The sequence below is a fragment of the Ambystoma mexicanum genome, chromosome 7p (genome assembly GCF_040938575.1).
Source record: "Ambystoma mexicanum isolate Mex_15411 chromosome 7p, UKY_AmexF1_1, whole genome shotgun sequence".
Taxonomy (NCBI): Eukaryota; Metazoa; Chordata; class Amphibia; order Caudata; family Ambystomatidae; genus Ambystoma; species Ambystoma mexicanum.
Window position 1 is genome coordinate 65,197,206 of NC_090939.1, and position 144,179 is coordinate 65,341,384.

The following is a 144,179-nucleotide window of genomic DNA, read 5'->3' on the forward strand; positions in this document are numbered from 1 at the left end:
AAGGAGGTACACCCATCGCTCTGTGTCTGTTTTACCTCCATGATTTCGATCACTGCTGATTAAGTAGGGGTGTGCGGTGGAGCAGGTGATAGTCATGCAGAACAGTAGGCATTTCATCAAACACCCATAGGAATGTTACGCACAAGACTCCGGCTTCCACACTTGGGACAAGTTGCACTCTTTCTGTGAAAACACACACTGTGCAACCAATGCCTTTTCTGCCCAGCACCCACTGCTGTGCGCTGCGCCTCTGAGTCCTCGCTTCAGAATCGGTGAGTGCAGCCATCTCTCAAGCACACACTGGCATAATAGACTGAACCACTTCCCAACTGGATTTCTGAAGCAGCAGCTTGCTTTTACCAGAAATGTCCATTCCCTTTTGTTGGCCCCACAGGCACAAGGGACGCGAGCTTGCGGTGGGGGATGCATTCATTTTAAATAATATTATTTAATATTATTAAACAGTTGTTTTTTTATTCCTCTGGCGTGGGATACAAGACACCAGCCTCTGCTCATCTTACGTCTCGGGAGGATAGCTCAGGGGCAACGTGCTCGCCTTGGAAGCAAAACGACACAGAGCACCACAGGTTCGATCCCTGGGTCCATGCTTAGAAAACCCCTGGGTATTAAGCGCGTTATAAATAACCTATCATATCATCTGCAAAGAAGCTGGGCTTGGAGAAAATGCTGAGCTCTCCGGTGCAAAATAGTTTCCCGTGTAAGAGGTGCGAGCCGCCGAGCATTGCACCACATCAAGTGCCCGAGCTGTCATCGGGGCTTGAGTGCAAGTAAAGCAGGGGCAGAACAAATACATTATAGGTTTCCTGGAGTATAATAGCTTTGTATTGGAATTATGCTGCAAGAGGCGTGAAATGCATAATGCATAATGCATAGGTCGCTGCAAGAATTATATGGAAATATACCACGGGCCTTGGAATAAATGTACTTCACGCTATGTTGTATTATGCATGCGATACTGGCGCTTATAACATATAAGGTCATCAAAATGCTAGAGGTTTCTCACATGAGAGAATTACATCCACAGGGAAAACTTTCATACTAGCTGGTTCTGGTATGGAAGTTGCAGTGAGGTTTATATTGGGTTATTGTCCACCTTATAACAGCCTTGCAGGGATCTGAGTAGTGTGAACTGGATGGTTTCTGACCAGACAGAACATTGTTGTTTTTAGTTTTGGCTCATAGAGGTGGCACTAGCCAACCATATGAAAGGAAACGGATTGGTATAAAGAGAGTGTATGTGAGTGTGCCCCTTCTCCTGGAATTTCAGTGTGTATATAGATTTCAGTTCAAAGACTAGTGCCCCATTCCATGTTATCTAAATTCTCGTCACATTAAGGTGATGTAAAAAAACTCACTTATTTTTATGCGTGGAGGTTGGGAGGAAGGCATCAGAAAGGGAATGGGATAATTATGTTATTTATCTGTTATGTTGGGTTACTGGCATTCATATCGTGCTCTGGTACCATTTGCAGGGTCTCCAGGCGCTCTGGACGGATTTGAAAGAGGCTGCTAGCGGGAGAGAGTGAAAATGCAAGATAGCTGTGCTGCTGTGTTTTGGGTTCTGTGTGCTGGTCTGTTTCTAGGTCTATGTCGAGTGCAGGTTCACTTGTGTCCACAATGGAGCCTTGTGTGCGTCTGGTTCAAGGCTACATTCTAATGTATACACATGGTGTTATGTTGCAGATATCTGAATACGGAGCTGATGCATGTCTATAGAAAAGCCAACATGGTTTTTATTTTATCACAGAGAGTGGCGTTTGCAGTGGAGGGGACAAAACATGGGGCAGAGGCAATGCACCGATTTGCTCAGGATCACACAGATTTCTTGAGGTGCGGGCATGCACACCGGTCTCAGATGGTTGTTGTAATTTAGAAGGATATTTGCAGGCAAGTGGCCCTTAGTCGCAGTTTCCTTTAGGGCTGGGAGCCAGGATGATACCCCAGGACTCTTGTGTGCTCTTACCAGTAAGAGTGATGTTTGCAGAGGTGCGGTCTGAGCATGGAGCAGCAGTGATGTAGCGATTTGCCCAGGATCACACAATGTACATCCGGTAAGAGCTGCCCTGTCTCTGACACTGTGAGTCCCTTTCCCCTAACCTGTCGCTGGCCTGCCTGCCCTTGGGTGCGTGCCGTGGTCCACGGTGCCCTGACCCTGTCTTCATGCTGTCTGCATCGAGTCGGACACTGCAAGGAGAGAAAGCAGAGCAGGTGAGAGAAAGAGAGACTGCTTGGCTGAATTTCAGCGGACACCCCTGATTTTGCTGCGGGGTTGTGTTACTTGATTTTCGGTTGTCAGATTTGGATGGCAATTTTGGCTTCCACTCAATAGCAATAAATGAACATACAATTTAAAAGTGAAAAAAAATGATTGTGCGAAAATCGGTTTTGGATCACAACGGCATTACTGAGAAACCAGAGCAGAGTCAAATTAGCATGTGCTCGCATGGCCTTGCAGAGGCTGGAAAATGCAAAATAAAGAACTTCAGTGCGGAGTCGGTCGCAGAGTCTTTTGGTCCGAGTCTTTCTACGTGCTACATTACTTGCTACATTTTGACCAAGCAACTGCATCATTACCTGCAGCGTGTGTTTTCTTTGGGAGAAACTTCAGACCAGTCGCCTCTCGCTGTTTGACGTGCCGCGAGGGGAAGGAGGAGGAAGCTCTCTCAAAAAGACAGACCCGCCGCGTAGCGGCCGCGGAGTCGGTCGCAGAGTCTTTTGGTCCGAGTCTTTCTACGTGCTACATTACTTGCTACATTTTGACCAAGCAACTGCAGCATTACCTGCCGCGTGTGTTTTCTTTGGGAGAAACTTCAGACCAGTCGCCTCTCGCTGTTTGACGTGCCGCGAGGGGAAGGAGGAGGAAGCTCTCTCAAAAAGACAGACCCGCCGCGTAGCGGCCGCGGAGTCGGTCGCAGAGTCTTTTGGTCCGAGTCTTTCTACGTGCTACATTACTTGCTACATTTTGACCAAGCAACTGCAGCATTACCTGCCGCGTGTGTTTTCTTTGGGAGAAACTTCAGACCAGTCGCCTCTCGCTGTTTGACGTGCCGCGAGGGGAAGGAGGAGGAAGCTCTCTCAAAAAGACAGACCCGCCGCGTAGCGGCCGCGGAGTCGGTCGCAGAGTCTTTTGGTCCGAGTCTTTCTACGTGCTACATTACTTGCTACATTTTGACCAAGCAACTGCAGCATTACCTGCCGCGTGTGTTTTCTTTGGGAGAAACTTCAGACCAGTCGCCTCTCGCTGTTTGACGTGCCGCGAGGGGAAGGAGGAGGAAGCTCTCTCAAAAAGACAGACCCGCCGCGTAGCGGCCGCGGAGTCGGTCGCAGAGTCTTTTGGTCCGAGTCTTTCTACGTGCTACATTACTTGCTACATTTTGACCAAGCAACTGCATCATTACCTGCAGCGTGTGTTTTCTTTGGGAGAAACTTCAGACCAGTCGCCTCTCGCTGTTTGACGTGCCGCGAGGGGAAGGAGGAGGAAGCTCTCTCAAAAAGACAGACCCGCCGCGTAGCGGCCGCGGAGTCGGTCGCAGAGTCTTTTGGTCCGAGTCTTTCTACGTGCTACATTACTTGCTACATTTTGACCAAGCAACTGCAGCATTACCTGCCGCGTGTGTTTTCTTTGGGAGAAACTTCAGACCAGTCGCCTCTCGCTGTTTGACGTGCCGCGAGGGGAAGGAGGAGGAAGCTCTCTCAAAAAGACAGACCCGCCGCGTAGCGGCCGCGGAGTCGGTCGCAGAGTCTTTTGGTCCGAGTCTTTCTACGTGCTACATTACTTGCTACATTTTGACCAAGCAACTGCAGCATTACCTGCCGCGTGTGTTTTCTTTGGGAGAAACTTCAGACCAGTCGCCTCTCGCTGTTTGATGTGCCGCGAGGGGATGCTCTCTCAAAAAGACAGACCCGCCGCGTAGCGGCCGCGGAGTCGGTCGCAGAGTCTTTTGGTCCGAGTCTTTCTACGTGCTACATTACTTGCTACATTTTGACCAAGCAACTGCAGCATTACCTGCCGCGTGTGTTTTCTTTGGGAGAAACTTCAGACCAGTCGCCTCTCGCTGTTTGACGTGCCGCGAGGGGAAGGAGGAGGAAGCTCTCTCAAAAAGACAGACCCGCCGCGTAGCGGCCGCGGAGTCGGTCGCAGCGTCTTTTGGTCTTTGGGTCTGCCGGTGTCTGGTCTGAGGGGCCAGTACTTTGCAACCGTTGCAACTTTTAAAAGGTGCAGACCGACATAAACAGTGACAGTGACCCTGCAACCTCTGCAACCTTCGTTTTGAAAGGACTACAACACACACAAAGGCTGCAGGCAAATCATCAGCAGGAAAGCTGAACGGAAGGCCTACTGCTTAGTACAGCAACCAACCCTGCAAGTCACGTTTGACTCGCCGCCTCGTCGTGACCTACCTGGCAGAAGTCGGTGCCCATCACTAATATAAGCCTGCGGACAATACTTCCCCAGAACGCAATAATCCTCTCCTGAGAGCGCAAATTCGGCTTGGGAGCCTGTTGAGTGCCATGGAGATAGGCGGGAAATGGTGTCATCCACAGGACCAAGGACGCACCACCAAACCAAGACGAGTGTGGTAAGTGAAGCCTTACTAAATACATCAATACCCCCTCACACCACTTCATCTATGAAACCCTGTGACCTGAACGAATCCTTGTCAAAAAGTGAAATGGATAAAGATAGGCAAAACCAGGCGAGCCGCAGCTGCGCTGCGACTTGTCAAAATCTATTGACACTTTGTCCTCGGAAACAGCAAAGCTACTGGTGGCAAAGGATAGCCAGGAAGGACACATGGCATGATGAACAACTGAGTACCCAAGCCCTCAATGAAATTCCCACTAGCAGAGGCGTTGCGAGGGGGGGGGGGGCTGAGGGGCTTTAGCCCCGGGTCTTTTGATTGGAGCCCAGGATAGAAGCTTAGGGACTACAACCAAAAGGCTATCTAGCCCCGACTCCCAACAGTCCCGACATTAGTGTAGCCCCGGATCCTTTCCAGACCTAGCAACACCCCTGCCCACAAGTATCTCGGAGATGACAAATACGCACACAGAACTGGCGATGGAAAAAGCCCGCTCATCAGACTGTCCGACCTCGAAGGCTAACACGGAGTGGGCTCACGCGGAGATTCAGGCAAACCATGGCATAGCCACTCCAATGGAGAGAACATGCAAAGCAAGGCCGCAGCGATAGAAGCTTCAAATGATGAACACACACATGAAGCCGTGAGGCAATATGAAACTCTGTGCGAAGGATTACTGAAGGAAGACGAGTCCAAGATGGAAGCGAAACCCATGGAAGGGGATTTAAATTGGAATGAGAACGCCAATACTCCACTGACCACATCAAGGAACAGAGCAGAGCAGGCAACATTGAGATGGCAACAAAGATTCTGCCCTCTGAACACTGAGACCAAGAACTTGAGCATTGCGCCGCAACTGGAGACACGACGTGCGGCACGCTTGTCCCTTGACATAACTGAAATGGAATCCCTCCTGTCCAACCATGAGAAAAGAAATGCAGTATTCAGACTAACTTTACCAACGACGATAAGAACTGATGAGGTGGAATTGACATTGACCCCGCTACAGCAGGGATTCCGGAACACAGTACAAAATAACAACCAATACACAAATGAAACGCATTCAAGACAAAACCTCACAGCAATCTACTAATACAATGGATCACGATGGGTTCAGCCACAACAAAACCTTAAACAGAGAGAAAGGAGAAGAATAAGGCCAGCCAGTAGCACAAACAAATGAATATGAGAATACTGCAGAGCCTCACTCACATTCCCAATGCCAACATAACTCACACGAACAACATCCACCGATCCCGACCACAAGGCTAGACCTCTCTACCATCGCTCTTGCCCCTTTCCTAAAGCTGTTGGAGTCTCGTAGTGATACAATGAGAGATCAAGCAACCTTATTAGCCCTCATTCACACAAAAAAAATTCATATGGAAGCCTTCATAAATCGAATACAAGCAGGCCTTGATACTGAAGCAGAGACATTGGCCCAATGGCAAGCACGCCTCTTTGACATTGCAAGATCTGATCCCAGCGATAAGGCTGATACGTCGGCTGCAATATTCAACATGATCAAATCACTTGGAACAGAAAATATCCAAGGACGACATTTTGCAAAAGAGCAGACAGGCCTACACGTAAACAACCTCGCAGGAACCCCCCCCTAACATCATTGCCGGGGGCAACCTGGAACAACTGAACAGTCTGAGAAATACGCAAGTGGAAGCAGCCAAATGAGAAAGTAGGAACACAAAGACGAAATCAGCTATAAAGCCCGGAACAGAGACAGAGAAGGTCAATTCAATACAAGAGAGCAACCCCTGCAATGAAAAAGGAAGAAATTCTGAGGCGAGGAAAACAAAGCAAACTCTAACGAATAACACCACACAACAACTAGAGACAACAGAAAGTGGAGAGAGTAAAACACCTAGGCAGAAAGCCAGTATGTAGGATACTCATGCTTTTCCAAGAAACCTAAACGTCCCAACCATAGCCATGAACTATGCCAGTAAAACAGTGAAAGAAAACCTAGGACAGAGGACGCTGCCCAGTTGTGAAATGAATCAGAAGGAACTAACTACTACCCTAACTGAGGAGGAATTGGAACAGAGAAATGGCATGATGAATTTATCAATCTACATATCAGATGATGAGCAGGAGGGGCAGATCACTCTAGAAGAGGAGTACATTGTGATAGATGAGGCCATCTCTATCTATGACTCAGACCAGGAATGGAATGGACAAAACACGTCCAAAGCTGACACAATTCTAACATGCAATGACATCTCGGATACAGAGTTGGAAATCTCTATTGAAGCTCCAAGGGTACCTAAGGCTGCCTTGAACCAACATGATATTCTCGCACCCTCGTAGGATCAGCTATTTCAGACCATAGCGCAAAAACGCCTCTCACTGTCAAAGATAAAACGCTGCAAAAATGTCCAATCTTTGATAAAACCCGATCAACACACTCTGACAGGACCATTAATAAATAGAGAAGATGGTCTGATCCTGAGCAGCACAAACGTACTGCGACTCTTACAAGCGATACCTAACCTGCAGTCGATCAAGACCGAAGACATCAAGACCATTGAATTCTTGGATGAAGATCAAACAGACCGGGTTGCAGTGCATCTAAAATCCAGAAGAACTGTGATCGCTATAATGAAGTCTAAAAACGCCTTTCTACCCTTAGGCTTTGAAGTCACCAACAATAAATTAAGAAGCAGCGGATATAGAGCTGACTCAAATAGGACACAAGGCGCTAAATCGAGAGGTCAAAGGATGATGAGGAAGCATCCTGATTCCACAAAAACATCAGAAGAAATGGATATTGATGGTATATATATATGAAAATAAAGTTTGACTCAGTGGATAACACACAACCGAGAGAAATTCAGACATTCATACATCAGCTAAGCTGCCGGAACTGAAAAAATCTGCATATGCCAAAAATAACAAAACTGGTAGGAACAAAAAGACATAGCTCAGCGGTATAGCTCCGTAGGAGTTATGTTCATGGAACACGCAGGGATCAGTGCACTTGTTCGAGGGAGAAAACCAAGATCTTAAATCTTCTGATATAATATGTCTCCAAGAAACCTGTATCAGTAAACGGCCAATAAGCGATGGATACCCAACCTTCATGAATCCAGCAATTACAAGAACAAAAGGCAGCCCATCCTCCGGATTGCTGACGATGATAGAAGCTGCTGCTAATCTACAGGTGGTCGAGACAAGCAACACAAATCCCTTCATTCAAATCATCATAATGAAAGCAACATCCATCATTCACACTAGCCCGAACAAGAGGAGTGGAAAACAACGAGAGAAGGTTTTCTGTCTATTCAACTTATATTGGAATCCAATAGCTATCAATGACAATATCTTCATCAACGCTGTTTGTTCGAGTGTGGATGAACTAAGGAACCGATATCCTAAATTCAAAACAATTCTTGGTGGAGATTTGAACATCCATCTATTCACAAATGCCAGCACCTTGATCCCTCAATGCAAACTCTGAAGGAAAGTCCCAATGTGGATGAAACGTGTTTCCAAAGAGATATTGGAATATTAAACAGACATTTGAGGGAGGATACTCCGCCTGTTCCCACGTGGCAAAAAGGGCAAACGGTGGCATATTTAGATTACGGGCCTCATTCCGAGCAGGGCGGTAAAGGTTAACGGTCACCGGTAACGAGACCGGTGCCGTTAAACCCTCACCGCCCTACTACGAGTTCCCTTTGTGGGTCCTTCCTTAACGCCTGCTTTTAGCAGGCGTTAAGGACGGGACCCGCAAAGGGACTTTAGTGCTAATAACGGTACCATAATTTACGGTACCGTTATTAGCGCCTTCCACATTCCCATTATGCCCTGTGGGGGCTCAGATGGGAATGGGGAAGGGCCCTGGTGAATGGGGAATTACCGGTCCCTCCAACATTGGAATGGACCGGTAATTACTCCATTCACCAAGGCGGAGTTGGAACGATTTTGGAGGCAGCCATGCCGCAAATAGTGGCGTGGTTACCTCCAAAGTCGGAATGAGGCACTACATCTTCGCAACCCAATCATTATGACCTGAGTTGGATGTAATGAAAATCATTCTAACTACAACTAGCGGCCATCACATATTAATTAACACTGGCGTGAAAAGATAAACAGCATCGAACATATACCCAGAGACCACCTAGACTGGAGTTAAATCATGGGCCAAACAGACTCTGTATCATGAATGAACAAATACAGGGCCTAGCGGATACCTTCCGATGCACAAAGATGAAAGATGATGATAGGAAAGAATATGAATGGCTCCTTCGTCCATTCAGATGTCCGATCTCTAAAATAATGACACAACAACCAACTCACACCCATGCTTTCAATAAAGAAACCGCAATCAGGAAGAAGCATCTATGCGCTCAAATACGCAATGTTCGGAATTTAAATTTCGAAGCTAAAAGGAGATCTGTGAAAAAATACAAGCAACATTACAGAAATTGGCAACGGAACAGCGGGCCTTGCGGATGCAAAATGATGCAGAATATATGCTTGCTGCCTTGAGTCGATGAAACACCAGAGAGCTATGGAAACTGATAAACGATCACCATCAGAACGAAGATCTACTCATATTGGATGTGTCGGAGGCAGGCTGGATTTACCAAGCTCTTTCATAAAACAGAAGAAACTGCTGCCCAACTTGATGAACAAATTACTAAAAACTCATGGGAGATTGAATGGAATTACGAGGTCATTTTAACACATATCACCCATCTCAATGCCTCTCGTGTGCCAGGCCCGGACGAGCTTAGCAATGATGTATTGGAACCAAATCCTGAAGCCTGGTCTAAGCTCTGTGAACAGCTCTTTCAGATCATTGTGGAACGCAAACAAATTCTGACCACCTGGAAAGCTGCGATCCTACTCCCGATTTGTAAAAAAGGGGACAGAAAGATGCCTGCTAACTACCGGCCTATAGCCTTGTTAAACCCATTAGGAAAAATATTTGCTTCGATACTCCAACAAAGATTGACAGAATGGGCAACATTGAACAGCAGGCGTGATCCGAGACAGACAGGATTTATAAAAGGAGTAGGTACGAATGTTAACTTGATGATCCTAAACCTACTCAAACTAGAGGCATTAAGAACAAAACCACAGGTCTTGGCACTGTTGATTGATTTTCAACTGGCTTTTGACAGTGTAGATCGCCAAAGGATTTGGCAGAAACTTAGCGCATGGAAATGTCCAATGGATCTACTCGAAGCAATAAAAGCTCGATATCTTTGACCACCATATGAGTTAGACTTTCGCAGACGTGGGCTGTGTCAAAAGAAATTCCAACATGGAATGGGTTGAATCAGGGATGCCCCTTGGCAGCCACCCTCTTCAACCTCTATACTTCAGATCTAGCAATCTCCCAAAACGCCATAATCACTAATTCACCTATTCTAAACGGGATCCCAGTAATTTGGACAATGTACGTGGACGATCTTTTGTTATTTGATAGAACGCAAGTAGGCTTGCAAAAACGTGTGAATGCCCTATCAAATTACGCAGAAGAAAACAACCTAACCATTAATATAACAAAATCCCAAATCATGCCACTTCTAGGATACCCAGGAAAAAAGAAGAAGGAGTCGAGAATTTACCTAAAAGAGACCCAACTAGAAAACGTTAAAACCATCAAATACCTGGGAATATGGGTAAATCAGAGCATTGGTGAAAAAGAATGGGAGGCCCACGTGAGCACTAAAACTGATTCATTGGCTCGGCAAGTGATAGCGCTTCACAGGAAATATGGGAGATTCTCATTCAAACCACTTATTACGTTCTACCGACAGAAGGTTACAGCAATCCTCACTTATGGAAGCAAAACAATAGCAAACCTACCATGGCAGACTTGGGATATTCTAGAAGGTAGATTCTGGAAAAAAACTACTATCCCTACCCATAACTTTTCCCGTGTGATGAATACGCTTTGAACTAGCTCTGCAATCAATGCAGTCCATCGTAGTGTGGAAAACATTAGATCTGACAAGGAAAACAGCGATAAACGACGATATACCTTCGATCATCTTGCTACGATCCCGGAATAAATCAACGCACGATGTAATACTAAATACATGGAAGGAAGCCTGTAAACAGGTGATGAGTAGCTCGAATATCACAAAGCCTCATATTCAGAGTCGCCCAATTTTGGAAAGAAGTATTGGAAAAGATGACACTCGACCAATCCAGTAACAGATAGATAATGGCCCAGGCCGTTCCTCTTACTTGTATGTTTGTTTGTTTGTTTATTTATTTGATATAGCGCGCAAAACCCAGAGGTAACATGGCGCAACAGAGAACAGAAGAGTAAGCATACATAAAGACTTGGTTACAGGGTAGGAAACAGTTGAATGGTGAGCAGAGCATTACATTACTTACAGGGTCTGTTAAGTCGGCGTATATACAAATATACATACAGTATTGTACATTTAGCAGGTCAGTTTATATACATATATACAGTGAGGTGGGCTAGGTGCAGGGGCATTGTTCATTCATGGGGATCATTGGAGCGTAACCAGGTGAGGGTGTTTCGCCTAAAACTGTAATAGGATTGGTCACTTCTGGTATTGAGAGGGAGGGCATTCCAGTGTTGGGCTGCCATGACAGGGAAGCTGCTACCGCCCATTTTTTTCTGTCTGAATTTGGGTACCTGTAGGCAGTAAGCGTTGGTCATCCTCGTGGGTCTGGTGGAGGTTCTTTTTACTATTCTGGTTGCCAGATATGGGGGGCCAGCGTTGTTTAAGCATTTGAAGGTGAGTGATGCTGTTTTGAGTGAGATGCGGTCGCAGATTTTGAGCCATTTGTGTTCTCTTCTTTTGTTGGATATGTGTTCCTTGTGTGGTAGATTAAGAGCTGTACTGAGTGCGTTATTTTGCAAAGTTTGGAGCTTGTCTGTTATGTATTTGTTGGCTCCTAGATACATGGCATTGCAGTAGTCGAGTCTGGATAATATTAAGGCATTGGCGATGGTAATGCAGCGAGCTTGGGAGAGGAATGCTCTGCTTGCCCTGATAAGCTTGCACGTGTAAGCGGTAGACGATGCTAAAGAGTTCACTTGTTTTTTTAGTGACATTGCTGAGTCAAGGTGAAAGCCTAGAGTTTTCACTGTTTTGGCGACTGTGATAGTGTTGCCGTCTATGTTGAAGGCCTTGTAGTCAGGACTGAGTTTTTTTAGGTTGATGTTGGATCCGAGGAGCAGTATTTCGGTTTTCTCATCATTTAGGCATAGGCCGTGTGTGGCCATCCATGCCTGAATGATGAGGTATATTTTGTTTACCAAGGCCGTATCTGAGTCGAAGTTGCCCGAAAGGGGTATGAGAATCTGGGTGTCATCTGCATAGTTAGTGTATGAGACACCCAGTTTGTCGAACTTGTCAAATAAGGGCTTGGTAAAGATATTGTAGAGGGTGGGGGAGACGCAGGATCCTTGGGGGACACCGCAGGTTAGTTTGATGGGGTCTGCTGAGGCTAGTCAGGAGAAGACTCTCATGGTACGATTGTCCAAAAATGATTGGATCCAGGCTATGGCCTCTTTTGAGAAGTGGGCAGCCGAGGCCAGGTGTTCGCACAGGACTGTGTGATCTACCAGGTCGAAGGCTGCCGACAGATCAAGGAGGAGAAGCATGGCTGTGTTTCCTTTGTCGCTAATCTCATTGATTTGGGTTTTGAGGTCGATTAAGGCGGTTTCTGTGCCGTGTTGCGGTCTGAATCCGGATTGGCAGGCACCTAGGAGTTTGTTGGTTTCCAGATATTGCTGGATTTGTAAGTATGCTACTCTGTCTATTATCTTTAGCAGGAATGGCACCGTAGTAATGGGCCTGTAGTTGGTAGGGATATCAGGGTCTAGGGTTTGCTTCTTGAGGTGTGGCAGAACCCAGGATTGTTTGAGGTTGCTGGGTATGGTGTTGGAGGAGAAGGATGCATTGATCAATTTGGTTATAAAGCGTGCTAAGTCCCTGGCTGCATCCTTTATAACCTGGGGTGGGCAGTTGTCGCCTTTGCAGTAGGAGGGTTTGAGAGAGGCGATGACCTTTTCTGTTTCTGGTATGGAGATTTTAGCGAATCTGAAGCGGTTTGGGCCTGGTGGGTTAGTTATTTTGGCAGGGATGCTAGGTTGTGAGTAGTCGTTAGTGGTTATGGAGTCTTTTTTTAGTGCAATTTTTGTTTGGAGAGTTTTGATTTTGTTGTTTAGGGCGTTTTGGACGCTGGTGCACCATTTTTTGTCTTTGGTTATATTATCTGGTGGGGGTGTGGGGGATTCCAGTTCTCTAAGGATTGCGAATAGTTCCCTGGTATTGGAGCTGGAGTTTTTGATTCTTTCATTGAAAAGGTTCTTTTTGGTGAGTAGGATTTCTTTTTTGTAGTTGTTTGCGAGTTGTTTAAGCTGTAGTTTGTTCTCTTCTGTGGGGGTATTGCTCCATTAAGTTTCTGGTTTCCTTTTTTGCATTCCTAGTTCTTTCAGATGGGGGTAAACCATGCGTTTAGGTGGGCTTGTTGTTTACTCTTTTGAGGTTTTAGAGGGGCAATAGTGTCTAGTCCTGTCTTCATGGCATTGTTGTAGCTTTCTACTAGGCACTCTGGGTGTAGGTTGTCGGGGAGAGCGTTAAGGGTTGGCAACAGTAGTGGTAGTAGGTTGTCGGGCGTTATGTTTTTCTTTGCTCTAGTGGGCAGTAGTGGTGCCATGATTTTTTTTTCATTGACTTCTTTATGGAGTGAGAGAGTGAAGTCGATGAGGTGGTGCTCTGTCCAGTGTTGAGGGGTGGTTTTGGAGATGGTGGTATCGCAGTTCAGTGTGGCGATCCAGTCCAAGTTCCTACCTTTGATGTGCGTGTGGGTGAGCACTTTTTGGATTAGGCCGTGTTCAGCAAGCATATTGGCTACGGCTTGTGCTGGTTTGTCATCAGGATCATTGAGACCAAGATTCAGGTCGCCCAGTAATAGTATTTGGGAGGTTTCCTTAGTGTTGTTAGCTAAGAGGCTGGATAAATCTGCCTCGAAAGAGCCAACAGGGCCAGGTTGCCTATAGATCAGGTAGATGGTTAAGGTACGACAGTTAGAGATGGGCAATTTGGCTGTGAGGAGTTTGCAGGATTTGAGAGAAGCTTGGGTTGATAGTCTTAGCTCAAGGTCATTTGGGCTATGATGGCCAGACCTCCTCCTCTCTTGGTGGGTCTGTCCATTCTGATTATTTGGTAGTTTTCAGGGATGGCTATTGAGAGTGCTGGGCCTGCTGCTTCATGCAGCCAGGATTCGGTAATCGCTAGGAGGTCGAGGTTGTTGGTGGATAGGGTGTCTGCTATTTCTGTGGCGTGGGCTAGTAGTGATCTAGCGTTGATTAAGGCTCTGGATATGGTAGTTATGTTGGGTGCGTCCTGGATAGTTATCGGGATGAGTTTGGGTTGGGTGGAGCTATTGCAGTGTGTAGTTAAGTTAGGGTATGTTTTAGGGTGTCTTAAGGTAGATCTTATGAACTTGTTCTGGTAACTGGGCTCAAAGAGGTGGGGTAATCTGGCTCGAAGCCTGATGTTTCTTTCTGAGGTAGAGCAGGGTGTATTTTCTGCAGTGAGCATTGTTAAAGTAACAGTAGAGATGGTGAGATGTAATAAGGGTATGAGGAGGTATGGTAGGGTGGCTGTTTGATTCTTGCTAAGGCGCATTGTATAGTTTGAGTAGGGTTGAGGTGGAAGGTGGGTATCTAGAGAGGTCATTGGAGGTTGGCCGTGGGCGTGTATGCTAGATGCGATATTCAGGCGATACAGCAAGTTAGGTTAATTCCACATTAGAGTGGATGTGCTAGATGTGACGTTCCAGTAATGGGGTCAAGTGGGGCTAGTCTCGCACCAAGATAGCATTCAAGTGGTAGGGTTAGACTCGGATTTGAAACACAATATAGCAGCAGGCTAGGTGCGACTATGAAGTTGCAATGTGGTGGCAGGCAGAAAGCAATTTAAACACAATATAGTGGCCAGCTGGGTGCAGCTCTTAGAGGCGGTGCTGTTTCAAGGGCTGAATACGTGTGCTACTGTGTGGTAATATAATGAGTATGGCTAGCAAGAGACCTGGTGGTCTCCTAGCTGTTAAACCTCCTGGTTGGCTTATTCGTGTGGCCCTACTGAATCATGTTTTAATTGATGAAATGGAGAGTGATAATATAAAGGTTTGTACAAAACTAAAACATTTAATAAAAAAACAATGTACAAAAAAGAACTTGAGTTGATTCCAATGCTACGCATGCCACCGACAGCTCTGGGAATAGGTTAAAAAAACTGGTTGCAAAGAGTGACATGTTAAAGTGTGAATTCCCATTAAAATGTGGAATGTGCATGTTGCGTCTAACCTATGTTTTCCAGGTTGTAGAGAAATGTCTGTGACAGGCACTGTATCACACTGAGCTGCCTTAGCGGGTTTGGAAACGTTGCCCTGGAGATTAATGGCAGATCTCATCAGCAGGCATAATACCCTGAGCTATTTTACTGAGACTGGAAAATGCCCAGGTTTCTTAGTCCTAGTCTCTTACCTCCATAGGCTCTTTTGGCGACCCTCCACGCTGTTCTGCACAAGCTAACCTCGCCCTACAGATACGTACACCCATGTACAAGATTCTCAACCCAGCCATAACCTTCGGCTTGCTACAGCCCTTCCTGACACTCTGCTTCCTTGCAGTCTCTGCAGAATAGTGTCTTGTAGTGCAGACTTCTGATCCATGGTAAACAACATTTAGGTTGATCACCAATGTTTTACTTGTATGTGCTACTTGCCATCTTAATGATAATGATCTATTTATATAGCGCTTTTACCAAAGCGCTGTACATAGAACATATTTACATACAATTATCATCCCAACTGAAGTTGGTACTCATTCATCGACCTCGGAAGGATGAAAGGCTGAGCTGGCCATGCCGGGATTCGAACCTACAACCTGCAGATCACACATAGATCACCGCAGCAAGCACTCAACCAACTGAGCTGTCTAACCGGCTCGTTGAGAAAACCCTTAAATTACATGTAATGCTATAAACTGTTAAGGCCCACAAGTAACCAAATTAAAACCAAAATCTACAATCTTATTCCCCTCTATGCATCTTTTACCATGGTATTATTATTTATTTAAAAGTGACCATTTTGATCACTGGCCACACCTAATAAATTTGATAACTTGGCTCTTTTATCTGCAGCTGTTGTGCATAATGTTTTGCCTTGAATATTAAGCATCCCAATTATCAGTTTGCGGACAGCGAAGGTGAAAAATAATGCTGAAATATACAAATTATATTGTTTAATTTATAATTGAACATCAAATAAATGCAGACATAATGTACAAAAAAGTATACTTCCCTATCAGTAGTTCCTAGCTATACCCGCAAAATTAAGAAAATGGTAGTGATCCCGACCCCTCTCTGACCCGACCGGTGCAGCGCCCCTGAGGAACCCTTCGCCCCCCTGAGGTCAAAACCTGGCTCGGCCACTGTGTGCAACATGTATATACCAATTAGAGAACGCATCCATGATGTAATCAACCAATCAAACGCACTCTATACTTCACCAGCTGATTGACTAGCAAGTCAAAAAAGATGGGATGCGTTAGGCCCGTGATAATGCAGGCTCTCCTGAGCCAGACCTGAAAAAAGAGCAGCCTCAGTTCCAGAGAGCACATCTCTCCCTGTAGTAGGAGCAGCACGGCCTGGTGCATTACACAGCCAACACTGCCCTCTACTGCCTACAGGTGGTAACGCCATCCACACTGTAGTTATACAGACAGGAGACAGTTCTCAACAGCATAGCATCATCACTTCTTATTGTTATTTGGCATTTATATAGCGCTCTATATTTCATTAGTATGACCTCAAAGCGCTTGTGGGTTAAACACCGTTGGGGACCGTAGTCCAGGTCAGTCGAGAGAGTAGGGTAGTGTAGGGTGCAGCTAGGGTGATTTGCCTGATGGCAGCTGCATCCTAGCATTAGGTGCGGTGGTGGTGAGAGATCAGTTGAATGTGTGCAGTCAGGTGCTGAGAAAAGATGCCCCCCAGTCACAAAGGACATCAGACATTGCACACATTCGGATGCCATGTATACCCTTTTGAGCATTTGGGGTGATAAGGGTACGTTTTTGCACAATTCAGTGTGAAGAAATGCGTCCGTCATCTGTGGATGTGTTATTGTAAGTCATTTCTGATTGAAATTGACATCCCTGTTCTTCAAATAAATACCAAAAACAATATGCATCCTACATTCACAGATTCATCAAAATGCACCTAAAAGAAACACATGGCACTGCGCCTGTTAGGAATAGGTGCAGGGGATTGTAGTCAAGCCCTGTGCATAGGGTACAGCCCCAAATCAGTAAAGAGATATGGCCTCACCCTGTGCCCACGGTGCAGTCACACTCACAAAGGTGCAGGTATCAACACGTGCAGACGCGCGCGCGCGCACACACACACACACACACACACACACACACACACACACACACCCAGATGCATGTGCACGCATCACCAGCCACTATGGGGCCAACTGCTGTGGCCCCCGCTAAAGGGCTGTTATCCGCCCCAGTCCTCCTTGCGCATCCCTACAGAGTGTGGTGGGGTTCAGATCAAGGTGGGCATTGTGTGGTATGACACCAGCAAGACATGCTTGTCCATACCTCTTTTTGTTTTTGGCGGGTGGGAGCCGATTGAGGCTTATGGAGGGCAAGGTGAACACAGTGGGGGTTAAATGAGTCCAGGGCAGTGACACTTTTCAACTAGGGGTGAGTTGAGAGGTAAGCATTTAACCAGATAATAGATGGACACGTGTAGGATTGTACACTAAAGTCGTTTCATCAACAGGCATGTACACAATTCAGGCGCAAGGTGAGACAAGCAGTGGCAAAGACGACAGTTGCGGCTTTTGTGTAGCCACGGGGTGGGCATTTTTCTAGCATTGTCCTCTTGGTTCTAACTAGGCATAAGAGGGTAATAGGTGGCAAGTGGTATTAGTATGGGAGTATCATGGCAGTGACTGGCAAACGCCGATACAATACAAGAGCCTAAAGGTTGCTTCTGCCAATGTTTGATTTAAAAGGGAATCCAGTGCAAGAAACAGATGCAAGGAAATACATATAGTTTATAAATCAAGTGGCTGACGAAGCACCTGGGGAAGACATTTTAATTACGACAAAAGCTGGTTTTAGATTAGAAATACTATTTGGATCTCCTTAAAAGAACAGTTTTAGCTAATAGGAGCCTAAGGTGTGGGTTTTGGGCCGGGAGGGGCAGGAAGTGGGTGGGAATGGCCAAAGGGGCTAACATGACGATGGGCAGTCAATGTGTGCGTAAAAAGCCAAAGAAGAGTGTGTGGGTGCGTGCGCACGCGCGCGCTTGCTCTCGCACACCCTATGTCTCTCCAGTCTTCGGCAGCGTAAGTTGGTTTCTGGCTCAACAAGCTTCCTGTTCACAGTCTGATGGTGTTTAATTTGCGGTTTTAAACTTATGACTTTGGGCTTTATTAGCAATGATATTGTTAAAATATGAATGTTTTTTTCTTAAATATAATTGTCTTCAAAAAATGAACAGAAATATGCAACCTTCTTAAATCCTAAGAGAAAAAAACAACACATTGTTTTAACCTAGAAGTGTACCCAGGCCCCAAGATCTTGGCTTGACGATGCGTGTATTTCAGAAGAGTTTATCCCAAAAGCCTAGAAGCAAATTAACAGAGAATGCAGACGAAAAGCAACAAAGCGAGTGCATCTCTCCCCCATCGAGAAGGCTTTCAATAAATAACAGGTTGTTTAACCTTAAGTGCCAAGGAGGAGTATGCTCGTCCTTTTTGCAGAGACTTGCATAATAGCCTGGCAGTTAAGGAAGGAAATGGTGTCAGGGCACGGATGTTGGCTTGCTCATGTGTGCATATTCCCCTGCTCCATCTTATCCAAGTGCGCTTTGCCTGGCGCGACATTTTCTTTTTTAATTTAAGGGCACCAAAACCTGTTACCAAATGTAGCCAGAAAGCTTGCTATGCAGTGTGCATTCCTAGGCAGTGGTATTTGAGGACATTACTGGAATGCTAACACATTAGAATCATGTTGGGTTCCTGATATGGGTATCTTTACATGTAGACATGTACATGGGTGACTATCAACTACTGGGAAATATTCCCCCGGGTTCTGGAGCACATTTGAAGGGTGTGAGAACGAAGCCTAAGTTGACTATGAGGTGGCCCAGAACCCGGCAGTGAAACATTTCCAATTGGTTGATATCGTCCGCCATGGACATGTCTATGTTGTGTATGGCTGTGAGTGATGCCCTGTCAGCGCCGGTCCTTTGGCCAGCTCTTGCCGGGTCCAAGATCCGGCCTCAGATGTCTCCCCGGATCTCGGACCCGGCTTGCCTCAGCCCTGACAAGGCCATACTAAACCCCATCTTCGCCGAGCAAAGCTGGGGGCTCGGTGATCTAATCTGCTCTGTGCTCCTTCCCCCCCCAGCCTTCATTCACGCGTTTGCAGGCTTCATTTATCTGAACCTGTTTATTTTCTTCTGGCCTGAAAGGGACACTACAGCAATCAATGGGTCATGAATATCACTGGGGTGGAAGCATCACTGTTAAAAGCAGGCTTCCTGCATCCTGTGCACAGCATTGCTTTCCAAATGTGCATCTCACACATTCATAGAGGTCACTTCCAAACTCTAAATTGTTGCTTAACCTTGCATTCACTAGTTTTCTTTGAAATATGTTTCTTTTTTAGTTGGACTACCACACAAATACCCAGTATTTCTTGTGCCCCTTCCTTTGTGTTTTGTCACAGGTTATATTTATAAAGATGTTATATGCTTGTTAAACTGCTTAATCACAAAGAAATGCTTTTGTTGTGCTGACAGCAGTTATTGGGAAAATAAACTGTGGGTTCATCGGGGCCAACTTTTGATTTTCACTACAGGGGCAGAAATTGGTGACCAAGGCCTTCTGTATCCTTCTGGATCCTGACCTCTCTCCAGGCCCCTCGCTACCAGCCTGCGCCCACTCCCAGCACTTGCCGTTGGGCACCCATTGGCTTGTGTTGTCTCACAGGCATGCACTTACTACTGGCAGTTGAGCACTCTCACCAAGTAATCCCTGCCAGGCACTTGACAGCTGCTTCAGCTTATTCCCTAGCACTTGCTCATTGGAACTCCCAACACTTACCCTCTCCCACGTCCCTTCTCTCTCTCTGCACTTGCACGCTCTGAATGCTACAAGGCCTGGTAGGACCAATTCTTTCTTTTTCTTCACTGTTATCATATTTGCCTTTCATTCCCATGTTCCCTCCCTGCTGCCCTGTGGGTGCTTTGAAACACAAAGTACTTTATGTAACGGCGCCTTACAAATGCAAAATAAATAAAATAAATAAATAAATACCCCCACCTCCGCCCTGAATACAAGCAACCGACCGGCCCAACCGATGCTCTGGCCAAACACATTTTGAGACTTGTTTTCGGTTATAGGTTAAAGGATCGGATGACAAAAGGTTCGAGTCAAAAGGACCGAAAACAAGGGTAAAATGTATTAATTTTATAATTTTTGGGGGGGTACTCCCCCAAACCTCAGTTTTTGGTGTAAAAAACACTTTTTCTACCTATACGGAAGCCAAAATATATATATACATTTAAAAAAAGGCGTTCAGCCTTTTTCTTCGGTCCTTTTGACTCAAACCTTTTGTCATTCGATCCATTTCATTCGATCCTTTGAGTGGACACCCTTGTTCTCTATAAGGAATTGCAAAACGTCATATCATTAACAACCAGTTTTTAGTATATAACATCTCAGCAACGGTCTCTCAACATGCTGAGCTACCCTAGCAGCCTCCTATTCTTCAGCGTGTCTATGGATCCCTTAATGTACTAAAGATCACTGCATTACCAACAGTATTTTGGGCGCACTACTGCCATGGTAGTGATTTAAAGTGGAATTGATGTACACTGTGGAGTTTGGAAAGAAGCAGTGTGAAAGAAATTGCACAATTTTTAAACTATTATTTTGAACATTTCCTTTGAGCGGAATTCAACTTCCAGCTCTGCCCCTTCGAACTCCACCCCTCCACCAAACTTGGCCCCCACCCCGGCCCTTGTGCTACCCCCTTTAAATGTTTTCCATTTCCACCACTGTGCATGCATTTTTTTGAGTGCATTGGGCTGGTTGATGGGGCAACCGCATTCACTCCTACTCGATGTGTGTTTGTTGCGTGGGCCCACACGCTCCAACATGCCCGAACTGAGCCTGATCTGCTCACACCTACATTTGACAATGGGTTCAACCTCTGTCAACCCACCAAGAACCAAAACCAGGTTCGGTTGACTCCAAACTGCCCCCTCGGTCCACTGGGACCCTAGACACTGGTTAGGGCACTTCATTACCTACTTTCAGCCAAATAAATATCCTTTTTTTGTGGGTGGTAATTTGCCTATCACCCCTGTATTCATGCCCAGAGTGCTGCTTTCTTCAGTCTGTTGCATTTTCTCTGTTGTACCACATGGGTGGGTTTTGCACAGTGTTTTCTATGTAGTTATTTTGCAGATGGTGTGTTTTATTAAAGTATATCGATTTTTATAGATCATTGATTGGACATTCTCTTTATTTTGCACTGTTATGCTTCGCTGTTTGGGCCCCTACTGAATCGCATTCACACCCCTCTCGAGAGAATAGCCCATGTTACCACGAAAGGTCGAAGGGGGTGCATCTCTTAACTCTGCCAGTTTTACCTTCGTGTTTACGTTGGCTCTTGGTTTGTAGAAGTGTGAAGGCTGAGTTGGCGTTTTTACCCCTACTCATCCTTATACTCCCACAGAAAAGAATCCAATTCACCACAGATATGCCCACAGCAAAAGCCATGTTTGCATCACCTGCTATAAACCACAACACAAAGAATAATGCAAAAACCTTTATTTAGCATAGACTAGTGACCAATGTCAATTTTGTAACATCGAAGTCCAGTAGATACAGTAGCTGATGTTTCGGCTCTACACATCTCAGTGGGGTACCTCAATCCCGGGAACCCCAACACCTCCTTGCAGATCTACCCTGGACTAAAGGGCAAGCAAAGTGCTATCCCACCTCCCGACGGTGGTAACAGAGCACTTCAAACCCTTTCTGGTTGTGCCGTGTGTTATGAATCCCTCCGTCCTGCCCTTGCACAGAAGGACTGGCCTTCGGGGTTCCGGGACTGAGATAATAGACTCCTCAAACCAGCATTTTAAGTCAGTCGTGCAGGGCCATCTTAACAGTTTCTGGGGCATAGGGCACAGGCAGCCATGCGGGCCCCCTCCGAAACCCATGTCCTATTCCCACCACCCACGAAACCCATGTCACCCCGCCTCCCCTAAATCCTACGCACCCCTCCCAATCTGGAAAACAAAGGGATTACATTCCTCCAGTCAAATTCAACAGATGCTTTAAATAGATTATCTAGTTGTTAATAGAATATACACATTACACATCTCTGTGACCTGTTTCCTCAAGATGATGCTATATTAAGGGAATTTTCAATTTGTTTTTTTCTAAAGAAATTATTGTGTCATGGCAACAGATGTCCACCAGCAGAACAGTGAGTGCCTCGGCCCTGGAGGCTGCTGCCACCAGCCTAGTGCATTTCCTCTGAATGATGGGTGGCAACGGCTGGCCCACCTCCTCATATGTTGTGGAGATGGCTATGCAAATGCAGTGACTCCAAGATGCTAATGCCAGTGTACACCCTCTCTTTTACTTGACAAAAGTGGCAAAGAAGTTGTCACATGATCTGACGGATGCAGTTCACTTTACACAATCCAACACCGTATTCCATGCATTTACGAGAAAGAGTTCCCTCTCATCTTGCTGGTGACCCATTTGCTGACCTGAATTCTGCACAAAAAACCACATCCTGACCTAGGTGGAACTTTGAACAAATATTGGGTTGAAAAGCAGACCTAGCCTGAGCACCAGTGCCTCCAGCATGATTCTCAGGTAGCGGGTACTGAGAGGGCATTTTTGACACAAATGGAATATAATTCACACAGTATCATTGTGCTCTCGGTAGAACCTTCATGAGATTTCAATTTGTCATGACTGGAATATCCACAGATTGGCAGCTTCTTGGGTATTGATTTAAAGTCAATATGTGACACCAGTGGCACCAGTGCAGAGGTCGCTGAGAGGACGTTGGTGGGCCACCGAAAGTACTTAGGTGCAAGAGTTAACACTTAAATTGTCCATTCATGGTCCATACATGGCCCAACACAAACTGCGAGGAAAGGTTGATCTAAGAAACATTCATGGAGCAGTCCCTGACAATCAGCAGTGAAGAGGGGAAACACTGCGTGCCATTAATTGGACAGCCACGGGCAGCAGGGCTGCAGTAGAGTGGCCATCAGCAATATAGGAGTGCGCCACCGAGGGGCACATTTCTGATTGCCCCACTTGCAATACCTGGCTGATACAATGAAAAGCCCCCCAACTGGACAGAGATCAAAGATGAAAACCCTGTCCACACATCCAACTAGTGGAATTTCAACTTTACTTTGAGTAACCATCATTCAATGGAGCATTGCCCTACCAGGAATGGACACTCAATGGAATATGCATTGGCCATCCATTACACTCAACCCCAATGTAATAAATACATTCTTTAGTACCATTCATTCATGCATATGGAGAATGGCCTCCCGCCTAATGTGAGGGACCCTCTGGGACTGCATGGGATGTAGTCATTGTTTTCCTATCTGGGTCCAGTTATCAATTTCCAGCTCTTTCCAGCTGCTCCCATACAGTGTAATATAAAATGAGCAGGTGCTTTGTAAGCAGGGAATAATGAAAAGAATGTAAAATGTGTATAACTGGGTAGAATGGAATAACCACGGGTGCTTTATACATCACATAATGGCATGGGGTTGTGCATTTTTGGTTGGATATGAATGGTTTGTGCAGAGCTCACTGAAATAAATAGGGGATTTTCTTGTACATAGTGGAATAAATCAATGTGTTTTCTACAGTGAAAATTGGAGCAAATTGTGGGGTTTTGTAGAAGATAGACAAATATATCCAGTGTGGGTTAGGTGCCCTGAGAAGTCTCGTGAGTGCAGGCCAACAGTTACCAGAAAATGTCCATTGCATGCCAGCCTGTGAGTTGGAAACGAAACCATAAGCACCTTTTATAAAGCAGACAATTTGGTGCCGGACCGAGGCCCTTCCACTTCCTAAGATAGCAGCAAGCAGGGCTTGTTTCTTCACATGCCACAGATGCAGCACACGCCGCGCCAGGAGTGTTTCTCAGTGGGTGAGATCCTGGCACTCACTCAGAACTTCCCAACACTTAAAGACATTCCCAGGCGTTAGGCCAAGACCATCAGTCGTTACTGTAAATCATATTTGTTATAAAGTGGAAACCTTTACATGGCATTTCTTAAAGCGCACCAAAGCGCATACAATATTGAAGAACCCGAAGAGCAGTGCTAGCAGTACCAAGAGCAAAAAAAGAGGTTTGGGATCACTGTGATTGTAGCAAGTTTTAAAACAAATGGAGGTGGCAGGACACATGCACCTGGCCCTCTTGCACAACCACCCTTAGCTTTGACAGTGCAAGTGCTGTGTGCCAGGACAGCAGGCACTGAGCCTTCTTCTCAAATCATCCTCATGTGGATGGCCACATTTACTCAGCTCCCTGCCTGCCCTGGCTGTAAAGTTTGTGGAAGGCATGGTAGCTCTTGGGGCGGAGCATTATGCCCAGGGCGTGTGACATCTTGTCACACGCTCTGGGCATAATGCTCTGCCGGTCTGCTCCAAAAGCCACCGTCCGTGCCTTCCACAGACTTTACTGCCAGCTGCGTGACCCGTATCGGCAAGGTAAATTTCACGCTGGTGCCTGTTTGTACTTGGTACATGGTTCTGCCAAATCGAATCCTATCGTAAGAAGCTTCGCTTGGCTGGGAATATACCAAACCTGTCATTAAACAATCTTTGTGTCCTCTTCCCGGTCACTGGGTTGTGGAGGAGGTCCCAAAGAAAGCCTGCACTCCAACCGTTCATTTTGAAGACCAGGAACGTTCACATCGAAATATGTGACGTATGATGAGCAAATAAACCAGCAGAGAGCTGTAGTGGGGCTCTGTCCAGTAGGAAGAACAGCACCTATTGAAGTACCAGTACCAAGGAAACCATGGACAGTAAGGTATCCATTAAGGAAACCCTATGAACAAATGAAACGAAATGTGGATCTTCTAAGTACAGTCCCTGAAGAGACCAAAAAGGTCTTAATGGAAGACGAATGGTGATGTCAAGAGAACCTGGACTGACCCACACAAAGAAGAAATGACGCCCAGAGAATGACGCAAAGAGACGAAATGTCATGAACAAGGATATCATGAACTTAGAGTGTAAAGGCAATGTCAAATGTAAGAAACTTAAGGTGTAAGCATAGCAAAGATATTTGACCAGTTTACACCTGTACATATGCTTGGAACCGCAAGAAAGCTAAGAAAATTGTGCAGCTTGCTATGCTTAGTAGAAAGATAGTGCGGCAAGTGCCACTATACATACCTACCTCAAAAGAAGCACGTTATATAAGTGTATGTCCACTTTTGCACGAAAAACAGAATAAATCCAAGGGTTACTAAAGGCCTCACGAGAAAAAGCTTCATGTTTAGCTAAATCAAGAAGAGACGGAAAAAATGAAACTCAGCAGAGGCATCTCGTTCCAGAAAAGCCAAGGTCGTACCAATAGAAGAGACGAACAGTAGCTACATTTAATTGAAACTAAGAACAGAATATCCTGCCTCTGAAAGGCCGAGATAAGAAGACAAAGGCAGGTGGTGGGTGAAACGAGAATCAAATATACGAATTGAGGGGAAAGAGGCAAATTCACGATGTCTGAATGACGTGACCAGCCGAGCAAGAAGAAGCGAGGACTCCCACCTACGCATGGCACCAGGCCAGGCGAAGATATCAGAACTTCTCCAGACAGAAGATGCAGTCTCTAGGCCAACCATAGTGAAATAATTGACACATGGCTACTAAAGGGATGATTGATTGTAACAATAATTGGAGGAAGGCAGGGTAGCTAAGGGGCACCCCGCACCAGGCCGACCATTCTGCGTGCTGCTAAGCAAAGTGGAAAAGTATGCATGGGGTTGGTGCAAACCCAATCACAGTGGACCAAATAATCTAGGGTCCTATAGTTAGTAGGATCAATGGGACGTCATATTTTTAGTGACGTCTGCAGTAGTCAGTTTTGAAGGAAGGGTGTAGATGCCCACCTGACAGTGTGTACCCTATCCCCTCACTCCGTTACCATATACAGGTATAGTACCTATATTAAAGTTACCTTTCCCGAACCAATAGAATTGCATGTTAACTTTTGAGTGTTACACGTCAAATGATGACAATTTTTCAGTATAAATGTCACGATTTATATGAAGTTTATTGGAGTTGAAGCGAGAAGGAAGATTGCACCATTTGCTGATATTCATGACGTCCCGTTTTTTGTACTTGTCATTAAACGGACTCCCTTTGCCAAACCATCAAGTTATCCTTATTGATTGGTGTCTAAGTATATATCTGCACCCCCATCCATCTCACCGGTGCTGCTATCTTGTCTTAAAGTGCTTTTGAGCAAACCCCGACTCTATGGGCCGGTTGGGGGTCTCAGAGCACAGGGTAAAACATTATGGAGCAGCGGTAATACGTCTTACAAGATACCTTTGACTTATGTAACTTATGTAACCGGCCATATGCCTGTAGCTACAAGAAGATTAGTGCCTCAAAATTCTAGCACTGATCATTGTGTGCATTTTTGATATTTTGCTATGGTTGTATCTGTTTTTAATATTCGTTTTTTATATATGTGGAGGTTTTGCTCTTGTAACGCCCTTATTGGCACATCACTGCGCTGCTCCTGGGCATATATCACCAGGCTCCAGCCCACAGACCAAAACGAGACCATTACTCTCACCTGCTCTCAGTCCCAACTTTTAACAGAGCCAAAGCTGGCGGCACTAGCTTTGAAGTTCTAGCCCCAAAAGCCTGGAACACCCTCCCGTGCAGCTTAAGAAACGTAGAATCTCTCACAGTGTTCAGAAAAATGCTAAAGACTGAACTTTTCAACTAGAACGCCAAACATATTGTCTCAAACTCTGTTCCTCTGTAACCTCGGAACGCCCTTTAACAATGTTCATTACTTCTGTTTTCTCTGTTTTTTGTACTATTGCTTTCTAATGTTTTGCCCTAAAACCTGCTAAGTCAACATTCTGTAACAGCGCCACGATGCCTCCGGGCTGTTGGGCGCTTTATAAATCCGAATAAATAAATAAATATCGTCCACTGAATAGCACACGGATTATGCTGAAATCTCTCACTTGCACAGATATGTTTATGTGGCTGCAAATATATGAGGATCTGTAAGTGTGAATGTTGCTCCACAGGAAATTTGTAAGACAATTTGAAGAATCAGTTTTCTGATGTCAGTGTTTAGTATTTTTTGTAACACTCCAATTGGACTAAGATGCCTGCCTGCGATCAACGAAGGAGATATCACCAATAACTTTAATAGGGACAGCATATATTCCCCAAACCTGCGCTAGGGGTTTCAATCTCTGCGTGCTAATAACATGTCTGCTTTCTGCATCCTACGGGAGTCTGTCTCCTCGTTCCAGTGTCGAGTGAAAGGTCGAGGTGGATCGGGCAAGGTGGATCCCTCTGGGTGTGTTAGCGCCGGGCACCCTAGGCACAGGCTTGACTGGGGCTGCCAGCTCGGGGCCTGCACGTCCCGTCGAGGACAAATGTCTTCAGATCCTTATCACTGGGAGGGACAGGGTCACTGGGTGTGCCTCAAATCACACACCTGGATCACCTCCATCATCCATGCTACCCCTCAAGGAGGGAGATTTCAGAGGGAACAGTTACCTCTGATGTCACTTTCTCTTTGAACGCTTGAACGCAGCTCGCGGAAGGAAGGATAACCATCCTGAAAGGCTTACAACAATGTAATCACCAAGATAAATGAAAAGGTTTTTTGCAGGAAAATATATCGGAATAGGCAATAAATAAAACATTAGCCATTATGTACAACATATTTTATTTTTGTTAAAATGTTTCATCCCCTTTAAAACCTCCATTCTTGCTTAGCTAATAGTATACTTTACGTGGGAGGAGCAGAGCGACACGGCGGCCATCTTGCGGCATGGCAGCCATCTTACCCAGGACCAACACAAAGAGATATTTAGCAGAATGTGTATGCTTCTGAACAGTGATAGAACAAGGAAAGAATATTTAAGGCTTGGATTGGGAGAGTTGTAGTTGCTCTGCCTCATCAGTAAATTAGTTTGACCCGAGAGAATTGAAGGTGGACGTCTGAGAACAGCAGAAGCTCCTCCTGTGTATTCATCAAGTGTCTGTCCTACTTAGGGGAACACATTGCTTTTCTGTGCACCTGTTTAGGGGTTCCAAAGAACAATAGAGAGGCAAAAGGCTGGAATTGGCTGACAAATGTGGTGTGGAACTTCCACTGTTATGCAGTTTCTGTGCATGTTAGACTGGATATGGCAAAGCGCTCTGAACGTCTCGTGCCACCTCTCTGCCGATGAAATGCCCATTTTCCTCTCTGCGCCCTCTTTCACCCTGGACCGCTTCAATGATCTCCAAATGTCTTGGGGCATCTGTCACCGGTTTCCCTGCAATGTCTCATGCTGAACTCATCTAAGTTGGTATCCAGTGATTGCATCGAATACAAAGCATTGAATGCCAAAGCATCGAAAAAATGCATCGAAAAAAAGCATTGAATGCATTTTGTTCAAAGGTAAAGGTTTTATTTTTATTATAATGGGTTTTAAGGGGTGAAAAAACAGGGGTTAGGGGGAAACCCCCTATTAAAAAAAATGAAAAAAATAAAATGCATTCAATGCTTTTTTTGTTGCTTTTTTTTAGATGCTAAGGCATTCGATGTTTTTTTTTGTTGCTTTTTTTTAGATGCTAAGGCATTCAATGCTTTTTTTTGTTGCTTTTTTTTAGATGCTAAGGCATTTGATGTTTTTTTTTGTTGCTTTTTTTTAGATGCTAAGGCATTCAATGCTTTTTTTGTTGCTTTTTTTTAGATGCTAAGGCATTTGATGTTTTTTTTTGTTGCTTTTTTTTAGATGCTAAGGCATTCAATGCTTTTTTTTGTTGCTTTTTTTTAGATGCTAAGGCATTTGATGTTTTTTTTGTTGCTTTTTTTTAGATGCTAAGGCATTCAATGCTTTTTTTTGTTGCTTTTTTTTAGATGCTAAGGCATTTGATGTTTTTTTTTGTTGCTTTTTTTTAGATGCTAAGGCATTCAATGCTTTTTTTTGTTGCTTTTTTTTAGATGCTAAGGCATTCAATGCTTTTTTTGTTGCTTTTTTTTAGATGCTAAGGCATTTGATGTTTTTTTTTGTTGCTTTTTTTTAGATGCTAAGGCATTCAATGCTTTTTTTGTTGCTTTTTTTTAGATGCTAAGGCATTTGATGTTTTTTTTTGTTGCTTTTATTTAGATGCTAAGGCATTTGATGTTTTTTTTGTTGCTTTTTTTTAGATGCTAAGGCATTCAATGATTTTTTGTTGCTTTTTTTTAGATGCTATGGCATTTGATGTTTTTTTTTGTTGCTTTTTTTTAGATGCTAAGGCATTCAATGCTTTTTTTTGTTGCTTTTTTTTAGATGCTAAGGCATTTGATGTTTTTTTTTGTTGCTTTTTTTTAGATGCTAAGGCATTCAATGCTTTTTTTGTTGCTTTTTTTTAGATGCTAAGGCATTTGATGTTTTTTTTTGTTGCTTTTTTTTAGATGCTAAGGCATTCAATGCTTTTTTTTGTTGCTTTTTTTTAGATGCTAAGGCATTCAATGCTTTTTTTGTTGCTTTTTTTTAGATGCTAAGGCATTTGATGTTTTTTTTTGTTGCTTTTTTTTAGATGCTAAGGCATTCGATGCTTTTTTTTGTTGCTTTTTTTTAGATGCTAAGGCGTTCGATGCTTTTTTTTGTTGCTTTTTTTTAGATGCTAAGGCATTCGATGCTTTGTTTTTTTGCTTTTTTTTAGATGCTAAGGCATTCGATGCTTTGGTATTCGATGCAATCACTATAAACCTCTACATTATGCACATTCCTGCCCAGAATCCCTCCCTCCTATCCTCAACCATTTGTGTCCCTTGTGACCTCTTTTTCCCACTCCCACAAGGCTGGCTACTTCAGGGTCTTCTCTGAAAGTGATCTTAAGCGCCACCAGTTTAACAACTCTTCCACTGCCATCGCCAGAATCATTTTGTTTTTTTCCAGGAAAATCCTCCCATTCTCTAGTACCGTTCCACACAAACTCTCCTCTCTGCAATGTGACTCCGTCACCTTCACTACTATTGTAACCTCTTACCTACCGGTTTGCCCGAGGAAGCCTTCAGCAAAATACTCAACTTTAAAACTCACTTCCCTGGTTCTTCTCTCACTCCACCCTCTCCACACTGGGTGGCGCTCTATGCCACTTTGGTCCCACTTCAAAGTCCATTGCATGTATTTAACTCAGTTCGCCCGCTTGCCTCCCTAGCCCCTTACCTGGCTACCTCGCTCTCAAACTATTCCCCACCTCACACTCTCCACTCTGGCATCGTCCTCAATTTTTCTGTCCCTTGCCCTCCGTGTGCATCCCTCACTTCCATTCCTTCCCCCACTTTGATCCCCACCACTGGGACCTCCAATCCTCAGAAATAAAAACATCACAATTATCCTATCATTCAAGGTTGGCTTTAGCGTCCATCCTTTCCCTGGAAGGAGTTCCTGCAAATAAAATACGTCCCGGGTGAATTCAGTGACCTGGAGATAGCGGAGGAAGAACAGAACTTGGTTTCAACTGTATGTTTTACCAAGGTTTGGGATGATTGACATATCTGCTTGCTACTCAAATGCCCTTTGCTCTTAAGCTGTATTTTGTGTTGCCTTTATGAGCCCACCTCTCTACCCCTTAAAATATAAACACCACCTAAGATTTGAAGCTGGCCATAATAGAATGAGGCTAAGATCACCAGATTTACAAAATAGAAACTGGGAGAGGACAGCAACATAAAGATAGGACTAACTTTTGACAGTGGCCGCCAGGACTGCACTTTATTATCTCCACCCCCCTCTTCCTCGTTCCAGTACTTAAGTGTGAGGTGGCCCGCCTTGCTTGCAGGAACCCTTCTTTATTTCTACTGTGTTTTGCTGTATGCCCAACTGAAGTAGGCACGATAGTCATTGTCATAGTGGGAACGTTTCTTTATTGATTAAGATAGACGCATTTTATATCGGTACAGGCCCCACGAATAACACATCTTCTCTCCTTCACATCCCTCCAACCGCCCTCTTCAGAATCATCACTGCACTCCATCTCCATACCAACTCCCTCACCATTCCAACTTCCACATTCCATCCCTAGTCCTAACTCTAAGTACTCCCATTATCCCAGCATGCCATAGTGAAAATAATTCCTGCATTTGGCTGGGACCTGAAAGGCGGCAGGGCTGCGTTCTACACCATCAATCCCCTCCATGCTGGGCTTGGAAGGACACTGTATATGGGATCCCACTGGCTAGGCCCTCGAGCAGGGCTGCGAGGGAAGATGCCAGAGGATGGAATAATCTCAGGGACCCCGCAGGGTGAGGGTGCGCTGACTGCGTGGGGGAGTTGGCCGCTTTCACGGGGGGGGGTCCAGTAGATGTGAAGGGAAACTTTGGTGCACGGGAGATGAGACGAGAGCATCATGCATCCGAAGGGGCCCTGTGCAGATGGCCGGGGCCGAGGTAAGCGGGTAGTCATGGCAATGCCAGAATGGCGTCAACCAGAATGGTAAGTGCACCCACATTAGAGGCAGGTTCTTTAATTTATATGAACAGAGTCCTGAGGCAGGCTGATTGTCATATTGACGACCGGCAAGTCAGAGGCTCCACAGTAGGGAAGCATGCTATTAAACATGGAATTCGGAGGACCAGGACTCCCCACCCTCCACATCCCCTAAATTATTTAGGAAAGAAATCAAGAAATCAGAAGGATTATCCAAGCTGAGATTGCCAGAAATATTTAAGAATACAAACAAGCAGGAGGGGATTAGAAGGAAGAGGTGCAAGAAATCTCCCTCCTCTGCATCATTGTCCTCCTCCTCTTCCTCTCATTCCCCCCCCCCGGAACCCCCTTTTGGCTTACTGCACAAAAACCCAGACTGATTTAAAAGTGGAAAAGGTCACTTTAATGTGAAAGGCCAAAGCTTACAATTAAACGCTTACCTGACTCCATGGCCTTACAAACTAAAGAAATATTTTAAACAACCAATTAACTAATTACACATTTTCATTTCCCCCAACAATTAAATCATTAAATAAAGCCATTTCCTCCCTAACTATCCCTTGGACCCTACCGTCTCCTTACCCCTTTTCCAGGCGTCCCGCTTTCTCCCTGGGGCCATGCCCCTCCAGGCTCAAAACATGTTCCCCGTGGTGGCCCGCATGTGCAAACAGCAGCACCCCATCCTTTCCCGTGTCATTCCCCCATTGTGCTTCCCTCCCCCCCATCAAAAGGGGCCATGCCCCCGGAGCCCAGAACCACTTTAATACCCCTCAGACTCCCCTCTACACCAATCTCCCCCTTCCTATGACCTGCAGCCAGACTGACCTGCCACATCAGCAACAGAAATTTTACATCACAACTTCACTACTGCCCCGACCTGTCACACAAAACTACCAGCCAATAGCTCCTTAACAGACACCAAAAAAAACCCCTAAAAACTTGACATGGGACGTAAAGAACCCCCGCAGAAACAAAGTACAATGGTCCCCCCCCCCCTTTCAATAAGCCAGACACCAGACCTAACCCAAAATGAAGGGGTGGGAGAGCGGGACAATCACCAAGTCCAACCGTCGCCTGCCTCCCGAACCTTCCCTGGACCTTTAAATACCCCGGGGAGGCGCTCTGCCCCCCACGGCCACTCGCTGGCCATGTGCAGCGCCAAAAACCTCCCTGGGGGGAAACGCTTTGCGTTCCCCCCCGGCACCCCCTTTTGGCTTACTGCACAAAAACCCAGACTCATTTAAAAGTGGAAAAGGTCACTTTAATGTGACAGGCCAAATCTTACAATTAAACGCTTACCTGGCTCCATGGCCTTACAAACTAAAGAAATATTTTAAACAACCAATTAACTAATTAAACATTTTCATTTTCCCCCAACAATTAAATCATTAAATAAAGCCATTTCCTCCCTAATTATCCCTTGGACCCTACCGTCTCCTTACCCCTTTTCCAGGCGTCCCGCTTTCTCCCTGGGGCCATGCCCCTCAGGCACTATACATGTTCCCCCGTGGTGGCCCGCTTGTGCAAACAGCACCACCCCATCCTTTCCCGTGTCATTCCCCCATTGTGCTTCCCTCCCCCACATCTAAAGGGGCCATGCCCCCGGCAACAGAAAAACCCTCCCCCGGGGTGTTCTTTCTGCCCCCCAACCCCCCAATTTTCTTTACCTCCAACTCTTTAACCAATCTCCCAGCCAAGAGCCCAGGTCCGCCAGATAATGATTATTCCCATAAATCGACAAGTGTACACCATCCTCTCTAAAGATCATGAAACCTTCATACACTATTTCCTTATGGTCCATAACCTGTACCGCCACTGAGGCACAAAACTTAACCATCTCTCTGTTTATCCCCTTCCCAGCCCGCTCTATCGCTCCCACATTTCTCGCTCACCTCTACACTCTCCGCGGCAACAACTTAGTCCACACCACAGCTGCTTGAGGCCACATTTCCCGCACCCAGACTAAAGCCACCCCTGTATCCCTTACCAGGTCGTTCTCCCCAGCATGAATAATCACCACCTCTGGAGCCCCATAGCATTCCCTCAACCCAGCCAACATAGGAAGCAGCTGATCCCAGCGCAGACCCCCTAACCCGTGCCATCTTACCACCACATCTTTATTGTTACACCCCAGCTGCCTACCAAGAACCCTTTTCTCCGCTTCTTTCCCAGCCCACTTAACAATTGAATGGCCGACAATCCACACTTGCGCCAGCTCCCCCTCCTTTCGCACAGCATCTGAAAAAGAAATTACAAAAATCACTCACAAATCAAAACATTCTACCAAATGCTGTTTTCAACAAGGTCCTCTGCCACCTTCCTTCAAAATTCCCCTTTATCAAACTCCCTGACATACCCCTTGTATCTCCCGGACCTCCAATGCCCCAAACTTTTCACCTTATCCTCTGAAAAACCCAGCCTACTACCCTCAGATGCTGCACCCATCCTAAAGGAATGTGTACCAAAATCCAATGCCTTTTCTCCTACCGCTACCAGAGCCTTTTGCAATACCCCCAGAACTTGTCCGGCTGAAACCGGTGACCCATCCTCATGTTGATACACTAAGCCTGTCTTACCCCCACAACGCTCCTTCCACAACCTGCCTGTCTGAACTGGGCATAAGTCCTTGCTCCCCTGACCCAACAAAACCCAAGAACCCTTTCCCTTTTGGTCCGTTTTAGACCTCTTAATCTTGATGTTCAAACCTGATTCTGTAATTTGAACATCCTCCCACTGCAATCCCCCCAAAACCCCTTTTCCCCCCACCAACTCAGAAACCCGAAAAGCCCCAAAGAATAACCAAGTAAAACAAGCCGCAAACAGCTCCCCTTCCCATACCGACTAGCAAACTCCCCCCCCACCGCCTTAATCAACCTCTGTAGCAATTCCGCTGATATCGGCCTCCTCTTATCCTTGTCCCTCTTACTCTCCCTTGCCCATCCTTCTAACATCCTACTCGCCATTTCCCCCCCACTCGGCCGAAAACCCCAAAACCATTTCCCATAGAAAGCAATCCCGGCTAACTTCCCTGCTATAGTTGCTCTTGACCAGCCCCTGTCCATGCACCTCAGGAAAAAGTTCATGACATCATCCCTCCTCCGCTCTTCCGCATCCCATCTACCCTTCCAACTACAAGCCCCCCCGCCCCCTATAAAATCCTCCCAGGCCCTCCTGTATGACTCCTTAGACGCCCCGGCCAATGAACCCTCCACCAAAGCCAGCGCTCTCATCTTCCTATCTTCCACAGCTCCTCTGGAATCCGCTGCCCCTCCTGATCCGCATCTGGAGCCAATACACGGAAACTCTGCCATTGAAAACGAGATAATGCATCAGCGATGCCATTATCCTTCCCTGGCACAAGTGTTGCCTTAAACACCACATTCAATTCCATGCAACGCAGCACAAACTCGCTCATGAGTCTTGCCACCCTCTGATCCCTTGCTGACTGCCTGTTCACTACATGGACCACGCATTCATTGTCAACATTGAAATTCACTTTCTTATTTTGCAAATCCTTCCCCCACAACTCCAATGCCACCAGCAAGGGGAAAAATTCAAGAAATGCTATACTCCTTCCCTCTTTCAACCACAGAGATGGCCACTTCTCCGCACACCACTTTCCCCCCCAAAAAACTCTGAAACCTCCTGCTCCTGCTGCATCACAAAATATCTGTACTTCCCATGTCACCGAGACTCCCTGCAACCACATTGACACTCTGTTGAAATTCTCCAAAAAGCGCAGCCAAATTCTGCAATTCTCCCTCACTGCCCCCGATACTCTTATCCGATGATGTGGGCACTTTGCTCCCGCCATAGCCCTCGCCATGTTCCTGCAAAACGTCCGCCCTGGGGCCACAACCTTGCATGCAAAATTCAGATGCCCTACCAATCTCTGCATTTCAACCAGCATCATTTTCTTGGCCCCTACCGCTTTCTCCAGCAGTACCACCAATTTTCTCACCTTGTCGTGCGGCAAGCGTGAGGTTATGGCCACTGAATCCAGTTCAATTCCTAGAAATGTCAATACCACTGCCGGCCCTTCTGTTTTGTCTTCTGCTAAAGGAACACCTAACTCCTCCATCAGCTCCTGAAACAACTTTAGCATTTCCTTGCAATCCCCCTCTCTTTCTGCCCCGCTAATGAACAGAAAATCATCCAGATAGTGCAGCACACTCTCCCCACCCGAAAAAACCCACTGTAAGAAGGAGCTGAACCGTTCAAACAAAGCGCAGGAAATTGCGCACCCCATTGGCAAGGCTTTGTCTATGTATATGCAGTCCTCGAACTGCAAACCTAACAACCAAAAATCCTCCAGGTGCACCGGCAATAACCTGAAAGCCGCCTTAATGTCACACTTGGCCATGAAGGCCCCTCGCCCTTCTTTCCTTACCATCTCCACCGCCTGGTCCACACTTGCATATACCACCCCACATTCTTCCGGGGCAATGGAATCATTGACTGACATGCCCTCCGGCCATGACAAATGGTGTATCAATCTGAACTCCCCCGGAGCTTTCTTGGGCACCACCCCCAGTGGGGATATAACTAAGTCACCTGGTAGGTCATCAAATGGCCCTACTATCCTTCCCGCCGCTATTTCTTTGCTCAATTTTTGTCTTACCACCTCAACATTTTCTTTGGCTGACTTCAAATTTTCAGCCCACCGACGCACCCTTGGGCCCTGGTACCCCAGTCTGAAACCCTGACAAAACTCCTCACTCAAAATCTTAGCCCCTTCCCTGTCCGGATAAAATTGCAACCATTTTGCAGCACCTCCACCTTAATTGGAGTAAAAGCTTTTCCCCACAACCCCTCTAACTGCACTTCTTCCCCACCCCCTGTCTCCCTGTTGGAAACACTGAGTGAGAGGGTGTTTCCCTCCACACTTGCTACACTCGTGCCTGAACCTACACAGGGTCCTTGTGCAGCCGTCCTTATTAAAAGCCCAGCACGCTGCTGAGGACTGTCCTCTGCCTCCTTCCCCCACCCCCTCATGGGCGGGGTGACCAAGAAAGGGCCGGTAAGGCACAGGCAGCCCACTTGCCGTGTTCAATGTCGGGGCAGGCCTCGTTGGAGCCATCCATTGCAGCCAAATTTCCATGTCTATCTCCCCCCAGACCGCCTGACTGTCCTCCGCCATTCTCGCTCTGAATTCCTCATCATAGCGTACCCAGGCAAAACCCCCAAAAATCTTGAAAGCCTTCCTGATTACATCCATATATTTAAGCAGGGCCACGCAACGCTCCAGGAATTTTTCACAATATACACTGGCATAAATGATAAATGCCACGTCCAATTCTCAATAGTCACTGGGACTCTTGGGCGTGAAGCCAGTTCCCTCTCTTCTTCTTTAGACCCCTCCTTTGCTCTCACTTCCCTATGGAGCAACTTAAAAACATCTACAAATTCCCCCGCCTGAATCTTCTCCATGGTCGCTGCCATCAAGTGTGCCCCCAACGGTTTTGTTATGCCCATGTATGGCAGTTTTTTCTCCTTACTTTTCACTTCAACCTCCTTTTCTTTCTCAACTTGTACCTCGAGCACCAATGGCTCCACCCCCTTGTCCGTTTGAACCTCCACTGGGCAAATGCTCTTCTCATCCCGCAAGGCTCCAATGACCTGTACACCAACTTCTTTCCTTACCCTTTGCATTCCCGACCCTTCATTTCCCGTCCCCCTTCTCGAGTCCCCCCTCTGCCATGCAGATGACCATTCCCTTTCCCGCTCACCTCTTTCCACACAGGCCGTCAGCAGTCTGGTGTCCACACCAATGCTCCTCCTCTCCTTTCTTAGAGGGCTCCTACTGCGGGGACAAAACTTAACAGCAGACTCACCAAGCCAATAGTTCCCCCGCCCTCCTGCCCCCCGACCATTCTGCACCTGCCTTTCCCGATCCCACCTCAAATTTCTTCTCTCCTCCCCCTTTCCCTTACAGCCCCGTAACCTTCTACCTCCCACTGCCCCACATAATCCTCCAATCCAACTTCATCATCCCTTAAATACCATTGTGGATGCAAGGTCATGCCCGAGTGGAGTTGCTCTTCTTCATGCGAGCCCGGGGCGTCCGCCCCGCCACTCCTTTGACGTCTTCTCGGCGGGGCCGCAGAAATCCCTGCCTGGTCCTCTTCTCTCGGGCGAGGCGTGCCGTCCTCCACCCTGGAATCCTCATCGCTAGGGGCTGTGCTGCACCCTCAAGGCTCTCCTTGCGCTGACCGAGGAGGGGCCGCTCTAAAACCCTCTACCTCCACCTGACCAGCGGGGGTGGCGCCGCGCCCTCCGCCCTCACTCCTCCTACCCTGGGGGGCCGTTACGCGCCCCACTCTAACCTCCTCAATTGATGGGGACCTCTCCCACCTGCACTCTTCTGCAGGTATTTACCCCTCTTCCCCTCTGCCCTGTCACCCCCTTCTGCGCCCCATCACCGCCCCCACCTTGGTTCCCTTGAGCCACCTCCTTTTGCGCACTCCTAGCTTCCCCTCGGCTATCATTGACTCCCTCCCTCACTGGCTTCCCACCCGAAATCGTTTCTCCCCTGGACGCCCTCCTGTCTATCTCGCTCCTCATCTTCCTGCCCCTGGATTCCCAAACCTCCCCTCTCCACACCGCGGGGGTGCAAGCCACCACTGCCGCAAGAGCCCCATCAGCCGCAGCTCTACGCTGCGGCCTGCCCCCACCTACCTCCCCTTCTCCCGTTACTTCCCCTACCGCCCCTTCCAATTGGGCCTTAGGCAGGATGTGCCCAACAACCTCCCCCATGGCACCCCAGAGCCACCAACTTCCTGCACATCCCTAACTCCATGCACCAGAAGCTACGGGACCCTCCGGTAAGCGTCGAGGGGTGTCTTATCTACGGCACCCCTAATAAAAGTTTGAACACAAACCTTTATATATATATATTTATTTTTTATTTTTTATAAACTAATCAAACTACCTAACTGCCCACTCTAACACTCCCCTACCTCACCTGCACTATCTCGCACCTCTAGGCCCAGCTACTACCAAGGAAGGCTCGGGAGCAGGCAACAGGACTTGACAATCACAAAGTCCAACCGGCGCCTGCCTCCCGAACCTTCCCTGGACCCTTAAATACCCCGGGGAGGCGCTCTGCCCCCCACGGCCACTCGCTGGCCGTGTGCAGCACCAAAAACCTCCCCGGGGGGAAACGCTTCGCGTTCCCACCAGGGCCCCCCTTCCTCCTGAGATGGTGAACAGAGGCGAGAAGTATTTGGATAAAGAATCTGTCTACTCGGTACTGATACAGGTGGAAAATGAAATGGGGTTCTCAAATCCTGAAACCGCTCTGCCTAAGAAAAGGGCTACTAGAGCCCCTCCAGCTCAGTTCAAGGGCATTCTGATGTCTGGGCTGCCTCTACTCCCGGAGTTGATGGAAGAATTATTGAGAGAATGGAGAGAGCCAGAGATGGTGGCCGTCTAAGATTCATGGCCACACGTTTTCATTATTGTTTCTCATTAAATGTGTTGCAAGATTCGGTGGTGCCAAGACTATTGAGGGCTTGAGTAGTAAGCTTTGATTATTTGTGTTTTGAATAGATCTTTTGTTGTTATGTTGTTCCTTTCCCCAGGCGTCAATGAGTTATGGGGTTTGCCCACCTCCTTGGTCCAATACAACCTCTATCCCCTGACAGGGGAAGACAAGTCTCTTCTACAAACCCTTCAAGTGGATTCAATCCAGCCCAGGCTGGTGGACAGGTCATTCATGGCCTGAAATGAAGAAGTCATCAGGGACAGAACAGACAAGAATGTGGATGGGGCCCTGGAGAAGGTCTATGGAGAAGCCCACCTAGCCTTTTGAGGTGCAACCTTCTCGTCATATACAGCAGAGACAGTCTTGGAGAAATTCAGAAGGTGTCCAAGGCCTTGCATGATGGGACTGTTCCCACTCTGGTACTACAGGACATCAGGACGTAGATCGAGTTCATGTCAGACCTTGCCTATGAGGGGTTCAAGGTATCTGTTATGGTCAGGGGGTCCTCTTTTTCAGGGCAAAGGGTGTTATACATTAAGGACTGGTGTAGAAACTCCCACCAGAAAGCTACTACCATGGAAATTCCTTATGAGAGCCAAATGCTGTTCGGTGATCCATTAGAAGACAAGGCTCACAGCGTGTTCAAAGCAGACAAGCATGCTGGCAAGCTGCGGAAGGAATCAGAAGCCAAGTCCAGACCCTCTGGCCCTAGTAAAAGGGGGTACAGATCACAGCAATATTTTTCCTCAGCAAGGCAGTGTGGCATGGGGGGTAGAAATATAGAAAACGTTATCTCCACAGAAGACTCAGAGAGCCTGATGCCAGGCCTGTTGGAGCACTGCGTTGATGGTTATGCAAGATTTGGACCAAGATCTCTACCAAGGTCTGTGTCAAGAGGTTAATCTGGCAGGGGCATTAGATGGAATTTCCCCAAGAACAAAGTGAGCAAGGCGTTCTTCTCCATGGACTGCATAAGCCGACCGTGAAAACCAGGCTTATTCTGAACTTAAAGCGGTTGAATGACTTCATGTTCATGAAGCCCTTCCAGATGGAATGTCTCCAGAGGATGATTCTCCTAATTCAGGAGGGGAGTTATCTAGCCTCAATGGACCTGAGCGATGCCTACTTGTAAGGAAAAAGGGGCTGCAAAGTGGCTCAGGAGAGTGTCCCCGTGCAAAAACGGACAAAAGACTGCATTTCCCATGAGCCTTGGGTTTTCAGTTGGGCCAGCGCGTGCGCAGGTTCACTCGCGCTATTTAAGTCACTCCCCGGCCAATGCTGCCTGTTGGTGATTGTTGGCGTGGCAGGCATCGTCCGGAGGAGAGCAGGTGTGCAGGCATTCGTGGAAGATATGAGAAGGACCCGGGCCTGGCTGTGAGGTGGCGTGCTCCCCGGGAAGGCTCTGTCCCCCACAAGGGCACAGAGCAAATCACAGTGGTTAGTCCGTCCAACACTGGATAAGCTTCGCCTGGAGAGGTGCCGGCGAGCCCCACCAGGCTTCAGGTAAGTACCACGAGGAGTGTGTGTGTGATATTACTTGAGTGCAACTCGCACAGGGAGTACTCGCTGAGCATTATTTTCTCGGCACGCTGAGAAGGGCAGTAACACGTGTCACGGAGTACTGCACGTGTATTTTCCCCTTGCAGAAGGGAGTCTCATGAACACATGCTGGGCAAACTGCGGGAAGCGGAATCCTAGCGCTCTGAACTGTAGAACATTGGGGGGGCATTATTGCATAAGAAGCGGAGAGACGCTTATGTGTTGTTTGTGGCTGCTTGCTCTTGTCTCTTGCAAGATTGTGGAAAGCCGCTTGTGTTCAATGCATTTCTTGGAGTAAACCTTCTCCCGATACACGACAGGAGGGGTTGGAGCTATTTCAATGGGAATATCATGCTGCTGCAAGATACATGTTCTTTGCCTTGTGATCTTGTCCATTTCGTGTTGTGCGCTGCTGCAGTTACCTATGGCTGCAAACAGGGAAAGGTCCTGCCTGTCAAAATTCTATTCAATTGCAACTGATTCAAATTCAGGTTTAGTTAAAGGCATGGTCCAGTAAAAAATGTTATTGTCCCTACGGTCGGCCATGTTTTTTTAAGCCTAAGTGGCTTGATTTTAGAAAACTTTCCTATGGACCTTACCCGAGTTTACGTCCATTAAACGCACGCAAAAACAGGCACCAGGGAGCTGCCATTTTGTGATAATCCTATCACTTGCCGCATCGCCCTGGCTGACCTGCTTCTGCGGCACTAAATCAATTCCCCCGCCCCTGAGCCTGTCATCAGCAGACTCGTACTGCCCATTTCCCAATGCCAAAGCACGTCTCGTGTCAACAATCGTTGCGCCTCAGCTAATGACGTGTCGCCATGGAAATGGCAGGACGCCTCTTTCCTCAATAAGTATAAACAGACCGTTTCCCAACACACAGCAGCAGATTTTCAATTCCATTCCTCTCTCTGTGTTGCTTTGAGTATTCTGTGACTCGTTTCTGTGCTCTGGTCAACTACCTTTGCCGCTTGTAGCCCATGTGAACACCTGTACCATCTCGGTAAATTATTTAACTTTGTTTACCACACAATGGCTACAATAATGCCCTACATGTACGAGCCCGAGTATACCGAGGAGGAACTACTGGAAAGGGAAGCACGCAAAAACGATGGGGATTCGGACGGCAGTTGGGAGGACAATTCAACAGATGAAGAGCCTGGGCCTAGTCGCATGGACGGCGTCTCCACCTGGTGCACATGCAATCGGTGCGAGCTAATGCCAACCGAGGACGAGAACTGCTGCTGCTGAGAAAACTCGGGATGCCTGGCCTACATTTCAGAAGGCGAGCCACGACCGCAATGCATCACCGAGCTGCCAGACTTCAGGGCAGCCTGCCTCACACGGGCCGTGTTGAGAATAATGATGGTGCTTATGCACGAACTTTGCGCAACTGTTCGTCCTCGTAATCCGAGTAACGAGTAAGTATACTCTGCTTGTCATGCCACTCCTATTTCATGTTCTTCTACTATATCAAAAATTATATATTCATATCATAGTAACGCATGAAAGTCATTCAATAGTGTGCATTGTCTAGATAGCATTTGTCCGTGCAGAATGCCATTAGTTACAAGAATTGTCATTGACAACAAACGTTTATTAAACTTATCTTGGTCATTTAAAAACAGTTTGTTTCATTCCTTTTCACAGGTGGTACAGGCTTGGACACCGCGTTCGAAGAGTGATACCCACCTGTGCCGTTCGTGCCATAAGAGAAACGTTCCCGAGTGACAGCGGTCAGTACAGGGGATTTTCTCTCGCTGTGCTGCAACCTGACCTGTATAATCTTTAAAGTTTTGTATTTTTGTGTCATGAAAATAAGATACAAAATAAAACACCACATATATTTTAACAATGGTTGTTTCGATTTTTTAAATGAATCAAGTGTGTCTCCATTCAAGGATGGAAGTCAGACATCTGTGCTCCGAATGGTTGAAGTTCTGGTCGCTGTGAAGCAGGGTGGTCACTATCTATCTAAGCTAACATAACATATTCTCGATAATGCATGCACTAAATAACACTTGTTCAAAGTCTTTCAGTAGGTTATGTCTCTATAAAAGTCACAAATATATCTATACTAACAATTACCACTGGATTATACAGGCCTTAGGTTAAGGGTCTTGACCACTATAATATACCGGTTGAAGTGTGGGTCCGTGCTTACAAGAATCTCTGGTATGTGGCATTTGTTATTGATAAGCAACGATATACTATCAAAGGCAGTTCGCACCCGTGAATGAGCATTGGCATGTGGGGCTGTCTGGGGCGCGAACGGCCAAGGTGCCAAACTACATGTACACTTCAAAAGGTATCCCACGCCAAGGGCCCATCGGTCACATGGCCTCCTCAGACCCTGTGTCTCCAGTCAGGCCTCCCCTTGAAGCAGGCCGCCCCCAGGCCCCTCCATCCCACCCCCTCTATCAAAGGCGGTTGCACCCGGGGATGAGCGCTGTCAGGGGCGCGAAAGGCCAAGGTGCCAAACTACATGTACACTTCAAAACGTGTCCCACGCCAAGGGGCCATCGGTCACATGGCCTCCTCAGACCCTGTGTCTCCAGCCAGGCCTCCCCTTGAAGCAGGCCGCCCCCCTGCAATCCACATAAGTGTGTCTCCATTCAGCAGTCTTCCTGTGCCTAATCTACACGCCCCAGGCCCATCCAGCCCACCCCCTCTATCAAAGGCGGTTCGCACCCGGGGATGAGCGCTGGCTTGGGGGGCTGTCACGGGTGCAAACGGCCAAGGTGCCAAAGGTATCCCACGCCCAGGGGCTATCGGTCACATGGCCTCCTCAGACCCCGTGTCTCCAGCCAGGCCACCCCTTGAAGCAGGCCGCCCCCCTGCAATCCACATAAGTGTGTCTCCATTCAGCAGTCTTCCTGTGCCTTATCTGCACGCCCCAGGCCCATCCATCCCACCCCCTCCATCAAAGGTGGTTCGAACCCGGGGATGATCGCTGGCTTGGGGGGCTGTCATGGGCGCAAACGGCCAAGGTGCCAAACAGCATGTACACTTCAAAAGGTATCCCACGCCCAGGGGCCATCGGTCACATGGCCTCCTCAGACCCCGTGTCTCCAGCCAGGCCTCCCCTTGAAGCAGGCCGCCCCCCTAAGACCACAACATACATACGTCATTCATTCACAAACACACCCCTGTTTCTAATACTTTATAAACCACTTGATATGTCTCATGAGAACATCTTTGTGCTTTGCAAGTCAACTCCTGAACGTGCTACCTGGCAACCACTGAGATCTACGCTAATCTGCTCGTCGTCGTGCTATCCGTGAACTTCTGTGACCGCTTAGAGCAAACCCATCAGTGTGCTACCTGTGGCCACCCACCTATTCTCCTGCAACATACTGCTCTGCTTGCTGAATCCAACTGTTTGTTGGTCAAGGTAAGGCCATGTATCCTAGTCATATTTCGCAGATTTTTAAATTTCTATCTATTTGTGAGTAGAGTACACAATAGTGCTATGTTCATTGGTCTCATTGCTATTGACTTGAGTTTCCATTGCTGTGCTATCAATAGATCTATTTATTTTCATCTTTGTCTATTGTCATCGAATTGCATTCTTCGGGGGTCCAGTCTATAATGTAAGCATGTTTCCTTCTCGTGCAAGACAGAACATCCAAGGGACGAGTCACATGTTCAGATTTCAGTCACATCAATTATACAACTTATGCAAATACTAAGCCACACATAATGAACTGGTATAGTTCCTGCGACCAAAACAAACCTTGCATTGATCATTGTATGATTCATTTACTTTTGTATCAAATCTTTATTCTTGCAGATTGTATAATAATGTCGATATTTACTTTTCAGATTTATCAACAATGCCTGCCTGTTCGATTAGCGGTTGCCCTTCGAAGACCCATGCGAAATCTGAAGGCACTACAATGCATGTATTCCCAAAAACTGTTGATCGAATAAGAGAATGGGTCAGACATTGCGGATACCCACTGGCTGAGCTGGAAAGTAGAGTCCAACAAGTCTTACAGGACAAGAGGGATGATCGATACCGCATCTGCAGCCGGCACTTTTCCTTGGACATGTACACAACATCTTGGGCAACAAAGAAGAATAAACGGCGAACGACACGGAAATTGCTCGCAAACGCTATTCCCACTCTATTCGTCCACATTCCGCCACCGGTGAGTCAAGTGTCCGGATTTAGCTTTAGGCCTTGCGGTATGTGTAGGTATCTGAACGGATTAATTGATATTGTAGGTGTTCTATCCCTTGTAATAATTTCGATATTGATATGAGTGTATAGCTTTTTGAATAATGACATTTATCAATATATTCTTTTTCGATTTCATAACCCACAAATGAAATGTATATATATGGGAACAGGGAACTGTGCTGTATTGAGCATTTTTCAAGTATTCTGTCGCCTTACACGGCTATTTTTAATATTGGCATTTCATTATCAATCATTAATTTACCTTTACAACTTCTTGACTATCCCTTGAATCTGAAGCAAGAACATTCTACATCCTTGATGTGGTCGCAGTTATCAACCACTTCTAGTGCGTATCAGGTAATCTTACTAGGCTAATCCGCTACAGACTTGTTTTATGCATGTCAAGTAATAGTTTTATTCTATCATGTAATTATTTTACCGAATGTTTGGTTAGTGCTTTCCAATTGATATACACTTTAGTTATCGTCCACTGGTGTTTGTTTTCAGTTATAATTAGTGTTATCCATACTAATGCAAGTACTGTCTTTCAGGGAGATGCTGAAGCGTCCGCCACATCTACAACATTTCTAGATGTTCTTCACCAGCAGAAGGTATGGATACTGACAGCTCCATCAGGCGTCATCATCAGAGCTGGAATTCTTGTCTTTTGATTGTGCTACACAATGTTTCATTTGTGGTTAGCCGTTGATATGTATCTGTGCTGTCAACCCCAGGTGTGTGTTATGTTTTCACTATTGTAATCCTCACTAATGCAAGTATTATGTTTCAGGCAGTTGATGGAGCGTCAACGCCTGCACTTGATGCAGAGCCTGACATTCAAGTAATTCCAGGGGAAATGGAAGTGGGACCATGTGTATACAAATCGGCGCAACAGCTTTCGGACGTGCGCACTACATTTGCAACATCCATAGATATTCTTCAGCAGCACGAGGTATGGATACTGACAGCTCCATCATGCGTGATCATATAACGTGATTCCATTTGCTATACTTTCTTCCCTATTAACCCAATTGCTGTGTTTCAGGGAGACGACGGAGCTTCCACTACAATCACAACATCCCATTTAGATGATGCAGATGTAAATAAATCGGAGAAATAAGTCGATGAAATGTGATCATATTTAGATTTTCCTTGATTCTTTTAGACAATGTATCATTTGTGGTTATCTCTTTATATGTACCTTTGCGTTCGACCCCAAGTGTGTGTTATGTTTCCAATATTGAAAAGCATACTAATCCAAGTACTGTGTTTCAGGGAGATGCTGATGCCTCCTCTCCAATACAACCATTCATGGCAGTCCATGCAGAGCCAGAGGTATGGATACTGACAGTTCCATCGAAATAGATCATCAAAGGTCGAATACTTGTCGTTTGATTGTTGCACACAATGTTTAAATCGTGTTTGGCTATTGAGATGTACCTGTATGTTCGTCCTCACGTGTGTTTTATGCTAACAATATTTTGATACATAGTAATGAAAGTACTATGTTTCAGGGAGACGATGGAGCCTCATTCCGTGCTGTCTATGCGGATACAGAAAATATAGTCGTTGCAGCGCAAGAGGAAGGGAGGACATGTGGAAACCAGTCGAGTCAAAAAAGTTGCAAAGAAAAAAAAACAAAAAAGGTTAGTTACAAACAATTCATAACTTTAAAAAAATGTTTGTGCTGGGGACTATTTTATGTTTTTTTCCAGTCGATTGGACTACACTTTATCTTGTGTTTAAACTGAACATCCCTTTTCCAATCTCTCCTCTAGTTACCCGTGGGTGTCAGAACTATACATACACAGACAGTGAAGCGAATGAGAGATGTTGCTTGCCAGACCATGTACACTATGGAGGAACTATTAATTGAGGCGAGGTGTGTTCAGGCTTGAGATGCTCATGTCCAATGGCCAGAACATGAATTAACTGTGTTTGGAGAATACAGCAAAGTTGCATTGGACCATTGCTACAGTGCGACCGCACCACCACAAGAAGATGATATTGAATGTATTGAAGATAGCTCTGAAGTAGTTGCAAATCAATTCACACACAATTCACACCCGCCAAAAAATTGCCACCCAAAAACCTGTCGACATTGTTGTGTTCTCCCATCAATGTTGAAGTAATAGATGTTGAAATGACAGAGAATGAACCAGCCGCAGCATCCATAGACGCATCAGAACTTGATAGCAGCGACATTACTTTCCAATGTGTTGAAATCTCTGCAACGTCACAGGCCAAAACAACGTTGACGCAGGATGACAGAGAGCAAATACATTGTATTCAACAGTTGTTTGATGGAAATTATAAGTATGCTGAAATGTGGGCATTCAGTTAGAGGGAAAGTATGTGGGAAGCCATTGATTAATGTAACTCGTCAAATAAAAGGCAGTAACGTCAAAATAAAGGCCGCCTGTCGATTAAATCATAGGTTCTCATGGTCTGCACAAACGATGCTGGGGAAAATGCCAGCAGGCAATCTACTGTGTGCAGCTGCATCACTTTTTAGTGGCTCCAGTTTTAGAAAGTTAGAGGCTTTCTTTCAGTTTGTGGGACTCCATTTAATTTCTAAATCGCTGTACTACATATACCAACGTGATTATCTGTTTCCGGCCATTAGTGATGCTTGGAAAATTGAACAATTGTCTCTAGCAAGTACATTCGAAGGGAAACGTTTCAGGCTAGCCGGCGATGGACAGTGCGACAGCCCTGGATTTTCTGCCAAGTACTGCACCTATCACTTTCAGGACATGGATAGTAAGAACATTGTGAGTTCGGTGGTCGTGCAGGTAACACAATGTACATCCTCAGTGGCCATGGAGAAACTAGGATTTATAAAATCAGTGGAATATCTACAATCAAGGGGAATGCACATCGACCTCATAGCCACGGACAGACACGTTTCAATTGCCAAGACAATAAGAGAGCAGTTCCCGCTTATTAATCATTAATTTGACGTATGGCATCTTGCTAAATTAATCAGTAAGAAAATCTCAGCTACAGGAAAAAAAAAAGGTTTTGAAAGTATTTTGCAGTGGTCCCAGTCTATCACCAACCATCTTTGGTGCAGCTCAAAAACTTGTAAAGGGTCAGTGGAAATACTACTTGAAAAATGGCGGTCACTGATGCACCACTGTACCAACGTTCACCGCTGGACAGCAAATGAACATTTCCACCAATGTGAACATGGCCCTTTGTCCCCAGAGGAGGCACGGAAGAAGAAGTGGTTGATTCCATCTTCACCGACACACAAAGCCATTGAGAAGATTGTTTTCGACAAAACTCTATCAAGAGATTTGAGAGGACTGACAGAATTCTGTCACACAGGAGATTTGGAGGTGTTCCACAATATGTGCCTAAAGTACAGGCCAAAGCACTTGCATTTTAGCTTTTGGGGCATGAAACATCGCACTCTACTAGCGGTCTTGGCCCATAACAGCAATGTCGGACTTGAACAATCTAGGACTATGGGTAACGTAAGGATGCCTCGCTACACTAAGGTGTTTTCAAAACGAAGTAAGCAATGGGTGATCAAACCAGTCTATGATGAAATGCAGTTCGACTTTGTGAAAGGCCTTATTGTTGCTGTGTTAGAGAAGCACAGATATGGAATTTTGGACGTTTCTGTGATCCATTGCCACCGAACATTGCAACTGTGCCATGTCCACCAGAAACACAGCTGGTTGTGAAGTACAAATCCCGGTTTAAATAATTGCAATACGATTGTCTTTTTGTAAATAAATGTTATTGTACAGTGTACCTGTAACCCTAACCCCTACCTTCACCATCATGGGTGGCGAGCAAGCTGGGTGTCATCTTTGAATTCTCTCTATTCACCTCACATATGTGTATGTATATATTTTTCTCATGTCTCATCTCATGTAAATGTAAATGCTCTGCACTGTTGCGCACTGTTAACGGAGGGGAGGCTTGCATATTGCAAATAATAAAACAAACAAACGATAAATCACACTTTTAACTCAACTCATGTGGTACTTTATACTTTCCCTGACCTTCCGCCAAAAATTAAATGTCTCCATAGTTATGATTCTTTGGGGCTTCAAAGCTCGCAGACAACGGGGACAAAATTGGGGGCCTTAGAACGCACCAGCCAAGCGGGCCGTGGCATTTGGGAGAGAAGCCAGTTCGCATTTGCACATTGAGGCGCACTACATAGACGGATTCTAAACTTCAAGTTCTCACAGATGCCTATAATACGTGATGTTGCAAATAAAGAATGCGAAGGACAGCGCCCAGATGAGGCCCACAAGTCGCACTGGAAGTATAAGGGTCTATTGTTTTTTGACCTTGAGACAGGGACCATGCCGAAATAACTTCATTTGCAGGGGGTGCGCAATAACGTAAGAGACGATAAGGCAGAACATTCAGAAACTAGACCGAGTTTCATTTTAGTTCAGCATACGAAAAATCATTGTCAAGAGCACGGTCGGATTTACAGACTGCATTACGCAGAGACACATTGGAAACTTTAAATATAATGTGAGTAAATCTTTAGACGCTTTTATACCGGAATGAAGAATTAATGAATGGATGCATGAATAAATGAATGAATGAAGAGCTAGGAAAAGCAAGGAAAACGTGTTCGTAGTGGGCACATGGGCATGCAGGTCCACAGGTCTCACCGATCTCGGTCCTTGGCCCAGCCACTTTTCCATGCACTGCCTACCTGCACTATGGGACTGTCTCTGTATCCTTCAGCCCCTTCTCCGGCATTTACCTTACACTTGCCACCAGCTGGCCCTATTATTTATCTTCTATTCTACTAACCATGTACAGCACTTTTACCCCCCTCTCCCCTTCCCCTTGCGCGATCTGAAAGACACATGGCCTAGTAGGATCATTGTCTGTCTGCCCTTGTTCCCCCCCTGCCTCGTCACGCTTTGAAACACTTGTGTATAAGCGCGTTACAAATGCCATATCATATATCATATCATTCCACACGCATGTAGACTAACTGTCGTTTCTCATTGTGTATTGGCCTCGATTTATTTCGTTACTTTTCGCATTGATTTTAGAGCCGAACATACTCCATTGAACTATCCTTGCAAGCAAATAGTTTCTGATCGGCCGTAATAAATAAAATATTTTTTTTGTTTTCATAACAGGTATTTGATCCCGTTCTGCTACTTTCATCGGTTTGAGACACCGGCAGATGGATTCTTCAATAGACACCTGCAGCTTTGTGTGAACAACTGGAGCACGTTAACCATATTATGGGACGATCGCCAAGGGCCCACATGCCCTTACGCTGTACTAGTGGCTAGAAGCAACATATCAACCTTTACGCTGGCCTAGTGCCTACTTGATGGAACAGCCTTGCGGTTCAACGTGCTACAAAAGTGCCTCTTTGAACGAAAACCAACACCCTGTGTACCATAAAGGAACAGCGCGTGACTCAATATAAATTTAGACGGATTTGCGGATACAGATAAAAGAAAATAAATGGCTTTCCGAGTTCATATGGCAATTGCTGAATATGCTCTTAACATTTAATGTCAAATAAATGTACTTTACCAAATGTACCGTGTTGCTGTTTGATTTTAAAGTACAGTTTCATATTCCGAATTGTGGCGCGCTGTGTTGTGAGATGGTCTGTGTTGGTTTTCGGGTTCTGTGTGGAATCGCGTAGAAGACGAGTGGGCGTGTTTGCCTACGCAGCACAGTAACATCACGGAGAGAGGCGGGGAATATGAATGTTTTGATAATGTCAGGCTCAGGGGCGGGGGAATTGATTTAGTGCCGCAGAAGCAGGTCAGCCAGGGCGATGCGGCAAGTGATAGGATTATCACAAAATGGCGGCTCCCTGGTGCCTGTTTTCGCGTGCGTTTAATGGACGAAAACTCGGGTAAGGTCCATAGGAAAGTTTTCTAAAATCGAGCCACTTAGGCTTAAAAAAACATGGCCGACCCGTAGGGACAATAAAAAATTTTACTGGACCATGCCTTTAAATATAAGGCAAAACGGCAGCATTCTGTTTACTGTCATGTAGTGCACTGCTGTGTAAAATACAACTAGACACTCAGTATAGTTAATGTAGGTCAGTTTTTACATACTGCTGACCCTTTTTTTATGTTTTAAACATAGACATAAGAATAAAAGGCTGTGAACAACGTAAGCAAAGACAAGAAAGGGTTCACAGATCACAATGCAAGCTGTATCATGGTTGAGGAAGTACAGACAATTACAATGTAGTCCCAACAGTGTAGATTATTTACACCAGAAAGAAAATTCCCAAAAAGGCATTACTTCATGCAGATTGGTCATTCAGTGTAAGACATTGTAAATGCATACAGAGCAGAATCACAAGTATCAGAATCAAGGGGGTGCGCACATATCTACACCTCACATTGGGAAACAGATACTGTGTAGGGGTGTCTTTGATCGACACTTTGTATAGTTTTTTTGTTTTCTTGTGTCTTCATACTAAGGATATAATCAATATAGTTCATCTAGGAGACTGGACCTTGGGGAGGTCTATTAGAGCCAGGCTAAAGGGTGACCTTGTAATGGGTCGACGTCAAGAAGTTGAATCAAAGACCCCAAGCGGGGTGGAACCAAAAGGCAGCAAAATGGTGCCAGGGTTCTCAGATGTTTCGGCATATGTGGTTAAAGAGCCTTCTTCTGGAGCCAAGGCTTAGGACCTTCAGTTTATAGAAGTGTGCTTTCTCACAGAGGCCAAGGTACTTTTTCCGAAAAGCAACGCTGTTAATTCACAATCATTCCTCTTGGAGCTTCTGGGCCAGCATCTGGTTCGTGCCAGGGACTTTCTGCAAACTCTGGGGCACATGGCCTCTTGTATATTCCTAGTGCCTTGGCCTTGCCTAAACCTCAGCCCTCTGTACCACCTGCACAACAACTGAAAGGAAGCCTCCCAGAACCTCAAGGCTCTCATCCCTATGTCAGAATCCCAGAGAGGAGGTTTGAGCTAGTGGTTTCACTACAACAATCATTGCAGAGGATTTCCACTCAAGATGCTCTTGCCGACCATCATTACTACCGATGCCAGCAAAGTAGTTTGGGGAGCTGTGTTGGAGGTGCAGAGACTCCAAGGTAGGTAGTTGAACCCACAATGCTCATCTCGCTTCCAAGTTGAGAGCCAGCTGCAGCTCTTCGAGCCCTGGCGTTCTTCTCGCTGATTCATCAGGGAAGGGGAGCGACTCTGCAAACAGACAATATTACATTCCTAATATATATAAACCAACAATGAAGAACACGTTCCAGCCCCCTGGAACATCTAGCCCTGGAGTTGTGGTCTTGGACAGACAATACTACAGTCCCGGCATATGTAGACAAACAAGGGAGAACACGTTCCAGCCCCATGAAACATCTAGCCCTAGGGTTGGAGTCTTGGATAGACAATACTACAGTCCTGGCATAAGTAAACAAACAAGGGAGAACACGTTCCAGCCCCCTGGAACATCTAGCCCTGCAGTTGGGGTCTTGGATAGGCAATATTACATTCCTAGCCTATGTAAACAAACAAGGGAGGACACGTTCCAGACTCCTACAACATCTAGGCCTGGAGTTGAGGTCTTGGACAGACAATACTACAATCCTAGAATAAGTAAACCAACAAGTGAGAACACGTTCCAACCCCTGGAAATTCTAGGCCGGAGTTGTGGTCTTGGGCGGACAATACTACAGTCCTGACATATGTAAACAAACAAGGGAGAACACGTAACAGCCCCCTGGAACATCTAGCCTTGGAGTTGGAGTTTTGGATAGACAATCATACATTCCTAGCATATGTAAACAATCAAGGGAGGATGCATTCCAGACTACTAGACCGTCTAGGCCTGGAGTTGAGGTATTGGACAGATAATACTACAGTCCTAGCATAAGTAAACAAACCAGTGAGAACACGTTCCAACCCCTAGAACATCTAGCCTTGGAGTTGGAGTCTTGGATAGACAATCATACATTCTTAGCATATGTAAACAATCAAGGGAGGACGCGATCCACCCCCTGGAACATCTAGCCTTGGAGTTGGAGTCTTGGATAGACAATCATACATTCTTAGCATATGTAAACAATCAAGGGAGAACACGTTCCGTCCCCCTGGAACATCTAGCCCTGGAGTTGGGGTCTTGGGCTGAGTTGAATCTTCTGAAGATCAAGGCTGCTCACGTCAGAGGCAAGGGCAATCTGGAAACAGGCCTTTGCCCCCTCTGATTCTTGGGAACTCTGCCCAGATATGTTCCTTGAGGTGTCGAGGAGGTTCAGGACTCCTGAGCTGGATCTCTTTGCCTCCCCTGAGAATGCCAACGCCCTGACGTTATGTACTCAATTCCCTTGTCTGGGGTCTGGGCGTCAGATGCAATGACCATTCAGTCTCCGAGGGGCCTACGGTTTGCCTTTCCTCTGCTGCCATTGCTTCATAAAGTAATCCTCAAGATCTGAGATTTGGCAGGTGAGCTCATTCTGACAGCTCCGTTTGGCCACAAAGATCCCGGCTCCCCCTGATTCTGGATGTAGCGGTCTCCCGGGGGCTTTCCTATCCTGTATTGGTTTTATCCCATTCTAGGGTTCTGGGGAGGGAGAAATCTAAGAAAACCAGTCTAGGGGTCTGGAAATCAAGAAAGCAGAAACTTCGGCAACACATAGCTAGAGCGGTCCAGAATGACAAAAGACCTTCCACGCTTAGGAATTACGATAGACACAGGAAGAACGTCAAGAGTTCGTCTGACTGGAAGGATACTCTGGCTTTGGGCGGTGATGTCCCTGTCAGTCTTCAGTTTGTGCAAGAGGGTTTCACATTGAGATTGAGATATCCACCCTAAGGGCCCATTGGCAGCAATCAGGTCAATCATAGCACTTTGGGGGGACACAAAGGAAGTGAATCAGGTTTCCCATCTACTAAAGAGTTCTCTCTCTCTCTCTAGGCCGGTGGCGGCAACTGGGGACCCTGCTTGGGCTCTTCCATTGGTCCTAAGGCCTCTGTAGACAGCACCCTTTCAACCTATTGAAATTATTTCTTTGAAATTCCTTATTCTCAAAACAGTCTTTTTGGTAGCTATTACCTGTGCCAGGAAACTATGGGAAATTGGGGCGTTAGTTGGCAGGACCCCTTATGTGGTTATTCAGGAGGGTGCTTGGATGTGACCAGCCTTCCTGCCCATAATAATCTCTACGTTTCAAATGCTGGCTCTTCTCACAGGACATCGAGCATCATCCTCCCTACCCGTAGGGTTCCTGACCTGCCATTTGGATTGATCACTTGCTATCCTGCACCTATCTTTGCCAACTGGATCCTAATCCCCATGCAATCTGCTCGATGACCTTACCTTAGTTTGGAACTGTATTGCATCACTGCACTGTGCAACCACTTAACTGAAGTGTCAAACTAAGTTCTACCTGTAACCATATTCTTAAACTCAAGCGCCCAGATGCCTGAGGGTTAGGTGCGCTTTACAAATGTAATAATAAATAAATAAATCTGCTCGAAGAGATCCTTCTTCTCTCCTTTATTTCTGAACCCTGTGTCTTCAGATGAGATTGCCTGGAATCATTTGGATGTGAGAAGGGAAGTACTGATGTATCTTAATAAATTGGGGAGAGTTAGAAGATCAAACAATCTGTTACTTTTGGGGTATCATGCCTGGATGGGAGAGCTGTGGTACAGACTGTTAGATGGATTAGAGACACCATCACTGTGGTGTATTTTTTGCTTGGGACCCGCTCGCATCCAAGAATTCAGAGAAGAATGACTAGGGAAATGGCGCTTCTTGGGCTGAAGCACAGGGGAGGTACACATCTGGGACATTTGCAGGGTGCCTATATGGCAAAATGCCAAAACCTTTATTAGACATTATGGGTTGAACTTGCACATTCAAAACTCTGGTGGCCTTGGTGTTGAGTTAATGAGCGCAGGGACATAGTGAACACACTGCTTAATGTCAGACCCAATAAAATGTCCCCCAAAACAAAATAAAAGTTGAAGACGAGATCCTATGTATATGTGAGTACTGTGACGAGGAAGAGCATGACTAGGAGTAATAAAGATTGCCAGCAAGTAATCCAAGCCGTAGTGGGAGAAGAGGCCGGGTGAGTCCAGGCATTTGCCCTGCACATAAACTGTGACACAATGACAATAAACACAAACGAGCGTTTGCTCCGATTGATAGAACAGTCTGTGAAACTGTTTCCCAAGCAGTGAATTTACTGAGTGCTTCTCCACAAAAGTGCACAATATTTCGGAGCCAAATGAGCTTTGACACTTTTACGAAAGGGGACCTTTTATTCCAGAAAAAAACTCTGCAACCTGCCGGTAATGAAAATACCAGTTACCACCTCTTAATTATCACATGCAAAGTTATGCACGTTTCTGAGAGTCCTTGACTTTTTCACATTTTTACAAAATACACACACAGACACACAGATGCATGCGTACAGTTGTTACAATACATTTTTATCATGCTTTGATATTTACAGTCAGTCAAACAACTTTATTCGGCCAAAAAAAGGCCATCAAAGTACAACCTACAAATACAGTTCTAAACTAAAAATAGACACTAATACATAATAACAGAAACACAGCAAAGAAGGGACAACTGACCATTGAAAAAGACCGCCCCCCTAATAATGTCCCCCAAACAGATTTGTAAACCAGTGGTCAGGACCCGCCCGCCCCTAACCCCTGGTAGTTCCTAGACCGCCTCGGACCTAAGATGGACAGGTTTGCCCCTGAGAGGGGCTTGTTGCCAGGGGTGCCCACGGTGTGCCACACAAGGGCGTGAATGGGAGATGAACCGGCTGTGATACCACTTTTCCATGACTGCCCATGGCCATTACACTTTTCCAAGATGGCCCTTGCCATTTGGCTGTCCCCAAAGACTAATTTAACAGTCTCCAACTTTCCTGAAGAGTTAGGCAATCTGATACACTCCAACAACGAACTCCCAGACACAAACCCACATTCCCCCACTGTCCGCAGCCAATGAAGACATTTGTTCAAAAAGGCATCCCTTGGTTCTCTTGTATCGCTGGATAGTTTTGGAACACCATGAAGGAACACCCTATAACTACTACAGCCTTTACGTAAATGGTTCCCAGACTGAGGCTTAATCAGGCCAGGGATTGGGGCACCAGCCTCCCTCCCCACTGGGCGTGAAGGGCCCTGGACTCTCCTAACGGGTTTCCGCAATGGTGAAGGCACGGACCCCAAGTCTGTACATCCTGAACACTCGCTGGTCTCCCTTCTTTCGGGGGATGCTGAGGGGAGGGCCGCCTCTGGACGACTCCTCAGAGAAGGGGGAGACCTAGACACACAGGCATGGGGCAGTCCAGGGCATGAGGAGTGTGTTCCTTTTACAGAGCCAAGAGTTGGTCGCCCTGGGCCGACCCCAGAAGAACCCAAGCTTTCCCTTCCCACACCTCGTTCCCCCAAGTCCCCCAACAACCCCTTAATCAGGACAAGAAGAAGGTTTTTGACCTCAGCCAACTCAGGGAGCAGGAGGTGACATGGACAACTTAACGGCTTGGTGAAAACAAAAGAAGGTGAAACTGAAGGGGCGTGTTCTCCTTTATTGGGGAGTTTGGAAGGCCGAAGGGGGCTAGGACAGGGCAGAGAGCTAGCCCCGAGCATATGCTGGCTCCCAAGGCTGGATGGAGAGCTGGACTTCTCCTCCACGCCCGGCCCCAAACCATCAACACCCACACCTCCGACATCCAGTGTGATGGGCCGGGGAGGCGGACATGAGTATGCTTCGGGAAGAGCCGGTGACGGCTGCAGAACTTGGGTATCAGGACCTGGGCCAAAAGTTAAATGAAGGGGGGCCAGTACCGAAATGGAAGTGCTGCATGGGGCCAAGGGTGGAACCAACAAGTTCAGCGACGCAGGGGCAGGACCACTAGCAGGACCACTGGTCAGCTTCAATATGCCCTTTGAGATTCTCTCGCAGCCATCAGCCAGGTTATTCAGAAGATCAGCAGAAGCCACACAGTCAAAGCCCCCAGCGGGAGTAAGCAGGTTTATGGAAAGAGCAGATTCCTCCCGGGCGGGGCATGCCGAGCTGTTGGTTGAGGGAGGGGGCAGCATGGTGCCGCAGACCCCGGGGGGCTGAGTTAAAGGGCCTGCCAACAGGCTATATATAGGGACATGTAATGGTATAGGCTCCCCAGAGGCTCCTTCTACGACACTATTCGTCTCACCAGCAGTGGCCAAAGGTACTCCACTCCCACAGAGGCTCCCGTTACACGCTCCATGTCCCTGCGCAGCCCCCTGAGCCGTGCGCAGCATGCCCTTTTTCTTTCTTCTTCCCACAATAGGTTTTCGATCAGCCTGAGGGAGCGGGGTTCCTTGAAGTTTCGAGAGGAGGGTGGATTGCAGCAGGTGATGGGGGAGAAAGGGGAAGAAATTTCTCCTCCGTCCGAAGCTCCCAGTGCGGGGTCCCTAGGAGGGCCAACCATCATGGGGAGTTGATGTACTTGAAGGGATTGAATGATTGTAGAATGGTTGTGGAAAGCCCTACGTGACCGCTGTGCAAATAACAGAAAGAACAAAAAAGGTTCCAAGAGTTCCGGGGCTCTCAAAGATTGTTTCGATGTGGTGCAACACCCCCAACATTGAGGCTCACCCCAAGACTCACCCCGACAGCAGACTCACCACGGAATCATGTCCAGTCCAGTCCATACCAAGCCAGTAGATCAGGTCCCCCATGGACCCGCTAACACCCCGAGCGGGCCGCCAACACCCCGCGCCCTTTCCCTGCGGGATATTTACACAAAAACCAGTGTTTCAAAAGACTTCCCCCGCCAGACAGTATAAACTGTGCACTTAAGCTGTTTATGAATGCACTTTACGTATAAATATTAATAATAAAATGTGTAAAAGAAACGTATCTACAACTTGTAAATAATTACTTGTAAAAAAAAAAAACGTTGGAAAAATGCGCGAATTGTGAATTCCGTCCGATACGGCCAGCAACATTCTCTTCAAAGCAGCGCTGCTTTACAAACAAATGGCCACCAGAGGGAGCAGGAGGGCGCTCACGAGTGCAGAGGCGTGCACTGAAGGGGTAAGTCTTCTAGGTGGGGCGGGGTTTCTCACAGGGAGAAGGATGACGTCAGGTGTTTCTGCAAATGGGAAACAACAAAAAGAAACATTTAATTAAGGATGTATTATTGTTTCTTCCTTTGTTGACCACAAACACAATAGAAACCGTACTATTCAATGTTTCAAATATGCCTGCCTTTTTGCCAATTTCTAAAAGTAGCAAAGTGAGACACCATGTGCCTGACTCACAGAAGCGTTTTATAATGGTGCAATCCCATTGTAAAACCTTCCGTGAATCAAGCCCTATTTGTTCAAAGTATCAAAAGTGTTTGTAAACTTGTTGGCGGCCATTTTGTTTTGCATGCCTTCCAGTACTGTGTTTGCTTTGAATTCTGGGACTTTTCGTTTACCTAATTTTCAAATGGTAAAGTAAAAAGTACAAGTCGCTGAATGCAAAGGGGAAAAAACAGGACTGTGTGGCCTTCTCACGGATAGCAGCAGGAAGCTCTGGTTCTCCCTTCTGTTTTGTTTCTCAGATTTGAAAAATCAGCAGGGGGATACCGCCTGCCAGCTCGCCTGAATATTTACTTTCATTTTGTTCGTCAGGAAAATTATTTAAGCACCACATTTAAACCGTGAAAGTGTCTTGACTTTCAAAATGATTAAATGACTTCTTCATTTTATGAGTTGAATTTGAGGAACGTGCATTTCAACGTCTGATGCTCCAAATTGAGTGTGAATCGAAGGATTAGGGTCCAAATATGTGGCGTTCGGGACACAATATAGTCCTACAGACAGGGACATTATCAAGGAATAATGACCAAACCCCAAGTTACCTTGGGACAAACCAAAGGCCATATGTTAGGGAAGGGTTATGGTCCCTCCAGAGGCCTGTAAACTATTAGCACATTTTGTAGTGGAAATAGTAGTGTAGCTTTTGAATTTGTGGAGGTGAAGTACAAACCGCTAGTTTAATAGTGAGTAAAATAAATGAACAACACATACTAGTAAAGTAACGAGGATTTCCTTATAAGGTTAGCATTTTAATTGTATGCTTGGTTGAACTAGAAAGATTTTAACATGAGTCTGTAATGCAAAAGCAAATGTTTTCTCTGTATAATAGTCAAAGCATTTCCCCTTGTTTTAATTTTCATTTTGGCACATTTAATTGGATGTTACCTGTCATGTTGAAGATGCAGTAAAAAAAAAAAAAAGATACTTTCAGAGAGGGAGCGTTTTATTGAAAGAAATAACATTTCACAGCTTTTTCTTGAATGCCGAAAAATGCTTTCTGCTGTTTCCCTGCCTACTACTGAAATCAGAATGATCAAAATGCAGTCAATACCAGTAGATATTGACTGCATTCCGATTATTCTGATGGGTTCAAAGGTGATCAATAATGACTTCATTGGCTAATAGTGTGATAAACCCTGACATTTTAACCTCAATGAGCACACAACCATATAACCTGTAAATGTCTATTGCTCACTTGACCTCACTGCGGCCATGGCACATTTCCTAACCTTCAATTTGTTTGGGAGTTTTTAAGTATGGTTTAAGTCGGGGTCTCTGTTAGACTTCAGAAATGACGGAATTTCTAGGCTTTTTAATCGAGGCATCGCCATTGCCTGGGGTGGGTAGAAGTCATGGAGAGTTGATGGGTATCAGCGCTTTGTCACGGAACAATTCCCAGTATTAGAAAGTTTGGTGAAGATTCATTAATGACGTAACCGGCTTTCTGTGTGGATCAGGGAGCAAGACCGGGGCTGCACGTAATATGAGATGCCAACGTGGCATCTCATGTTACGCCTTTGGGCAGGAGTTTAGACCCCAGTCTGCAGCTTTAGAGTTCTGGCAAAGCTAGGTATGTCCATATTGGTAGGAAGACCTTTTACCCTAGGAAGGAGTGCTGACAGTCTTGCTTTGGAAACCTGACCAGCGACTTGCATGGCCCTTAGAGCACAGGACTATTTGTGGTGCTGCCAGTAGAGCAATAATTATAGGCTCACTGTTGAGGCTGCAGACAGAGGACCAAGGCAGCAGGAGGAACAGATGTCAGGGGGCACTAGTTCATCTCTGCCGCTTGCTGACAAGATGATGAATACAGGCCAAATTAGTGTGTACCCAACACGCCCCGGTGCTTATGTGTTGACAATCCTTCCAGAGAGGGCGGCACATGCGCCCCTTAATCAATATGCCAAGGATCGCTTGCCCTAGAGAGGGCATGTCAAGTAGGATGGTGTGAGGACGTGGGGAGCGTGACTGGATAACCACATACTTTATGTGGTTGGGGCGGGGGTGAGTAGATGGGCAAGTTGGTAGTATGAGCAAAAAAAGTGCGTCCTCCTGGCTAGTTTTTCACTTTGTTCTCTTTGGTAAGAACAGGTATTATTTTTGATTCAACTGCTATAAAGTCTTATTTATTTATTTGTATTTATGAAGCGCACTAGCTGCCCAAGGGCATCGAGGCGCTATTACATGAAATTGTCTTAGTTACAGAAATTGTCTTAGTTACATCCGGATAGTCTTAATGATGTTATCCTGTTGAAATTATAGAAATTCAAGACAAGAAACCTGGAGGAGGCCAGGTTGATTTATTTTCATTGTTAACCCTGTTGGGGCATTTTATAATGTTAGACAATAGTTCTATACGCTTTCAATTTATAAAACAGAAAGAGTATGAAAAACTAGTGGTAAAGTTGTCCTGAATGTTTTTTAGAGAAACAATTAGGAAGAGTATTGATTTTTCCATGTTGCACGATTATTTTGTCATATTTGTCCCCCTTCCTCTATACAAGCCCTCGGCGACGTTGAGGAAGGTAAGGCACTAGAAATGTGAGGATCCCTCTGCTAGGTTCGTGCATTCGTGAGTGTGACTCAGTTGCCTATGTCTGAGTTCTTGTGAGATGGTGCCTTTCCATTGCGTTTCTTGGTTTAGACAGTGAGGGTATTGAACCTGTGTCACAATGACTCTAGATTGACAGGTAGTTTTACCTTTCGGTACAGGGTTCTATGATGTAGAGAAAGATTCATAAGCTTGACGTTTGTGATGTGATAAGTAAAAACACTCAATGTTGTAGTATATATTGGTGATTTTTAATTGCACAGTTTAGCCGACATGTGTTTCGACCCAACAAGGGTCTTTTTCAAGGCATAGATGTGGGTGCAGCTAAGGTAGGCTTTAAAGAATAATGCTCTGAATGGGATAGCCTTTAAGACCTGGGGGGCCTCTGCAAACAGTTGAGCAATCTTCACAAAAGTGATTGTCATGGTTTCCTACAACATCAAAAACGTCGAGCTTTTGAATCTTTTTCTACATCACAGGAGTAATTGTGTTTATGTGAACAATAAAAGAAGCAAATCTTGAGTCAGCAAAAGATTGAAATGGGGTACCCAATAGCAGCAAAAGGATACATAGATTAATAAATAAAGGTCCTGTCAGGGCTTTTGAAAAAAAAAGGTCTAGAGCTGGAGTGTGGTGCATATGTGTTTTTGCACTTGTACAATATAGCTCACAAAGTGTGACACATCAGAGCAAGCCCTTTCTGCTATCGACAGACCCCCACAACTGACATACAGGAGTGAAAAAACAGCACTTAGCAAGGAACTGTTACCATTAAAAAATCAATCAGTGGAACTCAGTTCCCATTAGTTCCTGCTGACTTCCACCTCTAGGTGATTGTAAGTGAAATCAGGTGCTGGAGCCACCCATGGACACACAACAGTAAATTATCTGAACATTTCTCCACAAGAGGAATTAAGGCCTGTGCATCACTTTTGCCACTTAGTGGCGCCCAGTCATTTCTACTTACAATTCTCAGACCCACCCTTTTTCACTCATGGAGAGTAGTGTCTTTGTGTTCTGGGGCACCCAGAAACACTTGTGTATACGCGCGCTATAAATAAAATATCATGTCACCGGGTACACGAGAATGTTGAGCAGCTCACCTTTCAGGACAACGTGTACTCGGGTTTTCTCACTCTGCTTGTGCGTCAGGGGATACCAGGTCTCGTCGGGGTCTTGTATCCATTCTGTGACCTCACAGTGGAACTGTCCGCGGTCTGAGATCCGAAGGTTGGCCAATGTCAGTCTGTAGGCCGTCTCAGCTACCTTCTCCAGGCTGACCTGTCCGGCCGAGTGCCTCTCCGCGTAGGCTGGCCCGGAGCTGACCACACACTCCCGGGAGAGAGAGAGGATGGTGTGGGTCTGAGCCCCCTGCTGCAGGTACCAGGTCACTGACAGGTGGGTGTGTTGGTGTGTCTTTGTGGATATCTTACAGGTGAGCTGCAGGGTGTCATCCTCATCCCTGGTTAAGGTTACAGGGGCCATCAAAACTCTTAACGTGTCTGGAATAACTGAGAAAACAAACACAAAACGTGAGACAAATATATACTTAACTGTTCCACTAGAAGCCATTAGCAACATGTTTTTCCAAATGCCATATCCTCTAACTGTGACATACAGGCAGGGGGCAGCATTTCCTAGGCCTCCCCCAGGTATTATGAGAACTGGGGTTAGGGGGCGAGACAAAAGCGTAGCTGACGCTCTACTAGCACCCGGGGGAGGAGAGGCAACCAATCAGGTTCCTCAGATTGCGGGCTAAATCGCACGATCTCAGCCCACGTTACAAGCAGCCTGATGGCTGCTTCCCCCCACTCGCCATCTTCCCCCCACCCTCCCCTCCCTTCGCCTCGGGTCTCCGGTCCCTTCCCACTCACCAGCTCCACTTACCTGATTCGTTGGGCGGAAGCGCCCCCGCCGCTGCTGCTGCTGCTCTGTATCCTTGCTGGCCGCCATAGAAATGGAAGAGGGGCTCCTTACAGATCAACGGTGGCCATCTTAAATAAGTATCTTAAGCAAGTATTTCATTCAAACAAAATACATTGCTGTGAGCACCCCGGGTTTCCAAATTCAAATTCCAGGGTGCTACTAGCAATAATAACCAATCCGATCCGTCTGACCGAATGGTAACGGCATCAGGGCCCATCGTCAAGGCCCTCGCTGCGCTTGGGTCTATAACCTGGCCCCTGGGCTATTACTACCTAATCCGGCCCGCTGGATCGGACATTATTGCTATATTAAAGGCTGCTATGCCTGTGTCCGCGTGGGACAGCAGTGGTAGGATGCCATAGTTCCCGCTTTGTGAGGGGGCCATGCTGTAAGGGAACCATGCTGTGAGGGACAGGGGCGGTGAAGGTAAAAGTGGTGGATAGCAGGATTTCTCCTTTTTTTCTTTTTACTTTAAGGGGGGCACCCTTAATTGTTGGGGGTGGTGGCAGGCTGCTAGGTAATTCATTTTTTGATATGGCAGAGATGGGGTGGGCTAACAAAAGGGAGGTGGGTTTAGAGGGGCAGGATGGCAGGTATAATTATCCCTTGTTGGGGTGGGGCAGACCAAGAGGGGGCCAGGAAGCCGACACTGGCTTTGGAGGGCATAAGTCCCCCCAATGTGAGGAACTTGAAGGCAGCAGGCAGCACTCTGATCGAGGTGCCGATTTGAAAGGGGTACTACAGGATGAGGCTGTCACATTTCTCACATGTAAGAGCAAAGTGGTTATGATTAAACAGTCACTAACAGGCAGCAGCAGCAGGCAGAGTACAGAAGCCAGCCCTGACCATACCAATATGCCCTTCCAGGGGAAGACAGAGACTTACCTACCCTGCTCAGCCTTAAATGGCCCACACCTCCCGATGCTTAACATCTCTTTGTGAAACTAAATATCCTCTGAACTAGAGTGAAAGATGGATCTAAGGGGCCAAGGGAAGGCATCATAGATATCCATGCCTTTGGGATAATGCAGCTCTCTGTGTTATATGCAGGCCACACATCCAGTTCCTGGTGCAGTACTGATGCAGGTGTGCTTGCTCTGCCGTGACATGCAGTCACCTCATAACACCTGAAGAGGGTGCCATGTTTCACTCCCAGCACAAGCAACTTATAAACACTGGGTCTCATTACGATCCTGGCGGCCGCGGTATGAACGGTGCCGGTAAGGTACCAGCACCGTTCATACCGGGCCGCCACATTACAAGTTTGCTTGCGGGTGGCGGTATGCACGTCTGGTCTGGCCCATTTGAGCCCCTATGGGGGCTCAAATGGGGATGTACCGAGTCCGGGTCCCGAAAAGGGGAATTACTGGGCCCGCGAAAGTTGGAATGGCCCGGTAGTTCCCTTTTTTTGGGACCCGGACCCGGACACGAGTTTGGAGGTAACCATGTCGGTAATGACGGCATGGCTACCTCCAAACTCGTAATGAGGCCCACACTGACTTTTTCAGGACAGTTTATGTATGAAGGTTACCAAGGACAGAGTGCACAAAGCAAAGGAACACTTGATGGTGGGCTCCCAGGCACTTGGGTGGGCCTTTGATCTTGGGTCTGTCCTCCAGCCCCCAAACATTTTGAAGCTTGCTCTGCCACCGACGAGAGATAACAGAGAGGGGGCAGGGGTGCGGGGGGATTCAGGACAGCATTTTTATTTTTTGTATATTTTCAGTAGCTCCCTTCCTGCACCCCCTCCAAACCCCCTGCAATCCATTTCAGCTAGAGGCTGCCTGTGACATCAGAGAATTCGTGTTGCCTACCCGATGTCACCCGGAAGCTCTGTCGACTATATCTCTCTAAGGGATAGCTACCCAGCTATAATTGAATATGATATAGGACCAGCACATGTAACTGACACTGGATTAAAGCGCTATGTAACTCAATAAACATAACATAATTCTAGAGTGAAGTTGCCAACTACTGAATTTTTCCAATAGGGTGGCTAAACGCCAGGAGACTCACCCCTTTAGTACCCAAACTTACCACCAGAGAGCAGAACGATTCCACAGATACCACTGTGGAAATTCCACAGCAAGAGCTCCACCGAGGAAGAGTACAGTGTCTGCTAAGAAGGGACCAAGCAGATCACAAAATGGAGCTTCTGCCATCTCACAAAGCAAATGTCGAATTGATCAAGCAGCTGCAAGCAAATCGCCAACAGAGCATGAACAAATAAGTGCCCACTTAAGAATAGCGAGAATGGGAACTCTGCGTGCCACCTGCTGGAGAGCTGAAAGGCACATTGCGAAACATGCATGCAAAACCCAAAAGGCGGAAGAAAACATTGCCACAAACATCCCCAAAAATGTAAAGGGAACACTGGGTATCACTTGTGATAGTTTTGCAACTTCTTACAGCAAAATATTCTAGCGCACAAAAGATCCAGCATAAGCGCTCACTTCAAGCATCGAATGAAGGTTCCCATGACTACCCCAACTTGATGTAAAGTGAACTACACAGAACCAAAACACACATGCCAGCAGTATGCCTACACACTTCTCAAAGAATGTCCTCAATTCCCTCCAAATATAAAACGATTTTTACGCCTCTCCTGATCCCTCACCTTCCCAGGGTATAAGAGAGGTGGACCTGCCCAGATCCCTGCGGCTGTCTTTGCTGTCCTTCAGGACAGTTCACCTGGAGTGGCAGCTGTTGAATTTTAAAATTGGAGGGGATTAAATGTTTGCGCCGAATGTGGTTGAGCGACAAAGCGTGGCGCATGTGCCTGAATGAAGAATGAAGAGTTCAGGGGGACAACGTCTGAGTAATTGCTTAAAATGGTGCATTTTATGGCATTTAGAGCAGTCTAGCAACACATTAGCACTTATCGGGTGTCCTTTATTCTTGATGCCAAGTAAAAAATGCCATGCCACAGTGAGTAAGTATATGGAGACAAGCACCACTATATGGGCCAATCTAGCCACGCAGTAGCACTTATCATGTTTGCTTTAATGTTGGTGCCAAGAAAAAAATTGAATTCCACATAACTATGTAATAACACTTATTATGTTTGCTTTAGCCTTGCTGCCCAGTAAAACATTCCAAAACACAGTAAGCAAATATGTCCAGACTGGCTGCACCAAGGTAGGCCAGTTTAACCACCTAATAACACTTATCATGTTTGCTTTACTCTTGCTACCAGTAACATAGATGGCATGCCACAGAAAGAAAATATCTCTAGACTTTCTGCTCGTCCCCCCAAATGAGAGGCTCGCTCCCCCGTGCTGACACAAGCACATGCATTCATACACATTCACCAGTGCACCCACACAGCATTCAAACAATCTCTTTCACTAGCGCAGCCATAGAGAATTCATACACTCTTTCAACCACTCACCCATACAGCATACACTCTAGCATTCACACACATACCCATATAACATACACTCCTTTTTTCACATGCACACCCAAACAACATACACTAATTAATAATTCTCACACGGTCACTCATGCACACATACATGCATATGTAAATTTGTATTCTTTACCTGCAGCCTAGGTCCAGAATCCACTTCACCTCAGGCTCTCAAGATAGCTCTCTGTCTCCCATTCAGCACAAACAGGAACCAGGCAGCCAAGAGAACTTTCTGGTTCCTGCATGTGTGCGGTGAAGCCACAATCCCTCAAGGAACTTTGACCTCCCGTTCCCTATAAGCGCTTGGGCCAGCTCTGCCCTGCAGTGGTGGCTCAGACTTGAGAATCTTCTGATAAACGTCCCTTCAACCCCCTAGTCTATTCCTGATCACCATGAATGCATGCACCTGGAGAGACACTCAGGAGTCCCTCATGTCATCCAATCATTGGGAAATGGAAGGGATCAGGAGGGCCTGCTTTTCTTCTCCTCCCTGATCCTGGGCAGCGCTGTAAGGATACAGTTGGTCAACAGCTCAGCAGGGGCCTATGTGAACCACCAGGGGTGTATGGGTTCCAACCAGTTAATGAGAAAAGCCTCTACCTTGGGGAATTGGGCAGAACAGAACCTGCTCTCCTTATAGGCCTGCAGCATTAGGGGGCTGACACCAGCATAGCGGATTCCCTAAGCAGGGTGGTCCTCTAATCGCAGGTCTTGTCCATCACCCCTTCTACCTTTGAGTTGTTCTCAGTGGCAGTAACTAGAATTATTGGATTCAACATCAAACACAGAGCTTCCTCTGTTCTGCTCGAGGGTCCCCGAGGAGGCGACCTGGGGAGCGGAGGCTCTAACCTGCCAATGGCTGGAGAGCCTCCTCTATGCGCCCTCCATGCTCACTAAGACTCGCAGGGCCTTGAGGTGGATCATTGAGAACAGCTCCAGGCTCATCGTATTAACCTCCTACTGAGGTAGGTGTTGTAGATCCCGCCACCGCTGCAGCTGTGCACAGCTCCTCCCCTTCTTCTGCCTAGTCCTATCACCAAAACTGTGTGATTTTCCCGTGATGGAAATGTCCTTTTTTTTTGCTTTGTTTTTTTGGGCAGCTGCAGGGCTGGCCCCTGCAACCCCCGCTCACTATATTGTATAGTATAGTGAGCGGGTTGCTGCGGGGAACACCCCTGCAGCCCCCACAGCCTTTGTTTTTCTTTTTTTTTAACCTTTTGATGTTCAAACTTTTGGTGGTATGAATTTTAGGTCTTTTGGTGGGGTAGGTAAATTGGATTTTGTCATTTCAACCAAATCCCCATCACCATGTTCGTTCCTGGGTTCCTCAGAGCTGACTAGTAGATAGGGTTTGGGCGGCTTGGTCCTTGAAAGGGAGAACCTTTAGAGACAGCTTCTCAGGGTCTTTCTCCTCTACCATCCAGAGGTTGAGACAGCCACCAGCCTTAAGTTCCTATACACGGCACCGAATAGCGTTTGTATCCTGGTGTGACTGGAATGATTTGTTTTCCCTGGCTTGTCATCCTACCACCAATAGCTTCTTCAGGAAGGTTTTGATGTGGGTCTTGCACACTTCTCCCTTAGGGCTTAGCGGGCAGCGATCCAAGCCTTTCATGGTCGCTGGGTAGAGATGGATCTTCCATCCAACACCATTACCAGGCGTTTTAGGAGATTTTCCATCTCACATCATAGGATCAAGTCCCTTATTCCTCCCAGGGGCTTTCCTCTATTACCCCTGACTCTGCATAGCTTCCCCTTCAAACATATCTCTTCCAGAGAGCCCTGATATCTGTTCCTTAAGACCGTCTTTCTGGTGGTGATTATCTCTGCCAGGAGGACTGATAAACTGGGTGTTCTCCCATGTACTCCTGCCTACCTGGGAGTTTCCCTTGAAGCAGCTAAACTCAGGTGAGCCAACTTTTAGGAGTAAAGGTGGTGTTGTGGGCCGAGCAGTGAGACACTAGACTAATGTATTATTGGTGGAAAGTTTCTTTATGAATAGCAGTGTGATCTGGGTATGGTAGGGATAAACGCCTACCTACTCTGTAAACACAAAATCCTAAATACTAAGCTGAAGATCAGGTCAAACTTCAACGACAGGCACAACCTTCCACAACAGGTCTCTCCATAACCATCGAGGCGTTGAGACAGCCACCAACCTTACATTTCTCTTTACGGCACTGGAGAACATTTGGATCCCGGTGCGGGTCAAGACAACCAAGCGAAGTGGACATAAAATTCGCTCCCTCCACCTTTTATCAGGGTACTATGAGTCAGTGCCTTTAATCAAGACTCCTTGTCTAGAGCAAAATTTACAAACGATGGACAGCAACACTTCTTACCTAATCTTGTGCAGTCCTGAGCAATGCTCCCCTAATCTAATAGACAGAAAGTTCCAAGGATGGCTCAAGAAAAAGTCCAAAAACCTAATCTTCAAAAGTGCATCGCTAAGCTAGCAAATATCAAGCAGATCTTGAAGAAAGACTATTAGAGCATGAACTCAAGGGGCCCTTCCCAAGCCTCTCTGTTCCCAGTAGGCTTGTCAGACCCTCCTCAGGCTCTTACTTCCTCTTGGGTGTAGCTCTTAAGGTATCACTCTTCTTTAACCCCCCCCCTGTCCCCAGTGTATCGAGGAGCCACTTTCTCTCTTGCTTTTCTCTCATCTCACTCGGTCACTGTATGCTGGGCCGTGGCGTATCTTCTTCCCTTGGTTCAGGGGACATGGGTGGATCTTCCGACACAGCCTTCTGCTATACTTGGATACGCCTTCTGATGGTGTTCTAGTTCCACACATGCCTCCTGATCTCTCTCCCCGGCATAAATGTGCCAGAGAGAATGCCTGCAGTGTTTAGAGAGGTGAGGTCGTTCCACTTGGGACTTTCATTATAAAGCCACACCAATGAGGGTAATCATTCCTTTAGCCTACAAGGTCTTCTTGTTAATGCACGCTCAGCTGTTGCGCATCGTGCTAACATCGTTGCTGTATTAGACGAACTGGCACCTGATGCCTTCAGTATTACAGAGACCTGGTTCACAGATGCTTCTGGACCAGACATGGTTCAGATGCTCCCTCCTTTATAGGAAATACTTCATCTTGACCGATCCAAACCAAAAAATGCTGGGCGCGTTGCTTTCATATCCAAAAATCATTTATGCTGTTCTATTGTTGAGCTCAATCAGAATCTGACATGTGAGCTCTTTCTTTTGAGAATTCGGGTGTCTTCAGAGAGGTCCCTTCAATTCTTGATTCTCTATCGTCCTCCTTGCTAGGTTACTGTTAGATTTCTTAAAAGTTTTAAGTGAGCAAAAGCTGATGGCTGATCTTTCTTTGACCTATCCCAGAATTCTCGTTGTAGGAGATTTTAATCTACACCCTAATAAGCCACTTCATCAGCAGGCTACTAAACTCATTTCAGCCTTCTCTGATTGTGACCTTCACCTTTGCAATCATGCTCTCACTCACCAGGCTGGCAATCGGCTTGATCTCATTCTTTCTAACATTCCCAATGTTCTTTCCTTTGCTGCTCTACCAATCTCCTGGGCTGATCTCTTTTTGGTTCCTTTCTCCATTCCTCTTGCTTTGCCCAAATCCAGAGCTCCCTTCTCTGTTAAGTTTCAACGTCGGTGGGCAAATATCTCCCCCAGTGATATTGCCATGTGAATCGAGAACCTCACCTGTCAAGGCCTGGCAGCTGATTCCAACTCCTGGGACTTCTTGATTGAGGTTCTACAGTATACTGCGAATGCCCTGGCACGCCCTAAGCTCTTTACCTCTCATGCAAAAAGATCTGCTCCCTGGTACTGCGTTGAACTGCACTCACTTAATCAGAGATGCAGACAAGCGGAACACAGATAGTATTGTCCCTCCTCTGATCTCATCATTAAATTAGCCTATGTTGAAGCACGAAACACCTATCAAAGCACTATAAAAAAATCAAAGCCTAGTATTTCTCTGATCGAATTACAAACACTTCTTGCTCCACTCGAGAACTTCTTTCCGGGTGGCAAAGGAATTGACCACTCCTACTCGCCCACCTCCTGCCACTCTTCACACCCAAAAGATAGTGACCGAATTGCACTCTTTTTTAAAGATAACATCTACATAATTCGAGAGCAGATTAGTGCTGAAAGACGCATCTCTGACACTCTCTCTGAGACTTCTCTTCTCTCAGTCCCTCCTATCCTGCTGCTTACTTCAGCTCTTCACCATTCCCTCTCTACCGGTCACATCCCTGACTCTCTCAAACACGTGGTTATTTTCCTTCTTTTTAAAAAGCCACATTTAGATCCCACTGTGGGTGCGAACTATCGCCCTATTTTGCTTCTTCCGGCCATCATGAAACTGCTGGAAGCTATTGTCACCCCACAGCTCTCTGCCTATCTTGAAAGCAACCATCTTCTTCACCCCTTCCAGGCTGGTTTTTGCCCAGGGATTGGCACTGAGCCGGTTGTGGTCTCGCTTCTTGATGAAATCGCTCTGCTTCAGGACCGCAGAGAAACAAGGTTTCTTATTCTCCTTGATCTCTCCGTGGCTCTTGACACCGTAGACCATCACCGACTCCTTCACTAAACCCGGAATGCTGGGTGTCCCTTTGAAGTGGTTTTCATTTTTTCTTTCTAACCAAACCCAGAGAGTCTTTTTGCCTCCTTTCACTTCCTCCCCCATTACTTTGAACTGTGGGGTTTCACAGGGTTCGGCTCTTTCTCCTCTTCTCTTTAATCTATATATGCTGCTTTTTGCCAGACTTATCTCCAGTCACGGCATTCATTTCTTTTCTTATGCCGACGACACTCAAATTCTTTTTCATCTTAATTCTTCATCCACTGATCCCCCTTCTTAACTAAAGAACTGTCTCTCTGCTGTTGCTGACTGGATGTCAGAAAATTGGCTTAAACTTAATGGGGACAAAACCAAAGTCTGTTGTCTACGCTTGGATTTGACTTTATGGACCTCCCTGGATCTCGTACTCAGGTTGGCCCCGATTCATGCTGTGCCCATTATCTTCTTGAATACCTGCCTACATCTTTTTGTTCCTAGCAACATTTTGTGTTTTATTGACCTCTGCAACTGTATTTCGCTCTCCCCTCAGCTTCTCAGCTCTTTTCACTCATTTATTCTCTGTTCTCTCCTCTTCTCCCTTCTCCCTCTCTCCTCCCTCCCCTACTTTTTTGTACTTATTCTATCAGACTTGTCCTCAGAACCGTTACGATAGCAACAATTGTTTGTCTCCTCCCCCTCCCATACTTGTTCTCCTCCCCCCGCCCCATCCAGCACTATCTGAAATGTCGTCAAGCCTAGTACGATAGTTGCTTGTTTTGTTCCACTCCCTCCTTTCTCCTCCCTCTCCCTCACCTTTTGTTTTCCTCCGGCTCTACCAGAAATGTCAGCAGGCCTAGTATAGTAGTCACCTGTCTGTTTCCCATTTCCATCCTTATCTGTGTCTTAGCTCTTGCACTATCTGAAATGTCGCCAGGCCGAGTACAATAGTTAATTTCACATCCTTACTGTTCATGGCCTGTAAGAATGGCATTGGATTTTCCCTTGTTCCCTCCCTTGCCGTGAAGCGCTTCGAAACACATTGTGTTTAGGCGCAATATAAATAAACTATCATATCATATCATGCACCACCACAAGCAGCCTACACAAGGCAGCCCATAAGAGCGATGCACCACCACACGCAGTCTACATGAGGCATCTGATAAGAGACTTTCACCACCAAAAGCAGCCTACACGAGGAAGCCCATAACAGCCATGCACCACCACAGGCAGTCTACATGAGGCAGCTGATAAGAGCCATGCACCCCCACAAGCAGCAGCCTACATGAGGCAGCCAATAAGAGCCATGCACCACCACAAGCAGCAGCCTACATGAGGCAGCCAATAAGAGCCATGCACCACCACAAGAAGCCTACATGAGGCAGCCAATAAGATCCATGCACCACCACAGACAACCTACATGAGGCAGCCAATAAGAGCAATCCACCCCCACGAGCAGCCTACATGAGGCAGCCAATAAGAGCCATGCACCACAACAAGCAGCTTACATGAGGCAGCCAATAAGATCCATGCACCACCACAGTCAACCTACATGAGGCAGCCGATAAGAGCCATGCACCACCACAAGCAGCCTACATCATGCAGCCAATAAAAGCCATGCACCACCACAGGCAGTTTTTTGGGGTATACAAGCGTATTTTCATCTGTTGTCCTAGAGAGGATGTTAAATTCTATTCCTTGATCAATGGCCATGGAATCAAGGGAAGAGGAAATCCCTTCTGGATGGGATCCATTGCTTGAGAAACAAGTCCCCTCCCATCCCAGTTCCCATGGAGGGTGCAGGGTGATCACCTTCATCTTTCTGCTGCTGGAAGTGATGGGAGGGCATCGCCTGGTTCTGCATCCAAAGGAATGCAGACACTTTCTACAGACCATCGAATGCAAAATGGAAACTGTACAGAACAATATCCTGATGGGACCAAATGGGGGCTTGTGGCACCAGTGGGTCTGTTAGGTGTTTACATGCACGCCCCATGAAAATAGGCATTCCGTGGTTTCAAAGATTTGCAATAGCAGGGGGCAACTATCAGACTGGGTTTCTACCATTCAAATTAATGGGAAGATACATAATTTGAACACATTTGAACATCATAGAGGTACCAGCTGCTGCCTGTGGTGGGATTACTGGGGTGTTTGAAGCTGCTCCTGGCATATGAGGTCGGAAACTGGACATGTGCAGTAGATGGCTTTAATTGGGCCTTTTAAATTTTGCTTGACATATGATTCCAGCAACCTAAAGTGTAAGTTTGCGTATCATCAATTTATTGTGCCTATGAGAGATTAACTGGCATTGGATGGCATTTGAGGCTGTGATTGGCATGTGAAGTCAATGCAGCAACTGGACAAATGAGGTGCCACATTACATGTGATGACCATACAACACACGAGGCATTCATTGTCATCAGAAGGCATTACTGGGGCAAGTAAGGCTGTGCTTGGCAAAGGATTCCAGTATCTAAACATGTGAGGATGCACATTATATATGAGACTATACCATGCATTAGAGGCACTGACACACATTTGTTTACATTTCTGAGGCTTCTGATGCTGCACTTGCCATACAGCAGCAGCACCTGAACATGCAGGGCTGCATGTTGCACTGTGAATATGCCAGGCATGTAAGGCAATAACTGAAATTAGATGGCATTGCTGGGTTAGGGTGCAATTGGCATATGGTGGAAGCAACTGGGCATTTGAAGTTGCACATAACATATGGTGACATATGGTGACTATACCTTGCATTTCTGGCTAGAGCGGACAATGCTCAGGCCCTCAGGCTGCACTTAGAATATGCAGTCGCTGGACATGGGAGGATGTACCTTACATGTCCTGACTATACCATGCATTTGTGGCTAGAGTGGACATTGCTCTGGCCTTCAGGCTGCACTTAGAATATGCAGTCGCTGGACATGGGAGGATGTACCTTACATGTTGTGACTATACCATGCATTTCTGGCTAGAGCGGACAATGCTCAGGCCCTCAGCCTGCACTTAGAATATGCAGTCGCTGGACATGGGAGGATGTACCTTACATGTTGTGACTATACCATGCATTTGTGGCTAGAGTGGACATTGCTCTGGCCTTCAGGCTGCACTTAGAATATGCAGTCGCCGGACATGGGAGGATGTACCTTACATGTGGTGACTATACCATGCATTGGTGGCTAGAGATGACATTGCTCTGGCCTTCAGGCTGCACTTAGAATATGCAGTGACTGAACATGGAAGGATGCACCTTACATGTGGTGATTATACCATGCATTGGTGGCTAGAGTGGACAGTGGTCAGGCCTTCCGGCTGCACTTAGAATATGCAGTCCTTGGACATGGGAGAATATGCCTTACATGTGGTGACTATACCATGCATTGGTGGCTAGAGTGGACAATGGTCAGGCCTTCTGGCTGCACTTAGAATATGCAGTCCCTGAACATGGAAGGATGCACCTTACATGTGGTGACTATACCATGCATTGGTGGCTAGAGTGGACAATGGTCAGGCCTTCTGGCTGCACTTAGAATATGCAGTCCCTGGGCATGGGAGAATATGCCTTACATGTGGTGACTATACCATGCATTGGTGGCTAGAGTGGACATTGCTCTGGCCTTCAGGCTGCGCTTAGAATATGCAGTCCCTGAACATGGAAGGATGCACCTTACATGTGGTGACTATACCATGCACTTGTTGCAAGAGCGGACAATGCTCGGGCCTTCAGGCTGCACTTAGAATATGCAGTCCCTGGACATGAGAGAATGCACCTTACATGTGGTGACTATAACATGCATTTGTGGCTAGACCGGTCAATGCTCGGGCCTTCAGGCTGCGCTTAGAATATGCAGTCCCTGGACATGAGATGATTCGCCTTACATGAGGTGACTAAATCATGCATTTGTGGTGAAACTGACAATTCTCGGGCCTTCAAGCTGCACTTAGATTATGCAGTCCCTGGACATGAGATTATGCACCTTACATGTGATGACTATATCATGCATTTGGGGCTAGAGCGGACAATGTTCGAGCCTTAGGGCTGCACTTAGAATATACAGTCCCTGGACATGGAAGGATGCGCCTTACATGTGGTGACTACACCATGCATTTGTGGCTATAGCGGACAATGCTTGGGCCCTCAGGCTGCACTTAGAATATGCAGTCCCTGGACTTGAGATAACGCCTTACATGTGTTGACTATACCATGCATTTGTGGCTGGAACTGACAATTCTCGGGCCTTCAGGCTGCACTTAGAATATGCAGTCCCTGGACATGGGAGAATGCACCTTACATGTGGTGACTATACCATGCATTTGTAGCTAGAGTTGACAATGCTCTGGCCTTCCGGCTGCACTTAGAATATGGAGTCCCTGCACATGGGAGGATGCACCTTACATGTGGTGACTATGCCATGCACTTGTTGCAAGAGCGGACAATGCTCGGGCCTTCAGGCTGCACTTAGAATATGCAGTCCATGGACATGAGATGATTCGCCTTACATGAGGTGACTAAATCATGCATTTGTGGCTGGAACTGACAATTCTCGTGCCTTCAAGCTGCACTTAGATTATGCAGTCCCTGGACATGAGATGATGCACCTTACATGTGATGACTATATCATGCATTTGGGGCTAGAGCAGACAATGTTCGAGCCTTAGGGCTGCACTTTGAATATGCAGTCCCTGGACATGGAAGGATGCGCCACATGTGGTGACTACACCATGCATTTGTGGCTAGACCGGTCAATGCCCTGGCCTTCAGGCTGCGCTTAGAATATGCAGTCCCTGAACATGGAAGGATGCACCTTACATGTGGTGACTATACCATGCAATTGTTGCAAGAGCGGACAATGCTCGAGCCTTCAGGCTGCACTTAGAATATGCAGTCCCTGGACATGGGAGAATGCACCTTACATGTGGTGACTATACCATGCATTTGTGGCTAGACCGTTCAATGCTCGGGCCTTCAGGCTGCACTTAGAATGTGCAGTCCCTGGACATGAGATAATGTGCCTTACATGTGTTGACTATACCATGCATTTGTGGCTGGAACTGACAATTCTCGGGCCTTCAAGCTGCACTTAGAATATGCAGTCCCTGGACATGGGAGGATGCACCTTACATGTGGTGACTATACCATGCATTTGTGGCTAGAGTGGACAATGCTCTGGCCTTCCGGCTGCACTTAGAATATGGAGTCCCTGCACATGGGAGGATGTACCTTACATGTGGTGACTATGCCATGCATTTATGGCTAGAGCGGGCAATGCTTGGGCCTTCCGGCTGCACTTAGAATATGGTGTCCCTGTACATGGGAGGATGCACCTTACATGTTGTGACTACACCATGCATTTGTGGCTAGACCGGTCAATGCCCTGGCCTTCAGGCTGCGCTTAGAATATGCAGTCCCTGAACCTGGAAGGATGCACCTTACATGTGGTGACTATACCATGCACTTGTTGCAAGAGCGGACAATGCTCGGGCCTTCAGGCTGCACTTAGAATATGCAGTCCCTGGACATGGGAGAATGCACCTTACATGTGGTGACTATACCATGCATTTGTGGCTAGAACGTTCAATGCTCGGGCCTTCAGGCTGCACTTAGAATGTGCAGTCCCTGGACATGAGATAATGTGCCTTACATGTGTTGACTATACCATGCATTTGTGGCTGGAACTGACAATTCTCGGGCCTTCAAGCTGCACTTAGAATATGCAGTCCCTGGACATAGGAGGGTGCACCTTACATGTGGTGACTATACCATGCATTTGTGGCTAGAGTGGACAATGCTCTGGCCTTCCGGCTGCACTTAGAATATGGAGTCCCTGCACATGGGAGGATGCACCTTACATGTGGTGACTATGCCATGCATTTATGGCTAGAGCGGGCAATGCTCGGGCCCTCAGGCTGCACTTAGAATCTGCAGTCCTTGGACATGGGAGGCTGTGCCTTACAGGTGGTGACTATAGCAGGGATATGAGGCATTTGTTGGCATTATAGGTCCCTGCTGGGGAATTTGAGTCTGCACTCAGCATAATATCGGGATGAGAATGCAGCATAGACATGCCTGGTGTGGGGTTTGATGGCATCAGGATCAAATGGACTGAAAGGCCAAGTTAGGTCCAGACTGTGCCGCAAGGTACATGACAAGATGTGACTGACAAACAAAAAGCCCAGCAGTTCATTTGCAAATTGCAAAACATGAAAACCCTGTGTGTTTTTATAAAGCAGAGAGGCCTTGGAAATGTGGGCCTTCTCTCAGATTGAAAATCACAATAAAATGGTGTTTTACATTGAAAGTAAAGAGTAAAAAATGGGCCATGCAAAGTGAATGACAAACAGCTGAAATCAGAAGCCTAGCTTTTCACTATGATATAAAAAAATTAAAGGCACTTTTCAAAACAAAGAACAACATGGAAAAATAAAGATAGACATTTGCGGCTTAGAAGGAAAGGAACTCTGTACCAGTGAAACTCCCTGGCCTAAACCCTTTAAAGGTATATCATAATGTGACGTGGAACATTGGCCCTTTTGCAGCTAAGAACAATATACACATGGGAAAACAAATCTCCATGGCCATAGTCCAGTGAATGTACATAGGAGGATATAAATATGAAGGTTCACTGTGATTATAACGAAAACTGTAATATCTAAAACATGTGCAACAAACTTTAATTACCGAAAGAAATACAGAATTGTTTTTATTTTTTATTTGGAGGATCCCCTCAAATCCCTTACCCCACCCCCATATATATATATTTAGAAAAATGCTGTGTTTTCGGTATTTAATGTTCATTTAAATAGTTATTTATTATTTCATTTTTGTTAATATTACTAGATACCAAATATGAACATTGATGGCATGATGCAAGATTTCATAAAGGCCTCATAAGAAGAGTAAATGGAACAGATTGGAAAGCAAGTGTTTCTATTATTCAGAGCGCAGAAGGCTTGTGTGAGTGTAAATACCTTTCCCCTGAAAGTTAAAAACAGTGACCTACTCCCATCATATACCAGGCTCTCCATCTGAAAGACCCTTGCTTTGAGGTGTCAGGGCCAGAGATGAAATTGTATTCATGCATGACAGAAGAATTTATTAGTTTGGCTGGGTCAACAGAAAGGCTGCCATTAATGAGTTTAACTCTGTAAATATCCCCAAAATTCAAGAACTTATGTGGTCCCTCTCTGGGCAGACTGGAGAGATGGTCTACTATCATGATTGTCACATGAGGCCAGAAACCCACCTGGACAGCGAGATATGCATCCATTATCCCAGCCTTTGACTATACAAGAATATTAAGTGATTTACACCAGCCCGAGTCAAAAAAGGAAGCAGATGCCTATGGCTCAGGGTGAGTGGGGGAAGCAAAATGTAATATGCCATTAAAACGGAATATGCATATATGTAATTATTTTGCCATTAGTTTACATTGAAGATCAGATTCTGTAAATTTCTCAGGAACCGTATGTCGTAGAAAGATAACCCAGATATCATAGGAACGCTAGTGAACAGACTGTTTTAGTGATTCAACTCTTACAAAAATTCAATCTTCGGAACAAAGGTTGCAACCTGAAATGCGGTACTAACTCCCCAGAAAATGTCAAATAGCAGAGATTCAGGGAGGCGATAGTATCATAAATTAGATATCTGGTTAGAAAATGTTATGTTGGGAACTGCTGGAATTTTCAGATTAATCATGAAAATCTGTCATTCGCACATGCAACATCGTCAAATACATTCTATTAAGTCTGTCAGGATCAGTATAATTCAAGGTTTATTTAGAAATTAGAGAATGTTGTCCTGTAAAGACTTTTTCAGTGCAAAAATTAAAATGTGCAAGAAGTAAATGCAATTGGGTAGACTGATCCCCTCCCAAATTTGGCCTTGGTAAACTGACGGGGCGAATCAAACAGAGGGGCCAGCCCTGCAAGAAGAGGATGGAGAATAGTTGACCAATGAAAAGGAATGGCCGATAAGCTGGCATATGATAATTCTGACATTTTTGTGGGTACGATTATGGTTTTATAAAATGTTGCACAATAGAAATCAAGGAGCTGCCTGGGAAATGAAGAGAGAGCTGCCTAAAATCATCTGGGTGGAAAGATTGATGGAGATTTAAGAGTGCATGGGAGACTGCCTGATACTACCTGGGTTGGAACTATTTATGAGATTGCTGAAGGAAACCAGGGAAAAGGAGACAGATGCTGGGATCTCTGCAAGGAGAGCTAAGTAGAGGGATGAATGCTGTGGCTATACCTGACTGAAGGGCCTGACCAGATCCCTGTGTTCCCCAAGAGAGGGTCCAGAAATGCTGATGTCTTTCCTGAGGAGCAAACTCAGAAATCCAATGTAAGCAATTGTCCAACAGAACCAAGTGTGCTGGGGATCTCTTTGAGTTAATATCTACCACTTGGTGACGAGGGGCAAACTGAGTAGACCCTTAGCATATTTTGCTGAATAATAATTTAATTGACTCTCATATAGTCATTGAACGCGGGAGGGAGCTCGGCGGAGCTTGAAACCTCCGCCCTCTGTCCTAGTGCTAATTCAAGTTATAGTCATTTAAATAATTGAGTATTCATATTTCTTGTTTCCAACCCCAAAACTCTCTCAAGCAAAGGGGTGTCCTTGTCTAAAAACGAAATTCCTAAATTGTTCACCATTCCTCAGATCTGCCCCTAAAGCAGAGGGGTGATAAATGTACACTGAATGTCAGAGTGTTTGGTGCTGGGGCAGATTAGTGCTTTGCTAAATGAAATAAGTGAAGTGCCTAATTGAAATGTTCACTCTCTCCTAAGAGTGAGAACGGGACCCTGATAGAAGTGAGATTGTTTATGGCTTCACAATGAAGGAGGAAAAGGTTCCATGTGTGATAAATGTGCTATCTTTCAATGTTTGATGTGCTTTCACATTCCTAGCTTGACATGTGCACAAGAGGATTATAAGTGAGACACACCTCATGGGAGAACGTGTTTTACACAAATGAACAGTGGAGCTGTGATTTAAATCCAACTTCAGAACAGAATGACCAAGTTCATGATTTTGTAATGTTCCACACTATTGCTTAACTTCAAGGGGTATTTGTGGGACAGGAGGGCTGAGCTGTTTATTTGGCCTGTGTTCCATGTACATTAGACCCAAAAGTGAAATCCCAAAGTGTGAGTTTTTGTATTGAGGCTTTGTTTTGTACACAGAGAAGGTGGCGTGTGTAATCATTTGATGCAACTGTTCATGGGACATATTATTCAATAAATATATATTCCTTCTGTACCCCGGCCTGGCTCTTGGCTTATCAGTGGCACAGGGGGAGGGATCTACATGGCTCTATATGAGTCATAGACAGGGCTGGACTGAATCAGACAAATGATATTTAAGGGTAGTCTCTAAATATATCGTTACACTGGGCATTTGCTGCTTCAAACTCCATCTGCCAAGAGCATGAAGCAGGAAACGGAGACAATAACTGGAATCTCTTGCAGCCGTGGACTTTTCATCAAAGTCTGGAAGTCTCACTTGGACCTTAACCACGACTTGACAATAATACAGGCTTGTTTTTGCAAATAGCTGCAGTACGCCTTTATGTCTAGTCGAAAAACCTCACATTTGGAAATCTCTCATCGATTTCATGAAGGCAGGCAAAGGGTTGTGATATGCCAGACGGTGAAGATCTAGGAGGATATGATAATATGCGTTGGCATGATGCCCTGGATCAGGTTGCCCCTCCGTCCATTGGTTTCACACCTGCATGCCAGGGCAGGCCAGGTTCACAGGAGTTTGAGTCTCTGGTTTCAATAATGGAAATAATGGAATACATTCACAATTATAAGCGGAGTCCAGCTTCACTAGAGACGGTCTCCCCGGTGAACCATAGCCACCTCGGGTGGGGTGCCACACCGAAGCGTCAATTAGGGCACGGGCTTTGAGGAGAATAAGAGATCTTCCAATTGGAGCGATCAGACCATGGCCTTCAGGCCTCCTCAAGCCTTGTCCCTGTGAATGCAGAACTGAGTGCAATTGATATGCGCAGAGAGTAGAGTGGCACTAGCCTATGTCATCAGGTGGGTGGACCAGGTCCAGGGTCCTCGCGAGGGGACCAGGGAGCTAACAACGGGCCTTCTGAATGGGAACATGAGGAGAGTCTCACCCCCTCTCCCTGCACAGGTGGGGTGTAGATAATGTGCAGGCAGATCGGTGATGCAGTGAATCAGTGTCACAGTCATGCCATTGGATGGCCCCAGTGACTGCCTTCCACTACACACTAGATAGAGGTGAGCTGTGGGTATGTACATTTTGGTGACCATGGGGACGATGGTTCACTTGAGAACTAGGATAGTACCACACTCAAAGTAATGATCCTCACAGTACTTGAGGGCTCAGTAGGGCCCACATAGACGGACGCACTTACCTATAAGCTGAAGACTGGCGCTGTATGTCCCGTAGTAGGCGGAATCCATGTTTGGCGTGCAGCACTCATACACCCCTTGATCCTTGTCCTGCAGCTGGATGATGTGCATTCTGACCGAGTCACCCCGGACTCGCTCGATGAAGATCTCTCTCCTGTTCAACACTCTGTCTCTGTACACCATGTATGAGAAGTCAGGGCCAGCGGTGCTCACGATCTGCATCTTGACTGCAGACATGCGGGGCAGGAAGACGGACCATTCAAAGATCTGGGCGGAAGAGCCCCCGTCGCCACTCGCATTACACCACAGTGCCAGGTGGGAACCCACCGTACGGTAGAGAGGTCCTCGCTGCATCTGGACCTGGTGCTGGACACCGTGCTGCCCAATCACTGGACCTTGGGAGCAAGGAGAAGAAAACACGGTCAGAAACCTCTGCATCCATCAATCAATATATCCATTGATCCATCATTCGTCTATTCACCAATGCTTCCCTCCATTGGCGCATCTACAATTTAGACAACTTCTCACCACCCTGGCATAAATCCATCAATGCATACAAAAATACCCCGTCATACATACTTCCACTCATCCATCTATACTTCCTTGTAATGAACTCCCACATGTATGTGTCCATATGCTTTCAGCGTGCATTGCCTCCCTATTTACAAAATATGTCAAATTCCCCTGCCTAACTTTGGGAACTATTAGGAGCTGAGTGTTAACCACCATCCATGACTCTCCACTCGAATGTATGGGACACTACGCAGTGAAAACCCCATTCCCATTTACACATGGGGCCTCATTACAACCCGTGCGGAATGGGTTAACGGGTTCCGCTAATGGATGCGGACCCGTTAACACCATTCCGCACGATTACGAGGTCCCCTCGCGGAACCCGGTAAGGACGCCTAGCAAAACCAGGCGTCGTTACCGGGTCCCGCGAGGGGACCAGGGAGCTAACAACGGGCAGGTCGTAATCGGCCCGTTGTTAGCTCCCTCTCCCATTCCCATTGAGCCCTGTGGGTGCTCAAATGGGAATGGGGAAGGTCCTGACCCGGGTTCCCTGAAGGAGGAATTACCGGGCCCTCCGAACTCAGAATGGCCTGGTAATTGCCCATTCAGGGAACCCGGTAAAGGAGCCCGGTTTGGCAGCAGCCATGGAGCTAATAGCTCCATGGCTGCCGCCAAACTCGTAATGAGGCCCTAGGTCTCTTAGAGAGACCTTAGCAGAGTCATTGCAATTACTGGCCAGACCCAAAACCAGCAGCATAAAAATAGATATATTTCACTTGAAGGGAAATCATTTTCCACACCTGGCAAAGACAGTGAGGAGGTCATACAGTTACAATTCCAACACACTTAGCTCCTAGGAATAGAAGCATACCCGATGACTGATACAATGTTTCCGATCCACGACTCCATGAATTAAGTAAGAAGGAACAGGAAACAAAAATATTGGGGCGTATTTCTCCAGGGAAAGGTTTATTTGGCAGGAGAGGGCAGCTGGTGAGAGGAGGAGAGTCAATGGTGCTGGAAGGAGGACAACAGAAGAGGGTGGAATGAAGAGCCAAGCGGAGGTTGGAACGAGGAAAACAGAAGAGGTTTGGAAAGAAGCCAGCAGAGGTTTGGAAAGAGGTGGGCTGCAGAGGTTGGTATGAGAAGAGCAGAGGGTGGATTGGGGAAAATAGCAGATAGTGGTGATGGGTGAATCTTTGAACGAGTGGGGGGTAGATGTATGGACCTTATAGGTGCGATGACCGAGCGCAGAAATGGTGCCGGAAACAAATAAGGGTGATTCAGGAGGGAGAGGGTGTTTTTTTTCTCCCTGAGACTTTGTTTAAATAATGAGTTAAAATGGTCCATTTTACAGCACTTTATGAGAAAGATTCAGTAAAAAGCCACAGTTTGCAATCGGTTTTGTATAGCAGCACATAAAAAAGCCCAATAGATGCGACTCACCAATAGTGCACAGGGTCATTTTCCAATGCATTTTCATGATGCCTTTGCCCACAACATATGCCAGTACATACAACTTTTAATTCTGGCTGTGCACATATATTAACATGCAGGCTCCACCAATATGTGCCAGTATACGGACTGGCTATACCAACATAGGCCAGTGTAACATGTAATTGCCCTTATATTTGCTTCTACCCTTGATGCAAAGTGTAAAATGACCATGACACACAAATAAACTAGGGCCAGACTGGAGCCACCAATTTAAGTCAGTCTAGCCATATAATAGAATGCATCATGTTTGCTTTACCCTTGATGCCAAGTAAAAAGTAAAAAATGCCTTGCCACAGTAATAATGTAAATGCACACTGACAGCATATACAATGCTAGCCAGGTTATAGCACTCATCATGCTTGCTTTACCCTTAACGGCAAGTGAAATATCTGCCAAATTAAGAAACTAAATGCAGACTGGCACTACTAATGTTGGCAAGGCCAACTCAGCCTTTCATCCTTTGAGGTCGATAAATGAGTACCAATTTCGGTTGGGTGATATTGTTTGTAAATATGTTCTCTGTAAAGCGCTTTGGATAAAGGCGCTATATAAATAACACATCAATATTGAAGCATCAGGGTCACATATAAACTAGAGATTGGAGCATCAGAGCCACATGCAAATTAGAGATTGGAGCATCAGGGTCACATGCAAATTAGAGATTAGAGCATCAGGGCCACATATAAATTAGAGATTTGAGCATCTGGGTCACATATAAACTACAGACTGGAGCATTATGGCCAAATACAAACTAGAGATTGGAGCATCAGGGCCAAATACAAACTAGAGATTGGAGCATCAGGGCCACATATAAACTAGAGATTGGGGCATCAGTGCCACATATAAACTAGAGATTGGAGGATCAGAGCCACATGCAAATTAGAGATTGGAGCATCAGGGCCACATGCAAATTAGAGATTGGAGCATCAGGGCCACATATAAACTAGAGATTGAGGCATCAGTGCCTCATATAAACTAGAGATTGGAGGATAAGGGCCACATATAAAGCAGAGATTGCCGTATAATAGTCACATAATGTAGAGCATAGAGCATCGGGCCACATCTTAATTAGGGATTTGAACATTATGGCCACATATAAACTAAAGATTGGGGCATCACAGTCATGTATAAACTAGAGATTGGAACATCAGGATCATATTTAACTGGAGATTGGTGCAATAGGGCCACATTTTAATTAGAGATGCAAGCACCAGGGCCAAATATAAACTAGAGAGTGTAGCATTAGGGTGTCATATAAACTAGAGATTGGAGGATCTGGGTCACACATAAACTAGACATTGCAGCATAAGGGCCACATATAGACCAGATATAAACTAGAGATTCGAGTATCAGGGACACATATATAATTTAGTGATTGTAGCATCAGGGACACACATACATTAGAGATTGGAGCATTAGGGCCAAATATATAAAGTAGATATTGTAGCATTAGGGCCACATATAACTAGGGATTTTAGTATCAAGGCCACATATAAAGTAGAGATAGGAGCATCTGGCTCCATAAAACTATAATTGGAGCATTATGGCCACATGTAGACTAGTTATAGGAGCAGTAGGGCCGCATATAAATTAGAGTTTGCAGCACCAGGGCCACATTTAAATTAGAGATCAGAAGAAAAGCGCCACAAATAAACTAGAGATTGGAGCATAAGAGCCACATATACATTGGATAATTGAGCACCAGGGCCAGATATAAACTATAGATTTTAGTATAATCGCCAGATATAAACTAGAGATTTTAGTATAATCGCCAGATATAAACTAGAGATTTTCGCATCTGAGTCACATATAAATTAGAGGTTTGAGCATCAGGGCCACGTATAAACCAGAGGTCGGTGCATCAGTGCCACATATAAAACTGCGCTAGGAGCATCATGGACACATATAAAATAGACATTGCTGCATTATGGCCACATATAAACAAGAGATTGCAGTATCAGGGCCACATATATAATTTAGAGATTGGAGCATTAGGGCCACATATAAATTAGAGATTGTAGCATTAGGGCCTCATATAGACTAGATAGTAGGGCCATATATAAACTAGAGCTTGGGGTATCGGGGCAGCATATAAACTAGATATTGGAGCATTTGAGGCACATATAAATTAGAGAGTGGAGTATAATGGCCACATAGAAACTAAAGATCTGAGCATCAGGGCCACATATAATCTAGAGCGTGGGGCACGAGACCCACATATAAACTATAGATTGGAGCACCACATCCACCTATAAAGTAGAGATTAGGGCACCAGTGACACATATACACTAGAGATGATGTTTGGGGCATACGGATCAGATATCAATGAGAGCATTGAGCACCAGGGCCACATATAAACTAGAGATTGGGTAATAATGGCCACATATAACTTAAACATTGAAGCATCCAAGCCACTTATAAATTGGAGATTGGAGCATCGTGGCCACATATAAACTAGATATTGGAGCATCAGGGCCACATATACATTAGAGGAAGGAGCATCAGGGCCACATATAAAATAGCGACTGGAACATCAGAGCCACATGTAAAATAGAGATAGGGGCAGTAGGGCCACATATAAACTAGAGATTGGGGCATTAGGCTCACATATAAACTTGAGATTCGAGCATTAGGGCGATAAATAAGCTAGAATTTGGAGACTCACGGCCACATATAAACTAGCGATTGCAGCATCGTGGCCACATATAAACTAGATATTGGAGCATCGTGGCCACATATAAACTAGATATTGGAGCATCAGGGCCACATATACATTAGAGGAAGGAGCATCAGGGCCACATATAAAATAGCGACTGGAACATCAGAGCCACATGTAAAATAGAGATAGGGGCAGTAGGGCCACATATAAACTTGAGATTCGAGCATTAGGGCGATAAATAAGCTAGAATTTGGAGACTCACGGCCACATATAAACTAGCGATTGCAGCATCAGGTCCAAATATGAGCTAGTGATAGGAGCAGTAGGGGCACATATAAACTAAAGGCTGGCAATCTAACCTATCAGAATTGGGGGTTATGGGCCCTGGCTTGAGACTGGCGTCCAGTTGGACACATCATCGATTGTAATCATAGCTACAGAGATATATTGACTAACATGTAAAGGGGCACCGAGGTCAGGCCCCAATGCTGCCCATTCCCCTGTATGCTGTACGCACTGGAGATCCTGCATTGTCTCCGGCTTTACACCTCCTAGACAGCGTCTATAAAACATCCCTGCAGGGTTAAACATGCCAGGAATAGAAAGCCTTGATTTTTACATCATAACCTGGAAAATACGCCATTCTGTAGGCGTCCACGTGTTGGGCAGGGCTGGCAGGCAAAGCCACACCCGGGGTCCACTGGGTTAACTGACTCCTGCCCACACATTAAGGCAGTTCATCCGGAGGGCGAGGCTCTTATACTGTTTCCTGTGATGAGGCGGGGGTGGAGGGGGCACCTCCTGGGAACCAATCTTGCCCTCCGCCACTAAAGGGCTGATCTAGGGTGCAGCCCAGTAGGAGGGGGGTGCAGGGCAGGACACCGGCGCAGGCCAGCGCTGCAGCCCACATCCCGCCTGCCCCTTCCCCCCGCCACCTCCTCACAAAGCGTGGAACGGTCTAAACTCAGGCCAGTTACATGAGTTCAAGCAGGGGCCAGGCAAAGGGGTGGCAGAGGCCGGATATGCTTGCCCTGGACCAGGGGTCTGGTGGCATGGACCCCCAGGGCCACATGCAGCGGCCAGTCACTTACGGTGCAGGATGGTCAGTAACAGAGCTGCCGGCAGGACCCAGGCCCCGGTGTGGGGGGTGGGCCCCTCGGGCATGGCTGCTCTCGCACAGGGGTCTTCTTCTTTGGGGCTAGGGTGCCCTCCCTCGCCTCAGCAGCAGGTCAGGAAGGCCTGGGGTGCCTGGGCGTCTCTGTTGAGGTAGTGGTGATTTCGAATCCCGAGACCCGGGCCCCCTATATAGAGGGATGGTCTGTCTCAAGTGGTCCACACTGATTAATTATTAGTTATGGCCAATCCCTTCTCCCCCTCCCATTCCCAGCAGACTGACGGGATTATGAACGTGTCGTTGCCAGAGGCACGAGTCCGGGGCCCACCCTGGGAGTGCACCCACAACGAATGCCTGTGCCCAGGAACGCCTGGCACCGCTGCCAGAGACGCCGACCTTCACGGCGGTCGGGTTGGCCACCAAGTCCTGTGTTCAGGGACGGGCACAGGGGGTAACGCACACGGACAGATGCCTCCCAGGAGGGGCACTGAGATACCCAATACATGATGGGCTCAAGGAGTGACACCCAGGGTTGCCTTTTACAGGAAGCCGACTGGCACGGCGAAATACAGCATGCCATGGCAAGGATTGGCTGGCCCAGAGCCGCAAACCTCTAGGCCTGAATCGCTCAAGGGCTTGGCACAGGCGGTGATAGCAGCTGCCAAGTGGCCGCTTGTCAAGCATGACCCATGGAGCCAGTCCTGATGACAGGGCCATAGAGCAAGTCACCTAAACTAGCCAATCTTAGTGGTAGGGCCACAGAGTCAGTCACCTAGACGTGTCAGTCCTAGTGACAATGACACAGAGCCAGTCTCCTAGAGTTGCCATTCCTGGTGACAGGGCCACAGAGCCAGTCTTTTAGAGTTGCCGGTCCTAATGACAGGTGCGCAGAGGCAGTCCTATAGTTTCCGGTCCTAGTGACAGGGGCACGGAGACATTCTTCTAGAGTTGCCACTCCTAGTGAAAGCGGTGCAGAGCCAGTCTCCTAGTGTTGCCATTCCTGGTGACAGGGCCACAGAGCCAGTCTCCTAGAGTTGCCGGTCCTAGTGACAGGTGCACAGAGCCAGTCTCTTAGGGTTGCCATTCCTGGTGACAGGGCCACAGAGCCAGTCTCTTAGGGTTGCCGGTCCTAGTGACAGGTGCGCAGAGCCAGTCTCCTAGAGTTTCCGGTCCTAGTGACAGGGGCACAGAGCCATTCTTCTAGAGTTACCGGTCCTAGTGAAAGGGGTGCAGAGCCAGTCTACTAGAGTTGCCGGTCCTAGTGACAGGGGCACGGAGCCAGTCTCCTAGAGTTGCCATTCCTGGTGACAGGGTCACAGAGCCAGTCTCTAGAGTTGCCGGTCCTAGTGACAGGGGCACGGAGCCAGTCTCTTAGAGTTGCCAGTCCTAGTGACAGCACCACAGAGCCAGTCTCCTAGAGTTGTCAGTCCTAGTGACAGGGATGCAGAACCAGTCTTGTGCATAGACCCAGTCTCCTAGAGTTGCCGGTTCTAGTGACAGGGGCACAGAGCAAGTCTCCTAGAGTTGCCGGTCCTAGTGACAGGGGCACAGAGCCAGTCTCTTAGAGTTGCCGGTCCTTGTGACAGCGGCATGGAGCCAATCTTCTAGAGTTGCCGGTCTTGGTGACAGGGGCAGGGAGCCAGTCTCCTAGAGTTGCCAGTCCTAGTGACAGGGGCACGGGGCTATTCTCCTAGAGTTGCCAGTCCTAGTGACAGGGATGCAGAACCAATCTCCTTTTGTTGCCAGTCCTAGTGACTGGGGCACGGAGCCAGTCTTCTAGAGTTGCCAGTCCTAGCAACAGGGGCGCAGAGCCAGTCTCCTAGAGTTGCCAGTCCTAGTGACAGGGGTGCAGAGCCAGTCTCCTAGAGTTTCCAGTTCTAGTGACAGGGGTGCAGAGCCAGTCTCCTAGGGTTTTCTAGGCCAGCGGATTTGCAACACGCAGATAGAACGTCCAGTCTCCTGGGTGCAATGGCTCAGGTGAGTGGCACTGGTGTGTAGCCACTATGTCTAGATGGTTCGAGAGATGGGCACGGAGCCTTTCACCTCAAGGTTTGTACCGATCTGTGACTTGCCAGGGGGGTTCAAAGAAGAGCTGTATGCACACCCCAGAAGTGTGTAGCCGGGGATACAGACGTGCTGGGTAAAGGGCAGCAGCCGAACTTGGCGTACGCCCCAGTACTAGAATATCAGGAGGTGCAGCATCAGGTCAGGGTATACACCCCAGTACTGTCACATATGGAATAGCAGGAGGTGCTGCATCAGGGCTCGGGGTACACCCTAGTACTAGAATAGCAGGAGGTGCTGCATCAGGGCTCTTGGTACACCCCAGTACTAGAATATCAGGAGGTGCAGCATCAGGTCAGGGTATACACCCCAGTACTGTCACATATGGAATAGCAGGAGGTACTGCATCAGGGCTCGGGGTACACCCCAGTACTAGAATAGCAGGAGGTGCTGCATCAGGGCTCTTGGTACATCCCAGTACTAGAATAGCAGGAGGTGCAGCATCAGGTCAGGGTATACACCCCAGTACTGTCATAAATGGAATATCAGGAAGTGCTGCATCAGGGCTCTTAGTACACCCCAGTACTAGAATAGCAGGAGACGCTGCACCAGGGCTCTTGGTACACCCCAGTACTAGAATAGCAGGAGGTGCTGCAACAGGACTCGGGCTACACCCCAGTACTAGAATAGCAGGAGATGCAGCATCAGGTCAGGGTATACACCCCAGTACTGTCATAAATGGAATATCAGGACGTGCTGCATCAGGGCTCTTAGTACACCCCAGTACTAGAATAGCAGGAGGTGCTGCATCAGGGCTCGGGGTACACCCCAGTACTAGAATAGCAGGAGGTGCAGCATCAGGTCAGGGTATACACCCAGTACTGTCATATATGGAATAGCAGGAGGTGCTGCATCAGGGCTCGGGGTACACCCCAGTACTAGAATAGCAGGAGCCGCAATTTCAGGTCACGGTATACACCCCAGTACTGTCATAGATGGAATAGCAGGAGGTGCTGCATCAGGGCTCGGGTTACACCCCAGTACTAGAATAGCAGGAGGTGCAGCATCAGGTCAGGGTATACACCCAGTACTGTCTCATATGGAATAGCAGGAGGTGCTGCATCAGGTCTCGGGGTACACTCCAGTAATAGAATAGCAGGAGGAGCAGCATCAGGCCAGGGTATACACCCCAGTACTGTCCTACATGGAATAGCAGGAGGTGCTGCATCATGGCTCGGGGTACACCCCAGCACTAGAATAGTAGGAGGTGCAGCATCAGGTCAGGGTATACAACCCAGTACTGTCATATATGGAATAGCAAGAGGTGCTGCATCTGGGCTCGGGGTACACCCCTGTACTAGAATAGCAGGAGGTGCAGCATCATGGCAGGGTATACACCCCAGTACCAGAATAGCAGGATGTGCTGCCTGAGGTGCTGCATCAGGGCTCGGGGTACACACCAGTACTTGAATAGCAGGAGGTGCAGCATCAGGTCAGGGTATACACCCCAGTACTGTCATATATAGAATAGCAGGAGGTGCTGCATAAGGGCTCGGGGTACACCCCAGTACTAGAATAGCAGGAGGTGCAGCATCAGGGCTCGGGGTACACACCAGTACTTGAATAGCAGGAGGTGCAGCATCAGGTCAGGGTATACACCCCAGTACTGTCATATATAGAATAGCAGGAGGTGCTGCATAAGGGCTCGGGGTACACCCCAGTACTAGAATATCAGGAGGTGCAGCATCAGGTCAGAGTATACATCCCAGTACTGTCACATATGGAATAGCAGGAGGTCCTGCATCAGGGCTCGGGGTACACCCTAGTACTAGAATAGCAGGAGGTGCTGCATCAGGGCTCTTGGTACACCCCAGTACTAGAATATCAGGAGGTGCAGCATCAGGTCAGGGTATACACCCCAGTACTGTCACATATGGAATAGCAGGAGGTGCAGCATCAGGGCTCGGGGTACACACCAGTACTTGAATAGCAGGAGGTGCAGCATCAGGTCAGGGTATACACCCCAGTACTGTCATATATAGAATAGCAGGAGGAGCTGCATAAGGGCTCGGGGTACACCCCAGTACTAGAATATCAGGAGGTGCAGCATCAGGTCAGGGTATACACCCCAGTACTGTCATAAATGGAATATCAGGAAGTGCTGCATCAGGGCTCTTAGTACACCCCAGTACTAGAATAGCAGGAGATGCTGCACCAGGGCTCTTGGTACACCCCAGTACTAGAATAGCAGGAGGTGCTGCAACAGGACTCGGGCTACACCCCAGTACTAGAATAGCAGGAGATGCAGCATCAGGTCAGGGTATACACCCCAGTACTGTCATAAATGGAATATCAGGACGTGCTGCATCAGGGCTCTTAGTACACCCCAGTACTAGAATAGCAGGAGGTGCTGCATCAGGGCTCGGGGTACACCCCAGTACTAGAATAGCAGGAGGTGCAGCATCAGGTCAGGGTATACACCCAGTACTGTCATATATGGAATAGCAGGAGGTGCTGCATCAGGGCTCGGGGTACACCCCAGTACTAGAATAGCAGGAGCCGCAGTTTCAGGTCACGGTATACACCCCAGTACTGTCAGAGATGGAATAGCAGGAGGTGCTGCATCAGGGCTCGGGTTACACGCCAGTACTAGAATAGCAGGAGGTGCAGCATCAGGTCAGGGTATACACCCAGTACTGTCTCATATGGAATATCAGGAGGTGCTGCATCAGGTCTCGGGGTACACTCCAGTACTAGAATAGCAGGAGGAGCAGCATCAGGCCAGGGTATACACCCCAGTACTGTCCTACATGGAATAGCAGGAGGTGCTGCATCATGGCTCGGGGTACACCCCAGCACTAGAATAGTAGGAGGTGCAGCATCAGGTCAGGGTATACAACCCAGTACTGTCATATATGGAATAGCAAGAGGTGCTGCATCAGGGCTCGGGGTACACACCAGTACTTGAATAGCAGGAGGTGCAGCATCAGGTCAGGGTATACACCCCAGTACTGTCATATATAGAATAGCAGGAGGTGCTGCATCAGGGCTCGGGGTACACACCAGTACTTGAATAGCAGGAGGTGCAGCATCAGGTCAGGGTATACACCCCAGTACTGTCATATATAGAATAGCAGGAGGTGCTGCATAAGGGCTCGGGGTACACCCCAGTACTAGAATAGCAGGAGGTGCTGCATCAGGGCTCTTGGTACATCCCAGTACTAGAATAGCAGGAGGTGCTGCATCAGGTCAGGGTATACACCCCAGTACTGTCATAAATGGAATATCAGGAAGTGCTGCATCAGGGCTCTTAGTACACCCCAGTACTAGAATAGCAGGAGATGCTGCACCAGGGCTCTTGGTACACCCCAGTAATAGAATAGCAGGAGGTGCTGCAACAGGACTCGGGCTACACCCCAGTACTAGAATAGCAGGAGATGCAGCATCAGGTCAGGGTATACACCCCAGTACTGTCATAAATGGAATATCAGGACGTGCTGCATCAGGGCTCTTAGTACACCCCAGTACTAGAATAGCAGGAGGTGCTGCATCAGGGCTCGGGGTACACCCCAGTACTAGAATAGCAGGAGGTGCAGCATCAGGTCAGGGTATACACCCAGTACTGTCATATATGGAATAGCAGGAGGTGCTGCATCAGGGCTCGGGGTACACCCCAGTACTAGAATAGCAGGAGCCGCAGTTTCAGGTCACGGTATACACCCCAGTACTGTCATAGATGGAATAGCAGGAGGTGCTGCATCAGGGCTCGGGTTACACGCCAGTACTAGAATAGCAGGAGGTGCAGCATCAGGTCAGGGTATACACCCAGTACTGTCTCATATGGAATATCAGGAGGTGCTGCATCAGGTCTCGGGGTACACTCCAGTACTAGAATAGCAGGAGGAGCAGCATCAGGCCAGGGTATACACCCCAGTACTGTCCTACATGGAATAGCAGGAGGTGCTGCATCATGGCTCGGGGTACACCCCAGCACTAGAATAGTAGGAGGTGCAGCATCAGGTCAGGGTATACAACCCAGTACTGTCATATATGGAATAGCAAGAGGTGCTGCATCAGGGCTCGGGGTACACACCAGTACTTGAATAGCAGGAGGTGCAGCATCAGGTCAGGGTATACACCCCAGTACTGTCATATATAGAATAGCAGGAGGTGCTGCATCAGGGCTCGGGGTACACACCAGTACTTGAATAGCAGGAGGTGCAGCATCAGGTCAGGGTATACACCCCAGTACTGTCATATATAGAATAGCAGGAGGTGCTGCATAAGGGTTCGGGGTACACCCCAGTACTAGAATAGCAGGAGGTGCAGCATCAGGGCTCGGGGCACACCCCCGTACCAGAATAGCAGGATGTTTTGCCTGTGGTGCCGCATCAAGGCAGGATATATAACCCAGTACTGGCGGAGCAGGGTGTTAAGCATGATGTGCAGCATTAGGGCCGTGTGTACATCCCAGTACTGGTATAGAAGGAGGTGTCTCACCATGGTTGTGGTAAACCCTGGTACTGGGATCCCAGGATGTGATGCACGAGGAGCAGCATCAGTGCAGAGAATGCAACCCAGTACTGGAATAGCAGGATGTGAAGCATGAACCGCAACATCAGGGCTGTCTGTACATCTCAGTACTAGAGCAGCAGGATGTGTTGCATGAGGCGCAGCATCGGGCTGGGTGTCAAAAGTACTGGGGCAGCCGGATGTGTTGTATGAGGCAGCACATCAGGGCTGTGTGTATGTCCCAGTACTGTAATAGCAGGGAATGCTGTATGAGATGCAGTACCGGGCTGTCTGTACATTTCAGTACTGGACTAGCAGGAGTTGTTAAGTGAGGTGCTGTACCAGGACTGTGTGTACATTCTAGTACTGGAATTGCAGGATTTGATGCATGACGCACAACATCAGGGCTACATGTTGCGACAAATCAACTTCCGGGGCACCAGTGGTCCAGCGATGAATATCGGTTTCTAAACCATCAATCAGCCCTACACAACTTTGTACACCAGAAGGGATCTGAACAGATTGGAAACACAAGTCAATTATAAACCTCCTTGTTCAATTTTGGTAATGTTGACGGAACGGCAGGCTTATCTCTGCAAGGTCGTGAATCGTTGGTTAGTTGCAACACAGCGAAAATGCAATTATTACCCAATGATAAAAAAGTACTGTCCAGTCAAAGTTGTATACAGATATCTACTTTATTATTATTACAACAGACAGTTCTAGCTCACTACAAAATACAACCCACCCTGTAAAGGAACACAGAGGACAGACAGTTTCAGAAGGAAAGGGATGCACTCTGGATACTGACAGGAGGGTAGTCAGTAAAGCAACTAGTCTTAACTGTTCAAGGTTATTTGGTTTCAGCACCCAGGAAGCAAGGGATCGTAAATGTCACCAGGGGCCTTCTGAGAAGGACGAGGGGGACAGAACCACAATGTACATGGTGCTTGCAATGATCTTGATGCTCAACAGGGTCGAGTCGGTTCTAGGACGCCTTGCAGCTCCTGTGACAGAGGTCAAGATGGGAGACAGCTGCGGGTATCAGGCGAAAGGCAGTTCGGCAAGCAACGCTGGACGGACGGCTGCAGGCTGGCCTACACAGCGGCTCAGGGACAAGGATTGCTGTCTCTGTGCTGGTTGGCACATCTGAACAGCTGGACGAGGCATCTCGGGCGGCTTTAGTGACTGCAGTGTGACAACATTTAGTGGTGCAGCCGTTCACGGTTTGAGGGCGCCACTGCCTCGAAAATATCCTTAAAAGATGGATGCTGGTTGATGCTCATTGTGGCACTCTTCACTGGGCATGTGCCGTCCTTTATGGTGGATGGCCCAAAGCTGAGGAGAGTTTTTTCAAACAATGGCCTTGTCCTTTGTTCAGAGACTCTTTGGCACTTCCCGCCTAGGAAGCTTTCTGGCAGAACCTAGCAGGGCATGCTGTGTCCTGGCTGGGTACCGGTCTGGAGCTGCTGGATGGGTCCTCTGAGGTCAATACCTCCCTCTGTTCCCTGGGATATGTTTAGGGGAGGGATACTGGCCTTCCATCACTGGCAAAAGCTATAACTATGACTGTACCTTCACCCAGGGTCCAAATTAATGCTTCTCTTCACTTCTTTTGAAGTCATTGGATGATCTGCTAAGAGAGGGAATCAGCCCTCTTTTAAAGCCAACTAGGCCCCAGTGATTGGTGCATTCTAAGCCTACCGTAATGAACCAATCCTGGGTCCCCACCAACAATCTTCTGTTATACGTGAGGTCATAACCAGGGTGCTTTGCAACTGGAAAGGTAAAGGAGTGACAACATGGGCTTCTAAGTCCCACCCATCTTCCGGTCTGTTGTGGATCAAAGTGCCTCTCTGGTTAATTGAGCTCTCTGTGGCTCATGAACAAAGTGCAGATCTCCCTTGAAGTTTGTGGCGAGACCGGATTTTCAGTCCCCATCAAATCACATACTTCTTCCCTCTGAAGTTGATCCCCCTGCAGGGGTTGTGTACTGTAAACAGTTGCCCCAGACATGATAGTCACTGGCCTTCATACTAAGAGGTGGGAGATGACTTCATCTGACACAGATGCATATCAAAAAGGTTTTGGGTTTCCTGCCATTTGTTAGTTCTGTGACCAGGCAACTTTGCAGGCCTGCTTCAATTAACTCTCATTAGTATGCACTGCCACCACACAGAACTGGCCATGAACAGGGCGGATCCATGGAGCCTTTCATATTTAAATTAGGCTGGCCATGGCAGGAGAAAGGTGTTGCCTTCCAGGTTCCTGAGATGCTTTGATTATCTGTGGCTGTCACATTCCAGATGAACGTGACAGGAGGACTGCACCAGTAGGCTGTCCCCCCCAGAGTACACTTGACTATGTGTTTCTTGTGCGGCAAGCATAGGAACATTTGTGTGGGTTAACCCCATACATTTTCCAGAGGTTGATCTAACATTCCACTCCCCTCACAGCTGGTCGAAATCCTCACATGCCCGCCAGCCTCAATCTGTGAACCACCACCCTAGGGAGGGTCTGGTTCGTCATCAAGGCAAAAGTACGGGCTGATGCCATCTGCATTTCCATGCTGGGGGCCTGGGTTGTGCTGGATGTCCATATCTAATCCCTGTAGGGATAGGGCCAACATAAATCTTAGGGTTCTCACCATGCATGGCCATTAACAATTGCAGAGGCCGGAGGTCTTTCTGAAATGTAAAGTGAGACCCAAAGATGAAGGGTTTCAGCTTATTTAGAGCCCATGGACCGTGTATGCCTCTTTTTCTATGACAGCCCAGTTCCTAAACCTTTTTGTCGGACCCCACCAAAAGACCTAAACCACACACCACGAAAAGTTCTAACTACCAAAAGTTCGAACTTTTCGTGGTATGTGTTTAGGTGTTTTGGTGGGGTCGGTATGAAAAAAGAAAAGGCTGTGGCGCACTCCCCCGCAACTCCCCGCTCACTGCAGTGAACAGGGTTGCGGGGGACAACCCCAAGCTCTCCCAACAGAAAAGGAAAACAAAAAAAACAAAAAAAACTGGGGCTGTGGGTGTGTCCCCCGCAACATCCCGCTCACTATACTACACAGCATAGTGAGCAAGGGTTGCGGGGGAAACCCCTGCATGTTCACATGGTACATGTATGAACATTTTGTGTTTGTGCATTTCCCATGTGAACATTTCCGTTGCGGGAAATGCAGCTGCGGGCAGATCACGCAGATCCTTTTTGTCAACCGCCTGCTAATGTAGGCGACTGGTTGCTCTACCCCTTCAGAGTTCAGCTGTGCTAACACTGCTTCAATCCCAAAATCACAGGCATCTGTCTGGATAAGGAACTCCTGACCATAGTCTGCCACTTTCAGAACTGAGGCCCTGCACAATCCACCCTTTAATTCCTGAAAGGAGGTTTGACAGGCAGGGGTCCTAATCACCATCTTCGGCATCTTCTGGGAAGTTACATCATTCAGGGGCATGGCAATGGTCCCATACCTCCTGATGAATGACCGGTAGTACCCAGTGAGACCTAGAAAAGCTCTCACCGGTGTCTGTGTGGTGGGGATTCCCCAATCCTTCACAGCCTGTACCTTTGCTTCAAGAGGTTGTTTCTTACCTCCTCCAACCAGGTGGCCTAGGTAAGTTACTGTGCCCTGTGATATCTGGCACTTTGTGGCCTTGATAGTCAGACCTGCATTCTGCAGCACATGAAGCACTTGTGCCATGTGGGATACATGATCCACCCAGGTGTAGCTGAACACAGCAATGTCATCTACATAGGTAACACTGAAGTTTTCCAGACCATACAAAACCTGGTTAACCATTCGCTGAAAAGTGGCAGGGGCATTCCTCAATCCAAAGGGCATCACAGTGAACTGATAATGTCCTTCTGGGTTTGAGAATTCTGACCTCTCTCTCACTCCATCTGTCAAGCCGACCTGCCAATACCCCACTTTGAGGTCAAAGGTACTCATCTACTTGGCAGTGCTGAGCTGGTCAGTAAGCTTATTTGGCAGAGGAATGAGGTGAGCATCTGTCTTTATGACAGAATTGAGCCCCCGGTAGTACACACAAAAGTGAACTACAGTCTTCTCACCACTGGTCTTTTTCAGGACCAGTACCACTGGGCTATGCCAGGGGCGGTGGGATGGCTCAATCACTCCTACGGACAGCATCCTGGAAACTTAAAACTCCTTGATGGTGTCCCTGACCTTATCAGACATCCGGTGAATCCTACTCTCCACCGGCTTACTGTCTCAAATGTCCACATCATGGGTGCACCAATCTGTGTAACCTGGAGTCAACAAAAACAAACCGGCAAACTGTCTCAGTAAATGGAGACAGTCTGCCAGTTGCTGTGCTGTCAGGTCTGTTGCAAGGTTTGCACTTTCAACTGACCCATCTATGGCTTCAGTGTGGAACAGGTCTGAGGGGGGATCTGTTTCCTCCTCAGGCTTTCCATCAGTCATTAATGCCATGTCCAAGTCATCCCGGCTATATAGGGGTTTTAGCTGGTTGATGTGAAAGACCCTCCACAACTGTTTAGATCCTTTCTTCACGTCAATGAGGTAATTCACCTCACTGACCTTTTCCAGCACACGGTAAGGCCCAGCCCACTTGTCCTGAAGGGCACTGGGTTTGACAGGCTCCATAATCCACACCCACTGGCCTGGAATATCACTGTGGCCTTCTGGTCATGCCAGTGCTTCATCAGCTCCTGACTGGCCTTTAGGTTTTTCGTCGACACATCTCGTGTAGGGGATGAAGGTTTGCTTTCCCATCAACCTTCAATAGACTAAGGGGACCTCGTACAGGGTGTCCAAACAGAAGCTCAAATGGGCTAAACCCTACTTTGTTCTGTGGCACCTCCCAGTAGGCGAACAGAAGGTATAGCAGGAGAACATCCCATTTTCTTCTCAGGTGCTCTTCCAAGCCACCTCGCATGCCTTTCAGGGTCTTGTTGAACCGCTCAACAAGCCCATTGGTTTGTGGTTGGAAGGATGTAGAGAACCGTTAGGTGACTCCACACTCTTTCCACATAGCCTTCATATACGCTGATATGACGTTTGATCCCCTGTCAGAAACAACTTCCTTGGGGAATCCAAAATGGGAGAGTATCCCAATCAGAGCCTTCGCAACCACAGGGGCTTTGAAGCTCCTCCGAAGGAGAGCTTCAGGGTACGTTGTGGCATGGTCTACCACCACCAAGACGTATCTGTTCCCTGAGCTGGTTTGAGGATCCAAAGGACCCACAATATCCATACTTCAAAAAAAGCCCAGGTCGAGTGCACCCTCTCCGTTCGGATGGTCTAATTCCTCACACATGTACATTCCAGTACTGGAATAGCAGGATGTGATGCATGAAGCATAACACCAGGGCTACATATACATTCCAGAACTGGAATAGCAGGATGTGATGCATGAAGCACAACACCAGGGCTACATGTACATTGCAGTACGGCAATAGCAGTATGTGATGCATGAAGTGCAACATCAGGGCTACATGTGCATCACAGTACTGGAATAGAAGGGTTGACTGCACGAGGTGCTGTGGTACATCCCAGTACTGGAATAGTAGGATGTGATGTATGAAGCGCAACATCAGGGCTACATGTACATTCCAGTACTGCAATAACAGGATGTGATGCATGAAGTGCAACATCATGGCTACCTATGCATCACAGTACTGCAATAGCAGGATATGATGCATGACGCGCAAGATCAGGGCTACATGTACATTCAGTGCTGGAATAGCAGGATGCGATGCATGAAGTACAACATCAGAGCTACATGTACATTCCAGTGCTGGAGTAGCAGGATGTGATGCATGAAGAGAAACATCAGGCTACATGTACAATCCTGCATGAAGTGCAACATCGGAGCTACATGTACATTCCAGTGCTGGAGTAGCAGGATGTGATGCATGAAGCGCAGCATCAGGGCTACATGTACATTCCAGTGCTAGGAAAGCAGGATGCGATGCATGAAGCGCAATATCAGGGCTACATGTACATTCCAGTGCTGGAATAGCAGGATGTGATGCATGATGCGCAACATCAGGGCTACATGTACATTCCAGTGCTGGAATAGCAGGATGTGATGCATGAAGCACAACATCAGGGCTACATGTACATTCCAGTCCAGGAATTGCAAGATGCAATGTATGAAGCTCAACATCAGGGCTACATGTACATTCCAGTCCAGGAATTGCAAGATGCAATGTATGAAGCTCAACATCAGGGCTACATGTACATTCCAATGCAGGAATAGCAGAATTTGATGCTTGAAGCGCAACATCAGGACAACAATACAAAAAGAGACCAAGGGCAGTTTAATGACACAGGGGTTCAGCCCTACAACAAACCATGGACACTCACAGACCAAGGAACCCATGTGTTGCTTCAAACGCTCCTCTTGACGCAGGACTACTCAGTCCATGTACCAAATAGGTACTGAGTAAAGATTTTTAACAATAGATATTAATACATGCAATTTTATTAAACACAATTAGAATTCTACATTTTCAAAAACAAAATACATAAAACATCATCATAAAACATATACAGTGTATCATCTAGGTGTGAATAACAATAAAACATTACAAACATCTAAAACCGAAAATATCCCGAGTGCAAACATACACATCTTTAAAAAAAATAAACTTCCAGTAGACTATCGCCTACTGCAGTTTAAGGTTACCTAAAGTACAAACAAACATAGAGTGTACATCAGCAATAAAGTACAAGAATACGTTGGTGAACCAAAAAAGGGCCAAAATTAATATGAGTCACCTTTTAGCCTACTGAATGGTCCTAGGTGAATAAATCTTTTCCTAACAAAAGGCAATAAACCTAAATTAATATCTCATTAACAACACTGCCACCAGGTCCAGTGCTCACAGACCCAACGTGTTTCGTTCTTCTGTTAATTTTGAAACAAACTGTCTGAGAACTTCTTCAGGGGACCAACTTATTGAAAGAAAGATGCACATTTACAAATGGTTTCCAACAACCACAAAACACACACAAGATGAACGTCCAAGATCGTGTATGTAGTATCTAAGTATTCTTTACACGGTCAGGTTTGAGCGTCCTCTACGTCGACCCGCCACTATGGTGTCCTGCAACAATGAATGCCCGAAACCAATAGGCGGCATGCTGTCATCATCCGCGTTGAAGGACGCCTTCGGTCGCATCTTGGTGCAAGTCCACCCGATCTATAAGACTGTACCGAGGGAAGCCGAAGAGTGCTAAGTGCACATTCTTGAAATGGTACCACTTCCTCCTGACGGGTCGTCTATCTGCGAGGCGCAACATCAGGACTACATGTACATTCCAGTACTGGAATAGCAGGATGTGATGCATGAAGCGCAACACCAGGCTACATGTACATTCCAGTACTGGAATAGCAGGATGTGATGCATGAAGCGCAACACCAGGCTACATGTACATTCCAGTACTGGAATAGCAGGATGTGATGCATGAAGCGCAACACCAGGCTACATGTACATTCCAGTACTTGAATAGCAGGATGCGATGCATGAAGCGCAACAACAGGCTACATGTACATCCCAGTACTGGAATAGCAGGATGTAATGAATGAAGTGCACCATCTGGGCTACATGTACATCCCAGTACTGGAATAGCAGGATGTGATGCATGAAGCGCAACACCAGGCTACATGTACATTCCAGTACTGGAATAGCAGGATGTGATGCATGAAGCGCAACACCAGGCTACATGTACATTCCAGTACTTGAATAGCAGGATGCGATGCATGAAGCACAACATCAGAGCTACATGTACATCCCAGTGCTGGAATAGCAGGATGAGATGCATGAAGCGCAACATCAGAGCTACATGTACATCCCAGTGCTGGAATAGCAGGATGTGATGCATGAAGCGCAACACCAGGCTACATGTACATTCCAGTGCTGGAATAGCAGGATGCGATGCATGAAGCGCAACATCAGAGCTACATGTGCATTCAAGTGCTGGAATAGCAGGATGCGATGCATGAAGCGCAACATCAGAGCTACATGTGCATTCCAGTGCTGGAATAGCAGGATGCGATGCATGAAGCGCAACATCAGAGCTACATGTACATCCCAGTACTGCAATAGCAGGATGTGATGCATGAGGGGCTACATGTGCATCACAATACTGGAATAGAAGGGTTGACTGCACGAGGTGCTGTGGTACATCCCAGTACTGCAATAGCAGGATGTGATGCATGAGGGGCTACATGTGCATCACAGTACTGGAATAGAAGGGTTGACTGCACGAGGTGCTGTGGTACATCCCAGTACTGCAATAGTAGGATGTGATGCATGAAGCGCAACATCGGGGCTACATGTGCATCACAGTACTGGAATAGAAGGGTTGACTGCACGAGGTGCAGCACCACCAGGGCTGTGGTACATCCCAGTACCGGAATAGCAAATGATGTTAAATGAGCTACACCACTAGGCCTGGTGCAATATATGGTGCATTATATTGCTGCAAGAGCAGAAGATGCTTTGTGTGGTGTGGTGTCAGAGCAGTGCGTGCATCCTAGTTCTGGTAGAGCAGGGGGTGCTGCAAGGTGTTCAGGACCAGGGCTGCGGTACATGCCAGTACTGGAAATAGACGTATGTGTACATAATAGTACTGGAATAGCCGTGTGTGCTGCAGGTCCAGGGTTCACGGCGACAGCACAGCTAAGTGCACGTGTGGAGTCCTCCCAATAGTCGCACCCGTGTCTGTGTGAGTTTTCCCCCGGCTTGGGGACCCAGTGTTGTCACGCGTGCATCTAGTCCGCTCTGCAGCTGGCCCCGTGGCCCAGGTCAGTGCTGGTGCATTTGCTTTGAGGGGGCCACCTGCTGGCAGAGCAGAACACTGGGGCTGCTGCTGCCCGTATTCGGAGCGCGCGTGGCACGCGGTGTGTGTTGCTTTACCCTCCTCAGAGATCAGGGAAAGGCATTGGTTTTATCTCATCACGCGGCCTTTAGCAGGTCAGAGCAGGGCTTATCGGATCTGCACAGCCAGGGGGCGGTATCGGCCCCCAGGCGTCCGTCCCTGGGGTATCACTGGGCTGCATTGTGTCGGGGCTCTAGCATCAGAGCCAGTGATGGGCTCTGGCGGCAGAGGGGGCAGCTCCCGGCCTTATCCTCCACGCCCTCTCCTTTCATCCTCATCGGTTTGCACACCTCCAATCACGCGCGGCAGTGCTGCTACGCCTCCCAGGGCTGGCAGGACATGCATCCGGTGATTGACATTAGCGGTGCCCCTCCCACGTCGCTCTCATCCCTTCCTGTGCAGTGGCTGCCCTCCTCCCCTATCCAATCAGATACGTGTAACGTTTACTGAGTGCCCCTGTGTCAAGGGCCATCAATGCTTTACGGAGATGGTCATGAGGGGGTCACATGGGCTCACACAGGACCTGCCCACGTCTCTTTTAAAAGCCTTTCATTTTCCAAGGCGTTGATGCCCCGGAAACTAGTGAATAGTGGCATCTATTCACTAAAATGTCACTGGTAGCATGCGTGACATCACAGGAAGTGGTGCTGCATCCACCGGGCCTCAGTGACCAGGCACACCCAGGGCAGCTTCTAGGCAATATCTTGCCCATGGCAACCAGCTAAAGTGTGCCCCCCCTCCAACTTTTGCACAGCTGCCTCAAACGCCGCAAACTTGCCCCCGCGGCATACCCAACATCAGTGTGCCCCACTTGCCTCAGACACATGATAGCAGCAGGGACAGCTTCCGCAGCTAGGGGCGCAATGCGCTGTGGCTGGCAGAAGCAATTGTGCAGGCTGGCTCCCAATCCAGTTTAAGGCCGTGCCGCAGTCCACCAGCCAGATCCACCTCTAACCACCAAACACTGCAGTATATTATTCACATCACCCATACAGCTCAGTCTTTTTGAGCCGCCCTAGCGGATGAAATGAGATTTAGCGTATAGAGCTTGTGGAAACCTATGGATGGTATTGGGCTAGCTGTGTTTATGAACTGGCTCCGTGCAGGGTGGTACGCGCCAAAGCCGCCTGAGATGAGAGGTGTTAGGAAAGGATGATACCCTGCATTTAATGATGCCGTGAGGGAAGGCACACATTATGTATAGAAATCGTGCAGAACGATGGTCTGGGGGGTTGCCCAGAGCAATGCCAGAGGTTAGGATTAATTCTAAACCTTCCAGCCCTCACCTCTTTTGTTTTGCTGTAGTCACCCCAAGTGGGACGGGTATACCCAGATGTGGTTCCCGTGCCGGCTGGGTCTAGAGAACGAAGCTACTCCTCACTGATGATGCTCAATGAGGCCGAAACATGTTTGGGGATGCTTTTGGTCTCCTGCAGAAAAGATGTGACCTAGCAGTTCGGGCTAGACTGCCCCTTTGGGGGTGGGACCAAGCCTTATTTGATTAATTGATTATTTACTATGTGCTTATACACAAGTGTTTCAAACCGCAACCATGCATGGGAAGGGAAGAAATAGGGAAGACAAGACAAACGCTCTTACTAGGCATGGTGCATTTAGATTACGCAGGTGAAGAGAAAAGGAAGTGTGTGGGAGGGGCAATAGGGACAGGTGCACTCAGTCCCGTCAGAACATGGGTTAACTGCAGAGATACCACTCCAACGGGTCGTAAACGAAGTGCATTCGTGCTGCGGCAAGTGCAGGGCCTGCGGGCAAGTGCAGGAGACTGGCGAGGAAAGCTTGGGACCTGTGAGGCTCTGAAGGTACACCAGCCAGCCAGTCAGCAAAACTGAGCAGAAGTAGAGGAGAGAGAGAGAGAAAGAGAGAGAGAGAGAGAGAGAAAGAGGGAGAGAGAGAGAGAGAGAGAGAGAGAGAGAGCAGAAAGAGATGGTTAGCAGGGGAGACGTAGGTGGCGAAGAAGAAAATCTTGAGGTGTTTCCTGAATTTAAGGCAATCCGGCTCAAGACGGCGAGAGGCAGGGAGGCTGTTCCAGAGGGAGGCACCTGCAGAGGACGAAAATCTCCCCCCAAGTCTGTGCTTGGAAAAGCGGCTCACCCGCAGAGATTTGGAGGAAGACGTGCGGAGGGCTCGGGAAGGTGAGTATTTAGGAAGAGAGTGTTGCAGATAGAGTGGGCTCAATCCCCAGAAAGCCTTGTGGACAATGCAAAGGGTCTTGAACTTAATCCTTGCAGCCACAGGGAGCCAGTGAAGGGATTTCAGGGCCAAAGAGATGAGGTCCCTGGGCTTGAGGCCAAGGATAAGTCTTGCGGTTCTGTTCTTGATGAGTTGAAGAGGGCTGAGGGTAGAAGAGGGCAGGTTGAGAAAGAGGCTGTTGCAGTAGTCCAGCCAACAGAGGAATAGGGCTCTGGAGATGGTGAGCTTCTGGTGGAAGGTGAGAACAGGTAGAATACCTCTGAGATAGTGCAATTGGTATTGTGACTTTTTAGAGATGTCCGCGATGTGAGATGAGAAGGAGAGAGTGGAGTCGAAGATGACCCCTGGGTTTTTTGCCTCGTTGGTAGGTGGAGGCACAGAGCATAGGGAGGCCGGCCAGAGTGAAAGAGGGAAGGCGGGAGCAGGGGTCCCGATGAGGACAGTCTCTGTCTTACTGGCATTGATGCAGAGGTCGTTTTCAGCACACAAAGACTGAATTGCGGACAGACATTCAGGTATGAGTGAGGAAGAGGCAGAGGCAGAGGGTAGCCTGAAGGAGAGCTGCGTGTCATCCACATAACACTGAAAGTTGGAACTGAAGGTGGCTATCATAAGGGCCCGGGGGGCCAGGTAGTCATTGAAAAACCAGGGGGATAGGTTAGATCCCTGTGGGACAATGCAAATAGAGAGAGCCATAGGGGAGAGGAAAGACCCCAGTTCCACCTGGGATGGGCAGTCGGAGAGAAAAGAGCTTAGCCACGGCAGGGCCTCTCTATGCATATGGTCTTTGCTCTTTCTGTAATGGCTTGGCAGGCGAAGAACAATGGTCTGGTGGGTTGTTCAATGCAATTGCCAGAGGTTTAAGATGAATTCTAAACCTTCAAGCCATCGCCTCTCTATTTTTGCTTTGTCACCCCGAGTGGGACGGTCATGCCCAGTCGTGTTTGTGTCAACCTCCAGGACACCAGTGGTCCAGGGATGAACATTGGTTTCTAAACTATCAATCAGCCCCACAGCTCTAGTACACCTGAAGGGATCCAAACATATTGGAAACACAAGTCAATTATAAACCTCCTTGTCGAATTTTGGTGACGTGGACGGAACAGCAGACTTATCTCCGAAAGGTCGTGGATCGTTATTTGCAATACAGCGAAAATATAATTATTACCCAATGATAAGAGGGACTGTTCAGTCAAGGCTGTATAAACATGCCTACTTTATTATTATCACAACAGACAGTTCTAGCACACTACAAAATACAACCACCCGTTAAAGGAATGCAGAGGACAGACGGTTTCAAAGAAGGAAAAGGCATGCACTTTGTATACTGACAGGAGGGTAGTCGGTAAAGTAATGAATCGCAATGTGTCAAGGATACTTGGTTTCAGCACAAAGGGAGCAATGGGTCCTAAAATGTCACTAGGGGCCTTCAGAGAAGGACCATGGGGGACTGAACCACAATCTACTATGTGCTTGTAGAAGTTCTTGGTACTCGACAGCGCTGAGTCCATTTCAAGGTGCTTTGCAGCTTCTGCGACAGAGTTCAAGACTGGAGATACCTGCAGGTATCAGGCGGCAGGGCAGTTCAGCGAGCAAGGCTGGATGGATTTCTGCAGGCTGGCCTACACAGTGACTCAGGGTCAGAAATCATTGTCTCTGTGCTGGTTGGCGGGTCTGAAGCACTGGTCGAAGCGTCTTGGATGACATTAGCGACTGCAGCGTGACAACAGTCAGTGGTGCAGTCGGTGCAGCTCGAGGGGCTCGACGGGCTCGAAAATGTCCTTAAGGCGGATGCTGGTTGATGCTAGTCGATGCACTGATCCTAGCCTCTCCACTGGGCTTGTGTTCCCCTTTAAGGCAGATGGCCCAAATCTGTGGAGAGTGTAGCAGGCAACGGCCTTGTCCTTGGTTTGGTTCAGAGACTCTCTGGCACTTCCCACCTAGGAAGCTTGCGGCAGAGGCTAGCAGGGCACGCTGTGTGCTGGCTGTGTACCGGTTCTGGAGCTGCTGGAGGGTCCTCTGTTATGTTATGTTACATGGCATTTATATAGCGCACTATATATCATTGGTATGATCTCAAAGCGCTGGTAGGTTGAATGCCCTCAGGAACCGCAGTTCTGGTCAGTAGAGAGAGATAGTGTTGTAGGGTGCGTGGGTGCACCAGATATGTGTGCAGCTGGCGTAATTGTCGAATGGCAGCTGCATCCTAGCATTAGGTGTGGTGCTGAAGATATCAGTTGGATGTGTGCAGTCTGGTGGGTGGACACCCAGACTGGGCTCTGGCTGCATTGGGCCTGAAGGAAAGGGCGCATATGTGACTAACTAGGCCGGAATGTGCTCGGCTAGCTGTGTTTTATTAGTGTGATGAGGTGTTCATGAGGTGGTATTCGTATGTGAACAGCTAGGCCGAATTAATCAGGGGTATAGCTGTGTACGGCCAACTAAGTACGGCCTTGCTAACAATCACAATCCTGTCTGAGTCTGCGGCAGGCTAATGTTGACAATTCCAACTAAGTACGGCATTGATAACATTCACAATCCTATCTAGAGGTGATGCAGGCTAATATTCACAGTTCTAACTAAGTGTGACATTGCTAACATTCACAATCTTGTCTGGGTCCGGCGTAGGCTAATGTTCACAATTCTAACAAAGTTAGAGCCAGAGTGTTGAATTTCTTTGATTGCTTTAGGTTCTGTTTAGTTTAACTGCCAATAAAATGTGTTAAAAATAGTGGGGGATCCTAGAAGGGGAAAAACATACCTAGAAAGCACAACAATAAACAGTGTGGAGGCACAGCCCAGGGTTGAGGAGGTTGAAAAGAGGCTTTGTGAAGATACTGTATGGCGTGGGAGAAACACAGGAGCCATGGGGGGTCTGCAGCTAACTGGAGCTGGAGGGGTTGACGCAGAAGAGGGGAAAACCCTCATTGTTTGGTTTGAAAGAAAGGACAAGATCAAGGCTGTTGCTTTGGTGGAGAAATGGCCTGCCGAGGAGAGGTGTTAGCAGAGAATGTTGTGGTCCATATCTCATGGCAGCCTTCATCCAGCAACGGATAACACTACAGCTGATATCAACGAAGGGCCCCTGCCCCGGGCAAGTCTACCAGCACCAAAAGGGCATCATCTGCTCGAATCAGAGCAATTTGAATAAATCATGCAGCCAGCTTCCGAGCAGCTGAAAGAAAATTGATTTAGGCTATGCCTATTGGTGGCTGTGTGAGTGGCTATTTCTTTCATATGGAGGGAGTCATTAGGAGTTTGGAGGTAGCCATGGTGCTATTAGCCCCATGGCTGCCTCCAAACTCGTGTCCAAGTCTAGGTTCCTTGAATGGGGACTTACCGGGTAATTCCAACCTTGGAGGACCTGGTAACTCCCCATTCAAAATACCCATCCCCATTCCCATTCGAGCCCCCATAGGGCTCAATGGGAATGGAGAGGGACGGGCCCGTTAATAACAGGCCCGTTATTAGCTCCCTGGTCCTTTAGCGGCTCCCGCTAAGGATGGGTGGTTTTACCAGCCGGTCTTAGTGGGACCCGCTAAGGGACCTCGTGATGAGGCGCCGTTAACACCTTAACGGCACCGGCATCCTTACCGGTGCCGTTAACACCTTACCGCCAGCCTCGTAATGAGGCTCGGAGTCTTCTGGATTTAGGGTAATGCATAGTAGAGATATACCAATTCATGGGGGGTGCAACAGGACTTTCCAAGCGTTTTGGACTACGCCAATTACCCCTCACCATTGAGTATGCTTGCTAAGTCGGAGGGTAGCTGTAGTCCAAAACCAAAGGTTGCAAACCCCTGTACATGGATCAAAGCAAAATGAGGCTCAACGCAATCAATACAAAAATCCATAGCATCCATCACCACCATAGAAGCGTTCTACACAAAATCATAGTAAGGAGTCACAATCACTATATTCACTATATTCTCAGTGCATTCCATGTGTATCTTAGCTTGCCTTATGACACAAAAACCTCCTATCGCCCCCTTTTACCACACCCCAAAAAAGTCTAAAAGTATATGGGCTGGCTGTCAAATATAATACTGCAGGCCAGGTGAGGCCACCGAAACCCCTTCCTACGACCCTAAGAAGGATAGTCACCAGAACTGGATGCTTAGCTTAAAGCACAGGAAGGGGAGCACAACAACCAAAGCACACCAGAGTCGAAATTAAAGGAAGATCAAAAATACAGAGGAGCAAAATTGCGACCAAAAAACTAAACAAAGAACAGAACTTCCGATAAAATCCAAACAATAGTTTTTTCTGCTGCAGCGCATCCAAATTGTACAACCAAATAAAATTTTAGCATCAAAAAAACAGAATGCATTTGCATCAAATAAGTGCTTATTTACCTTGCCTGAAATCGAGAATTAAAAAAACTGCAATCCGAGATAGAGCTCTTCCAAACCCTTTGATTTGTTGAACCAGTCTAATTCCTACTAGCATTAACTTACCGATTCCAGGGCTGTAAATTGCTGGGTGCAATTTAGCTCCTGGTTATAATTTAGGAGAAGCCTATCTAACAGCAGCGACATTTGGCTATCATGGCCAAGTGATGCTATCCAAACATACACATGCAGCATTAAATCTGTGTTTGGGAAGATTTATAAATGAGCATTAGGACAAATCTAGGAGCAATTAATGGTTTATAGTCATAAAATCGAATGCAACAATGTCGAAAGTCAAAAAATCGAAAAAATAATGTTGAAAAAAAACATTCGAATTTCTTTTTTAATACATTTTTTATTCGAAATGGGGGGGTTCCCCCCAACCCCCCTTTTTTAATCTTATTTTTTTAACCTTTTTTTTTACATGCGGAACCCCAAAAAAATATATAAATAAAAAAATAAAGAATTCAATTTTTTTTTTGACATTAAGTTTTCGAATTTATTGTAATTCGACATTCTTTTTTCGATGTTATGACTGACCACCGCAATTAACGCATAATTGGATTTCTGAAATTGGCAGAGTTTTACTTTGTATCTTGTATGGGAGTTACATTTCTGGAAAGCAACATTAAAGCCCCCTGGCACCCAGAGGTAGCTTCTGCTTACTGAGCGCTGCCGAATACCCCAGGAACGGTTTTCAGCCCCTGCTTCTCAAATCCTTTCCCAGGGTGCCAGTGAAACTCGTGTGGCAGAAATATGCATCTGTACCGAGCATCCATTGTTTATAGGGGACATAGTTTTCAGATTGGCAGATCCCTTGTCCTAAAATCTACATCTTTAATATTGCATGTGTTCAAAGAACTGTAGATGAGCCATATGGCGTTTTAGGAAATTACACAAAGCAGCATCATAATGTGGAAAATCAAAAGCAAATACGAGAAAGGGGATTTGTGCCCTTATCCAAGACAAGTACAAGCTCACCATGTTTATTACAAACCCTGAGATTAACTCTACAGCAAAAGTTCCAATTACTGCTCAATCGACACTCTAAAGTAAGCCCTTTCCTCTGCTCACCTTGGCTTCTTCAGCTGTGATACGGTGAACCGCAAAACGCCCATTGGTGTCGTAAACCAAACGGAAGTGCTCTCGAGTCTTCTCTATACTGATCACGTCCATAATGCCAGTTTTATGGAAAAAATTCAGTATCTCCCTCTGTTTTGTGGGAGAAGTTTAGGGAAGGGATCTTGCTTCCCTCTTGGATGTCCTGGCCTTCCTTCACTGGTGGAAGCTTTAAGGCAGACTGTACCTTCATCCAGGGTCCAAATGAGTTATTCTTGCTACTCCTTGGACAGTCTTCACATCATCTGCTAAGTGAGGGGCTCAGCCCTCTTTTAAAGCCAAATGGCCCGAGTGATTGATGCAGGATAAGCTAACCTTAATGAACAAATCCTGGGTCCCCACCAACAAGCTTCTGTTATGTGTGTGGTCATAACCAGAGTGTTCTGCAACAGGAAAGGTAAAGGGGTGAAAACAAGTACTACCAAGTCCCACCCATCTTCCTGTCTGTTGTGGATCAAAGGGTCTCTCTAATTAATTGAGCTTTCTGTGGTCCTGGATCGAAGCGCAGGACTCCCTTGATATTATGGCAAGAACAGACTTTCTGTCTCTGCCAAAACATGTACTTCTTCCCTCTGAAAGCGGGTCCCCCTGCAGGAGTTGCCTACTGTAAACAGTTGTCCCAGACATGACATTCACTGCCCTTCATACTAAGGGGTGGAATGTGCCTTCATATTGACACAGATGCATATCAAAAGGGTGTTGGGCATCCTGTCCTTTGCCAGTCCTGTGACGAGGCCTCCTGCAGGTCTGATTCACTTAACTCTCATCAGTATGCGCTGCCATCAGCAGGTGGACAAAAGATAGGGCAGATCCATGAAGCCTGTGATATTTAATCAGACTGTCATGATGCCTACCTCCAAGGGGCCAGACAAGACCCAGCTACCCCAGAGGCAGACATCATGTCTTCAAGGGAAGTCACAACAGCCTCAAGTAGGGGCTCTTTGGACTCAGTCCTGGCACCTTTGGCGCCAGGCTCATATCGGGCCACAGTCCCGGCGCCATAGGCGCCCGGCTCATAAAAGGGGACTTTGTGTTGAAGGTGCTTAGTGTTAACTTACCTGATGCAGACCATGCTGCAACATCCAGGCCTTCTGAGGCCTGAATGGGACTACTTTATCTTTGGAGCTACTTAACCACACGGGTGTGGTCAGGGGAGGAATACATACCTGAGAGGAAGGATACATACCTGGAACTACTTTGAAGGCTATTTAAGCCACGCCCAAGCAGCAACTCACGCTTCGCGTTGTTCTGCATCTAGCAGCTGGACGCTCACCGTGTTTGCTCCTGCATTCTGTCTTCTGCCACTCCTGCCAGCATCCTGGAACACCTGCAAAGAGAGAAGAGAAGAGAAAAGGGTAAAGAAGAGTCCTTACCTGCTAAATCCACATTCCGGAGACATCTCGCCGACAGTCCTGAAAAGGAAGACATCCGTTTAAAAGCACATCGCATCGATCGCTGCAGCGCCGCATCTCACTCACCTGTACAAGGTACCACCACGTTCTACGGCGACATCTGGACTCGCAGCCACATCACCGCGCCTAGGGAGAAAAAGACAAGAATAAAGGTGAGAGGGGAAAGAAAACAAGGAAACCTTAATTTCCATTACAAAGCTTACCTGTTGGGTTATTCCAACTTCATTTCGGTGCAACATCCTGGCATTTCTGGACCCCGGCCCCTAAGGGGAAAAAGAGACATCAGCGTTAGTGGGCGCATGAAAAGACGTTACCCAACGCCCATTAAAGACTTACCTGATTTCTTCTGGATTGATCTTTGTTTCGGGTCGGTGCCGCATACAGGCATTTCCGGACCCCGGCCCCTATGGGAAAAAAGACATCAGCGTTAGTGGGCGCATGAAAAGACATTACCCAAACGCCCATTAAAGATTTACCTGATTTCTTCTGGATTGAGCTTCGTTTCGGGTCGGTGCCGCATCCAGGCATTTCCGGACCCCGGCCCATATGGGGAAAAAAGACATCAGCGTTAGTGAGCGCATTGATACAAGGACACTGAGAGAACTCTCATCAAGCTCACCAGAGTCTCATTCTTCGGTTCCACAGCTCTTCTCGGAATAGTTTCCGCACCTGAAAAAGAGACAACGAACAATTATTATTGCGGAATCATACTCATTAGCAGAATCCTTACGGTACTATGCCGGGAAAACAAAACTTGAACCCTCTACAATCAAAATCCCAGTGAAGTAACTGGATACAACGCGCCCCTGCATGAGAAGCAGGATGGAGAGCTCAACCTTTCAAACCTTAAGGTGAGACTTCACGTGGGGGTCGCAGGAGGGTTTCGTAGAGGGGGTGAGAAGGGAGAGGGAGGCTTATACTTTCTCCCGCAGATTGTTAATACTCCCTTTTCACATACAGAAAGATATTCCTGCGAGCCAGACAAGCCAGATTTGAAGGTCCGGTCCAGTCCATCTTCCGGGTCCTGCGCTTCACCATAGAAGAAGCAACAACACTCCAAACCAGACCTGCGCCTCCGTGGGAGTTAGGTGAGCGTAACACAGACCGACCGTGGCAGGAGGAAGGTGTTGCCCTCCTCCTCATGAAGTATTCATGTACTCTTGGTTATTCCATTACAAATTAACAGGATCCCCTCAAATTTCAGAAGTTCTTTAAGAACTTCCTTTTTTCCTCCTCTTTCCCTCCTTCACTCCTCTGCTAATCCACCAGTTGCTGAATCAGTGTACGTGGCCCTTATGCATTCTTGTGGCCTTGACCTCCCACACAAAATCTTCCCAGCTCCTGTCTATCCACAGCACTTAGCATCTGCACAACCCCTGCTCTGGAGGCTTGCACTTACACCTCCCGCAGACCAGGGCATGTAGCACTTAATGTTCCTAGCACTTCATCTATGGCTCTCCCTCGAGGTTGGACCCCCCAACACTTATCACCTCTTCCCTCTTCCTTTCTGCACTTGCATGTTCTGAATACTCACAAGGCATAGTAGGTTTGTCACACCCCCTCTGTTCTTAACTATTGTTTTGCAATGTATTTCCCTCCCCTGCTCCCTCCCTGCCCTGTGGGTTCTTTGAAGCATTATGTTCTTATTGTATAGGCGCCTAACAAGCAAATAATATATAAACAATAAATAAAGAACATGACAGGAGGACTGCACCTTTAGACTGTGTCCACCCAGAGTACACGTGACTATGGGCCTCATTACAAGTTTGCCGGTCCGGAAACAAGAGTGCCGGTAAGCTCACTTGCACCCTTGGTTCCAGACCGGCAGACTATGAATCTGCCTTCCGGCGCCATTGTGCCCGACAGGTCTGACCCTGCCGGGCACAATGGCCACGGTAGGCAGACTTGTCACGGAAGCACCGGCACCGTTGCTAATGGTGCCGGTGCTCCTGTGTCCCCACTCCCATAAAGTTTGATAGGACTCTATGGGAAAGGGGATTAACAATTTACCGGCGCCCCACTTCCCGGCTGCCGGACTCGGAATGAGGCGCTATGTGTTTGTTGAATAGTGAGCATAGGAAAATGTGTGCGGATTAGCCCCCACATTTCCCGAGGTTGATCTCCCATCATTCAATTTCTTAGTGAAATATCAAAAAAGCCCAAACAAGTGCAGACCCGCCGTGCGGATGGTCGGATTCCTAACATGCCCCCCAGCCTCAACATGTGAACCACAAACCCGCTGAGCGTCTAGTTCGTCATCAAGGTGAAAGTACCGGCTGTGGCCATCTGCATTTCCATGCTGGGAGCCTGGCTTGTGCTGGATGTCCATATCTAATCCCTGTTGGGATATGGCACAACGGAAAAGCTTAGGGTTCTCCCCTTGATTGGCCATTAAGCATCGCATAGGCCAGTGGTTTGACTGGATCATTAAGTGAGACCCAAAGATGAAGGGTTTCAGCTTCTTGATGGCCCACTCAACTGTGTACTCCTCTTTTTCTAAAATAGCCTAGTTTCTTTCCCTTTGGTCAACAGCCTGTTAAAGTAGGCAACCAGTTGCTCTACCCCTTCAGAGTTCAGCCGCGCTAACACTGCTATATCCCAAAATCACACACGTCTGTTGGAATAATGAACTCCTGTTTATGGTCTGGTACTTTCAGAACTGAGGCCCTGCACAATCCATCCTTTACATTCTGAAAGGAGGTTTGAAAGGTGGGGGTCCAAGGTACCTTCTTCAGCATCTTCTGGGAAGTTACATCATTCGGGGGCGTGGCAATGGTCCCACACCCCTTGATGAACGACCGGTAGTGCCCAGTAAGACCTAGAAAGGATCTCACCACCAGACAAGCAAACAGAAGGCAATCAGGGCACACTCCACAAAGGTATCTACAGAAGGACCTACTATTAAGATGCCACCTCACCGCTCTCTTTGTACCCAGATTCAGGCACACTAGTAAACTGAATTAAGCAATATGTAGTGCGCTCTAAACAAGGCCTTGGTGGACTGGTCCCTAAGGTGAGCAATGAGCCGCAGCTACCCTTGTTCACCCTCCAGTGTGGGCCCAGAGGGTGAGTCAGTTATGGGGTAGTTGAGTCCTCTCACTTGAGGAACTCTCAGGGTTAAAACCGAACACTGGATAAAATGAGGAGTTGAGAACTGGAGGCTATGACTAGTTGGGTAGATTATCGGGAACGCACTCCCCACCGCTTTAGGAACGATAACTCATACCATATCTTCCGCAGACTTCTCAAAACCACATTGTTTAACTAACTCCACCCCACCTTACCTATCCTACTGTATTTTCACAAATGTATGTATATAAGCACAATTGTATGTATATATGCTAACATGTTCTGCATTGTTTTTCTATAAATATACCATGTATGCCTGTAACAAGTTAAGATTGCCTCAGCGCCACGATGCCCCTGGGCAGATGTGCGCTGTACAAATACAAATAAATAAATAAATAAATAAATAAATAAATAAATACATCTGAAAAGGTACACCTTCGAATTTACCAGTACAATTGTTTGATGATGTGTAGGTGTGCAGATCCTCCTCTGACAGCGGCAACCCACCTTTGCCACTGTGGGAGTGGGACCTGGGTTGACTGGATGGATACACTGACCTACCCTCAATGTTACCAGCCCCCTCAACGACTAGGAGCCCTCCCCTCAAACTACAAGCTGGCAATGTCAGTGCGCGCGACTGATACTTCAGTTCTTACCTTACTACTTGGTCCGGCAGCCACGCATGCTAATGCAGGCAGCTCTCAGGGCAGGAACGCCTCTTCTCTGGGACTGGTCTGTAGATCCTAAAAGAGGGAAAATGGACAGAGGGAAAAATGCACAGAGGAGAGGAGTGTAGGCCAAAGACAGGGGTGAGTTTGCTCAGAGCAGGTACAGACATTAATGTGCTATTCAGGTGATCAGGGACCTAGATCCGGCTCTGCATGGAAAAGTGGGAGCACAATGAAGGCACCAAAGTCTTTGTATAAACCAGGAACAGATTTATTACAGGACGAGGAGTAAACTCATTGCCTTCAGGATAAATTGAACACACTGGACCAGCTAGGCACACCCACTGGCATGGAACCTGGGGCCTTGGGAGTACCCTTGGATGCAAGGAGGGGACACCAAGGGAGAAAGGGAAGGGTTGGAGAAGGGGGTGCTCGTAGCGATGGTGCGGGGCAAAATGAGTGTGAGAGAGGCCAGCGCAGAGAGGCACAGAGGGACACAAAGGGAAAGAGACACAAAGGGGGAGAGACACACTGGGGCTCAAGGGGAGAAGGGCACAGGGGGAACAGGGGCACAGGGGGAACAGGGGCACAGAGGGAACCGGGGCACAGTGGGAACAGGGGCACATGGGTACAGAGGCACAGGGGGACAGAGGCACAGGGGGGGCAGAAGCTGAGAGGCCAGGAGAGAGAAGCAGGGGAAGAAGAGACAGAGATGCCAGGAGATTCATAGGTGGAAACGTAGACCAGGGTGGGAGGGGGGGAGGGAACCAGGGGAGAAGGATAAGGTCAGACAGGTGGAAGGGTACCTGCCAGAAGGGCCTGTGCAGCCTCTGCCCCCAACCCACGTCAGCATACCACACTACCAGCAGCCAAGGAAAAAAGAGAGAACCCCCCAGTTCCCTCTCCACAGGCTTATGTAAGACTGTTGTTACCGTCCTCCGGAGCAGGGCCGGCCTCTCACCCAGGCAAGTGTTTGTTTGTGCAAGTGTTGCCAGGGTCGTTTCCAGGGCCAGCCTCCTCACCCAGGCAAGTGTTTATTTGGGCAAGTGTTGCCATGGTTAATTCCATGGGAGATGGGATGCAAAGTGGTACACACGCTTTCAGTTATAATGTGTGATTCCCAGGTCAGGGTATGGGGAGATGGATGTATACAGTGTAGGGCAGTTGGGGTACAATACATGAATAGAGTGGGGAAATTAAGTCATGTTCTACATTGCAAATGAAAAGGGACAAAGAAACCGCCATTTCCAAATTACTAGGTTGAACATCTGTATCTATCCTACACAGGCTGAATACGGATATCTGGCGCAGAAAGCTCTTGAACCCCCTGAGCTAGCTTGGCCGCAAATGAACTGCCATTAATTTCAAAATTCCCTCCAAAGTAAGCCCTGGCTGCAGCACACACACACTGTGGCTGAGTGAGGTCTTGAAAGCTTATGAAAAACTATAAAATGTATCTGAGAAGAGTGCACTGAGCCCATGAAGAACATTTCTAAAAATATATAGCGCAGAAGCATCCTATGCGGTCCCGGAAGCACATACAATTATCTTTAATATAAGTCATAGAAAGGGTTGCAGAATGTTTATATATAAAAATAGATATGAGTGCTGTTTGACGTCTGTGTTGTGTTGTATAAGGTAAACTCTATTCTTGGACAAACATCTAATTCGTAACCTCATACCCTGCCCTGCACCCACACAACCCTACACTAGTGTAAATTAGCTGCTTTCTCAACTTCAGGCGACATGCATCACACAAATCAAGTACACACACACATTACACTTCCCAATATATGCCGCTGAGTTCTACCACATAGCCATACCTCTCATACTAACCCACATGCAGGCAATTATGGGGGCCATCTTGCTGGACAGCTACACTCACAGACAATGTGGTGACACACCAAAAACAGACACACATCCTGCCTCCTCTAACTTTTATTCACAGATCCTGTCTGGCCGATCTTCTCGCCCTCCCAACATCAGCTCCCTGAACCCTACTGTCCACTTTCTGACGCTATCGTGCCTTTTGGGACACAAAGCATCTAAATGTTGTCTGGTTATTTACCCACCCATTGACTGCCCAGAGCCATGTTAATCCCTACGCTCATTTAAACACGCTTTCGACCCCTCTCCACCCACAAACACATTGTCCTGGGATGTTTTTGAGCTAGCTTTTTCACGCCTTACCGTCAAACTTTGTGCTTAGAGTGTCTGCCAGTGTTTTCTCAAAGCACTTTTCTGAGAGTTAATGACTTAATTGGAACCGTAAATGCAGTATTGGTGTAGTAAAATGTTTCAGTCACTCGATTTATAAGCACTATGCCTGGTCTTCACTGAAGTCCTGTTAAAAACAAGCATTGGCACAGCAAACAGTTTAGGCTTGTGTATCAATATTGGGCATTCACCAGTCAGTGCTATTATATGCCCAGGTACTCTCACCACTGTGCAGCTGCTGCCATCAATACACAGTTAATATCACTTAACAGTGCCTGGCAAATGCCTTTCCCATGTTTACACAAAAGCCAAAACTGTTGGCATTGCCAATGCTGGTTGAATAATGTATTTCATCTGTGTGCCTTTCCCAGCATGGGAATAGGATGAAATGGATTAGGGATGCATGTTGTCTGGGCACCTTTAATACCGGATTAATTCATTTTTCTCATCTGCAAAATGTGTAAGGTCTCAGGTCCCTCTATCATTTAAGATCAACTTTGAGAGATCATGAACCTATTTAAAATATTACTTTTTAATCCATATATGTTTAAAAAATGCTTTAAATGCACTCATTGTGACTCATTTTAGTCAACATTTTCTTGTGGGTTACTCCTACCATCCTCATAGAAGGGCTCATGCTGTGCTGGCTCCTTTGGCGAAATATGGGGCCACTTTGAAAACATTTTCAAGGGCCACTTTCGGTTCCCTGTCCAGCCCTGGGATGATGTCTTACACAATGAACCCTCAGCCAAAGCCTAGAATAGGGTCAGAGTGTGAGTTAGTGTTTGGACTTATTAAACAAAAAGAGCACTTAACAGAACATGATGTTACAAAAAAAGAACATGGTTGGCTGCAAACTGATGCAGAAACTGAAGAAGAACAAGCGTGGAGCACACTGGGATGGAATTAAGAAAGATATTATCCTTTATGTATCAAAATATATTAAAAGGAGATAGAGTGAACCAACCACGATGGACGCACTTTGCTGAAGTTCTCGTGACATGCATTTATTTATCCTTCAAATACCATCCTGTTGCTGGCAAAATCATTTAATCATAGAAATTGCTGACACGTAAGGTGATGTCAAGATCTCCTCAGCCTCTTCTGTATTGTTGGTGACCCGCTCAGCGGCAGAGCCCGGCTCCAGGTGCCGCACTGGGTTCATCCAAACTGGAGGGGTTCACTAACAAGGTGCTCTGACAACACCCACACCTGTAAAGCTGCTCACTGACTCTGCAGTGGCAATGGTGGGGTAATCTACACATACTTTCCCGGACACTCAGGGTGAGTTGCGTCTGCAGCCGCTGCACGGATGTCTAACCTCGATAGACCAGAAAGTGGATGATCTTGGAGGGATCCCATCATAAATTGGATCAGCTGTGTGGCCGAGGTGGAACAGCATCTGGATACCTCAGAGAATACCATCCACTATTCTGAGCAAACTGTCTCATCCATTAAATAGGAATTAGCAAAGGCCAAATCGAAACTTGATGATCTTGAGAATCGATCGTGATGGAAAAAGGTACATAATCGTGGCCTTCCTGAGATGGCCCAGAAGGGTGATAGTGAGACAGTCATGGGACGGGTGTTTCCCGATCTTCTGGGCCAACCCGTGTTCCAAGAAAGAAGAGGTTTCAAGTAGAGTGTGCACACTGATCCTTTTGCCCTAGAAACGTATCGGTCGTATCATAATGACTATTCATTGCCAGACTCTTCAATTATTGTGGCAGCAGTGTAATCCTGAAGCCGGCAAGCAAGAAAGGAGATCTTCAACATCAAGCACCCAGGATAATGATCTTCCCGGATTATAGTCAGCAATTGCACGCCTCCGGGAAGACCTTTAATTAAGCACGTTGGAAACTCTGTGAGTCTGGGGTGCAATACAATACTCCATGCTGTTCCCAGACAAATGTAACATCGTCTATGCTGGCAAATCCCATTTCTTTACTTCTCCTGATGCCGCTGACGCATCTATTCAGACAAGTATCCAGGAACGCGCCCCAAATCGCTGATTGATGATGCTTTTAGTTCAATTGTTATGATTCTGTTAATGCAAGGAGAGCCATTTCAATAATATCCCAATAACCCTACAATTTAAAACAAGCAAACCCTGCAAATTCACACTGAGCTGTGGCACTATACAACTACTATTGTTTTGATATAATTCATCTGGTGGTGATTGCCGATATAAGCAAACTGGTTTTGGTTTCATCTACCCTCTATGTGGGAAATTGCTCTCTAGACTCGCTCACAACAAATATCGCCAGTTTACATTATCATTCTATTGGGTTTTGTTTGTAAACAGCTCCAATTTGATCATAATACATTTTGTTATTGTGGTTTTGCCTAGTGCCAATCCACACTGAGCTGCAACACTATAAAACTACAGTTGTTTTTTATATAATTCATCTGGTGGTGATTGCAGACATGAGCAACCTGCTTTTGTTTTCCTCTATGTGGGAAATTGCTCTCTAGACTCCTGCATAATAAATATGATCAGTTTATGATTTTAGGATCAAAATATATTTTGTTATTGTGGTTTTTGATGATTTTGGGAGACAAAATGGTAGCTGAAATGTTTGCAGACTAAAAATCCATAGACAAAAGAATCAGAATGTATCTAATAAGGATAAGGGGTTAATGGCGCCGTAAAAGGTGTTGGCGCTGTTAAACCCTTACCGCCTAATTACGAGGTCCCTTTTGCGGGTCCCGACCTTCCCCATTCCCATTGAGCCCTATGGTGGCAAAAATGGGAATGGGGAAGGGCCAATGGTGAATGGGGAATTACCGCCCCGCCAACCTTGGAATGGGGCGGTAATTCCGCCATTCACCATGGCGGAGTTGGTAAAATACCGGCGTCAACCATGGCACTAATAGCGCCATGGTTAATGCCAGGGTCGTAATGAGGCCCAATATTTTGAAATATTAATGAGTGATCCAATAAATATGAATACTATTGAAAATTGTAATGACAATGGGAATGAGACTATGTACACTAGTGAGTTATGTGCACTTCATGAAACAGCAAACACGTGAACGGAAGGTCATTTTCATTGGTTAGGAAAACACGCGAGAAGTAACTGACAGGAAGAAAACAATAAGCAGATGAGGAAAAGACCGTTAAACAGATGCAATTTGATTTGTGAAGAGAACGACTGATACTGCATTTTGGAGACAACAGAAAAATCAACACAGACCAAAATGTCAGTGGCTAATTTTAAGTAATAGCTAAATCATATGTTTTGTTAATATAGGTAAAAAAAATTATCGATAATGGAAAAGGCAAATTTCATTGTCTCGCACAAAGGGAAAAAACAACTCTGTCAGTCAGGATACCTGTCAGGTCCCAGGCATATGTAGGAGTAGTGGGAGGAGTGGTGACCACTGTGGTGGGTGTTGGGGGGAGGAAGGAGGTTCTGCGGCATCCAAAAAAGTTCTCCAGGTGTGTTCCCCACCCTTTTTGTAGATCTGGAGCCCAGGGGTGGAGAACAGCCCGAAGACTACACTACCCTGCAGGCCGTGTGCAGCACGAGCCTGCTGGAGAAAAGATAGCCACGCCCCCGGCTGCTGCTGCACGGAATTCAGGAACCAGCCTGCCTGCAGACAAACCCCAGGCCCCCGTGACGTGCAAGATAAGTCACGCTCACTGCTTCCCTCGCGCAGCGATTTACTGCAAGGAACCCGCCCTGTTAATACTAACAGCAGCGCATAACTGGAGCATAACCGGAGCTACGAACTAAACATGACTGAACACATGGGGGCTTTCTAATTAACCCTGCATGGGCTGCGCATGCATCTCGGGTGTACTTCAGTTGTGAGAACTCAGTGAAGCATTGGCGAGACATGGACCGACCGAACGCTTGGGCATAGGAATAACCCATTAAGGGAGCGATTGTATGTGCACCCATTCTGACCCTGCCTTATATTTTTTCAGTGGTGAACGGAGCCGGAGGATGGCACTTGGCCCAGTCAACACGAAAAAGGCCAGAAAACCTCAGAACTCGCATCAAACACGAAGCTAAGTGTTTATGTATTTCCTATGACACGGGGCACGCCCTTGCATGGGGTAATGTGGGGGCCTGTTCCATTTGCATGATGTTAATGCAAAATCGCTACCCTGCATGATGTAAAATGTGGGGAAAAGTTAAGGGACATTCTCTTTTGGCAAAGAACAAAGCTTGGGAAAGCATACGTTTTAGTGCTGCTAGGTGCAGTATTCTGGTTAGGGGGCTCCAATACAAAGGCCCACACCACACTGGGCATACAGCATGAATGTGAAGAGTGCAGGAGTGTGAGGACGGAGATCTTCAAGTTCAGAAGCAGGAGCCGAGGAGCATGTTTCCCTAACCACCCACTACCTGCCCACAGAACTACCCTAATCCTCTTTCCCGTGTTCCTAAAATCCCCCTACCTATCCACTCAAAGAACCCTAACCCTCTTTTCCCAAGGGTTGCTGTGGCCTGTGGTATCACTAACCCAGGTGCCAAGACCTAACGGGGAGGCAGGTGTTTGTGCTGCCTCCGCGCCAGGAGAAGAAGACCAGAAGACCTGACAATACCTATATCGTTTGGAACGATTGCATAATGAAAAAATTTGGTGGAAATGTGTTGAATATAGAAACTCTGATATGCAGAAGGCGTGTTTATCTAATGACTGTATCGTATTTATAAGAGATCGCAAACACAAACCAAATGTTTCAAAAACAGAAGGTAAAAAAAAAGGAACTAAAAAGAAAAGCATCAGAAGAGGCTATTACAAGGACCAAGTCGTACGACAAATATTAGTTAAGTTACCGCCGCATTTAGCAGGCGAAATGCAGTGTTCCAAGTTATTAAAACGAGAGGCAATTTATCAAAGAAGTTTGAAAAGTCACCTGCCAAAAATACCAAAAACCATTGGTGACTTTGTTATACCAGACAGTCTTAAAATGACACTACAAGAGAAAAAATGTTATACTTTGAAAATGACAACATAGAAAACAAATTTCTAATGTGTGCAACCAAGCATAATCTACAAAGATTAATGACAAGCGAACACTGGATGTTAGATGGCACCTTTAAATGTTGTCCAATACCTTTCTTTCAAACAGCTCTAGTGTACACGTCAGATTAGACAAATCATTTCTCCCAATGATATATGTTCGAATGACCAACAAAACAGAAAGAAGCTACTGTGAAATTTTTGAAAAACTAAGAGGAAAAAAAAGCCAGCATCTTGCAAAAATCCCAAACTATGTAGCATGGATTTGCAACTTTCAGCAATTCATGCAGTGAAACACATTTTCAAAAATACTGATATACAGGGATGTTACTTCCATTACAACCAAGCCTTGTGGTGAACCATACAAAAACATGGACTGCAACAAAAATACAGAACAGACAGTGAGTTTCAGATCAATGTGAAAAAACTATGCGCATAAACATGTGTACCAAGGGAAGAAGTAATTAAATCATCCATGGAAACAGTGAATGAAAATTATTATCAATGACATGAATAAGAATTGGCAAATTTCTTAAATTACTTCAAAGAAACAGGGATAGGGGAACTAACCAGATTTGGAAGGAAACATACAAAAGTTTAAAAATAAAATACTGGAATTGTTATACAACCACTTTAAATGAAAGTCCAAAAACAAACAATAAACTGGAGGGATGGCACCATTGAGTAAATGTAACAATGGGTCATACCAAACCAAGCATTTGGAAATATAACCTCATACCATGCCTTGCACCCACACAACCCTCCACTAGCGTAAATTAGCTGCTTTCTCAACTTCAGGTGACATGCATCACACAAATCAAGTACACACACGCATTACACTTCCCAATATATGCCGCTGAGTTCTACCACATAGCCATACCTCTCATACTAACTCACACGTAAGCAATCATGGGGGCCATCTTGCTGGACAGCTACACTCACAGACAATGTGGTGACACACCAAAAACAGACACACATCCTGCCTCCTCTAACTTGTATTCACAGATCCTGTCTGGCCGATCTTCTCGCCCTCCCAACATCAGCTCCCTGAACCCTACTGTCCACTTTCTGACCCTATCGTGCCTTTTGGGACACAAAGCATCTAAATGTTGTTTGGTTATTTACCCACCCCTTGACTGCCCAGAGCCATGTTAATCCCTATGCTCATTTCAACACGCTTTCCACCCCTCTCCACCCACAAACACATTGTCCTGGGATGTTTTTGAGCTAGCTTTTTCAGGCCTTATGTCAAACTTTGTGCTTAAAGTGTCTGCCAGTGTTTTCTCAAAGCACTTTTCTGAGAGTTAATGACTTAATTGGAACTGTAAATGCAGTATTGGTGTAGTAAAATGTTTCAGTCACTCGATTTATAAGCACTATGCCTGGTCTTCACTGAAGTCCTGTTAAAAACAAGCATTGGCACAGCAAACAGTTTAGGCTTGTGTATTAATATTAGGCATTCACCAGTCGGTGCTATTATATGCCCAGGTACTCTCACCACTGTGCAGCTGCTGCCATCAATACACAGTTAATATCACTTAACAGTGCCTGGCAAATGCCTTTCCCATATTTACACAAAAGCCAAAACTGTTGGCATTGCCAATGCTGGTTGAATAATGTCTTTCATCTGTGTGCCTTTTCCAGCATGGGAATAGGATGAAATGGATTAGGGATGCATGTTGTCTGGGCACCTTTAATACTGGATTAATTCATTTTTCTCATCTGCAAAATGTGTAAGGTCTCAGGTCCCTCTATCATTTAAGATTTTTAGAGATCATGAACCTATTTAAAATATTACTTTTTAATCCATATATGTTTAGAAAATGCTTTAAATGCACTAATTGTGACTCATTATAGTCAACATTTTCTTGTGGGTTACTCCCACCACCCTCATAGAAGGGCTCATGCTGTGCTGGCTCCTTTGGCGAAATATGGGGCCACTTTGAAAACATTTTCAAGGGCCACTTTTGGTTCCCAGTCCAGCCCTGGGATGATGTCTTACACAATGAACCCTCAGCCAAAGCCTAGAATAGGGTCAGAGTGTGCATTAGTGTTTGGACTTATTAAACAAAAAGAGCACTAAACAGAACATGATGTTACAAAAAAAGAACATGGTTGGCTGCAAACTGATGCAGAAACTGAAGAAGAACAAGCGTGGAGCACACTGGGATGGAATTAAGAAAGATATTATCCTTTATGTATCAAAATATATTAAAAGGAGATAGAGTGAACCAACCACGATGGACGCACTTTGCTGAAGCTCTTGTGACATGCATTTATTTATCCTTCAAATACCATCCTGTTGCTGGCAAAATCATTTAATCATAGAAATTGCTGACACGTAAGGTGATGTCAAGATCTCCTCAGCCTCTTCTGTATTGTTGGTGACCCGCTCAGCTGCAGAGCCCGGCTCCAGGTGCCGCACTGGGTTCATCCAAACTGGACGGGTTCACTAACAAGGTGCTCTGACAACACCCACACCTGTAAAGCTGCTCACTGACTCTGCAGTGGCAATGGTGGGGTAATCTACGCATACTTTCCCGGACACTCAGGGTGAGTTGCGTCTGCAGCAGCTGCACGGATGTCTAACCTCGATAGACCAGAAAGTGGATGATCTTGGAGGGATCCCATCATAAATTGGATCAGCTGTGTGGCCGAGTTGGAACAGCATCTGGATACCTCAGAGAATACCATCCACTATTCTGAGCAAACTGTCTCATCCATTAAATAGGAATTAGCAAAGGTCAAATCGAAACTTGATGATCTTGAGAATCGATCGTGATGCAAAAAGGTACATAATCGTGGCCTTCCTGAGATGGCCCAGAAGGGTGATAGTGAGACAGTCATGGGACGGGTGTTTCCCGATCTTCTGGGCCAACCCGTGTTCTCACAAAGGAGAGGTTTCAAGTAGAGTGTGCACACTGATCCTTTTGCCCTAGAAACGTATCGGTCCTATCATAATGACTGATCATTGCCAGACTCTTCAATTATTGTGGCAGCAGTGTAATCCTGAAGCCGGCAAGCGAGAAAGGAGATCTTCAACATCAAGCACCCAGGATTATGATCTTCCCGGATTATAGTCAGCAATTGCACGCCTCCAGGAAGACCTTTAATTAAGCACGTTGGAAACTCTGTGAGTCTGGGGTGCAATACAATACTCCATGCTGTTCCCAGACAAATGTAACATCGTCTATGCTGGCAAATCCCATTTCTTTACTTCTCCTGCTGCAGCTGACGCATCTATTCAGACAAGTATCCAGGAACGCGCCCCAAATCGTTGATTGATGATGCTTTTAGTTCAATTGTTATGATTCTGTTAATGCAAGGAGAGCCATTTCAATAATATCCCAATAACCCTACAATTTAAAACAAGCAAACCCTGCAAATTCACACTGAGCTGTGGCACTATACAACTACTATTGTTTTGATATAATTCATCTGGTGGTGATTGCCGACATAAGCAAACTGGTTTTGGTTTCATCTACCCTCTATGTGGGAAATTGCTCTCTAGACTCGCTCACAACAAATATCGCCAGTTTACATTATCATTCTATTGGGTTTTGTTTGTAAACAGCTCCAATTTGATCATAATAAATTTTGTTATTGTGGTTTTGCCTAGTGCCAATCCACACTGAGCTGCAACACTATAAAACTACGGTTGTTTTTTATATATTTCATCTGGTGGTGATTGCAGACATGAGCAACCTGCTTTTGTTTTCCTCTATGTGGGAAATTGCTCTCTAGACTCCTGCATAATAAATATCATCAGTTTATGATTTTAGGATCAAAATATATTTTGTTATTGTGGTTTTTGATGATTTTGGGTGACTAAATGGTAGCTGAAATGTTTGCAGACTAAAAATCCATAGACGAAAGAATCAGAATGTATCTAATAAAGACAATGGGCCTCATTACGACCCAGGGGATAAGGGGTTAACGGCGCCGTAAAAGGTGTTGCCGCTGTTAAACCCTTACCGCCTAATTACGAGGTCCCTTTTGCGGGTCCCGACCTTCCCCATTCCCATTGAGCCCTATGGTGGCAAAAATGGGAATGGGGAAGGGCCAATGGTGAATGGGGAATTACCACCCCGCCAACCTTGGAATGGGGCGGTAATTCCGCCATTCACCATGGCGGAGTTGGTAAAATACCGGCGTCAACCATGGCACTAATAGCGCCATGGTTAATGCCAGGGTCGTAATGAGGCCCAATATTTTGAAATATTAATGAGTGATCCAATAAATATGAATACTATTGAAAATTGTAATGACAATGGGAATGAGACTATGTACACTAGTGAGTTATGTGCACTTCATGAAACAGCAAACACGTGAACGGAAGGTCATTTTCATTGGTTAGGAAAACACGCGAGAAGTAACTGACAGGAAGAAAACAATAAGCAGATGAGTAAAAGACCGTTAAACAGATGCAATTTGATTTGTGAAGAGAACGACTGATACTGCATTTTGGAGACAACAGAAAAATCAACACAGACCAAAATGTCAGTGGCTAATTTTAAGTAATAGCTAAATCTTATGTTTTGTTAATATAGGTAAAAAAAATAATCGATAATGGAAAAGGCAAATTTCATTGTCTCGCACAAAGGGAAAAAACAACTCTGTCAGTCAGGATACCTGTCAGGTCCCAGGCATATGTAGGAGTAGTGGGAGGAGTGGTGACCCCTGTGGTGGGTGTTGGGGGGAGGAAGGAGGTTCTGCGGCATCCAAAAAAGTTCTCCAGGTGTGTTCTCCACCCTTTTTGTAGATCCGGAGCCCAGGGGTGGAGAACAGCCCGAAGACTACACTACCCTGCAGGCTGTGTGCAGCACGAGCCTGCTGGAGAAAAGATAGCCACGCCCCCGGCTGCTGCTGCACGGAATTCAGGAACCAGCCTGCCTGCAGACAAACCCCAGGCCCCCGTGACGTGCAAGATAAGTCACGCTCACTGCTTCCCTCGCGCAGCGATTTACTGCAAGGAACCCGCCCTGTTAATACTAACAGCAGCGCATAACTGGAGCATAACCGGAGCTACGAACTAAACATGACTGAACACATGGGGGCTTTCTAATTAACCCTGCATGGGCTGCGCATGCATCTCGGGTGTACTTCAGTTGTGAGAACTCAGTGAAGCATTGGCGAGACATGGACTGACCGAACGCTTGGGTATAGGAATAACCCATTAAGGGAGCGATTGTATGTGCACCCATTCTGACCCTGCCTTATATTTTTTCAGTGGTGAACGGAGCCGGAGGACGGCACTTGGCCCAGTCAACACGAAAAAGGCCAGAACACCTCAGAACTCGCATCAAACACGAAGCTAAGTGTTAATGTATTTCCTATGACACGGGGCACGCCCTTGCATGGGGTAATGTGGGGGCCTGTTCCATTTGCATGATGTTAATGCAAAATCGCTACCCTGCATGATGTAAAATGTGGGGAAAAGTTAAGGGACATTCTCTTTTGGCAAAGAACAAAGCTTGGGAAAGCATACGTTTTAGTGGTGCTAGGTGCAGTATTCTGGTTCGGGGGCTCCAATACAAAGGCCCACACCACACTGGGCATACAGCATGAATGTGAAGAGTGCAGGAGTGTGAGGGCGGAGATCTTCAAGTTCAGAAGCAGGAGCCGAGGAGCATGTTTCCCTAACCACCCACTACCTGCCCACAGAACTACCCTAATCCTCTTTCCCGTGTTCCTAAAATCCCCCTACCTATCCACTCAAAGAACCCTAACCCTCTTTTCCCAAGGGTTGCTGTGGCCTGTGGTATCACTAACCCAGGTGCCAAGACCTAACGGGGAGGCAGGTGTTTGTGCTGCCTCCGCGCCAGGAGAAGAAGACCAGAAGACCTGACAATACCTATATCGTTTGGAACGATTGCATAATGAAAAAAGTTGGTGGAAATGTGTTGAATATAGAAACTCTGATATGCAGAAGGCGTGTTTATCTAATGACTGTATCGTATTTATAAGAGATCACAAACACAAACCAAATGTTTCAAAAACAGAAGGTAAAAAAAAAGGAACTAAAAAGAAAAGCATCAGAAGAGGCTATTACAAGGACCAAGTCGTACGACAAATATTAGTTAAGTTACCGCCGCATTTAGCAGGCGAAATGCAGTGTTCCAAGTTATTAAAACGAGAGGCAATTTATCAAAGAAGTTTGAAAAGTCACCTGCCAAAAATACCAAAAACCATTGGTGACTTTGTTATACCAGACAGTCTTAAAATGACACTACAAGAGAAAAAATGTTATACTTTGAAAATGACAACCTAGAAAACAAATTTCTAATGTGTGCAACCAAGCATAATCTACAAAGATTAATGACAAGCGAACACTGGATGTTAGATGGCACCTTTAAATGTTGTCCAATACCTTTCTTTCAAACAGCTCTAGTGTACACGTCAGATTAGACAAATCATTTCTCCCAATGATATATGTTCGAATGACCAACAAAACAGAAAGAAGCTACTGTGAAATTTTTGAAAAACTAAGAGGAAAAAAAAGCCAGCATCTTGCAAAAATCCCAAACTATGTAGCATGGATTTGCAACTTTCAGCAATTCATGCAGTGAAACACATTTTCAAAAATACTGATATACAGGGATGTTACTTCCATTACAACCAAGCCTTGTGGTGAACCATACAAAAACATGGACTGCAACAAAAATACAGAACAGACAGTGAGTTTCAGATCAATGTGAAAAAACTATGCGCATAAACATGTGTACCAAGGGAAGAAGTAATTAAATCATCCATGGAAACAGTGAATGAAAATTATTATCAATGACATGAATAAGAATTGGCAAATTTCTTAAATTACTTCAAAGAAACAGGGATAGGGGAACTAACCAGATTTGGAAGGAAACATACAAAAGTTTAAAAATAAAATACTGGAATTGTTATACAGCCACTTTAAATGAAAGTCCAAAAACAAACAATAAACTGGAGGGATGGCACCATTGAGTAAATGTAACAATGGGTCATACCAAACCAAGCATTTGGAAATATAACCTCATACCATGCCTTGCACCCACACAACCCTCCACTAGCGTAAATTAGCTGCTTTCTCAACTTCAGGTGACATGCATCACACAAATCAAGTACACACACGCATTACACTTCCCAATATATGCCGCTGAGTTCTACCACATAGCCATACCTCTCATACTAACTCACACGTAAGCAATCATGGGGGCCATCTTGCTGGACAGCTACACTCACAGACAATGTGGTGACACACCAAAAACAGACACACATCCTGCCTCCTCTAACTTGTATTCACAGATCCTGTCTGGCCGATCTTCTCGCCCTCCCAACATCAGCTCCCTGAACCCTACTGTCCACTTTCTGACCCTATCGTGCCTTTTGGGACACAAAGCATCTAAATGTTGTTTGGTTATTTACCCACCCCTTGACTGCCCAGAGCCATGCTAATCCCTGTGCTCATTTCAACACGCTTTACACCCCTCTCCACCCACAAACACATTGTCCTGGGATGTTTTTGAGCTAGCTTTTTCACGCCTTACCGTCAAAGTTTGTGCTTAAAGTGTTGCCAGTGTTTTCTCAAAGCACTTTTCTGAGAGTTAATGACTTAGGGGGTAATTCATAGAATTCAGCGCACAAGTGGCGCACGCGGCTGGCGCACAGTGTGCGCGTGCGAATCCCTGCGCCAGCTGTGTGCGCCAAAACCCATTTCCGCGCACAGCGTATTCATGGATTCCAGCCACCAAAACCAGCCATGGCGCACAGTGGCGCAGCGACCTTGCAGCAGCGCCAGTTACGCCCCCAAGAACGCCTTCTGCGCAGGGAAAAGCCATCAAAATCCCCAATCCAGCACAAAGGGCTGCGCTAACCCTGTACCAGCACGGCAAGCGGGCTACGTGTTTTTCAGGGGTTCACGTGAAGTTTCTCACGCGATTGGGCCTGGGGGAGCGGGCTACGTGTATTTCAGGGGTTTGCGTGAACTTTTTCACGCGATCGGGCCTGGGGGAGCGTGCTACGTGTATTTCAGGGGTTCGCGTGAAGTTTCTCACGCGATCGGGCCTGTGGGAGCGGGCTACGTGTATTTCAGGGGTTCGCGTGAACTTTCTCACGCGATCGGGCCTTGGGGAGCGGGCTACGTGTATTTCAGGGGTTTGCGTGAAGTTTCTCATGCAATCGGGCCTGTGGGAGCGGGCTACGTGTATTTCAGGGGTTCGCGTGAACTTTCTCACGCGATCGGGCCTGGGGGAGCGGGCTACGTGTATTTCAGGGGTGCGTGAGAAGTTCCACACGCGATTGGCCTGGCCGCGTGTATTTCAGGGTTGCGTGGGAAGTTCCACACGCGATTGTCCTGGGCGCGTGTATTTCAGGGGTGCGCGGGAAGTTCCACACGCGATTGTCCTGGGCGCGTGTATTTCAGGGGTGCGCGGGAAGTTCCACACGCGATTGTCCTGGCCGCGTGTATTTCAGGGGTGCGCGGGAAGTTCCACACGCGATTGTCCTGGGCGCGTGTATTTCAGGGTTGCGTGGGAAGTTCCACACGCGATTGTCCTGGGCGCGTGTATTTCAGGGGTGCGCGGGAAGTTCCACACGCGATTGTCCTGGGCGCGTGTATTTCAGGGGTGCGTGGGAATTTCCACACGCGATTGTCCTGGGCGCGTGTATTTCAGGGGTGCGCGGGAAGTTCCACACGCGATTGTCCTGGGCGCGTGTATTTCAGGGGTGCGTGGGAAGTTCCACACGCGATTGGCCTGGGCGCGTGTATTTCAGGGGTGCGCGGGAAGTTCCACACGCGATTGGGCTGCGTGCGGGTATTAGGGGTGCGCGCAAAGTTTCACACAAGATTGGGCTGCGTGCGGGTATTACAGGGGTGCGCACGAATTTTTACACGCGATTTCAGCAGGGTACGTGCATTTCAGGGGTGCCGGGGAGGCCTACATGTGATTTGCCAGTGTGGGTCCTCCCAGGTGTTCCCTGTACACCCTCCACGGCCCCTGCAGGCAGCCCACACCACAGGGGACTACCCTGCATCCCTGGTCATGTCCCTTAGGCAGCCCACCCAACATGGGCATACCCCCCAGCAAAGGCACATGTCTCCTTGCACCAATGATCACCAACTCATGTCCCCTTGCACCCCCACCCCCAGCATTGTGGGGCACCTGCCAGCAGGCCCCCACCCATGTCTCCCAGCACCCCCACCCCCCCAGTCACCAGGGGCAGCCTCCACCAGGACCCCACCCATGTCTCCCAGCACCCCCACCCCCCCAGTCACCAGGGGCAGCCTCCACCAGGCCCCCACCCATGTCTCCCAGCACCCCCACCCCCCCAGTCACCAGGGGCAGCCTCCACCAGGCCCCCACCCATGTCTCCCAACACCCCCACCCCCCCCAGTCACCAGGGGCAGCCTCCACCAGGCCCCCACCCATGTCTCCCACCACCCCCACCCACAGCACTGTGGGGCACCTGCCAGCAGGCCCCCACCCATGTCCAACTCATGTCTCCCACCACCCCAACCCCCCAGCACTGTGGGGCACCTGCCAGCAGGCCCCCACCCATGTCCAACTCATGCCCCACACCACCCCCACCCCCCAGCACTGTGGGGCACCTGCAAGCAGGCCCCCACCCATGTCCAACTCATGTCCCCCACCACCCCCACCCCCCAGCACTGTGGGGGACCTGCCAGCAGGCCCCCACCCATGTCCAACTCATGTCCCCCACCACCCCCACCCCCCAGCACTGTGGGGCACCTGCCAGCAGGCCCCCACCCATGTCCAACTCATGTCCCCCACCACCCCCACCCCCAGCACTGTGGGGCACCTGCCAGCAGGCCCCCACCCATGTCCAACTCATGTCCCCCACCACCCCTACCCCCCAGCACTGTGGGGCACCTGCCAGCAGGCCCCCACCCATGTCCAACTCATGTCCCCCACCACCCCCACCCCCCAGCACTGTGGGGCACCTGCCAGCAGGCCCCCACCCATGTCCAACTCATGTCCCCCACCACCCCCACCCCCCAGCACTGTGGGGCACCTGCCAGCAGGCCCCCACCCATGTCCAACTCATGTCCCCCACCACCCCCACCCCCCAGCATTGCGGGGCACCCTCCACCAGGCCCTCGCCCATGTCCCATCCATGCCCCCCTGCACCTGGGTCCCAACAATCCCCAATCATGTCCGTAATGGCCATCCTCCCCTGCCAAAAGGCCCAACCAACTATCACATCCACCCACATATCAAAGAATTACATGTTACACACCCAATGTAAATAATGCAAATGAACACATGTCTGTCACACACAATGGCTGCAAGTGAATGTTAAAACACCCAACATGACATGCATGAAAGTAATGAGATGATACGACACATTGAAGGATGAAAATAAAAATGTATTGAAAATCAACAAGAATGGAAATGAAATTAGAAAAACCACAAAGCAAAATAACAAAAAGAAGATGAATGTCCATGAAAAAAATCCAAAAAATCCAAAAATCCATAGAAGAACTATATACAAGACAATCCCGGGTCCATGAGCCCAACCAAATGAAACCTAACTATGTCAACTAACTAAAAACTGAACTATATACAAAAAAGTGGCGCATTGTCCAATCGCAACCAAATAAAAAAAAAATAATTTAAAGGAAACCTACCACTAACTATATAACTATATACAATGGCAGCGGGCAAGTCCTGCGGCTCACTCTGTGATGTTGCCGGCCAGGGCATCATCGAACTCCATGTCGATGTCCTGGAGGCGGGACTCTGTCCTGGCCCCGAGGTCTCGCAGGGATAACCCCATGTTCACCTCAAACTCCCTGCGAGCTTCCTCGAGGCACTCAGCCCGCCTCAACGCCCGACGCATGGAGAACTCTGCCCTGACCATGGTGAGCCGCTCCTCTTCCGCCCGATGCCGCTCCGCACCTATCCGCTGGACCAACTGCTCCCACACGGAAGACACTACCATCCCAGGGTTCTCCTGCCCTCCGGCCGATGCCTGCCCCTCTGATCTTGATGGCCCCGAGCCATGATGCCTCCCACGTCGAGCCTGCTGCTGCCTCCGACGCCACTGCCTCTGCCAGCACGACGGCATCCAGGATGATGGAAACCACCGACGCCGTCGTGCACGTGCCCTGCCCGATGATGCCGTCACATCCTCCATCTGCTGGGGTCCAGTTGCTGTGCTGTCCACCCCTGCTGGACCTCTGACTCCCGACTGTGGCAGGGATGGGATCCCCACCGAGCTGGCTGCATTGGTCAGGGCAGGTCCACAGGGGGCACTGGTGGCATCTGGGCCGGAAGACGGCAAGGAGAACGACTGGCGTATAGTCTCCACAGAGGAGGAGAGGGCCGCCAGATTGGCCGACACATGCAGGAAACCCCCGAACATGGCCGATCCCAATTGGGCCACGTCGGCACGGTGCTCTTCGTGATGACGTGCGTGCTCCTCCTGGGAAGCACGCACGGCATCACGAATCACAGCCGTGCGCATCGCGACCCCAATCAGGACCTTCTCCACACGGCCAGGGGTCCCCTCGTCCGCAGGTGGAGGGGAGTCAGATGACATGGACATCCCCTCTACCTGCGGACGGGCCTGGGACGGGGCATCCCTGCTGGTGCAAGGTGGTGCACCCACAGGTTCAGGGACAGCGACATGCACAGGCCCCTCCACGGTGACCTGTGCTGTCTCCTGCCCCTGCCCCTGGACTGCACCACTTGCACCAGCAGGGATGCCCCCACCAGGCCCCATGTGCGCCTCAGTGGCGGCCTCCTCCTCCTCTGTGGAAACCACCAACCTGGATGGCTCCTCGCCGTCTACCGCCGTAGCAGGCCCCTGTGGGGGTTCACCCACCCCTAGCGCCGCCTAGCTCCACAGCGCCGTCTCCGCCCTCTCCTTCACTAGCCGCTGCGTAGAGGGAGACATAGAACACAAGCATCAGGGTACTGTACAATGGTCCCCTAGACAGGAAGCAATAGCAGATGAGTGCCACTGTCAAAAGTACACTTCCATCATGTCACACCACAACACATGTGTCAGTCCAGGCAAAACACACACAGTGACAGTCATGGTGCGTGCCATGGACATTTCAATGCATGTCCAATGGACTCTCGAATCATACAATGTAATGGGACTCACATGCATCATGGGTCATGCCTATCACAAGCACACACTTCACCTCAGTCACATCCATCTGGCCCCGTACACCCCAATCACAGTGCATACAAGGATGACTAGGCTGCATCAGTGAATCTGTACATTGTCACAGACATGTGTCATGCATCCATGGCACTCACAAGTCACAGACACGCAGGTCAGGCACACAGACATGGATACCACATATGTATCTGGCATCAGCACCCATCCCTCGCCCCCACCCATGTCCAGGAACAGAGACTGCCATGCTCTCATGTGTGCAATCTGCACAGGGCTCCCCATGTCGCATTCAAACACATGCAACAACCGTGCGGTTCACACATTACAGGTCGCACATGCATTCCCATGATGTCCCTGCACACATACATGCGTACATGGCCTATGTCACACATGCAGGCAAGTATCAGACAACCAGCACACTGCAACATGCCCTGTCTCACACAGCAATGCTTGGCCACTTACCGCTCAACTCCAGACGGGTCTCCCTCTCAAGGACCTGGGCGTGGAGCGCTGGGTGTGCGCGTTCCAGGACCCTCAACTGGATGGAACTCATGCGGCCCCGGCCCCCCTCCACGAGGCGCCGGGCCTTCATGAGGGTCCTGGACCTCAAGTCCTCCCAGCGCTTCTTGACCTTCTGGATGGTGCGGGTTGCCACCCCCTTCGCGTTGATGGCAACCACACAGTCGGCCCAGATCCTATCCCGTCCTTCCCTGTTGGCGCGTGACGATCAGAAGAGGGCATCATACTGCCCCAGGACTTGCTCCACCAGGACACCAACTTCGGTGGCAGTGAAGCTGGTGCCCCTTTGCCCCTCTGGCCGGGGGTTGCCACTGGGGTCAGATGTAGATGTGCCCGACATGGCAACCCCAGGGGCAGGAGTGGGTGGGCAACTGGGTCCTGGGGCTGAGCTGTGGAGCGATGTTATTCGAGTCGGGAGTCTTCTGTACCAGCAGGGGTGGACACAGCAACTGGACCCCTGCAGATGGCTGATGTGCAGGCACCAAATGGCAGGGCACGGTGGCAGCAGGCAGGCAGGCAGGCAGCAGCAGATGGCACATGGGAGGCTGCTCGGGGCACTGGGGGGCAGTGATTCGGCCTTCTGGGCAGGAGCGTGGTCTTCCGTGTGTTTTCGCGTGGCCAGCTTGATACGGAGTGATTTGGCACGTGAAAAATCTGCACGTCAGCGTGTAATTCGAGGAAAGGCCCTTAGCGCGTAAGCGCGTCAGCACGCGTACGCAATTTCATTGGACCAAAGGCCCTTACAGCGTAAGCACGTCTATGACGTTTTGCGCACGGGCGTTGCCCTGGCAGGGCTTGGAGATCCCGCGTGCCTTTATGTTCTGTACGTGTTTTTCGTGCGGTGCGTGTGTTTTCCATCCGTTGGGGTTCACACGCTATTACTTCACAGCGGGTGTTGGCTACGCATTCTACTACACGCAAGGCAGACAGTGAGTGGTACCCCGCTCCCCCAGGCCCGATCGCGTGAGAAACTTCACGCGAACCCCTGAAATACACGTAGCCCGCTCCCCCAGGCCCGATCGCGTGAGAAACTTCACGCGAACCCCTGAAATACACGTAGCCCGCTCCCCCAGGCCCGATCGCGTGAGAAACTTCACGCGAACCCCTGAAATACAAGTAGCCCGCTCCCCCAGGCCCGATCGCGTGAGAAAATTCACGCGAACCCCTGAAATACACGTAGCCCGCTCCCCCAGGCCCGATCGCGTGAGAAACTTCACGCGAACCCCTGAAATACACGTAGCCCGCTCCCCCAGGCCCGATCGCGTGAGAAAATTCACGCGAACCCCTGAAATACACGTAGCCCGCTCCCCCAGGCCCGATCGCGTGAGAAACTTCACGCGAACCCCTGAAATACACGTACCCCGCTCAATCGCGTGTGTAACTTCCCGCGCAACCCCGAAATACACGTGCCCCGCTCGCACAGGCACTATTGCTGTATGTTGCCACTTTTGTAATGCGCAGGGACGCTACCGCCTGCCTTCGTGTGGCGGACGTGTTTGGGCTTGTGCGTGTCTTTCGCTGTGCGTGGCTTTGCCCTATTCGATTCCATGGATACGTGTGGTTGGGGTGCGTGTGGGCGTTCCCTCTGTTTCCCTGCAGTACATCCCCAGTTACGCCCTTGTTTTCGCGAGTTGTTCCCCATTCCGCGCGTTACGCCCCGTGTTCCGCCCACTTTCTAGTGTATGCACAGAGGTTGTGCGCTTTCACTGTGCGCGTCGCGCACGTCTTTCGGGATGTTGCAGTGACGTGTGCGCCATGCACGGGTTTGGCGCACATCCCGAGGAAGACACGCGCTGGACTTCCATGAATCGCCTCTTTTTTTCCGCTTGTGCCTGCTTGCGCCTTCTTGCGCCTGCTTGCGCGTAGATTTTCGGCGCACGTTTGTTCCATGAATCAGCCCCTTAATTGGAACTGTAAATGCAGTATTGGTGTAGTAAAATGTTTCAGTCACTCGATTTATAAGCACTATGCCTGGTCTTCACTGAAGTCCTGTTAAAAACAAGCATTGGCACAGCAAACAGTTTAGGCTTGTGTATCAATATTGGGCATTCACCAGTCAGTGCTATTATATGCCCAGGTACTCTCACCACTGTGCAGCTGCTGCCATCAATACACAGTTAGTATCACTTAACAGTGCCTGGCAAATGCCTTTCCCATGTTTACACAAAAGCCAAAACTGTTGGCATTGCCAATGCTGGTTGAATAATGTATTTCATCTGTGTGCCTTTCCCAGCATGGGAATAGGATGAAATGGATTAGGGATGCATGTTGTCTGGGCACCTTTAATACCGGATTAATTCATTTTTCTCATCTGCAAAATGTGTAAGGTCTCAGGTCCCTCTATCATTTAAGATCAACTTTGAGAGATCATGAACCTATTTAAAATATTACTTTTTAATCCATATATGTTTAAAAAATGCTTTAAATGCACTCATTGTGACTCATTCTAGTCAACATTTTCTTGTGGGTTACTCCCACCATCCTCATAGAAGGGCTCATGCTGTGCTGGCTCCTTTGGCGAAATATGGGGCCACTTTGAAAACATTTTCAAGGGCCACTTTTGGTTCCCAGTCCAGCCCTGGGATGATGTCTTACACAATGAACCCTCAGCCAAAGCCTAAAATAGGGTCAGAGTGTGAGTTAGTGTTTGGACTTATTAAACAAAAAGAGCACTTAACAGAACATGATGTTACAAAAAAGAACATGGTTGGCTGCAAACTGATGCAGAAACTGAAGAAAAACAAGCGTGGAGCACACTGGGATGGAATTAAGAAAGATATTATCCTTTATGTATCAAAATATATTAAAAGGAGATAGAGTGAACCAACCACGATGGACGCACTTTGCTGAAGTTCTTGTGACATGCATTTATTTATCCTTCAAATACCATCCTGTTGCTGGCAAAATCATTTAATCATAGAAATTACTGACACGTAAGGTGATGTCAAGATCTCCTCAGCCTCTTCTGTATTGTTGGTGTGTTGGTGACCCGCTCAGCGGCAGAGCCCGGCTCCAGGTGCCGCACTGGGTTCATCCAAACTGGAGGGGTTCACTAACAAGGTGCTCTGACAACACCCACACCTGTAAAGCTGCTCACTGACTCTGCAGTGGCAATGGTGGGGTAATCTACACATACTTTCCCGGACACTCAGGTTGCAGCAGCTGCACGGATGTCTAACCTCGATAGACCATAAATTGGATCAGCTGTGTGGCCGAGTTGGAACAGCATCTGGATACCTCAGAGAATACCATCCACTATTCTGAGCAAACTGTCTCATCCATTAAATAGGAATTAGCAAAGGCCAAATCGAAACTTGATGATCTTGAGAAACGATCGTGATGCAAAAAGGTACATAATCGTGGCCTTCCTGAGATGGCCCAGAAGGGTGATAGTGAGACAGTCATGGGACGGGTGTTTCCCGATCTTTTGGGCCAACCCGTGTTCTCACAAAGAAGAGGTTTCAAGTAGAGTGTGCACACTGATCCTTTTGCCCTAGAAACGTATCGGTCCTATCATAATGACTGATCATTGCCAGACTCTTCAATTATTGTGGCAGCAGTGTAATCCTGAAGCCGGCAAGCGAGAAAGGAGATCTTCAACATCAAGCACCCAGGATTATGATCTTCCCGGATTATAGTCAGCAATTGCACGCCTCCGGGAAGACCTTTAATTAAGCACGTTGGAAACTCTGTGAGTCTGGGGTGCAATACAATACTCCATGCTGTTCCCAGACAAATGTAACATCGTCTATGCTGGCAAATCCCATTTCTTTACTTCTCCTGATGCAGCTGACGCATCTATTCAGACAAGTATCCAGGAACGCACCCCAAATCGCTGATTGATGATGCTTTTAGTTCAATTGTCATGATTCTGTTAATGCAAGGAGAGCCATTTCAATAATAACCCTGCAAATTCACACTGAGCTGTGGCACTATACAACTACTATTGTTTTGATATAATTCATCTGGTGGTGATTGCCGATATAAGCAAACTGGTTTTGGTTTCATCTACCCTCTATGTGGGAAATTGCTCTCTAGACTCGCTCACAACAAATATCGCCAGTTTACATTATCATTCTATTGGGTTTTGTTTGTAAACAGCTCCAATTTGATCATAATACATTTTGTTATCGTGGTTTTGCCTAGTGCCAATCCACACTGAGCTGCAACACTATAAAACTACGGTTGTTTTTTATATAATTCATCTGGTGGTGATTGCAGACATGAGCAACCTGCTTTTGTTTTCCTCTATGTGGGAAATTGCTCTCTAGACTCCTGCATAATAAATATCATCAGTTTATGATTTTAGGATCAAAATATATTTTGTTATTGTGGTTTTTGATGATTTTGGGTGACAAAATGGTAGCTGAAATGTTTGCAGACTAAAAATCCATAGACGAAAGAATCAGAATGTATCTAATAAAGACAATGGGCCTCATTACGACCCAGGGGATAAGGGGTTAACGGCGCCGTAAAAGGTGTTGGAGCTGTTAAACCCTTACCGCCTAATTACGAGGTCCCTTTTGCGGGTCCCGACCTTCCCCATTCCCATTGAGCCCTATGGTGGCAAAAATGGGAATGTGGAAGGGCCAATGGTGAATGGGGAATTACCGCCCCGCCAACCTTGGAATGGGGCGGTAATTCCGCCATTCACCATGGCGGAGTTGGTAAAATACCGGCGTCAACCATGGCACTAATAGCGCCATGGTTAATGCCAGGGTCGTAATGAGGCCCAATATTTTGAAATATTAATGAGTGATCCAATAAATATGAATACTATTGAAAATTGTAATGACAATGGGAATGAGACTATGTACACTAGTGAGTTATGTGCACTTCATGAAACAGCAAACACGTGAACGGAAGGTCATTTTCATTGGTTAGGAAAACACGCGAGAAGTAACTGACAGGAAGAAAACAATAAGCAGATGCGGAAAAGACTGTTAAACAGATGCAATTTGATTTGTGAAGAGAACGACTGATACTGCATTTTGGAGACAACAGAAAAATCAACACAGACCAAAATGTCAGTGGCTAATTTTAAGTAATAGCTAAATCATATGTTTTGTTAATATAGGTAAAAAAAATTATCGATAATGGAAAAGGCAAATTTCATTGTCTCGCACAAAGGGAAAAAACAACTCTGTCAGTCAGGATACCTGTCAGGTCCCAGGCATATGTAGGAGTAGTGGGAGGAGTGGTGACCACTGTGGTGGGTGTTGGGGGAGGAAGGAGGTTCTGCGGCATCCAAAAAAGTTCTCCAGGTGTGTTCCCCACCCTTTTTGTAGATCTGGAGCCCAGGGGTGGAGAACAGCCCGAAGACTACACTACCCTGCAGGCCGTGTGCAGCACGAGCCTGCTGGAGAAAAGATAGCCACGCCCCCGGCTGCTGCTGCACGGAATTCAGGAACCAGCCTGCCTGCAGACAAACCCCAGGCCCCCGTGACGTGCAAGATAAGTCACGCTCACTGCTTCCCTCGCGCAGCGATTTACTGCAAGGAACCCGCCCTGTTAATACTAACAGCAGCGCATAACTGGAGCATAACCGGAGCTACGAACTAAACATGACTGAACACATGGGGGCTTTCTAATTAACCCTGCATGGGCTGCGCATGCATCTCGGGTGTACTTCAGTTGTGAGAACTCAGTGAAGCATTGGCGAGACATGGACCGACCGAACGCTTGGGCATAGGAATAACCCATTAAGGGAGCGATTGTATGTGCACCCATTCTGACCCTGCCTTATATTTTTTCAGTGGTGAACGGAGCCGGAGGATGGCACTTGGCCCAGTCAACACGAAAAAGGCCAGAAAACCTCAGAACTCGCATCAAACACGAAGCTAAGTGTTTATGTATTTCCTATGACACGGGGCACGCCCTTGCATGGGGTAATGTGGGGGCCTGTTCCATTTGCATGATGTTAATGCAAAATCGCTACCCTGCATGATGTAAAATGTGGGGAAAAGTTAAGGGACATTCTCTTTTGGCAAAGAACAAAGCTTGGGAAAGCATACGTTTTAGTGCTGCTAGGTGCAGTATTCTGGTTAGGGGGCTCCAATACAAAGGCCCACACCACACTGGGCATACAGCATGAATGTGAAGAATGCAGGAGTGTGAGGACGGAGATCTTCAAGTTCAGAAGCAGGAGCCGAGGAGCATGTTTCCCTAACCACCCACTACCTGCCCACAGAACTACCCTAATCCTCTTTCCCGTGTTCCTAAAATCCCCCTACCTATCCACTCAAAGAACCTTAACCCTCTTTTCCTAAGGGTTGCTGTGGCCTGTGGTATCACTAACCCAGGTGCCAAGACCTAACGGGGAGGCAGGTGTTTGTGCTGCCTCCGCGCCAGGAGAAGAAGACCAGAAGACCTGACAATATCTATATCGTTTGGAACGATTGCATAATGAAAAAATTTGGTGGAAATGTGTTGAATATAGAAACTCTGATATGCAGAAGGCGTGTTTATCTAATGACTGTATCGTATTTATAAGAGATCACAAACACAAACCAAATGTTTCAAAAACAGAAGGTAAAAAAAAGGAACTAAAAAGAAAAGCATCAGAAGAGGCTACTACAAGGACCAAGTCGTACGACAAATATTAGTTAAGTTACCGCCGCATTTAGCAGGCGAAATGCAGTGTTCCAAGTTATTAAAACGAGAGGCAATTTATCAAAGAAGTTTGAAAAGTCACCTGCGCAAAATACCAAAAACCATTGGTGACTTTGTTATACCAGACAGTCTTAAAATGACACTACAAGAGAAAAAATGTTGTACTTTGAAAATGACAACATAGAAAACAAATTTCTAATGTGTGCAACCAAGCATAATCTACAAAGATTAATGACAAGCGAACACTGGATGTTAGATGGCACCTTTAAATGTTGTCCAATACCTTTCAAACAGCTCTAGTGTACACGTCAGATTAGACACATCATTTCTCCCAATGATATATGTTCGAATGACCAACAAAACAGAAAGAAGCTACTGTGAAATCTTTGAAAAACTAAGAGGAAAAAAAAGCCAGCATCTTGCAAAAATCCCAAACTATGTAGCATGGATTTGCAACTTTCAGCAATTCATGCAGTGAAACACATTTTCAAAAATACTGATATACAGGGATGTTACTTCCATTACAACCAAGCCATGTGGTGAACCATACAAAAACATGGACTGCAACAAAAATACAGTACAGACAGTGAGTTTCAGATCAATGTGAAAAAACTATGCGCATAAACATGTGTACCAAGGGAAGAAGTAATTAAATCATCCATGCAAACAGTGAATGAAAATTATTATCAACGACATGAATAAGAATTGGCAAGTTTCTTAAATTACTTCAAAGAAACAGGGATAGGGCACTGACCAGATTTGGAAGGAAACATCCAAAAGTTTAAAAATAAAATACTGGAATTGTTATACAGCCACTTTAAATGAAAGTCCAAAAACAAACAATAAACTGGAGGGATGGCACCATTGAGTAAATGTAACAATGGGTCATACCAAACCAAGCATTTGGAAATATAACCTCATACCATGCCTTGCACCCACACAACCCTACACTAGCGTAAATTAGCTGCTTTCTCAACTTCAGGCGACATGCATCACACAAATCAAGTACACACACGCATTACACTTCCCAATATATGCCGCTGAGTTCTACCACATAGCCATACCTCTCATACTAACCCACACGCAGTCAATTATGGGGGCCATCTTGCTGGACAGCTACACTCACAGACAATGTGGTGACACACCAAAAACAGACACACATCCTGCCTCCTCTAACTTTTATTCACAGATCCTGTCTGGCCGATCTTCTCGCCCTCCCAACATCAGCTCCCTGAACCCTACTGTCCACTTTCTGACCCTATCGTGCCTTTTGGGACACAAAGCATCTAAATGTTGTTTGGTTATTTACCCACCCATTGACTGCCCAGAGCCATGTTAATCCCTATGCTCATTTCAACACGCTTTCGACCCCTCTCCACCCACAAACACATTGTCCTGGGATGTTTTTGAGCTAGCTTTTTCAGGCCTTACCGTCAAACATTGTGCTTAAAGTGTCTGCCAGTGTTTTCTCAAAGCACTTTTCTGAGAGTTAATGACTTAATTGTAACTGTAAATGCAGTATTGGTGTAGTAAAATGTTTCAGTCACTCGATTTTTAAGCACTATGCCTGGTCTTCACCGAAGTCCTGTTAAAAACAAGCATTGGCACAGCAAACAGTTTAGGCTTGTGTATCAATATTGGGCATTCACCAGTCAGTGCTATTATATGCCCAGGTACTCTCACCACTGTGCAGCTGCTGCCATCAATACACAGTTAATATCACTTAACAGTGCCTGGCAAATGCCTTTCCCATGTTTACACAAAAGCCAAAACTGTTGGCATTGCCAATGCTGGTTGAATAATGTATTTCATCTGTGTGCCTTTCCCAGCATGGGAATAGGATGAAATGGATTAGGGATGCATGTTGTCTGGGCACCTTTAATACCGGATGAATTCATTTTTCTCATCTGCAAAATGTGTAAGGTCTCAGGTCCCTCTATCATTTAAGATCAACTTTGAGAGATCATGAACCTATTTAAAATATTACTTTTTAATCCATATATGTTTAAAAAATGCTTTAAATGCACTCATTGTGACTCATTTTAGTCAACATTTTCTTGTGGGTTACTCCCACCATCCTCATAGAAGGGCTCATGCTGTGCTGGCTCCTTTGGCGAAATATGGGGCCACTTTGAAAACATTTTCAAAGGCCACTTTTGGTTCCCAGTCCAGCCCTGGGATGATGTCTTACACAATGAACCCTCAGCCAAAGCCTAGAATAGGGTCAGAGTGTGAGTTAGTGTTTGGACTTATTAAACAAAAAGAGCACTTAACAGAACATGATGTTACAAAAAAAGAACATGGTTGGCTGCAAACTGATGCAGAAACTGAAGAAGAACAAGCGTGGAGCACACTGGGATGGAATTAAGAAAGATATTATCCTTTATGTATCAAAATATATTAAAAGGAGATAGAGTGAACCAACTACGATGGACGCACTTTGCTGAAGTTCTTGTGACATGCATTTATTTATCCTTCAAATACCATCCTGTTGCTGGCAAAATCATTTAATCATAGAAATTACTGACACGTAAGGTGATGTCAAGATCTCCTCAGCCTCTTCTGTATTGTTGGTGACCCGCTCAGCTGCAGAGCCCGGCTCCAGGTGCCGCACTGGGTTCATCCAAACTGGAGGGGTTCACTAACAAGGTGCTCTGACAACACCCACACCTGTAAAGCTGCTCACTGACTCTGCAGTGGCAATGATGGGGTAATCTACGCATACTTTCCCGGACACTCAGGGTGAGTTGCGTCTGCAGCAGCTGCACGGATGTCTAACCTCTATAGATCAGAAAGTGGATGATCTTGGAGGTATCCCATCATAAATTGGATCAGCTGTGTGGCCGAGTTGGAACAGCATCTGGATACCTCAGAGAATACCATCCACTATTCTGAGCTAACTGTCTCATCCATTAAATAGGAATTA

The 144,179-nt window shown here is 47.1% G+C and overlaps 1 protein-coding gene across 1 annotated transcript; it reads right to left on the reverse strand.

Moving 5' to 3' along the window:
- Window positions 1-9,006: 9,006 nt before the first annotated feature.
- On the reverse strand, window positions 9,007-96,856 carry LOC138525904 (immunoglobulin superfamily member 3-like). The gene is made up of 5 exons (XM_069636191.1): window positions 96,649-96,856; window positions 80,761-81,153; window positions 61,580-61,987; window positions 33,504-33,634; window positions 9,007-9,018 (listed from the first exon to the last, which is right to left on the reverse strand). The coding sequence occupies exons 1-5, from the start codon at window positions 96,854-96,856 to the stop codon at window positions 9,007-9,009; spliced, it is 1,152 nt and encodes a 383-aa protein (XP_069492292.1).
- Window positions 96,857-144,179: the final 47,323 nt, after the last annotated feature.

Excerpts from the sequence above, each read along its gene's own strand:
- LOC138525904 (XM_069636191.1), bottom strand. The coding sequence starts at position 96,856 with ATGGTTAACCAGGTTTTGTATGGTCTGGAAAACTTCAGTGTTACCTAT. Across the intron at positions 61,988-80,760 it reads CGCCAGTCTTCAGCTTATAG|TTATTCCAGACACGTTAAGA; the intron begins GTAAGTGCGTCC and ends TTGTTTTCTCAG. Across the intron at positions 33,635-61,579 it reads AGTACACGTTGTCCTGAAAG|ATGCTGTGCGAAAGGAGGGG; the intron begins GTGAGCTGCTCA and ends TTTCTTTTTCAG.